The 140667-nt window shown below is 43.8% G+C and overlaps 54 non-coding genes across 54 annotated transcripts; 51 read left to right on the top strand and 3 right to left on the bottom strand.

Moving 5' to 3' along the window:
- Window positions 1-97: 97 nt before the first annotated feature.
- trnaf-gaa (transfer RNA phenylalanine (anticodon GAA)) lies at window positions 98-170 on the top strand. Its single transcript has one exon. It is a non-coding gene; the product is annotated as a tRNA-Phe (tRNA).
- Window positions 171-1748: 1578 nt separating this feature from the next.
- On the top strand, window positions 1749-1822 carry trnai-aau (transfer RNA isoleucine (anticodon AAU)). The gene has a single exon. It is a non-coding gene; the product is annotated as a tRNA-Ile (tRNA).
- Window positions 1823-3228: 1406 nt separating this feature from the next.
- Window positions 3229-3302, top strand: trnai-aau (transfer RNA isoleucine (anticodon AAU)). The gene has a single exon. It is a non-coding gene; the product is annotated as a tRNA-Ile (tRNA).
- A 306-nt stretch (window positions 3303-3608) lies between these two features.
- trnaq-uug (transfer RNA glutamine (anticodon UUG)) lies at window positions 3609-3680 on the top strand. The gene has a single exon. It is a non-coding gene; the product is annotated as a tRNA-Gln (tRNA).
- Window positions 3681-12596: 8916 nt separating this feature from the next.
- Window positions 12597-12669, top strand: trnaf-gaa (transfer RNA phenylalanine (anticodon GAA)). Its single transcript has one exon. It is a non-coding gene; the product is annotated as a tRNA-Phe (tRNA).
- A 1069-nt stretch (window positions 12670-13738) lies between these two features.
- trnaa-agc (transfer RNA alanine (anticodon AGC)) lies at window positions 13739-13811 on the bottom strand. The gene has a single exon. It is a non-coding gene; the product is annotated as a tRNA-Ala (tRNA).
- A 12760-nt stretch (window positions 13812-26571) lies between these two features.
- On the top strand, window positions 26572-26643 carry trnap-ugg (transfer RNA proline (anticodon UGG)). Its single transcript has one exon. It is a non-coding gene; the product is annotated as a tRNA-Pro (tRNA).
- Window positions 26644-26824: 181 nt separating this feature from the next.
- Window positions 26825-26897, top strand: trnaf-gaa (transfer RNA phenylalanine (anticodon GAA)). The gene has a single exon. It is a non-coding gene; the product is annotated as a tRNA-Phe (tRNA).
- A 2292-nt stretch (window positions 26898-29189) lies between these two features.
- On the top strand, window positions 29190-29263 carry trnai-aau (transfer RNA isoleucine (anticodon AAU)). The gene has a single exon. It is a non-coding gene; the product is annotated as a tRNA-Ile (tRNA).
- Window positions 29264-29369: 106 nt separating this feature from the next.
- Window positions 29370-29442, top strand: trnaf-gaa (transfer RNA phenylalanine (anticodon GAA)). Its single transcript has one exon. It is a non-coding gene; the product is annotated as a tRNA-Phe (tRNA).
- A 1968-nt stretch (window positions 29443-31410) lies between these two features.
- trnaq-uug (transfer RNA glutamine (anticodon UUG)) lies at window positions 31411-31482 on the top strand. Its single transcript has one exon. It is a non-coding gene; the product is annotated as a tRNA-Gln (tRNA).
- Window positions 31483-31576: 94 nt separating this feature from the next.
- Window positions 31577-31648, top strand: trnaq-cug (transfer RNA glutamine (anticodon CUG)). Its single transcript has one exon. It is a non-coding gene; the product is annotated as a tRNA-Gln (tRNA).
- A 1387-nt stretch (window positions 31649-33035) lies between these two features.
- trnaf-gaa (transfer RNA phenylalanine (anticodon GAA)) lies at window positions 33036-33108 on the top strand. Its single transcript has one exon. It is a non-coding gene; the product is annotated as a tRNA-Phe (tRNA).
- A 4170-nt stretch (window positions 33109-37278) lies between these two features.
- Window positions 37279-37351, bottom strand: trnaa-agc (transfer RNA alanine (anticodon AGC)). The gene has a single exon. It is a non-coding gene; the product is annotated as a tRNA-Ala (tRNA).
- A 938-nt stretch (window positions 37352-38289) lies between these two features.
- Window positions 38290-38361, top strand: trnap-ugg (transfer RNA proline (anticodon UGG)). The gene has a single exon. It is a non-coding gene; the product is annotated as a tRNA-Pro (tRNA).
- A 276-nt stretch (window positions 38362-38637) lies between these two features.
- Window positions 38638-38710, top strand: trnaf-gaa (transfer RNA phenylalanine (anticodon GAA)). Its single transcript has one exon. It is a non-coding gene; the product is annotated as a tRNA-Phe (tRNA).
- Window positions 38711-40101: 1391 nt separating this feature from the next.
- trnai-aau (transfer RNA isoleucine (anticodon AAU)) lies at window positions 40102-40175 on the top strand. Its single transcript has one exon. It is a non-coding gene; the product is annotated as a tRNA-Ile (tRNA).
- Window positions 40176-40281: 106 nt separating this feature from the next.
- On the top strand, window positions 40282-40354 carry trnaf-gaa (transfer RNA phenylalanine (anticodon GAA)). Its single transcript has one exon. It is a non-coding gene; the product is annotated as a tRNA-Phe (tRNA).
- A 135-nt stretch (window positions 40355-40489) lies between these two features.
- On the top strand, window positions 40490-40561 carry trnaq-uug (transfer RNA glutamine (anticodon UUG)). The gene has a single exon. It is a non-coding gene; the product is annotated as a tRNA-Gln (tRNA).
- A 94-nt stretch (window positions 40562-40655) lies between these two features.
- Window positions 40656-40727, top strand: trnaq-cug (transfer RNA glutamine (anticodon CUG)). Its single transcript has one exon. It is a non-coding gene; the product is annotated as a tRNA-Gln (tRNA).
- Window positions 40728-41581: 854 nt separating this feature from the next.
- Window positions 41582-41655, top strand: trnai-aau (transfer RNA isoleucine (anticodon AAU)). Its single transcript has one exon. It is a non-coding gene; the product is annotated as a tRNA-Ile (tRNA).
- A 106-nt stretch (window positions 41656-41761) lies between these two features.
- Window positions 41762-41834, top strand: trnaf-gaa (transfer RNA phenylalanine (anticodon GAA)). Its single transcript has one exon. It is a non-coding gene; the product is annotated as a tRNA-Phe (tRNA).
- A 135-nt stretch (window positions 41835-41969) lies between these two features.
- Window positions 41970-42041, top strand: trnaq-uug (transfer RNA glutamine (anticodon UUG)). The gene has a single exon. It is a non-coding gene; the product is annotated as a tRNA-Gln (tRNA).
- Window positions 42042-42135: 94 nt separating this feature from the next.
- On the top strand, window positions 42136-42207 carry trnaq-cug (transfer RNA glutamine (anticodon CUG)). Its single transcript has one exon. It is a non-coding gene; the product is annotated as a tRNA-Gln (tRNA).
- Window positions 42208-43061: 854 nt separating this feature from the next.
- Window positions 43062-43135, top strand: trnai-aau (transfer RNA isoleucine (anticodon AAU)). Its single transcript has one exon. It is a non-coding gene; the product is annotated as a tRNA-Ile (tRNA).
- A 101-nt stretch (window positions 43136-43236) lies between these two features.
- On the top strand, window positions 43237-43309 carry trnaf-gaa (transfer RNA phenylalanine (anticodon GAA)). Its single transcript has one exon. It is a non-coding gene; the product is annotated as a tRNA-Phe (tRNA).
- Window positions 43310-46367: 3058 nt separating this feature from the next.
- trnai-aau (transfer RNA isoleucine (anticodon AAU)) lies at window positions 46368-46441 on the top strand. Its single transcript has one exon. It is a non-coding gene; the product is annotated as a tRNA-Ile (tRNA).
- A 106-nt stretch (window positions 46442-46547) lies between these two features.
- On the top strand, window positions 46548-46620 carry trnaf-gaa (transfer RNA phenylalanine (anticodon GAA)). The gene has a single exon. It is a non-coding gene; the product is annotated as a tRNA-Phe (tRNA).
- A 135-nt stretch (window positions 46621-46755) lies between these two features.
- trnaq-uug (transfer RNA glutamine (anticodon UUG)) lies at window positions 46756-46827 on the top strand. Its single transcript has one exon. It is a non-coding gene; the product is annotated as a tRNA-Gln (tRNA).
- Window positions 46828-55918: 9091 nt separating this feature from the next.
- On the top strand, window positions 55919-55990 carry trnaq-uug (transfer RNA glutamine (anticodon UUG)). The gene has a single exon. It is a non-coding gene; the product is annotated as a tRNA-Gln (tRNA).
- Window positions 55991-56084: 94 nt separating this feature from the next.
- On the top strand, window positions 56085-56156 carry trnaq-cug (transfer RNA glutamine (anticodon CUG)). Its single transcript has one exon. It is a non-coding gene; the product is annotated as a tRNA-Gln (tRNA).
- Window positions 56157-62030: 5874 nt separating this feature from the next.
- trnai-aau (transfer RNA isoleucine (anticodon AAU)) lies at window positions 62031-62106 on the top strand. The gene has a single exon. It is a non-coding gene; the product is annotated as a tRNA-Ile (tRNA).
- Window positions 62107-62212: 106 nt separating this feature from the next.
- On the top strand, window positions 62213-62285 carry trnaf-gaa (transfer RNA phenylalanine (anticodon GAA)). Its single transcript has one exon. It is a non-coding gene; the product is annotated as a tRNA-Phe (tRNA).
- A 135-nt stretch (window positions 62286-62420) lies between these two features.
- trnaq-uug (transfer RNA glutamine (anticodon UUG)) lies at window positions 62421-62492 on the top strand. The gene has a single exon. It is a non-coding gene; the product is annotated as a tRNA-Gln (tRNA).
- Window positions 62493-62586: 94 nt separating this feature from the next.
- Window positions 62587-62658, top strand: trnaq-cug (transfer RNA glutamine (anticodon CUG)). Its single transcript has one exon. It is a non-coding gene; the product is annotated as a tRNA-Gln (tRNA).
- Window positions 62659-63353: 695 nt separating this feature from the next.
- trnaa-agc (transfer RNA alanine (anticodon AGC)) lies at window positions 63354-63426 on the bottom strand. The gene has a single exon. It is a non-coding gene; the product is annotated as a tRNA-Ala (tRNA).
- Window positions 63427-64364: 938 nt separating this feature from the next.
- Window positions 64365-64436, top strand: trnap-ugg (transfer RNA proline (anticodon UGG)). Its single transcript has one exon. It is a non-coding gene; the product is annotated as a tRNA-Pro (tRNA).
- A 75-nt stretch (window positions 64437-64511) lies between these two features.
- Window positions 64512-64585, top strand: trnai-aau (transfer RNA isoleucine (anticodon AAU)). The gene has a single exon. It is a non-coding gene; the product is annotated as a tRNA-Ile (tRNA).
- Window positions 64586-64691: 106 nt separating this feature from the next.
- On the top strand, window positions 64692-64764 carry trnaf-gaa (transfer RNA phenylalanine (anticodon GAA)). The gene has a single exon. It is a non-coding gene; the product is annotated as a tRNA-Phe (tRNA).
- A 301-nt stretch (window positions 64765-65065) lies between these two features.
- trnaq-cug (transfer RNA glutamine (anticodon CUG)) lies at window positions 65066-65137 on the top strand. The gene has a single exon. It is a non-coding gene; the product is annotated as a tRNA-Gln (tRNA).
- Window positions 65138-73074: 7937 nt separating this feature from the next.
- On the top strand, window positions 73075-73146 carry trnap-ugg (transfer RNA proline (anticodon UGG)). Its single transcript has one exon. It is a non-coding gene; the product is annotated as a tRNA-Pro (tRNA).
- A 555-nt stretch (window positions 73147-73701) lies between these two features.
- On the top strand, window positions 73702-73773 carry trnaq-cug (transfer RNA glutamine (anticodon CUG)). The gene has a single exon. It is a non-coding gene; the product is annotated as a tRNA-Gln (tRNA).
- Window positions 73774-76159: 2386 nt separating this feature from the next.
- On the top strand, window positions 76160-76231 carry trnaq-cug (transfer RNA glutamine (anticodon CUG)). Its single transcript has one exon. It is a non-coding gene; the product is annotated as a tRNA-Gln (tRNA).
- A 1919-nt stretch (window positions 76232-78150) lies between these two features.
- trnai-aau (transfer RNA isoleucine (anticodon AAU)) lies at window positions 78151-78224 on the top strand. The gene has a single exon. It is a non-coding gene; the product is annotated as a tRNA-Ile (tRNA).
- A 106-nt stretch (window positions 78225-78330) lies between these two features.
- On the top strand, window positions 78331-78403 carry trnaf-gaa (transfer RNA phenylalanine (anticodon GAA)). The gene has a single exon. It is a non-coding gene; the product is annotated as a tRNA-Phe (tRNA).
- A 1968-nt stretch (window positions 78404-80371) lies between these two features.
- trnaq-uug (transfer RNA glutamine (anticodon UUG)) lies at window positions 80372-80443 on the top strand. Its single transcript has one exon. It is a non-coding gene; the product is annotated as a tRNA-Gln (tRNA).
- Window positions 80444-80537: 94 nt separating this feature from the next.
- On the top strand, window positions 80538-80609 carry trnaq-cug (transfer RNA glutamine (anticodon CUG)). The gene has a single exon. It is a non-coding gene; the product is annotated as a tRNA-Gln (tRNA).
- Window positions 80610-82204: 1595 nt separating this feature from the next.
- trnaq-uug (transfer RNA glutamine (anticodon UUG)) lies at window positions 82205-82276 on the top strand. Its single transcript has one exon. It is a non-coding gene; the product is annotated as a tRNA-Gln (tRNA).
- Window positions 82277-82370: 94 nt separating this feature from the next.
- On the top strand, window positions 82371-82442 carry trnaq-cug (transfer RNA glutamine (anticodon CUG)). The gene has a single exon. It is a non-coding gene; the product is annotated as a tRNA-Gln (tRNA).
- Window positions 82443-89256: 6814 nt separating this feature from the next.
- Window positions 89257-89330, top strand: trnai-aau (transfer RNA isoleucine (anticodon AAU)). The gene has a single exon. It is a non-coding gene; the product is annotated as a tRNA-Ile (tRNA).
- A 106-nt stretch (window positions 89331-89436) lies between these two features.
- trnaf-aaa (transfer RNA phenylalanine (anticodon AAA)) lies at window positions 89437-89509 on the top strand. Its single transcript has one exon. It is a non-coding gene; the product is annotated as a tRNA-Phe (tRNA).
- Window positions 89510-107961: 18452 nt separating this feature from the next.
- On the top strand, window positions 107962-108035 carry trnai-aau (transfer RNA isoleucine (anticodon AAU)). The gene has a single exon. It is a non-coding gene; the product is annotated as a tRNA-Ile (tRNA).
- A 106-nt stretch (window positions 108036-108141) lies between these two features.
- Window positions 108142-108214, top strand: trnaf-gaa (transfer RNA phenylalanine (anticodon GAA)). The gene has a single exon. It is a non-coding gene; the product is annotated as a tRNA-Phe (tRNA).
- A 2251-nt stretch (window positions 108215-110465) lies between these two features.
- Window positions 110466-110537, top strand: trnap-ugg (transfer RNA proline (anticodon UGG)). The gene has a single exon. It is a non-coding gene; the product is annotated as a tRNA-Pro (tRNA).
- The last annotated feature ends 30130 nt before the right edge of the window (window positions 110538-140667 follow it).

Here is a 140667-nt window from a genome sequence, read left to right as displayed (position 1 = left end):
TTTTTATTGTCTGGGGGCTCATCTCTGCTCTTCAGTTCCGACAAAGAGTAGGGTGATCTCACTGAAATCACTGCTTGCTAAGCAGAGGTTTGTTGTAGCCGAAATAGCTCAGTTGGGAGAGCGTTAGACTGAAAATCTAAAGGTCCCTGGTTCCATCCTGGGTTTCGGCAACATCTCCCACACTTTTCCCTTTTTTGAGGCGGGCCATTGACCAAAAATCACTGGGTTCCAACCTCTCTGTATAACTGCTTCCCCACAGCCAGAGAGCTATCTGTTTCCAAGTTGGCCTCCAACCAAGCAGTTTTGGTTCCATGTTGTAATGGTCAGCACTCTGGGCTTTGAATCCAGCGATCTGAGTTCGAATCTCGGTGGAGCCTGTGTGCTTTCTTGCCGCAGGAAAAGATAAAACAGCACTAGTTTGGAGATGGTGCCAGTGTTTGTGGCCCTGTGAGCAACAGCTGCAACAGTTAAGGTACCATGGTGTAATGGTTAGCACTCTGGACTCTGAATCAAGTGATCCATGTTCAAATCTCGGTGGGACCTATTTTGCCACCAGTTTGCGCAGGACAATGTCTGAAATACTTTTCGGCACCTTTTAGTCCAAAAAAATTAACTAACGTAGAGAGCGTGGCCGCATTGCATCGATGCTCAGTCTGTCTCTTTAGGGCAGTGGTTCTCAAACCTGTCCTGGAGGCACCCCTGCCCTGCACATTTTTATTGTCTCCCTTATTAGACACACCCAAATAAGGTCTCGCGGTCTCTACTAATGAGCTGATGATTTGAAACAGGTGTGTTAGATGAGGGAAACATTCAAAATGTGAAGGGCAGGGGTGCCTCCAGGACAGGTTTGAAAACCACGGCTTTAGGGAACTGTGCGTAAAATGGCACTGTTTTGCAACCAATTTGCACAGGACCATGTCTGAAATACCTTTTGGCAGCTGTGAGCCCAAAAAAAGCTAACGTCGGAGTGTGGCAGCATTGCGTCAACGCTCAGTCGGTCTCTTTAGGGCAATGGTTTTCAAACCTTTCCTGGAGGCACCCCTGCCCTGAACATTTTGTATGTCTCCCTTATTAGACACACCCAAATCAGGTCTTGCAGTCTCTACTAATGAGCTGATGATTTGAAACAGGTGTGTTAGATGAGGGGAAATGCGAAATGTGCAGGGCAGGGATGCCTCCAGGACAGGATTGAAAACCACTGATCTAGGGATGTGTGAGTAAAAGGGCAGGAGCCAACTTGGAGAATGCGGGCATCGATCCCGCTACCTCTCGAATGCTAAGCGAACGCTCTACCATTTCAGCTAATTCCCCTGGCCTTTCAAGAATGACGAGCATAGCTGGGAATGACGGGTTTGATGCAAAGAGGCTGTCCCTCCTCTGGGCTTGCTCCTTTGCAATGGCCGAGATTATGTTGTCGAATTAACAAAGAGATTAAGCTTTTGTGTTTAAGGACCTTCTCGGTCTTGTTACGCCAGTATGCATGTGTATGGATTATTGTATTATGTAGGCTACCTTGGAACACTCGGATCATGCAGACAACTTCTCACCTCTTTTGCTCACACTGACTTAAAGTCTAAGGAAGCGGTTCTCAATTCTAGTCCTCGCTCCCCCCAGGTCTGCATGTTTTGCATGTCTCTCTTTGTTAGCACACCTGATTCGGGTTGAAACGTGAAGCTTTATTGTCTCATTGCATTCCCAAACATTATAGCTGGTTTTTTTCAATCAGGCAGACACTAATGGCTAAGCCAGGCCGGTTAGCTCAGCTGATTAGTGCGTGGTGCTAATAACGCCAAGGTCGCGGGTTCGATCCCCGTACTGGCCAGCTGTTTTTATTGACTGGGGGCTCATCTCTGCTCTGCGCTTCAGCTCCGACAAAGAGTATGGTGATCTCACTGAAATCCCTGCTTGCTAAGCAGAGGTTTGTTGTAGCCGAAATAGCTCAGTTGGGAGAGTGTTAGACTGAAGATCTAAAGGTCCCTGGTCTCTGAATCAAGTGATCCATGTTCAAATCTCGGTGGGACCTATTTTGCCACCAGTTTGCGCAGGACAATGTCTGAAATACTTTTCGGCACCTTTTAGTCCAAAAAAATTAACTAACGTAGAGAGCGTGGCCGCATTGCATCGATGCTCAGTCTGTCTCTTTAGGGCAGTGGTTCTCAAACCTGTCCTGGAGGCACCCCTGCCCTGCACATTTTTATTGTCTCCCTTATTAGACACACCCAAATAAGGTCTTGTGGTCTCTACTAATGAGCTGATGATTTGAAACAGGTGTGTTAGATGAGGGAAACATTCAAAATGTGAAGGGCAGGGGTGCCTCCAGGACAGGTTTGAAAACCATGGCTTTAGGGAACTGTGCGTAAAATGGCACTGTTTTGCAACCAATTTGCACAGGACCATGTCTGAAATACCTTTTGGCAGCTGTGAGCCCAAAAAAAGCTAACGTCGGAGTGTGGCAGCATTGCGTCAACGCTCAGTCGGTCTCTTTAGGGCAATGGTTTTCAAACCTTTCCTGGAGGCACCCCTGCCCTGAACATTTTGTATGTCTCCCTTATTAGACACACCCAAATCAGGTCTTGCAGTCTCTACTAATGAGCTGATGATTTGAAACAGGTGTGTTAGATGAGGGGAAATGCGAAATGTGCAGGGCAGGGATGCCTCCAGGACATGATTGAAAACCACTGATCTAGGGATGTGTGAGTAAAAGGGCAGGAGCCAACTTGGAGAATGCGGGCATCGATCCCGCTACCTCTCGAATGCTAAGCGAACGCTCTACCATTTCAGCTAATTCCCCTGGCCTTTCAAGAATAACGAGCATAGCTGGGAATGACGGGTTTGATGCAAAGAGGCTGTCCCTCCTCTGGGCCTGCTCCTTTGCAATGGCCGAGATTATGTTGTCAAATTAACAAAGAGATTAAGCTTTTGTGTTTAAGGACCTTCTCGGTCTTGTTACACCAGTATGCATGTGTATGGATTATTGTATTATGTAGGCTACCTTGGAACACTCGGATCATGCAGACAACTTCTCACCTCTTTTGTTCACACTGACTTAAAGTCTAAGGAAGCGGTTCTCAATTCTAGTCCTCGCTCCCCCCAGGTCTGCATGTTTTGCATGTCTCTCTTTGTTAGCACGCCTGATTCGGGTTGAAACGTAAAGCTTTATTGTCTCATTGCATTCACAAACATTATAGCTGGTATTTTTCAATTAGGCAGACACTAATGGCTAAGCCAGGCCGGTTAGCTCAGCTGATTAGTGCGTGGTGCTAATAACGCCAAGGTCGCGGGTTCGATCCCCGTACTGGCCAGCTGTTTTTATTGTCTGGGGGCTCATCTCTGCTCTGCGCTTCAGCTCCGACAAAGAGTATGGTGATCTCACTGAAATCCCTGCTTGCTAAGCAGAGGTTTGTTGTAGCCGAATTAGCTCAGTTGGGAGAGTGTTAGACTAAAGGTCCCTGGCTCGATCCCGGGTTTTGGCAACATCTCCCACACTTTTCCCTTTTTTGAGGCGGGCCATTGACCAAAAATCACTGGGTTCCAACCTCTCTGTATAACTGCTTCCCCACAGCCAGAGAGCTATCTGTTTCCAAGTTGGCCTCCAACCAAGCAGTTTCGGTTCCATGGTGTAATGGTCAGCACTCTGGGCTTTGAATCCAGCGATCTGAGTTCGAATCTCGGTGGAGCCTGTGTGCTTTCTTGCCGCAGGAAAAGATAAAACAGCACTAGTTTGGAGATGGTGCCAGTGTTTGTGGCCCTGTGAGCAACAGCTGCACCAGTTAAGGTTCCATGGTGTAATGGTTAGCACTCTGAACTCTGAATCAAGTGATCCATGTTCAAATCTCGGTGGGACCTATTTTGCCACCAGTTTGCGCAGGACAATGTCTGAAATACTTTTCGGCACCTTTTAGTCCAAAAAAATTAACTAACGTAGAGAGTCTGGCCGCATTGCATCGATGCTCAGTCTGTTTCTTTAGGGCAGTGGTTCTCAAACCTGTCCTGGAGGCACCCCTGCCCTGCACATTTTTATTGTCTCCCTTATTAGACACACCCAAATAAGGTCTCGCGGTCTCTACTAATGAGCTGATGATTTGAAACAGGTGTGTTAGATGAGGGGAAATGCGAAATGTGCAGGGCAGGGATGCCTCCAGGACAGGATTGAAAACCACTGATCTAGGGATGTGTGAGTAAAAGGGCAGGAGCCACCTTGGAGAATGCGGGCATCGATCCCGCTACCTCTCGCTTGCGCCTACTGCTTCCCACCGACTGAGCCAAAGTAAGCACAAAGTAAGCCCACATGAGCCAATCGCGTTTCGCCTGTGGCTTACTTTTGACCAATCGCATTTCGCCTGTGGCTTACTTTTGACCAATCGCGTTTCGCCTGTGGCTTACTTTTTACCAATCGCGTTTCGCCTGTGGCTTACTTTTGAACAATCGCGTTTCTCTTCCGTGGCTTACTTTTGATCAATCGCGTTTCTCTCCTGTGGCCTCCTTTTGACCAATCGCCGTTGTTGTCATCTTTGTTAAAGGTAAGGCTATTACTTCATTCATTGAAAACTGGTCATTATTTATTCATATACAGTGTGTATTTTTGGAAAATGAATCGTGTCAGTATAGCTAGCTGGCATGTACAGTTCATGCTTTCTTCAGTACCTGTGAACCTGTAACTTTTCACATGATAAATGATCAGATAAGTTAAATTTATCGACCGTCAGCTAATTAAGCTATGCTACTGTCAACAATGATGTGTTTATTGTCTAAGAAATCATGGTTTCTGGGCCCTATGAATGAAAATAATGATTAAACTATTTACATTTATATTTGGTATTAACACATAATAACACACACACATTTTAATTGTAAAAATCATTACCAAATTGTTGTGGAGATATGGAAAACTGCATTTACCAAGAAATAATTGATATTTTCTAAAATAATGTAATAATAATGACTTTTTTTATAAAAAAACATTGAGAGTCTTAACTAAAAACAAACAAAAAAAGGCCAAATGTATCCATATGGGCCAAAGTATGTGGGAATAGTGCTCATTTTAATTTAGGTAGACCAGGAAGTTAAAAACACAGAAAAATGGCTGAGATTTTAAGAGGTAAAAGCACCTGGTGTAACCCTGGGGTAAGATGACAACATTTGAAGTATAATATATTTAATGTAATATTTTGTAGCCTGGTGTGTGTGTAATCATGGTTTAAGATGACAGCATTGAAAATAAAAGGAAATTTCAGACTTCATATTGACGTTACATATTTTATATGTCAGGGATTCCTGTCCTTTGTAGAAAACTCATCTTCAGGACAGTTTATGTCATGGCCATGTTTATTACCACAGTAATATAGTTTATGCGTAGCTTGTTAAATTATTGTTACACACTTAACATACAGGTGTCTTTTAGATTGCAAAAGGTAGTAGTCTTTTTCTGATTTTCATTTCAGAAAATGTATGCATATCCCTCTTTTCAACGGCAATCGGCAACATCAAGCCGACTCCTCATGGCACCTTCGGCGGAGGCGAGGCGCCTTGAAAATGTGGAGTCTGGAAGGGCCAAACCTAAGGAGGAGGTGCTGTCAGAGGCCAGTACTTTTGTCAGCACAAACGGTGGAGACCCCAGTGACCAGTTTTTAGTACTGGCTCACTGCAAACTTCAGTTTGGGAAGTACCAGGGCCAGAGATTTAGATGGCTCCTGGAAAACTCTCTGGGTTATGCCGTGTATTTGGTGCTCAGCATTTCCAATGAGACGACGCAGACAACACCCCTGTCAGAAAATAAACAACTGTTCCTACAGTACACTTCTCAAATTAGACAGATGGCAGAAGAAGTGGAGAAGTATCAGAGGAAGCAGGAAATGCAGGCAGAAGCCCGGGCAACTGGAGACCAGGGCTGCTTGATGGTGGAGTTTGGTGACTTCCAGGGTCGGTCCATGAAAGATGTTTATGAGGACCAGAGCAAGGAGGCTCAAGCCCTCATCAGGTACCTCGTTAAGGCAGATGCCAGGCCCAAAACCAACATGGCCATTTTCAAGACATATGTCCTGAAAAGACGGGCTTCTGCTGTGGGCACCAGCGTACGTCAGCCTGCACCTCACGCTGCAACCTCCAGTGCTTCTGCAACCACTGCACCTCCACCTGCAGCTATCCAAACTGGTGTACAGAAAACCGCAACTGTGAAAGCGCTGTTGGCACGTGGCAAAAATTTGTCGCCTTCACAGCTGGCGAAAAAACTCACGTCACCAGTTAAACCCTGTGAGTAGGAGTGTGAATATAGAATTTTACCTAAAGCATTTCTACATATATTAATTTATCATTATGGCAAACTTGTCAACTTGCCGTTTCCAGATCCATTATTGCAGTCCACTTTACCTCCTCCAGCAGCAGAACCCCCAGCCAAACATTTGCCCCCCATGCAGCTTTTCGCTACTGGTAAGTAAGCACCGTCTTACATATGTTTGTCTCTGTGTATTGTTCACAATGATAGTTTTAACATTTATGCTCCAGGCAAGTCCGTTCCCATTGCAGAAGATGACGATGAGGAGCTGGTATTTGCTGCATCACAATGTGAAGCACAGCTAAATACAGGTGTGGCATATGACACAAATGCACATATTACAAGAATGTTTTGTGAAAACACACTGAGAAGCGTTATTTCTTGGGGGAAAATAATCAACATTTTAAAATATGTTTTGTTTACAATACAGAATTATATCATATCATGCCTCAAGCGGGATGCTTTCTTTGAGTGCACTTCTTCAAAACCGTAAGGATGTTCCAAGGTGTCAGTTTATTTATTTGCGTTTCCGAACTTACCCGTTGTTAGATAATCACCAGATAACTTTTTCACACCGCTTGCTCTTCTCACACACTCTTCAGCTCTCCCTGAGCAGACAGGGTGGTGGAGATTCATTGTTCTAATGATTAGAGGAACAGTTTTTCCTTACTCTATCTGTGTGTATGCTTCATGTCCGTGGGCTTCGTTGCTTTACAGTTAATTCATCACACCACATTTTCCTTCCTCCATTCCATCTGATCCTCATTCTCCTTAAATTAATATAGTGTATGCTGTGTTCTTTGGTTCCTTAACACTAGTACCACTTTCTTCACTCTCGTTCCTAAATATAACATAATATTTATGAATACTTTTTGTAAAAATTGTGCTTTGCAGGCTGTTTGAGCGCTGCATTTATGGCATATTACTATCAAATGCAACAGTCATCCTTATTGCTTTTTTTTTACTATTCACTCAGAGGACTGTGCTGGTCCATCTCCATCAGTGGAAACTGCCAAGGCACCAGCTCCTTCACATCACCAGCCACCAGCTGAGCTTCCAAGTCACTGGAAAGATCAACTTCCACCTTTCCAGCATGAGTGGATCCGGAACACACTATTTAAGGCCAACCCACGAACCGGCAAGTCAGAACTAGTGTCCCAGCTGAAACTTTGGTGGTATCCTCCTCAGCCCCCTTTAATAAACACTCAGCCCCCTGCCTCACCTGACCTCTTCTTCTGTCGGCCCCTTTTCTTATGGATGCCGCTGAAGATGTGGTTATTTCCTCTTGTCTGTGTTCGCCCAGACTGTGGTAAGCACAGACTAACAGCGGCAGGAATTTACCGTACCGTGCGTAAGGTCGTGGACATCGACGGGTGGTATGACCTTGCCACTGAGTATCTGGAGTGCAAACGCTGCAAAAAGAAATATCCTGCCTGGTCTGAGGACATCCTAGGACAGCTGGATATGGGCCACCGCAGTCAGTTTCCAGCTTTGCTGACATACAGGTAATTCATAATGACAATCATTCATTATTAGGTGCTTTTATATGGGTTATTTTTTACCAACTAAAGCATTTGCATGATTATACTGTTGTTTCCTTAGATACTCATGTGACAACCGGGTGCTGAGGATGATGAGGGAGAGGACACTGGGCAACAGTGTGACTCAGCTTTACAGGAAGCTGATGGAACAGCACAGTGAGGCATGGACACAGCGTGTCTTGCAGTACCTGACTGCCTGTGAACCATTCACAAGGTCCTCCCTTGTGCAGCCTCCTGTGTTTGCTGGTCCTCCACTTTTACCTGCCCTGCCTAAACCTAAGTGGCTGTTAGCCGTGTATGCCAGGGATGTTCTGGGGCGACTGCACGAGGTCAAGGCCAAATTAACATCTGTCTTTGGCTGTGTTCTCAAGATGGATTCGACAAAAAAGGTATCAAAGCCCTGTTTATATCCAGAAATTTGCCAGATATGGATATGTGTGTGATGTGCGTACATAAAGAGCACATCTTTTATTATTCCCAATAGGTCACAAAGAAACTTGCCGGTGCTGCTTCAGGAACAGCTGCCTGGTGCACAAATGTCGGAAATGAACACGGCCAGGTCCTTGTCTCTGTGCTGACAGCTGCCGAGGGACATGGACTGGACTCCATGGCAGCTGGTCTGATGAAACGCTACCGAGAGGCAGGAGAGGCAGCCCCAAAAGTGATGTACGTGGACAGGGACTGCTGCAGTCAGTATGGCCAATCGCGGGTGAAGATCATGTTTTCGGAGTGGGATGAGCTTGTAGTGCGCCTCGACATCTGGCACTTCATGCGGCGATTTGCTGCAGGTGTCACGACAGAGGCTCATCCACTCTACGGGATCTTCATGGCACGTCTGTCCACGTGCATCTTTCAGTGGGATCCAGAGGATGTGGCTGCTCTTCGCTCTGCAAAAGAGAGTGACCTGGCGGCAAAGAAGACTGGCCACATCTCAGAAAAGGCGGTCAGTGCTCGCATTACCCGGAGGGAGTTGGCACTGCACTGCCGGAGGAGGACCAGGGGGGTGGAGGAGACCGCCAGATTGATTGGGTCACTGATTGATCAGTTTGACAGTGCGGATGGGAAGGACACCCTGGGAGTTCCTCTGCTGGACCACGAACGGATCCAGCAGATATGGAAGGAACAGCGCAAGCACGTCCAGTGTATACAAGACCCAGAGGACTTTCCGCTGTACATGAAGACAGGGACACTGAAGAAAGGCAGCGTGGAGCTGTGCTGCTACAGGTGTGCTCGTGGCTCTACCTCCTTGGAGTCGTTCCACCTCCACCTGAACCATTTTATTCCAGGTATTACATGCATATGGATTATTATTTTTCTGTAGAAAATATAAGCACTGTAACTGCTTCCATCACTTTAAAGTAATGCCGCATTAATAAATGTCACACTCTACATTACAATTACTTTTTAATGTCATTAGCATTGACAAAGCTGTCTTGACTAACAAGTCACTAGTAATACAGGAATAAGTGACAATCATTTTTAATTTAGTTACACAACTCTATTAAATGTAGTATACAAGTTACTTCAGAGCACCTTATGTGTAGTACATATATTGTACATATGTGACATATAAAACCCTTTTTTATATATTTTTTAATATTATTTAACTTTTAGGAACCAGTGCCAGCGATGCGCATTTTCAGGACTATCTCCTTGAGGGCTTGATGCGTTGGAATGATGACCGAATGGAAGATGCCATAAAACGGGCGTCCTCCATTCGGACATATGGCAGTGCCATGAGAGAGGCTGTGGACCGGCTAAGCCGAACAGTCTTTGGGAAGCCCTGGGATGAGCGCTATCGCCCTCCTGGAGCATATACAGGTAAGAAATTTAACTTGTTCTTTTGCAATATTCTATTAAGTTATCTATTTAGCCTCCAATGTACTTGATAAATTATTAAGAGCACTTTTTTTCTTTTTTTATTATTTTATTATTGTAGGTGAATTGCTGGGAATCGAGTACCTTTACAGCCAGACTGGCAAAACACTGACTCCAGTGCTCCAGAACCCAGAGGAGGAAGACCGGCTGGTGGAGGAGGTTGATGATCAGGACCTGCTAGATGAGGGGTTTGAGCAAGAGAGCATGGAGGACATCACAGTTCCAGTGCTGTATGAGGATGACCCCTGCCGTGATCTCAGAAACAGCCCCTCATCTTTGCCTCTGCCTCAGTCCCCAGCATCACTGGCTGAGCCGTCCACATCATCTGGAGGAGAGGGACAGCATCTCGCCCCTGCCTCTTCAGTGCTGTCACAGCCATCTGACACTGGAAGCAGTGTCTCCGGCGAGGCTCAGGTAAGACACTCTAAGGGCTTTATTTTGTTTCAGTCTCGTTTTATTCCAAATACACTACAAGCAAGGTTTTTTTTTTTTAAGCCTGCATTTATTTGATTCAAAATACAACAAAAGCAGTAATATTTTGAAATATTTTTACTATTTAAAATAACTGCTATCCATTTGAATAAAAATAGCTCCTAGAGATTTTTTGTTTAGGTTTCTTTGATGAATAGAAAGTTCAGTATATATTGTAACATTATAAATGTCTTTATCATCTATTTAATGCGTCCTTGCTAAATAAAAGTATTAATTTCTATAATTTAATACTAAATATATAATGATTTAAATGTTCTGACTCCACACTTTTGGATGGTATAGTGTATAATGTTAAAAAAGCTTTTTATTACAGATAAACTCTTATCTTGGATCCTTCTATTCATCAAAGAATCTTGAACAAAATGTACACAACTGTTCTAAATATTGATAATAATATCAATAAAAAAAGGTTTCTAGAAGAACAAATCAGGATATCTGAATGATTTCTGAAGATCATGTGACACTGAAGACTGGAGGAATGATGCTGAAAATACAGCTGTGCATCACAGAAATAACTTACACTTTAAACTATATTCAAATAGAAAGCATTTTTATTTTAAATAGTAAAATTATTTCACAATATAATGGCTTTTGTTGTATTTGAATAAAATAAATGCAGGCTTGTCGAGCAGAATTCTTTAAAAAATGTAAAAAAATATTTCTGTTCAAAGGCTTTTGACTGAAAGTGTATATTAACACTAATCTGCATTTACTAGGGAGCAGTCATTGGACCTGATGGCATCGCTGGGTGGGACAAGGTCCAGGATCTGGCTGGTTTCCTGGTGGGTCTTCGTGAGGCTCCTTACCTCACCGACCTGCAGGTGACAGAGGCCATCCAGCTGTGGACAGCTCTCCCTGACGTTGATAAACAGCAGGTCAACTATCAGCCTCGACATCAGCCTCAGCTGACACATGGGCGCTTTAAGGCACCGAAGCGGTCCGGAGTCACACCGGGTGTGGAGAGTGTGAAACGGTGTCTGATTGGACATCCTGGGGGTCCAGCAGAGTGGCCCAGCACCAGCCGCTTGGTTGAGGCCATTTGTATGAAGCTGTGTTCTTTACACAAGTCACCGACCAAGAAGGCTGGAGTTTGCACCCCCAGGTGGTCTAAAATCCTTTCAGATTACCACCACATCCGAGACCTGGTGCTTAACAGTCGAAGGCTGATGGATGAAACAATGATCCAGCTGTTTGAGCTGAACCAGAGGACACTCATTCAGTGGTAAGCAAGGCACATTATTTGGTTCCAGGGAACTGAATACTTCTGTACACACACACACACACACACACACATATATATATATATATATATATATATATATATATATATATATATATATATATATATATATATATATATATATATATATATATATATATATATATATATATATATATATTTTACAAGTAATTTACTTTCAGGTTTCAACGGCAGCAGAAAAATCAGGAAATGAGTGTCCTCGCCCAGGGACTGACTCCATCTGACCCAATTGATGTGGCTGATACGCAGCTTCCTCTGCCGAGGGAAAAATTGGATGACGTGCCATCAACATCAGGCCCAAAACATCAATTTATCCTTCCGCCAAATCGAGAAGGACAGGCTCCAATTCTGCGACCGGGTCGCCGGCCCACTTCTGCCAAAAGGGAGTGCCCTATCGCACCCGTCCCCACAGCAGCAGGAGTTGTGCAGCCCATTTCAGCACCTGGGTCACTGTTAGGCACACTAGTCCTTAACCCAGACATGACTGTGTCGATGGTGATTCCATCTTCTGGTGCTTTGACATCCGGTGCAGGCCCAGCTCCGCCTGCTCCAGCGCCTGCTCCAGCGCTGCTGCTTCTGTGTCCCGTTACACCCAGAGGAACAGGTATAACTGCTTCCCCACAGCCAGAGAGCTATCTGTTTCCAAGTTGGCCTCCTCCCTTCCGGGACTGGAATTGAGACCCGCTGGTCTAAGTGACATCTGACCGTTTCAGCTGTCCTACCTAACATCCCTCTACATGTTAGATACAGCCCCATTTTTAGGTCAATTAAGAGGCCAACTTGCATTCGTTAGCCTTTCACACTGTCTCGAGGACTTTGCTTGCCCTAGGGGTATGATTCTCGCTTTGGGTGCGAGAGGTCCCGGGTTCAAATCCCGGACGAGCCCTTGTTCAGGTTAAAACGTGAAGCTTTATTGTCTCATTGCATTCACAAACATTATGGCAGGTTTTTTCCAATCAGGCAGACATGGATGGCTAAGTTAGCTCAGCTGGTTAGAGCGTGGTGCTAATAACGCCAAGGTCGCGGGTTCGACCGCAGTACTGGCCATCTGTTTTTATTGTCTGGGGGCTCATCTCTGCTCTTTTCTTTAGCTCCGACAAAGAGTAGGGTGATCTCACTGAAATCCCTGCTTGCTAAGCAGAGGTTTGTTGTAGCCAAAATAGCTCAGTTGGGAGAGCGTTAGACTGAAGATCTAAAGGTCCCTGGTTCGATTCCGGGTTTCAGCAACATCTCCCACACTTTTCCCTTTTTTGAGACGGGCCATTGACAAAAAATCACTGGGATCCAACCTCTCTGTATAACTGCTTCCCCACAGCCAGAGAGCTATCTGTTTCCAAGTTGGCCTCCAACCAAGCAGTTTTGGTTCCATGGTGTAATGGTCAGCACTCTGGGCTTTGAATCCAGCGCTCTGAGATCGAATCTCGGTGGAGCCTGTGTGCTTTCTTGCCACAGGAAAAGATAAAACAGCACTAGTTTGGCGATGGTGCCAGTGTTTGTGGCCCTGTGAGCAACAGATGCACCAGTTAAGGTTCCATGGTGAAATGGTTAGCACTCTGTACTCTGAATCCAGTGATCCGAGTTCAAATCTCTGTGGGACCTATTTTGCCACCAGTTTGCGCAGGACAATGTCTGAAATACTTTTCGGCACCTTTTAGTCCAAAAAAATTAACTAACGTAGAGAGTGTGGCCGCATTGCATCGATGCTCAGTCTGTCTCTTTAGGGCAGTTGTTCTCAAACCTGTCTTGGAGGCACCCCTGCCCTGCACATTTTTATTGTCTCCCTTATTAGACACACCCAAATAAGGTCTCACGGTCTCTACTAATGAGCTGATGATTTGAAACAGGTGTGTTAGATGAGGGACACATTCAAAATGTGAAGGGCAGGGGTGCCTCCAGGACAGGTTTGAAAACCCCTGCTTTAGGGAACTGTGCGTAAAATGGCACTGTTTTGCAACCAATTTGCACAGGACCATGTCTGAAATACTTTTTGGCAGCTATGAGCCCAAAAAAAGCTTACTTGGGAGTGTGGCAGCATTGCTGTCAACGCTCAGTCGGTCTCTTTAGGGCAATGGTTTTCAAACCTTTCCTGGAGGCACCCCTGCCCTGAACATTTTGTATGTCTCCCTTATTAGACACACCCAAATCAGGTCTTGCAGTCTCTACTAATGAGCTGATGATTTGAAACAGGTGTGTTAGATGAGGGGAAATGCGAAATGTGCAGGGCAGGGATGCCTCCAGGACAGGATTGAAAACCACTGGTCTAGGGATGTGTGAGTAAGAGGGCAGTAGCCGACTTGGAGAATGCGGGCATCGATCCCGCTACCTCTCGCATGCTAAGCGAGCGCTCTACCATTTGAGCTAATTCCCCTGGCCTTTCAAGAATGACGAGCATAGCTGGGGATGATGGGTTTGAAGCAAAGAGGCTGTCCCTCCTCTGGGCTTGCTCCTTTGCACTGGCCGAGATTATGTTGTCGAATTAACAAAGAGATTAAGCTTTTGTGTTTAAGGACCTTCTCGGTCTTTTTATGCCAGTATGCATGTGTATGGATTCTTGTATTATGTAGGCTACCTTGGAACACTCGGATCATGCAGAAAACTTCTCACCTCTTTTGCTCACACTGACTTAAAGTCTAAGGAAGCGGTTCTCAATTCTAGTCCTCGCTCCCACCAGGTCTGCATGTTTTGCATGTCTCTCTTTGTTAGCACACCTGATTCGGATAATCAGCTCATTAGAAGTGAGCTCCTAGTGATTGACATGGTCCCTACACACTGTTCATTGCTCCCCACTCCCTGAGCAGGGGAAATCCGTCAAAGTATACTTCACTTTGGAACATTGGTTCATGGATTTGTGCTGCGCAACTTCTTCACACATGGAGAAGTGTGACATCATTTACCTCTGTATACCTCGATACACCACTGTATTACTCACTATGAATTGAACATATACATACGCTTTGAACTTGAATCACGGAGGGATTTCATGTGATGTCCAGTTCTCAGGGCACTTACGTTCGAATGGAACAAATGTCTGAAGCTATACAAGAAACTTACAAAATGTGAAGAGCAGGGGGCGCGAGGACTGGAATTGAGACCCGCTGGTCTAAGTGACATCTGACCGTTTCAGCTGTCCTCCCTAACATCCCTCTACATGTTAGATACAGCCCCATTTTTAGGTCAATTAAGAGGCCAACTTGCATTCGTTAGCCTTTCACACTGTCTCGAGGACTTTGATTGCTTCCATGTTAGTTCATGTTCCTTCTTTTGTTCATTCAAAATATATAGATGTCTTCATCATTTAATGCTCTCTTAGCTTTTATTTAAACCAGTGTTTTTGATAATATCAGCAGGTCTCATCTCAGCCAGAAGATCTCCCCCTTCTGTGGCCACAGACAATGCCACAGCAAGACCAGAAGTGGGTGTCGGAAGCACTTTTTAGGGTTGGTGCAAAGGGAAAGCTGGAGCTGCGTGAAAACCTACAGTTGTGGTATCACCCCCCTCCACCAACCCTGTTGTACCACCAAGCTCCAACACCTGATTTTTTTCACAGCGTCTCTTGCTCTGGATGCCATATAAGCTGTGGAAGGTGCGGCTCCAGTGTACTAACCCTGCCTGTGCCACGCAACAGCTGTGTGGTGGTGGACTGCACAGGAGGGTACGACAGGTGTTAGACATTGACAGATACTGCAACCTGGTGACAGAGACCCTGATCTGCTTCAGGTGTAGAACCAGCTACCTGTCCTGGAGTCATGCTGTGCTGCAGCAGTTGGACCTGGCCCATCGATCTGAATTCAGGGTCATCCTCACACGCAAGTAATTATTTTGCAGTCATTTTCACTTATGTGCTACCTTTTTTGATAAATAGTTCCTACAATAATTAGATACCTTACAATAAGATACTTAAATGAATACTTTTTTCCAAGGTATGCCTGTGACATTCGGGTTCTTCGCTTGCTGCGTGAGAGGGGCATGGGGAATGGCCCAGTGAGGATCATCGGCCAGCCGAGAGAGAACCACAGTGAGGAGTGGTTGAAACGTGCGCTTCGGTACACATCAGAGTGTGTGGCCTTTTTTGATAATCGTGGCCTGCATCCGGTGCACTTCCAGGAGCCACCACCACTTGCTTCAGTACCCAGCTACAAATGGCTCCTCACTGTATACAGTCAGGACATTCTCAACAGGCTCGATCACATAAAGGCCAGCATAACATCCACGTATGGATCAATTTTAAAAATGGATTCAACTAAGAAGGTCAGATAAGCTGCTTACTTGACTGTACCCTTATCTATAATGTATTTTTAAACCGAGAGAGCTTTATTTTTTTCAGTGTAACTGATTTGGATGCCTGTTGTATTATTTGCTATGCTTATTGTTTCTTTCAGATCACCAAGAAGTTGAGCGGGCCTGCGAAAGGCACAGCACAGTGGCTTACCTCAGTGGGCAATGAGATAGGTCAGGTGCTGATGAGTGTCCTGACTGCGAATGAAGGGGCTGGGTTAAACCACATGGCTGCAGGGCTCATGGAGCGATACCGGAGTGCTGGTGTTGATCCTCCCACTGTCATTTATGTGGACTGTGATTGTTGCAAGACAGTGGGAGAGACTAAATTGAAGAGGCGGTTCAGCGGCTGGCCCGATGTCATCGTCCGCCTAGACATTTGGCATTTTATGCGACGTCTGGCAGTAGGGTGCACCACTGATGCCCACCAGTTGTACCCTACTTTTATGGCTAGGCTGTCATCCTGTATTTTTGAGTGGGATGCAGGGGATCTCACTCTTGATGATGCTCTTGGTGTTCCACTACTTGACAGTGTGAGAATGCAGCACATCTGGAATATCCAGAGGCGGCACGTCACCTGTATCCAAGATCCTCCAAATGTGCCGCTCTATACTGAAACTGGAACTACAAACAAGAGTGGGGTGGTTCTAAAAACCTATCGTTGTGCCAGAGGCTCCACATCCCTGGAATCATTTCACTGCCACCTAAGCAGATTTATTCCAGGTTTGTCATGTCAGAATATACCACATTTTGCCACTAATTCATGTTTATCAAGATATTTGCAGATTAAATTTTCTGTTTTGCATTTTCTCAAAGCAATATTTGGCTTTCTATTTCTTTTTCTAGGGAACAGCGCAAACAGCCTGAACTTCCAGATTTATCTCCTGGAAGGTTTATTACGCTGGAATCAGGACCGGGCTGAAGCTGCTGTTGCAGATGAAGGTTCAACTCTGCGCTCTTACACAGGGGAGCTGGTTTACTCTGTCAATGAGAACTACAATAAGTTGTATGGCAGGAAATTGGTCCCAAGCTTCACTCGACCTGCAGTATACACAGGTAAAAATATTTTGATAAATGCAGCTCTTGATGTAGCATGTTTTTGTTAAAATTACAATTGCTTTTGGACAGTAATAATGTAATTTTGACATATCAGAGAAAAATTATACTACCAGAATATTTGTACATTATTCTGTGTTCTAGGTTTTTAGGGGAGAAAATAAAATACATAGTAGAATATAGAGTAATCCTGTCTTTTTATGATACCCTCTGAATTAGATATATATTGTTCATACAGAAGTGGACAACAAAATATTTACTGCATTTCTGAATAAACCTTTCTGCATAATTTCCATTAAAAACGTTTTCTGTTACAAATATTTCCTCAGGAGAGCTCATTGGAGTACAGTACTTGTTGAGGCAGAATAGTCAGCCCCTGGAGGACATGTGCCCTACCTCTGAGAGGACCTCTCATTTGCTGGAGGAGATAGATGTGGAGGAGCAAGTGGAAAGGGATGAGGGTTTCATTGATTTCTTTGGAGAGGAAGCCACAGTGGCAAATCTTGTGGCATCAGATGACTTAATCCTTTCAGGTCCACCAGTTCTACCAGCTGCACCAGTTCCCAGTTTCCAGGCTCCTTCAGCTGCACCAGTGCCCAATGTAGCTGCACCTGTGCACGAGTACAGCCTGTTGTGCCTCCACAATATAGCCACCAATTGCATACCTACCAGATGCCACCAGACACAGCTGGACAGGCAAAGACCAAGTTTAGAAAGATTGGGCCCTCAGCTACCTGTACATCTGCCACAGCAACTTCAATCTGGCCATCAGCCGTACACCCTCAGCGTTCAGCCACGTCCACCCAGTTAAGGCCAATTTGTCCCAGGCCGACAGCACCACACCCATTGGTTCCTGACACACCCACTGCCCCTGTTGTGTCTCAGATGTTTCTGGTGCCCTGCCTATTTTGCAACCAGTTTTCGCAGGACAATGTCTGAAATACTTTTCGGCACCTTTTAGTCCAAAAAAATTAACTAACGTAGAGAGTGTGGCCGCATTGCATCGATGCTCAGTCTGTCTCTTTAGGGCAGTGGTTCTCAAACCTGTCCTGGAGGCACCCCTGCCCTGCACATTTTTATTGTCTCCCTTATTAGACACACCCAAATAAGGTCTCGCGGTCTCTACTAATGAGCTGATGATTTGAAACAGGTGTGCTAGATGAGGGAAACATTCAAAATGTGAAGGGCAGGGGTGCCTCCAGGACAGGTTTGAAAACCACTGCTTTAGGGAACTGTGCGTAAAATGGCACTGTTTTGCAACCAATTTGCACAGGACCATGTCTGAAATACTTTTTGGCAGCTGTGAGCCCAAAAAAAGCTAACGTAGAGAGTGTGGCCGCATTGCATCGATGCTCAGTCTGTCTCTTTAGGGCAGTGGTTCTCAAACCTGTCCTGGAGGCACCCCTGCCCTGAACATTTTGTATGTCTCCCTTATTAGACACACCCAAATCAGGTCTTGCAGTCTCTACTAATGAGCTGATGATTTGAAACAGGTGTGTTAGATGAGGGGAAATGCGAAATGTGCAGGGCAGGGATGCCTCCAGGACAGGATTGAAAACCACTGATCTAGGGATGTGTGAGTAAAAGGGCAGGAGCCAACTTGGAGAATGCGGGCATCGATCACGCTACCTCTCGCGCCTACTGCTTCCCACCGACTGAACCAAAGTAAGCCCAAAGTAAGCCCACATGAGCCAATTGCGTTTCGCCTGTGGCTTACTTTTGACCAATCGCGTTCCGCCTGTGGCTTACTTTTGACCAATCGCGTTTCGCCTGTGGCTTACTTTTGAACAATCGCGTTTCTCTTCCGTGGCTTACTTTTGATCAATCGCGTTTCTCTCCTGTGGCCTCCTTTTGACCAATCGGCGTTGTTGTCATCTTTGTTAAAGGTAAAGCTATTACTTTATTCATTGAAAACTGGTCATTATTTGTTCATATACAGTGTGTATTTTTGGTAAATGAATCGTGTCAGTATAGCTAGCTAGCGTGTACAGTTCATGCTTTCTTCAGTACCTGTGAACCTGTAACTTTTCACATGATAAATGATCAGATAAGTTAAATTTATCGACCGTCAGCTAATTAAGCTATGCTACTGCCAACAATGATGTGTTTATTGTCTAAGAAATCATGGTTTCTGGGCCCTATGTATGAAAATAATGATTAAACTATTTACATTTATATTTGGTATTAACACATAATAACACACACACATTTTAATTGTAAAAATCGTTACCAAATTGTTGTGGAGATATGGAAAACTGCATTTACCAAGAAATAATTGATATTTTCTAAAATAATGTAATAATAATGACTTTTTTTATAAAAAAACATTGAGAGTCTTAACTAAAAACAAACAAAAAAAGGCCAAATGTATCCATATGGGCCAAAGTATGTGGGAATAGTGCTCATTTTAATTTAGGTAGACCAGAAAGTTAAAAACACAGAAAAATGGCTAAGATTTTAAGAGGTAAAAGCACCTGGTGTAACCCTGGGGTAAGATGACAACATTTGAAGTATGATATATTTAATGTAATATTTTGTAGCCTGGTGTGTGTGTAATCATGGTTTAAGATGACAGCATTGAAAATAAAAGGACATTTCAGACTTCATATTGACGTTACATATTTTATATGTCAGGGATTCCTGTCCTTTGTAGAAAACTCATCTTCAGGACAGTTTATGTCATGGCCATGTTTATTACCACAGTAATATAGTTTATGCGTAGCTTGTTAAATTATTGTTACACACCTAACATACAGGTGTCTTATAGATTGCAAAAGGTAGTAGTCTTTTTCTGATTTTCATTTCAGAAAATGTATGCATATGCCTCTTTTCAACGGCAATCGGCAACATCAAGCCGACTCCTCATGGCACCTTCGGCGGAGGCGAGGCGCCTTGAAAATGTGGAGTCTGGAAGGGCCAAACCTAAGGAGGAGGTGCTGTCAGAGGCCAGTACTTTTGTCAGCACAAACGGTGGAGACCCCAGTGACCAGTTTTTGGTACTGGCTCACTGCAAACTTCAGTTTGGGAAGTACCAGGGCCAGAGATTTAGATGGCTCCTGGAAAACTCTCTGGGGTATGCCGTGTATTTGGTGCTCAGCATTTCCAATGAGACGGCGCAGACAACACCCCTGTCAGAAAATAAACAACTGTTCCTACAGTACTCTTCTCAAATTAGAGAGATGGCAGAAGAAGTGGAGAAGTATCAGAGGAAGCAGGAAATGCAGGCAGAAGCCCGGGCAACTGGAGACCAGGGCTGCTTGATGGTGGAGTTTGGTGACTTCCAGGGCCGGTCCATGAAAGATGTTTATGAGGACCAGAGTAAGGAGGCTCAAGCACTCATCAGGTACCTCGTTAAGGCAGATGCCAGGCCCAAAACCAACATGGCCATTTTCAAGACATATGTCCTGAAAAGACGGGCTTCTGCTGTGGGCACCAGCGTACGTCAGCCTGCACCTCACGCTGCAACCTCCAGTGCTTCTGCAACCACTACACCTCCACCTGCAGCTATCCAAACTGGTGTACAGAAGACCGCAACTGTGAAAGCGATGTTGGCACGTGGCAAAAATTTGTCGCCTTCACAGCTGGCGAAAAAACTCACATCACCAGTTAAACCCTGTGAGTAGGAGTGTGAATATAGAATTTTACCTACAGCATTTCTACATATATTAATTTATCATTATGGCAAACTTGTCAACTTGCCGTTTCCAGATCCATTATTGCAGTCCACTTTACCTCCTCCAGCAGCAGAACCCCCAGCCAAACATTTGCCCCCCATGCAGCTTTTCGCTACTGGTAAGTAAGCACCATCTTACATATGTTTGTCTCTGTGTATTGTTCACAATGATAGTTTTAACATTTGTGCTCCAGGCAAGTCTGTTCCCACTGCTGAAGATGACGATGAGGAGCTGGTATTTGCTGCATCACAATGTGAAGCACAGCTAAATACAGGTGTGGCATATGACACAAATGCACATATTACAAGAATGTTTTGTGAAAACACACTGAGAAGCGTTATTTCTTGGGGGAAAATAATCAACATTTTAAAATATGTTTTGTTTACAATACAGAACTATATCATATCATGCCTCAAGCGGGATGCTTTCTTTGAGTGCACTTCTTCAAAACCGTAAGGATTTTTCAAGGTGTCAGTGTATTTATTTGCGTTTCCGAACTTACCCGTTGTTAGATAATCACCAGATAACTTTTTCACACCGCTTGCTCTTCTCACACACTCTTCAGCTCTCCCTGAGCAGACAGGATGGTGGAAATTCATTGTTCTAATGATTAGAGGAACAGTTTTTCCTTACTCTATCTGTGTGTATGCTTCATGTCCGTGGGCTTCGTTGCTTTACACTTAATTCATCACACCACATTTTCCTTCATCCATTCCATCTGATCCTCATTCTCAGTGAGCTGCACTGATTCCATTCTCCTTAAATTAATATAGTGTATGCTGTGTTCTTTGCTTCCTTAACACTAGTACCACTTTCTTCACTCTCGTTCCTAAATATAACATAATAATTATGAATACTTGTCCAAAAATTGTGCTTTGCAGGCTGTTTGTGCGCTGCATTTATGGCATATTACTATCAAATGCAACAGTCATCCTTATTGTTTTTTACTATTCACTCAGAGGACTGTGCTGGTCCATCTCCATCAGTGGAAACTGCCAAGGCACCAGCTCCTTCACATCGCCAGCCACCAGCTGAGCTTCCAAGTCACTGGAAAGATCAACTTCCACCTTTCCAGCATGAGTGGATCCGGAACACACTATTTAAGGCCAACCCACGAACCGGCAAGTCAGAACTAGTGTCCCAGCTGAAACTTTGGTGGTATCCTCCTCAGCCCCCTTTAATAAACACTCAGCCCCCTGCCTCACCTGACCTCTTCTTCTGTCGGCCCCTTTTCTTATGGATGCCGCTGAAGATGTGGTTATTTCCTCTTGTCTGTGTTCGCCCAGACTGTGGTAAGCACAGACTAACAGCGGCAGGAATTTACTGCACCGTGCGTAAGGTCTTGGACATCGACGGGTGGTATGACCTTGCCACTGAGTATCTGCAGTGCAAACGCTGCAAAAAGAAATATCCTGCCTGGTCTGAGGACATCCTAGGACAGCTGGATATGGGCCACCGCAGTCAGTTTCCAGCTTTGCTGACATACAGGTAATTCATAATGACAATCATTCATTATTAGGTGCTTTTATATGGGTTATTTTTTACCAACTAAAGCATTTGCATGATTATACTGTTGCTTCCTTAGATACCCATGTGACAACCGGGTGCTGAGGATGATGAGGGAGAGGACACTGGGCAACAGTGTGACTCAGCTTTACAGGAAGCTGATGGAACAGCACAGTGAGGCATGGACACAGCGTGTCTTGCAGTACCTGACTGCCTGCGAACCATTCACAAGGTCCTCCCTTGTGCAGCCTCCTGTGTTTGCTGATCCTCCACTTTTACCTGCCCTGCCTAAACCTAAGTGGCTGTTAGCCGTGTATGCCAGGGATGTTCTGGGGCGACTGCACGAGGTCAAGGCCAAATTAACATCTGTCTTTGGCTGTGTTCTCAAGATGGATTCGACAAAAAAGGTATCAAAGCCCTGTTTATATCCAGAACTTTGCCAGATATGGATATGTGTGTGATGTGCATACATAAAGAGCACATCTTTTATTTTTCCCAATAGGTTACAAAGAAACTTGCCGGTGCTGCTTCAGGAACAGCTGCCTGGTGCACAAATGTCGGAAATGAACACTGCCAGGTCCTTGTCTCTGTGCTGGCAGCTGGTCTGATGAAACGCTACCGAGAGGCAGGAGAGGCAGCCCCAAAAGTGATGTACGTGGACAGGGACTGCTGCAGGCAGTATGGCCAATCGCGGGTGAAGATCATGTTTTCGGAGTGGGATGAGCTTGTAGTGCGCCTCGACATCTGGCACTTCATGCGGCGATTTGCTGCTGGTGTCACGACAGAGGCTCATCCACTCTACGGGATCTTCATGGCACGTCTGTCCACGTGCATCTTTCAGTGGGATCCAGAGGATGTGGCTGCTCTTCGCTCTGCAAAAGAGAGTGACCTGGCGGCAAAGAAGACTGGCCACATCTCAGAAAAGGCGGTCAGTGCTCGCATTACCCAGAGGGAGTTGGCACTGCACTGCCGGAGGAGGACCAGGGGGGTGGAGGAGACCGCCAGATTGATTGGGTCACTGATTGATCAGTTTGACAGTGCGGATGGGAAGGACACCCTGGGAGTTCCTCTGCTGGACCACGAACGGATCCAGCAGATATGGAAGGAACAGCGCAAGCACGTCCAGTGTATACAAGACCCAGAGGACTTTCTGCTGTACATGAAGACAGGGACATTGAAGAAAGGCAGCGTGGAGCTGTGCTGCTACAGGTGTGCTCGTGGCTCTACCTCCTTGGAGTCGTTCCACCTCCACCTGAACCGTTTTATTCCAGGTATTACATGCATATGGATTATTATTTTTCTGTAGAAAATATAAGCACTGTAACTGCTTCCATCACTTTAAAGTAATGCCGCATTAATAAATGTCACACTCTACATTACAATTACTTTTTAATGTCATTAGCATTGACAAAGCTGTCTTGACTAACAAGTCACTAGTAATACAGGAATAAGTGACAATCATTTTTAATTTAGTTACACAACTCTATTAAATGTAGTATACAAGTTACTTCAGAGCACCTTATGTGTAGTACATATATTGTACATATGTGACATATAAAACCCTTTTTTATATATTTTTTAATATTATTTAACTTTTAGGAACCAGTGCCAGCGATGCGCATTTTCAGGCCTATCTCCTTGAGGGCTTGATGCGTTGGAATGATGACCGAATGGAAGATGCCATAAAACGGGCGTCCTCCATTCGGACATATGGCAGTGCCATGAGAGAGGCTGTGGACCGGCTTAGCCGAACAGTCTTTGGGAAGCCCTGGGATGAGCGCTATCGCCCTCCTGGAGCATATACAGGTAAGAAATTTAATTTGTTCTTTTGCAATATTCTATTAAGTTATCTATTTAGCCTCCAATGTACTTGATAAATTATTAAGAGCACTTTTTTCTTTTTTTATTATTTTATTATTGTAGGTGAATTGCTGGGAATCGAGTACCTTTACAGCCAGACTGGCAAAACACTGACTCCAGTGCTCCAGAACCCAGAGGAGGAAGACCGGCTGGTGGAGGAGGTTGATGATCAGGACCTGCTAGATGAGGGGTTTGAGGAAGAGAGCATGGAGGACATCACAGTTCCAGTGCTGTATGAGGATGACCCCTGCCGTGATCTCAGAAACAGCCCCTCATCTTTGCCTCTGCCTCAGTCCCCAGCATCACTGGCTGAGCTGTCCACATCATCTGGAGGAGAGGGACAGTATCTCGCCCCTGCCTCTTCAGTGCTGTCACAGCCATCTGACACTGGAAGCAGTGTCTCCGGCGAGGCTCAGGTAAGACACTCTAAGGGCTTTATTTTGTTTCAGTCTCGTTTTATTCCAAATACACTACAAGCAAGGTGTTTTTTTTTAAGCCTGCATTTATTTGATTCAAAATACAACAAAAGCAGTAATATTTTGAAATATTTTTACTATTTATACTGCTATCCATTTGAATATATTTAAAAAAGTAATTCAGTCTTGTGATTTCAATGCTGAATTTAACATCATTACTCAGGGCACACGATTCTTCAGAAATCATTCCAATTTGCTGCTAAAAAAAACGGGTGCCGGGTGCTATATTATTATTATTATTAGGTTAAAAATAGCTTCTAGAGATTTTTTGTTTAGGTTTCTTTGATAAATAGAAAGTTCAGTATATATTGTAACATTATAAATGTCTTTATCATCTATTTAATGCGTCCTTGCTAAATAAAAGTATTAATTTCTATAATTTAATACTAAATATATAATGATTTAAATGTTCTGACTCCACACTTTTGGTTGGTATAGTGTATAATGTTAAAAAAGCTTTTTATTACAGATAAACTCTTATCTTGGATCCTTCTATTCATCAAAGAATCTTGAACAAAATGTACACAACTGTTCTAAATATTGATGATAATAATATCAATAAAAAAAGGTTTCTAGAACAACAAATTTGGATATTTGAATGATTTCTGAAGATCATGTGACACTGAAGACTCAGGAATGATGCTGAAAATACAGCTGTGCATCACAGAAATAACTTACACTTTAAACTATATTCAAATAGAAAGCATTTTTATTTTAAATAGTAAAATTATTTCACAATATAATGACTTTTGTTGTATTTGAATAAAATAAATGCAGGCTTGTTGAGCAGAATTCTTTAAAAAATGTAAAAAAATATTTCTGTTTAAAGGCTTTTGACTGGAAGTGTATATTAACACTAATCTGCATTTACTAGGGAGCAGTCATTGGACCTGATGGCATCGCTGGGTGGGACAAGGTCCAGGATCTGGCTGGTTTCCTGGTGGGTCTTCGTGAGGCTCCTTACCTCACCGACCTGCAGGTGACAGAGGCCATCCAGCTGTGGACAGTTCTCCCTGATGTTGATAAACAGCGGGTCAACTATCAGCCTCGACATCAGCCTCAGCTGACACATGGGCGCTTTAAGGCACCGAAGCGGTCCGGAGTCACACCGGGTGTGGAGAGTGTGAAACGGTGTCTGATTGGACATCCTGGGGGTCCAGCACAGTGGCCCAGCACCAGCCGCTTGGTTGAGGCCATTTGTATGAAGCTGTGTGCTTTACACAAGTCACCGACCAAGATGGCTGGAGTTTGCACCCCCAGGTGGTCTAAAATCCTTTCAGATTACCACCACATCCGAGACCTGGTGCTTAACAGTCGAAGGCTGATGGATGAAACAATGATCCAGCTGTTTGAGCTGAACCAGAGGACACTCATTCAGTGGTAAGCAAGGCACATTATTTGGTTCAAGGGAACTGAATACTTCTGTACACAGACACACACACACACACACACACACACATATATATATATATATATATATATATATATATATATATATATATATATATATTTTTTTTTTTTTTTTTTTTCAAGTAATTAACTTTCAGGTTTCAACGGCAGCAGAAGAATCAGGAAATGAGTGTCCTCGCCCAGGGACTGACTCCATCTGACCCAATTGATGTGGCTGATACGCAGCTTCCTCTGCCTAGGGAAAAATTGGATGACGTGCCATCAACATCAGGCCCAAAACATCAATTTATCCTTCCGCCAAATCGAGAAGGACAGGCTCCAATTCTGCGACCGGGTCGCCGGCCCACTTCTGCCAAAAGGGAGTGCCCTATCGCACCCGTCCCCACAGCAGCAGGAGTTGTGCAGCCCATTTCAGCACCTGGGTCACTGTTAGGCACACTAGTCCTTAACCCAGACATGACTGTGTCGATGGTGATTCCATCTTCTGGTGCTTTGACATCCGGTCCAGGCCCAGCTCCGCCTGCTCCTGCGCCTGCTCCGGCGCTGCTGCTTCTGTGTCCCGTTACACCCAGAGGAACAGGTACAACTGCTTCCCCACAGCCAGAGAGCTATCTGTTTCCAAGTTGGCCTCCTCCCTTCCGGGACTGGAATTGAGACCCGCTGGTCTAAGTGACATCTGACCGTTTCAGCTGTCCTCCCTAACATCCCTCTACATGTTAGATACAGCCCCATTTTTAGGTCAATTAAGAGGCCAACTTGCATTCGTTAGCCTTTCACACTGTCTCGAGGACTTTGATTGCTTCCACATTAGTTCATGTTCCTTCTTTTGTTGATGCTGAAATAGTTCTTTTTTCTTGGCTTTGGGCAAGAAGGCTCGTTGGTCTAGGGGTATGATTCTCGCTTTGGGTGAGAGAGGTCCCGGGTTCAAATCCCGGACGAGCCCTTGTTCAGGTTAAAACCTGAAGCTTTATTGTCTCATTGCATTCACAAACATTATGGCAGGTTTTTTCCAATCAGGCAGACACGGATGGCTAAGTTAGCTCAGCTGGTTAGAGCGTGGTGCTAATAACGCCAAGGTCGCGGTTTCTCTCACCGTACTGGCCAGCTGTTTTTATTGTCTGGGGGCCAAAATTGCTCAGTTGGGAGAGCGTTAGACTGAAGATCGAAAGGTCCCTGGTTCGATTCCGGGTTTCGGCAACATCTCCCATACTTTTCCCTTTTTTGAGGCGGGCCATTGTCCAAAAATCACTGGGTTCCAACCTCTCTGTATAACTGCTTCCCCACAGCCAGAGAGCTATCTGTTTCCAAGTTGGCCTCCAGCCAAGCAGTTTCGGTTCCATGGTGTAATGGTCAGCACTCTGGGCTTTGAATCCAGCGATCTGAGATCGAATCTTGTTGGAGCCTGTGTGCTTTCTTGTCACAGGAAAAGATAAAACAGCACTAGTTTGGCGATGGTGCCAGTGTTTGTGGCCCTGTGAGCAACAGCTGCACCAGTTAAGGTTCCATTGTGTAATGGTTAGCACTCTGGACCCTGAATCCAGTGATCCGAGTTCAAATCTCGGTGGGACCTATTTTGCCACCAGTTTGCGCAGGACCTTCTCGGTCTTGTTACGCCAGTATGCATGTGTATGGATTCTTGTATTATGTAGGACAATGTCTGAAATACTTTTCGGCACCTTTTAGTCCAAAAAAATTAACTAACGTAGAGAGTGTGGCCGCATTGCATCGATGCTCAGTCTGTCTCTTTAGGGCAGTGGTTCTCAAACCTGTCCTGGAGGCACCCCTGCCCTGCACATTTTTATTGTCTCCCTTATTAGACACACCCAAATAAGGTCTCACGGTCTCTACTAATGAGCTGATGATTTGAAACAGGTGTGTTAGATGAGGGAAACATTCAAAATGTGAAGGGCAGGGGTGCCTCCAGGACAGGTTTGAAAACCACTGCTTTAGGGAACTGTGCGTAAAATGGCACTGTTTTGCAACCAATTTGCACAGGACCATGTCTGAAATACTTTTTGGCAGCTATGATCCCAAAAAAAGCTAACGTGGGAGTGTGGCAGCATTGCGTCAACGCTCAGTCGGTCTCTTTAGGGCAATGGTTTTTTAAACCTCTCCTGGAGGCACCCCTGCCCTGAACATTTTGTATGTCTCCCTTATTAGACACACCCAAATCAGGTCTTGCAGTCTCTACTAATGAGCTGATGATTTGAAACAAGTGTGTTAGATGAGGGGAAATGCGAAATGTGCAGGGCAGGGATGCCTCCAGGACAGGATTGAAAACCACTGAACTAGGGATGTGTGAGTAAAAGGGCAGGAGCCAACTTGGAGAATGCAGGCATCGATCCCGCTACCTCTCGCATGCTAAGCGAGCGCTCTACCATTTGAGCTAATTCCCCTGGCCTTTCAAGAATGACGAGCATAGCTGGGAATGACGGGTTTGATGCAAAGAGGCTGTCCCTCCTCTGGGCTTGCTCCTTTGCACTGGCCGAGATTATGTTGTCAAATTAACAAAGAGATTAAGCTTTTGTGTTTAAGGACCTTCTCGGTCTTGTTATGCCAGTATGCATGTGTATGGATTCTTGTATTATGTAGGCTACCTTGGAACACTCGGATCATTCAGACAACTTCTCACACTGACTTAAAGTCTAAGGAAGCGGTTCTCAATTCTAGTCCTCGCTCCCCCCAGGTCTGCATGTTTTGCATGTCTCTCTTTGTTAGCACACCTGATTCGGATAATCAGCTCATTAGAAGTGAGCTCCTAGTGATTGACATGGTCCCTACACAGTGTTCATTGCTCCCCACTCCCTGAGCAGGGGAAATCCGTCAAAGTATACTTCACTTTGGAACATTGGTTCACGGATTTGTGCTGCGCAACTTCTTCACACATGGAGAAGTGTGACATCATTTACCTCTGTATACCTCGATACACCACTGTATTACTCACTATGAATTGAACGTATACATACGCTTTGAACTTGAATCACGGAGGGATGTCATGTGATGTCCAGTTCTCAGGGCACTTACGTTCGAATGGAACAAATGTCTAAAGCTATACGAGAAACTTACAAAATGTGAAGAGCAGGGGGCGCGAGGACTGGAATTGAGACCCGCTGGTCTAAGTGACATCTGACCGTTTCAGCTGTCCTCCCTATTATCCCTCTACATGTTAGATATAGCCCCATTTTTAGGTCAATTAAGAGGCCAACTTGCATTCGTTAGCCTTTCACACTGTCTCGAGGACTTTGGTTGCTTCCACGTTAGTTCATGTTCCTTCTTTTGCTGATGCTGGAATTGCTCTTTTTTCTTAGCTTTGGGCAAGAAGGCTCGTTGGTCTAGGGGTATGATTCTCGCTATGGGTGCGAGAGGTCCCGGGTTCAAATCCCCGAAGAGCCCTTGTTCAGGTTGAAACGTGAGGCTTTATTGTCTCATTGCATTCACAAACATTATGGCAGGTTTTTTCCAATCAGGCAGACATGGATGGCTAAGCCAGGCCGGTTAGCTCAGCTGTTTAGAGCGTGGTGCTAATAACGCCAAGGTCGCGGGTTCGATCCCTGTACTGGCCAGCTGTTTTTATTGTCTGGGGGCTCATCTCTGCTCTACTCTTCAGCTCCGACAAAGAGTAGGGTGATCTCACTGAAATCACTGCTTGCTAAGCAGAGGTCTGTTGTAGCCAAAATAGCTCAGTTGGGAGAGCGTTAGTCTGAAGATCTAAAGGTCCCTGGTTCGATCCCGGGTTTCGGCAACAGCTCCCACACTTTTCCCTTTTTTTGAGGCGGGCCATTGACCAAAAATCACTGGGTTCCAACCTCTCTGTATAACTGCTTCCCCACAGCCAGAGAGCTATCTGTTTCCAAGTTGGCCTCCAACCAAGCAGTTTTGGTTCCATGGTGTAATGGTCAGCACTCTGGGCTTTGAATCCAGCGATCTGAGTTCGAATCTTGGTGGAGCCTGTGTGCTTTCTTGCCGCAGGAAAAAAAAAAACAGCACTAGTTTGGCGATGGTGGCAGTGTTTGTGGCCCTGTGAGCAACAGCTGCACCAGTTAAGGTTCCATGGTGTAATAGTTAGCACTCTGGACTCTGAATCAAGTGATCCGAGTTCAAATTTCGCTGGGACCTATTTTGCCACCAGTTTGCGCAAGACAATGTCTGAAATACTTTTCGGCACCTTTTAGTCCAAAAAAATTAACTAACGTAGAGAGTGTGGCCGCATTGCATCGATGCTCAGTCTGTCTCTTTAGGGCAGTGGTTCTCAAACCTGTCCTGGAGGCACCCCTGCCCTGCACATTTTTATTGTCTCCCTTATTAGACACACCCAAATAAGGTCTCGCGGTCTCTACTAATGAGCTGATGATTTGAAACAGGTGTGTTAGATGAGGGAAACATTCAAAATGTGAAGGGCAGGGGTGCCTCCAGGACAGGTTTGAAAACCACTGCTTTAGGGAACTGTGCGTAAAATGGCACTGTTTTGCAACAAATTTGCACAGGACCATGTCTGAAATACTTTTTGGCAGCTGTGAGCCCAAAAAAAAGCTAACGTGGGAGTGTGGCAGCATTGTGTCAACGTTCAGTCGGTCTCTTTAGGGCAATGGTTTTCAAACCTTTCCTGGAGGCACCCCTGCCCTGAACATTTTGTATGTCTCCCTTATTAGACACACCCAAATCAGGTCTTGCAGTCTCTACTAATGAGCTGATGATTTGAAACAGGTGTGTTAGATGAGGGGAAATGCGAAATGTGCAGGGCAGGGATGCCTCCAGGACAGGATTGAAAACCACTGATCTGGGGATGTGTGAGTAAAAGGGCAGGAGCCAACTTGGAGAATGCAGGCATCAATCCCGCTACCTCTCGCATGCTAAGCGAGCGCTCTACCATTTGAGCTAATTCCCCTGGCCTTTCAAGAATGACGAGCATAGCTGGGAATGACGGGTTTGATGCAAAGAGGCTGTCCCTCCTCTGGGCTTGCTCCTTTGCACTGGCCGAGATTATGTTGTCGAATTAACAAAGAGATTAAGCTTTTGTGTTTAAGGACCTTCTCGGTCTTGTTACGCAAGTATGCATGTGAATGGATTCTTGTATTATGTAGGCTACCTTGGAACACTCGGATCATGCAGACAACTTCTCACCTCTTTTGCTCACACTGACTTAAAATCTAAGGAAGCGGTTCTCAATTCTAGTCCTCGCTCCCCCCAGGTCTGCATGTTTTGCATGTCTCTCTTTGTTAGCACACCTGATTCGGGTTGAAACGTGAAGCTTTATTGTCTCATTGCATCCACAAACATTATGGCAGGTTTTTTTCAATCAGGCAGACACTAATGGCTAAGCCAGGCCGGTTAGCTCAGCTAATTAGTGCGTGGTGCTAATAACGCCAAGGTTGCGGCTTCGATCCCCATACTGGCTAGCTGTTTTTATTGTCTGGGGGCTCATCTCTGCTCTGCTCTTCAGCTCCGACAAAGAGTAGGGTGATCTCACTGAAATCCCTGCTTGCTAAGCAGAGGTTTGTTGTAGCCACAATAGCTCAGTTGGGAGAGTGTTAGACTGAAAATCTAAAGGTCCCTGGTTCGATCCCGGGTTTCAGAAACGTCTCCCACACTTTTCCCTTTTTTGAGGCGGCCCATTGACCAAAAATCACTGGGTTCCAACCTCTCTGTATAACTGCTTCCCCACAGCCAGAGAGCTATCTGTTTCCAAGTTGGCCTCCAACCAAGCAGTTTCGGTTCCATGGTGTAATGGTCAGCACTCTGGGCTTTGAATCCAGCGATCTGAGTTCGAATCTCGGTGGAACCTGTGTGCTTTCTTGCCGCAGGAAAAGATAAAACAGCACTAGTTTGGCGATGGTGCCAGTGTTTGTGGCCCTGTGAGCAACAGCCACACCAGTTAAGGTTCCATGGTGTAATGGTTAGCACTCTGGACTCTGAATCCAGTGATCCGAGTTCAAATCTCGGTGGGACCTATTTTGCCACCAGTTTGCGCAGGACAATGTCTGAAATACTTTTCGGCACCTTTTAGTTCAAAAAAAAATTAACTAACATAGAGAGTGTGGTCGCATTGCATCGATGCTCAGTCTGTCTCTTTAGGGCAGTGGTTCTCAAACCTGTCCTGGAGGCACCCCTGCCCTGCACATTTTTATTGTCTCCCTTATTAGACACACCCAAATAAGGTCTCGCGGTCTCTACTAATGAGCTGATGATTTGAAACAGTTGTGTTAGATGAGGGAAACATTCAAAATGTGAAGGGCAGGGGTGCCTCCAGGACAGGTTTGAAAACCACTGCTTTAGGGAACTGTGCGTAAAATGGCACTGTTTTGCAACCAATTTGCACAGGACCATGTCTGAAATACTTTTTGGCAGCTGTGAGCCCAAAAAAAACTAACGTGGGAGTGTGGCAGCATTGCATCAATGCTCAGTCAGTCTCTTTAGGGCAATGGTTTTCAAACCTTTCCTGGAGGCACCCCTGCCCTGAACATTTTGTATGTCTCCCTTATTAGACACACCCAAATCAGGTCTTGCAGTCTCTACTAATGAGCTGATGATTTGAAACAGGTGTGTTAGATGAGGGGAAACGCGAATTGTGCAGTGCAGGGATGCCTCCAGGACAGGATTGAAAACCACTGATCTAGGGATGTGTGAGTAGAAGGGCAGGAGCCAACTTGGAGAATGCAGGCATCGATCTTGCTACCTCTCGCATGCTAAGCGAGCGCTCTACCATTTGAGCTAATTCCCCTGACCTTTCAAGAATGACGAACATAGCTGGGAATGACGGGTTTGATGCAAAGAGGCGGTCCCTCCTCTGGGCTTGCTCCTTTGCACTGGCCGAGATTATGTTGTCAAATTAACAAAGAGATTAAGCTTTTGTGTTTAAGGACCTTCTCGTTCTTGTTACGCCAGTATGCATGTGTATGGATTCTTGTATTATGTAGGCTACCTTGGAACACTCGGATCATGCAGACAACTTCTCACCTCTTTTGCTCACACTGACTTAAAGTCTAAGGAAGCGGTTCTCAATTCTAGTCCTCGCTCCCCCCAGGTCTGCATGTTTTGCATGTCTCTCTTTGTTAGCACACCTGATTCGGGTTGAAACGTGAAGCTTTATTGTCTCATTGCATTCACAAACATTATAGCTGGTTTTTTTCAATTAGGCAGACACTAATGGCTAAGCCAGGCCGGTTAGCTCAGCAGATTAGTGCGTGGTGCTAATAACGCCAAGGTCGCGGGTTCGATCTCCGTACTGGCCAGCTGTTTTTATTGACTGGGGGCTCATCTCTGCTCTGCTCTTCAGCTCTGACAAAGAGTAGGGTGATCTCACTGAAATCCCTGCTTGCTAAGCAGAGATTTGTTGTAACTGAAATAGCTCAAATGGGAGAGCGTTAGACTGAAGATCTAAAGGTCCCTGGTTCGATCCCGGGTTTCGGCAACATGTCCCACACTTTTCCCTTTTTTGAGGCGGGCCATTGACCAAAAATCACTGGGTTCCAACCTCTCTGTATTACTGCTTCCCCACAGCCAGAGAGCTATCTGTTTCCAAGTTGGCCTCCAACTAAGCAGTTTCGGTTCCATGATGTAATGGTCAGCACTCTGGGCTTTGAATCCAGCGATCTGAGTTCGAATCTCGGTGGAGCCTGTGTGCTTTATTGCCGCAGGAAAAGCTAAAACAGCACTAGTTTGGCGATGGTGCCAGTGTTTGTGGCCCTGTGAGCAACAGCTGCACCAGTTAAGGTTCCATGGTGTAATGGTTTGTCTGAAATACTTTTCGGTAAGGATGGCTGAAGCGAAACAGTCGTTCCGAAGCTTTGCGAGATCCCGAAGCGCAGATGTGTCGAAACACTGATCCGAAGCGTGATTCGAAACACCCATGTCACGTGACTATGACCAAACGAAGCCTCGAAGTGTTTCACTTAATGTTTCATCAGGTGTGGTCCGCCGAATCAGCGTTTGATTGGAACGGTCGGGAACAGACCACACAATCGCACATCTGTATAAAAGTGAAATAAACGCATTTTGACCTCGTGGGTTTTTGTGAGAGGAGTTTGACTTTGAGATAGCGGATTTTTGGTGATATAGTGACATAGTGCGATTTGATTAGTTATAGGCAATTTAGACTTACATTTAAATTTACACAACACATTGACTGAGAGGCTAGAGACAGACAGAGTATACATATAGTGACACATTAATAGATACATAGATATAAATATATATAGACAGCTAGATTAATAGATAGATACATATATAGATAGATTACAGATACATATATAAATAGATATATTATAGATAGATACATATATAGATAGATTATAGATACATATATAAATACATATATTATAGATACATACATAGATTATAGATACATATCTAGATACATAGATCGATTCATATATAGATAGATAGATTTGGATAGATAGATAAAATGGAAGCTCCCCAGAAGAGATGCTGTACATCTGTGGTGTGGGAGCATTTCCATTTAGAAACGCCAAATAAAGTGAGATGTGTGTATTGTGATCGGCAGCTAGCCTACTGCAACAATACATCATCCATGATGCGCCATTTGAGGAGCACTCATCCTGCCATTTTGCAGGGTGCAGAGGATGGCATTCCCCCTGTACCTAGGCCTGCTACTGACACTGCTGGGCCATCTAAGCAAGGTATGCATTGTTTGGGATATAATTATAATTGAAATATAATTACAACCTTTTGGGACACTGTTTATAAGTTATATAAAGCACTGATTATAAATACTGGAAGGTTTCCAAATAATGAACCAGTAGGCTATACTTTTAATAGATGTGCACTAATTGAAGCTGTATTTTTCCAATGTATTTGTCTGAAAGTATGTTTTGTCTTCTCTTTTAAAAGTCAGATAGAGGGAATTGGATGAGGCTCTTTTAAACATGGTGGTGAAGGATCTGCAGCCCTTCACCATCATGGACGATGAGGGATTCAGGGCATTTGTGAACAAGCTTGATCCAAGCTATGTCCTCCCATCCCGGAAGGTGCTTAAAATAATGGTCAGCGAAAAGTACAATAAAGCCAAGGAGAAGACAATGGAGGACCTACAAAAGGCCGAATTTGTTAGCCTTACAGCTGACATGTGGTCCTCCATTAATATGGATGGATATCTTGGTGTGACTTGCCATTACATAACACCAGAGGCAAAAATGGCAACTGTTGTACTGGGTGTAAGGAGGTTTTACCAAACCCATACAGCCCAGCATCTCATGGAGGCTAAAGCCTTGCTAATGGCTGAGTGGGGAATAACCTCCAAAGTTCAGTGCATGGTGACTGACAATGCATCTAACATGATCCTAAGTGCCCAGCTACTCCACCTTCGCCATGTCCCATGTTTTGCTCATACTTTAAATTTGATTGTGAAAAAGGCACTAGATCAAACCCCAGTCATCAATGAAATACGCCAGAAGGCCAGAAAGATAGTGGGGTTGTTCAGATCCAGCTGCAAAGCAAAGGACAAGCTTGTGGAGATGCAGAGCTTGATGGGAAGACCAACTCTGAAACTGATACAGGAGGTTGACACGAGATGGAACAGCACATTTGACATGCTACAGCGCTTGTATGACCAACGTGAACCAGTGGCTGCTGCACTTTCCAACTTAAACAATGATACTGCTCCCCTGACAAGTATTGATTATGACATTATTGAACAATCATTGTCAATACTGCAACCATTCAAACTCGCAACAACAGAGATGTCAGAGGAAAAGAGAGTGTCTGCTTCAAAGCTTATACCACTGTACAGGATGTTGCAGCACAAGCTTGCACAGAAAAAAGGAAATGCAACGCAGGAATCAACTGTTCAATTAGGTAGGCCACAATGACCATACTACCCATGTGATTGGCCATAACTGTCATTTTATTGTCATTATTATAAATATGTGTTTCTCCTGTTTTGGCTCATAGGCTCACATCTGCAAGAAGGTCTGCACCTCAGATGTGGAGGTTATGAGAGTTTTAGAGCCTTGGCACTGGCTACACTGCTGGACCCAAGGTTCAAAAATGTGGCATTTGGAAATGCTGCCAAAGCCCAGGAAGCTGAAAAGCATATCACACTGGAGTGTGCTTCACTGATGCGTTCAAACACAAATCCTGGTGAGCAGTTTCAGTCTGTGTTATGTTATGTAATCTGAATCATGTAATATAATATATCCTTCATATATGCCGTCAGTTTAGGATTTGTTACTAATTGCTGTTTTCATTTTTATTCAGACCCAGAAATGTCAACATCACACCCATCATCATCATCATCATCACCATCACCATCAACATCAACATCAACACCAGTAGAAACACAGGACAGTTTATGGGAACTTTTTGATACTCGCATCCATCAAACCAAGATGATACACAATGCTACAGCTGATGCCACAGTGGAAGTGAAAAAATACATCAACGATGCGTATTTGCCCAGAACTCATGATCCACTAACTTACTGGAAAGAGAGAGCAGTAATCTTTCCTCATTTGTATGTCCTTGCAAAAAAATATCTTTGTATGCCAGCAACAAGTGTCCCTTGTGAGAGGATTTTTTCAAAGGCTGGAGAAATTATCTGTAAAAAAAGAAGTAGGCTAAGTCCTTCCACAGCAGATAAATTAATATTTTTGAATAAAAATCTCTAAAAAAGTGAGACATTGTGGCTTGATTTCTTTTATTAATATTCATTTTTCATGACCAAAATAACATTATGCACAGTGAGGAGCCTATAGGTTACAAGCTTCACATATTAGAACATTATAATAATAAAAAACAACACATTTTTTTAATGGCTCGTCAAGGTTGTTTCAGATCAACACCTGCAAGTGACCACTAGGTGTCACCGTAGAGACGGGTGTCGGATTGATTCGAAGCCTCGAAACAATATGGCACATTTGGTTCAACTGTTTCATTGGTTCACGAGGCCTCGATTTTGCCATCACTACTTTTCGGCACCTTTTAGTCCAAAAAAATTAACTAACGTAGAGAGTGTGGCCGCATTGCATCGATGCTCAGTCTGTCTCTTTAGGGCAGTGGTTCTCAAACCTGTCCTGGAGGCACCCCTGCCCTGCACATTTTTATTGTCTCCCTTATTAGACACACCCAAATAAGGTCTCGCGGTCTCTACTAATGAGCTGATGATTTGAAACAGGTGTGTTAGATGAGGGAAACATTCAAAATGTGAAGGGCAGGGGTGCCTCCAGGACAGGTTTGAAAACCACTGTTTTAGGGAACTGTGCGTAATATGGCACTGTTTTGCAACCAATTTGCACAGGACCATGTCTGAAATACTTTTTGGCAGCTGTGAGCCCAAAAAAAGCTAACGTGGGAGTGTGGCAGCATTGCGTCAATGCTCAGTCGGTCTCTTTAGGGCAATGGTTTTCAAACCTTTCTTGGAGGCACCCCTGCCATGAACATTTTGTATGTCTCCCTTATTAGACACACCCAAATCAGGTCTTGCAGTCTCTACTAATGAGCTGATGATTTGAAACAGGTGTGTTAGATGAGGGGAAATGCGAAATGTGCAGGGCAGGGATGCCTCCAGGACAGGATTGAAAACCACTGATCTAGGGATGTGTGAGTAAAAGGGCAGGAGAAAACTTGGAGAATGCGGGTATCGATCCCACTACCTCTCGCATGCTAAGCGAGCGCTCTACCATTTGAGCTAATTCCCCTGGTCTTTCAAGAATGACGAGCATAGCTGGGAATGACGGGGTTTGATGCAAAGAGGCTGTCCCTCCTCTGGGCTTGCTCCTTTGCACTGGCCGAGATTATGTTGTCGAATTAACAAAGAGATTAAGCTTTTGTGTTTAAGGACCTTCTCGGTCTTGTTACGCCAGTATGCATGTGTATGGATTCTTGTATTATGTAGGCTACCTTGGAACACTCGGATCATGCAGACAACTTCTCACCTCTTTTGCTCACACTGACTTAAAGTCTAAGGAAGCGGTTCTCAATTCTAGTCCTCGCTCCCCCAGGTCTGCATGTTTTGCATGTCTCTCTTTGTTAGCACACCTGATTCGGATAATCAGCTCATTAGAAGTGAGCTCCTAGTGATTGACATGGTCCCTACACAGTGTTCATTGCTCCCCACTCCCTGAGCAGGGGAAATCCGTCAAAGTATACTTCACTTTGGAACATTGGTTCACGGATTTGTGCTGCGCAACTTCTTCACACATGGAGAAGTGTGACATCCTTTACCTCTGTATACCTCGATACACCACTGTATTACTCACTATGAATTGAACATATACATACGCTTTGAACTTGAATCACGGAGGGCTGTCATGTGATGTCCAGTTCTCAGGGCACTTACGTTCGAATGGAACAAATGTCTGAAGCTATGCAAGAAACTTACAAAATGTGAAGAGCAGGGGGCGCGAGGACTGGAATTGAGACCCGCTGGTCTAAGTGACATCTGACCGTTTCAGCTGTCCTCCCTAACATCCCTCTACATGTTAGATACAGCCCCATTTTTAGGTCAATTAAGAGGCCAACTTGCATTCGTTAGCCTTTCACACTGTCTCGAGGACTTTGATTGCTTCCACGTTAGTTCATGTTCCTTCTTTTGTTGATGCTGGAATAGCTCTTTTTTTTTAGCTTAGGGAAAGAAGGCTCGTTGGTCTAGGGGTATGATTCTCGCTTTGGGTGCGAGAGGTCCCGGGTTCAAATCCCGGACGAGCCCTTGTTCAAGTTAAAACGTGAAGCTTTATTGTCTCATTGCATTCACAAACATTATGGCAGGTTTTTTCCAATCAGGCAGACATGGATGGCTAAGCCAGGCCGGATAGCTCAGCTGGTTAGAGCGTGGTGCTAATAACGCCAAGGTCGCGTCTTCAATCCCCGGAATGGCCAGCTGTTTTTATTGTCTGGGGGCTCATCTCTGCTCTGCTCTTCATTTCCGACAAAGAGTAGGGTGATCTCACTGAAATCACTGCTTGCTAAGCAGAGGTTTGTTGTAGCCGAAATAGCTCAGTTTGGAGAGCGTTAGACTGAAGATCTGAAGGTCCCTGGTTCGATCCTGGGTTTCGGCAACATCTCCCACACTTTTCCCTTTTTTGAGGCGGGCCATTGACCAAAAATTACTGGGTTCCAACCTCTCTGTATAACTGCTTCCCCACAGCCAGAGAGCTATCTGTTTCCAAGTTGGCCTCCAACCAAGCAGTTTTGGTTCCATGGTGTAATGGTCAGCATTCTGGGCTTTGAATCCAGCAATCTGAGTTCGAATCTCGGTGGAGCCTGTGTGCTTTCTTGCCGCAGGAAAAGATAAAACAGCACTAGTTTGGCGATGGTGCCAGTGTTTGTGGCCCTGTGAGTAACAGCTGCACCAGTTAAGGTTACATGGTGTAATGGTTAGCACTCTGGACTCTGAATCCAGTGATCCGAGTTCAAATTTCGGTGGGACCTATTTTGCCACCAGTTTGCACAGGACAATGTCTGAAATACTTTTCGGCACCTTTTAGTCCGAAAAAATTAACTAACGTAGAGAGTGTGTATGGATTCTTGTATTATGTAGGCTACCTTGGAACACTCGGGTCATGCACACAACTTCTCACCTCTTTTGCTCACACTGACTTAAAGTCTAAGGAAGCGGTTCTCAATTCTAGTCCTCGCTCCCCCAGGTCTGCATGTTTTGCATGTCTCTCTTTGTTAGCACACCTGATTCGGATAATCAGCTCATTAGAAGTGAGCTCCTAGTGATTGACATGGTCCCTACACAGTGTTCATTGCTCCCCACTCCCTGAGCAGGGGAAATCCGTCAAAGTATACTTCACTTTGGAACATTGGTTCACGGATTTGTGCTGCGCAACTTCTTCACACATGGAGAAGTGTGACATCCTTTACCTCTGTATACCTCGATACACCACTGTATTACTCACTATGAATTGAACATATACATACGCTTTGAACTTGAATCACGGAGGGCTGTCATGTGATGTCCAGTTCTCAGGGCACTTACGTTCGAATGGAACAAATGTCTGAAGCTATACAAGAAACTTACAAAATGTGAAGAGCAGGGGGCGCGAGGACTGGAATTGAGACCCGCTGGTCTAAGTGACATCTGACCGTTTCAGCTGTCCTCCCTAACATCCCTCTACATGTTAGATACAGCCCCATTTTTAGGTCAATTAAGAGGCCAACTTGCATTCGTTAGCCTTTCACACTGTCTCGAGGACTTTGATTGCTTCCACGTTAGTTCATGTTCCTTCTTTTGTTGATGGTGGAATAGCTCTTTTTTCTTAGCTTAGGGAAAGAAGGCTCGTTGGTCTAGGGGTATGATTGTCGCTTTGGGTGCGAGAGTTCCCGGGTTCAAATCCTGGACGAGCCCTTGTTCAGGTTAAAACGTGAAGCTTTATTGTCTCATTGCATTCACAAACATTATGGCAGGTTTTTTCCAATCAGGCAGACATGGATGGCTAAGCCAGGCCGGTTAGCTCAGCTGGTTAGAGCGTGGTGCTAATAACGCCAAGGTCGCGGGTTCGATCCCCGTACTGGCCAGCTGTTTTTATTGTCTGGGGGCTCATCTCTGCTCTGCTCTTCAGTTCCAACAAAGAGTAGGGTGATCTCACTAAAATAACTGCTTGCTAAGCAGAGGTTTGTTGTCGCCGAAATAGCTCAGTTGGGAGAGCGTTAGACTGAAGATCTGAAGGTCCCTGGTTCGATCCCGGGTTTCGGCAACATCTCCCACACTTTTCCCTTTATTGAGGCGGGCCATTGACCAAAAATCACTGGGTTCCAACCTCTCTGTATAACTGCTTCCCCACAGCCAGAGAGCTATCTGTTTCCAAGTTGGCCTCCAACCAAGCAGTTTTGGTTCCATGGTGTAATGGTCAGCACTCTGGGCTTTGAATCCAGCGATCTGAGTTCGAATCTCGGTGGAGCCTGTGTGCTTTCTTGCCACAGGAAAAGATAAAACAGCACTAGTTTGGCGATGGTGCCAGTGTTTGTGGCCCTGTGAGCAACAGCTGCACCAGTTAAGGTTCCATGGTGTAATGTTTAGCACTCTGGACTCTGAATCCAGTGATCCGAGTTCAAATCTCGGTGGGACCTATTTTGCCACCAGTTTGCGCAGGACCTTCTCGGTCTTGTTACGCCAGTATGCATGTGTATGGATTCTTGTATTATGTAGGCTACCTTGGAACACTCGGGTCATGCACACAACTTCTCACCTCTTTTGCTCACACTGACTTAAAGTCTAAGGAAGCGGTTCTCAATTCTAGTCCTCGCTCCCCCAGGTCTGCATGTTTTGCATGTCTCTCTTTGTTAGCACACCTGATTCGGATAATCAGCTCATTAGAAGTGAGCTCCTAGTGATTGACATGGTCCCTACACAGTGTTCATTGCTCCCCACTCCCTGAGCAGGGGAAATCCGTCAAAGTATACTTCACTTTGGAACATTGGTTCACGGATTTGTGCTGCGCAACTTCTTCACACATGGAGAAGTGTGACATCCTTTACCTCTGTATACCTCGATACACCACTGTATTACTCACTATGAATTGAACATATACATACGCCTTGAACTTGAATCACGGAGGGCTGTCATGTGATGTCCAGTTCTCAGGGCACTTACGTTCGAATGGAACAAATGTCTGAAGCTATACAAGAAACTTACAAAATGTGAAGAGCAGGGGGCGCGAGGACTGGAATTGAGACCCGCTGGTCTAAGTGACATCTGACCGTTTCAGCTGTCCTCCCTAACATCCCTCTACATGTTAGATACAGCCCCATTTTTAGGTCAATTAAGAGGCCAACTTGCATTCGTTAGCCTTTCACACTGTCTCGAGGATCAAATCCCGGACGAGCCCTTGTTCAGGTTAAAACGTGAAGCTTTATTGTCTCATTGCATTCACAAACATTATGGCAGTTTTTTTCCAATCAGGCAGACATGGATGGCTAAGCCAGGCCGGTTAGCTCAGCTAGTTAGAGCGTGGTGCTAATAACGCCAAGGTCGCGGGTTCGATCCCCGTACTGGCCAGCTGTTTTTATTGTCTGGGGGCTCATCTCTGCTCTGCTCTTCAGTTCCGACAAAGAGTAGGGTGATCTCACTGAAATCACTGCTTGCTAAGCAGAGGTTTGTTGTAGCCGAAATAGCTCAGTTGGGAGAGCGTTAGACTGAAGATCTGAAGGTCCCTGGTTCGATCCCGGTTTTCGGCAACATCTCCTACACTTTTCCCTTTTTTGAGGCGGGCCATTGACCAAAAATCACTGGGTTCCAACCTCTCTGTATAACTGCTTCCCCACAGCCAGAGAGCTATCTGTTTCCAAGTTGGCCTCCAACCAAGCAATTTTGGTTCCATGGTGTAATGGTCAGCACTCTGGGCTTTGAATCCAGCGATCTGAGTTTGAATCTCGGTGGAGCCTGTGTGCTTTCTTGCCGCAGGAAAAGATAAAACAGCACTAGTTTGGCGATGGTGCCAGTGTTTGTGGCCCTGTGAGCAACAGCTGCACCAGTTAAGGTTCCATGGTGTAATGGTTAGCACTCTGGACTCTGAATCCAGTGATCCGAGTTCAAATCTCGGTGGGACCTATTTTGCCACCAGTTTGCACAGGACCTTCTCGGTCTTGTTACGCCAGTATGCATGTGTATGGATTCTTGTATTATGTAGGCTACCTTGGAACACTCGGGTCATGCAGACAACTTCTCACCTCTTTTGCTCACACTGACTTACAGTCTAAGGAAGCGGTTCTCAATTCTAGTCCTCGCTCCCCCAGGTCTGCATGTTTTGCATGTCTCTCTTTGTTAGCACACCTGATTCGGATAATCAGCTCATTAGAAGTGAGCTCCTAGTGATTGACATGGTCCCTACACAGTGTTCATTGCTCCCCACTCCCTGAGCAGGGGAAATCCGTCAAAATATACTTCACTTTGGAACATTGGTTCACGGATTTGTGCTGCGCAACTTCTTCACACATGGAGAAGTGTGACAACCTTTACCTCTGTATACCTCGATACACCACTGTATTACTCACTATGAATTGAACATATACATACGCTTTGAACTTGAATCACGGAGGGCTGTCATGTGATGTCCAGTTCTCAGGGCACTTACGTTCGAATGGAACAAATGTCTGAAGCTATACAAGAAACTTACAAAATGTGAAGAGCAGGGGGCGCGAGGACTGGAATTGAGACCCGCTGGTCTAAGTGACATCTGACCGTTTCAGCTGTCCTCCCTAACATCCCTCTACATGTTAGATACAGCCCCATTTTTAGGTCAATTAAGAGGCCAACTTGCATTCGTTAGCCTTTCACACTGTCTCGAGGATCAAATCCCGTACGAGCCCTTGTTCAGGTTAAAACGTGAAGCTTTATTGTCTCATTGCATTCACAAACATTATGGCAGTTTTTTTCCAATCAGGCAGACATGGATGGCTAAGCCAGGCCGGTTAGCTCAGCTGGTTAGAGCGTGGTGCTAATAACGCCAAGGTCGCGGGTTCGATCCCCGTACTGGCCAGCTGTTTTTATTGTCTGGGGGCTCATCTCTGCTCTTCAGTTCCGACAAAGAGTAGGGTGATCTCACTGAAATCACTGCTTGCTAAGCAGAGGTTTGTTGTAGCCGAAATAGCTCAGTTGGGAGAGCGTTAGACTGAAAATCTAAAGGTCCCTGGTTCCATCCTGGGTTTCGGCAACATCTCCCACACTTTTCCCTTTTTTGAGGCGGGCCATTGACCAAAAATCACTGGGTTCCAACCTCTCTGTATAACTGCTTCCCCACAGCCAGAGAGCTATCTGTTTCCAAGTTGGCCTCAAACCAAGCAGTTTTGGTTCCATGTTGTAATGGTCAGCACTCTGGGCTTTGAATCCAGCGATCTGAGTTCGAATCTCGGTGGAGCCTGTGTGCTTTCTTGCCGCAGGAAAAGATAAAACAGCACTAGTTTGGAGATGGTGCCAGTGTTTGTGGCCCTGTGAGCAACAGCTGCAACAGTTAAGGTTCCATGGTGTAATGGTTAGCACTCTGGACTCTGAATCAAGTGATCCATGTTCAAATCTCGGTGGGACCTATTTTGCCACCAGTTTGCGCAGGACAATGTCGGAAATACTTTTCGGCACCTTTTAGTCCAAAAAAATTAACTAACGTAGAGAGCGTGGCCGCATTGCATCGATGCTCAGTCTGTCTCTTTAGGGCAGTGGTTCTCAAACCTGTCCTGGAGGCACACCTGCCCTGCACATTTTTATTGTCTCCCTTATTAGACACACCCAAATAAGGTCTCGCGGTCTCTACTAATGAGCTGATGATTTGAAACAGGTGTGTTAGATGAGGGAAACATTCAAAATGTGAAGGGCAGGGGTGCCTCCAGGACAGGTTTGAAAACCACGGCTTTAGGGAACTGTGCGTAAAATGGCACTGTTTTGCAACCAATTTGCACAGGACCATGTCTGAAATACCTTTTGGAAGCTGTGAGCCCAAAAAAAGCTAACGTCGGAGTGTGGCAGCATTGCGTCAACGCTCAGTCGGTCTCTTTAGGGCAATGGTTTTCAAACCTTTCCTGGAGGCACCCCTGCCCTGAACATTTTGTATGTCTCCCTTATTAGACACACCCAAATCAGGTCTTGCAGTCTCTACTAATGAGCTGATGATTTGAAACAGGTGTGTTAGATGAGGGGAAATGCGAAATGTGCAGGGCAGGGATGCCTCCAGGACAGGATTGAAAACCACTGATCTAGGGATGTGTGAGTAAAAGGGCAGGAGCCAACTTGGAGAATGCAGGCATCGATCCCGCTACCTCTCGAATGCTAAGCGAACGCTCTACCATTTCAGCTAATTCCCCTGGCCTTTCAAGAATGACGAGCATAGCTGGGAATGACGGGTTTGATGCAAAGAGGCTGTCCCTCCTCTGGGCTTGCTCCTTTGCAATGGCCGAGATTATGTTGTCGAATTAACAAAGAGATTAAGCTTTTGTGTTTAAGGACCTTCTCGGTCTTGTTACGCCAGTATGCATGTGTATGGATTATTGTATTATGTAGGCTACCTTGGAACACTCGGATCATGCAGACAACTTCTCACCTCTTTTGCTCACACTGACTTAAAGTCTAAGGAAGCGGTTCTCAATTCTAGTCCTCGCTCCCCCCAGGTCTGCATGTTTTGCATGTCTCTCTTTGTTAGCACACCTGATTCGGGTTGAAACGTGAAGCTTTATTGTCTCATTGCATTCCCAAACATTATAGCTGGTTTTTTTCAATCAGGCAGACACTAATGGCTAAGCCAGGCCGGTTAGCTCAGCTGATTAGTGCGTGGTGCTAATAACGCCAAGGTCGCGGGTTTGATCCCCGTACTGGCCAGCTGTTTTTATTGACTGGGGGCTCATCTCTGCTCTGCGCTTCAGCTCCGACAAAGAGTATGGTGATCTCACTGAAATACCTGCTTGCTAAGCAGAGGTTTGTTGTAGCCGAAATAGCTCAGTTGGGAGAGTGTTAGACTGAAGATCTAAAGGTCCCTGGTCTCTGAATCAAGTGATCCATGTTCAAATCTCGGTGGGACCTATTTTGCCACCAGTTTGCGCAGGACAATGTCTGAAATACTTTTCGGCACCTTTTAGTCCAAAAAAATTAACTAACGTAGAGAGCGTGGCCGCATTGCATCGATGCTCAGTCTGTCTCTTTAGGGCAGTGGTTCTCAAACCTGTCCTGGAGGCACCCCTGCCCTGCACATTTTTATTGTCTCCCTTATTAGACACACCCAAATAAGGTCTCGCGGTCTCTACTAATGAGCTGATGATTTGAAACAGGTGTGTTAGATGAGGGAAACATTCAAAATGTGAAGGGCAGGGGTGCCTCCAGGACAGGTTTGAAAACCATGGCTTTAGGGAACTGTGCGTAAAATGGCACTGTTTTGCAACCAATTTGCACAGGACCATGTCTGAAATACCTTTTGGCAGCTGTGAGCCCAAAAAAAGCTAACGTCGGAGTGTGGCAGCATTGCGTCAACGCTCAGTCGGTCTCTTTAGGGCAATGGTTTTCAAACCTTTCCTGGAGGCACCCCTGCCCTGAACATTTTGTATGTCTCCCTTATTAGACACACCCAAATCAGGTCTTGCAGTCTCTACTAATGAGCTGATGATTTGAAACAGGTGTGTTAGATGAGGGGAAATGCGAAATGTGCAGGGCAGGGATGCCTCCAGGACATGATTGAAAACCACTGATCTAGGGATGTGTGAGTAAAAGGGCAGGAGCCAACTTGGAGAATGCGGGCATCAATCCCGCTACCTCTCGAATGCTAAGCGAACGCTCTACCATTTCAGCTAATTCCCCTGGCCTTTCAAGAATAACGAGCATAGCTGGGAATGACGGGTTTGATGCAAAGAGGCTGTCCCTCCTCTGGGCCTGCTCCTTTGCAATGGCCGAGATTATGTTGTCAAATTAACAAAGAGATTAAGCTTTTGTGTTTAAGGACCTTCTCGGTCTTGTTACACCAGTATGCATGTGTATGGATTATTGTATTATGTAGGCTACCTTGGAACACTCGGATCATGCAGACAACTTCTCACCTCTTTTGCTCACACTGACTTAAAGTCTAAGGAAGCGGTTCTCAATTCTAGTCCTCGCTCCCCCCAGGTCTGCATGTTTTGCATGTCTCTCTTTGTTAGCACGCCTGATTCGGGTTGAAACGTAAAGCTTTATTGTCTCATTGCATTCACAAACATTATAGCTGGTTTTTTTCAATCAGGCAGACACTAATGGCTAAGCCAGGCCGGTTAGCTCAGCTGATTAGTGCGTGGTGCTAATAACGCCAAGGTCGCGGGTTCGATCCCCGTACTGGCCAGCTGTTTTTATTGTCTGGGGGCTCATCTCTGCTCTGCGCTTCAGCTCCGACAAAGAGTATGGTGATCTCACTGAAATCCCTGCTTGCTAAGCAGAGGTTTGTTGTAGCCGAAATAGCTCAGTTGGGAGAGTGTTAGACTGAAGATCTAAAGGTCCCTGGCTCGATCCCGGGTTTTGGCAACATCTCCCACACTTTTCCCTTTTTTGAGGCGGGCCATTGACCAAAAATCACTGGGTTCCAACCTCTCTGTATAACTGCTTCCCCACAGCCAGAGAGCTATCTGTTTCCAAGTTGGCCTCCAACCAAGCAGTTTCGGTTCCATGGTGTAATGGTCAGCACTCTGGGCTTTGAATCCAGCGATCTGAGTTCGAATCTCGGTGGAGCCTGTGTGCTTTCTTGCCGCAGGAAAAGATAAAACAGCACTAGTTTGGAGATGGTGCCAGTGTTTGTGGCCCTGTGAGCAACAGCTGCACCAGTTAAGGTTCCATGGTGTAATGGTTAGCACTCTGAACTCTGAATCAAGTGATCCATGTTCAAATCTCGGTGGGACCTATTTTGCCACCAGTTTGCGCAGGACAATGTCTGAAATACTTTTCGGCACCTTTTAGTCCAAAAAAATTAACTAACGTAGAGAGTCTGGCCGCATTGCATCGATGCTCAGTCTGTTTCTTTAGGGCAGTGGTTCTCAAACCTGTCCTGGAGGCACCCCTGCCCTGCACATTTTTATTGTCTCCCTTATTAGACACACCCAAATAAGGTCTCGCGGTCTCTACTAATGAGCTGATGATTTGAAACAGGTGTGTTAGATGAGGGGAAATGCGAAATGTGCAGGGCAGGGATGCCTCCAGGACAGGATTGAAAACCACTGATCTAGGGATGTGTGAGTAAAAGGGCAGGAGCCAACTTGGAGAATGCGGGCATCGATCCCGCTACCTCTCGCTTGCGCCTACTGCTTCCCACCGACTGAGCCAAAGTAAGCACAAAGTAAGCCCACATGAGCCAATCGCGTTTCGCCTGTGGCTTACTTTTGACCAATCGCATTTCGCCTGTGGCTTACTTTTGACCAATCGCGTTTCGCCTGTGGCTTACTTTTTACCAATCGCGTTTCGCCTGTGGCTTACTTTTGAACAATCGCGTTTCTCTTCCGTGGCTTACTTTTGATCAATCGCGTTTCTCTCCTGTGGCCTCCTTTTGACCAATCGCCGTTGTTGTCATCTTTGTTAAAGGTAAGGCTATTACTTCATTCATTGAAAACTGGTCATTATTTGTTCATATACAGTGTGTATTTTTGGAAAATGAATCGTGTCAGTATAGCTAGCTGGCATGTACAGTTCATGCTTTCTTCAGTACCTGTGAACCTGTAACTTTTCACATGATAAATGATCAGATAAGTTAAATTTATCGACCGTCAGCTAATTAAGCTATGCTACTGTCAACAATGATGTGTTTATTGTCTAAGAAATCATGGTTTCTGGGCCCTATGAATGAAAATAATGATTAAACTATTTACATTTATATTTGGTATTAACACATAATAACACACACACATTTTAATTGTAAAAATCATTACCAAATTGTTGTGGAGATATGGAAAACTGCATTTACCAAGAAATAATTGATATTTTCTAAAATAATGTAATAATAATGACTTTTTTTATAAAAAAACATTGAGAGTCTTAACTAAAAACAAACAAAAAAAGGCCAAATGTATCCATATGGGCCAAAGTATGTGGGAATAGTGCTCATTTTAATTTAGGTAGACCAGAAAGTTAAAAACACAGAAAAATGGCTGAGATTTTAAGAGGTAAAAGCACCTGGTGTAACCCTGGGGTAAGATGACAACATTTGAAGTATAATATATTTAATGTAATATTTTGTAGCCTGGTGTGTGTGTAATCATGGTTTAAGATGACAGCATTGAAAATAAAAGGAAATTTCAGACTTCATATTGACGTTACATATTTTATATGTCAGGGATTCCTGTCCTTTGTAGAAAACTCATCTTCAGGACAGTTTATGTCATGGCCATGTTTATTACCACAGTAATATAGTTTATGCGTAGCTTGTTAAATTATTGTTACACACTTAACATACAGGTGTCTTTTAGATTGCAAAAGGTAGTAGTCTTTTTCTGATTTTCATTTCAGAAAATGTATGCATATCCCTCTTTTCAACGGCAATCGGCAACATCAAGCCGACTCCTCATGGCACCTTCGGCGGAGGCGAGGCGCCTTGAAAATGTGGAGTCTGGAAGGGCCAAACCTAAGGAGGAGGTGCTGTCAGAGGCCAGTACTTTTGTCAGCACAAACGGTGGAGACCCCTGTGACCAGTTTTTAGTACTGGCTCACTGCAAACTTCAGTTTGGGAAGTACCAGGGCCAGAGATTTAGATGGCTCCTGGAAAACTCTCTGGGTTATGCCGTGTATTTGGTGCTCAGCATTTCCAATGAGACGACGCAGACAACACCCCTGTCAGAAAATAAACAACTGTTCCTACAGTACACTTCTCAAATTAGAGAGATGGCAGAAGAAGTGGAGAAGTATCAGAGGAAGCAGGAAATGCAGGCAGAAGCCCGGGCAACTGGAGACCAGGGCTGCTTGATGGTGGAGTTTGGTGACTTCCAGGGTCGGTCCATGAAAGATGTTTATGAGGACCAGAGCAAGGAGGCTCAAGCCCTCATCAGGTACCTCGTTAAGGCAGATGCCAGGCCCAAAACCAACATGGCCATTTTCAAGACATATGTCCTGAAAAGACGGGCTTCTGCTGTGGGCACCAGCGTACGTCAGCCTGCACCTCACGCTGCAACCTCCAGTGCTTCTGCAACCACTGCACCTCCACCTGCAGCTATCCAAACTGGTGTACAGAAAACCGCAACTGTGAAAGCGCTGTTGGCACGTGGCAAAAATTTGTCGCCTTCACAGCTGGCGAAAAAACTCACGTCACCAGTTAAACCCTGTGAGTAGGAGTGTGAATATAGAATTTTACCTAAAGCATTTCTACATATATTAATTTATCATTATGGCAAACTTGTCAACTTGCCGTTTCCAGATCCATTATTGCAGTCCACTTTACCTCCTCCAGCAGCAGAACCCCCAGCCAAACATTTGCCCCCCATGCAGCTTTTCGCTACTGGTAAGTAAGCACCATCTTACATATGTTTGTCTCTGTGTATTGTTCACAATGATAGTTTTAACATTTATGCTCCAGGCAAGTCCGTTCCCATTGCAGAAGATGACGATGAGGAGCTGGTATTTGCTGCATCACAATGTGAAGCACAGCTAAATACAGGTGTGGCATATGACACAAATGCACATATTACAAGAATGTTTTGTGAAAACACACTGAGAAGCGTTATTTCTTGGGGGAAAATAATCAACATTTTAAAATATGTTTTGTTTACAATACAGAATTATATCATATCATGCCTCAAGCGGGATGCTTTCTTTGAGTGCACTTCTTCAAAACCGTAAGGATGTTCCAAGGTGTCAGTTTATTTATTTGCGTTTCCGAACTTACCCGTTGTTAGATAATCACCAGATAACTTTTTCACACCGCTTGCTCTTCTCACACACTCTTCAGCTCTCCCTGAGCAGACAGGGTGGTGGAGATTCATTGTTCTAATGATTAGAGGAACAGTTTTTCCTTACTCTATCTGTGTGTATGCTTCATGTCCGTGGGCTTCGTTGCTTTACAGTTAATTCATCACACCACATTTTCCTTCCTCCATTCCATCTGATCCTCATTCTCCTTAAATTAATATAGTGTATGCTGTGTTCTTTGCTTCCTTAACACTAGTACCACTTTCTTCACTCTCGTTCCTAAATATAACATAATATTTATGAATACTTGTCCAAAAATTGTGCTTTGCAGGCTGTTTGAGCGCTGCATTTATGGCATATTACTATCAAATGCAACAGTCATCCTTATTGCTTTTTTTTTACTATTCACTCAGAGGACTGTGCTGGTCCATCTCCATCAGTGGAAACTGCCAAGGCACCAGCTCCTTCACATCACCAGCCACCAGCTGAGCTTCCAAGTCACTGGAAAGATCAACTTCCACCTTTCCAGCATGAGTGGATCCGGAACACACTATTTAAGGCCAACCCACGAACCGGCAAGTCAGAACTAGTGTCCCAGCTGAAACTTTGGTGGTATCCTCCTCAGCCCCCTTTAATAAACACTCAGCCCCCTGCCTCACCTGACCTCTTCTTCTGTCGGCCCCTTTTCTTATGGATGCCGCTGAAGATGTGGTTATTTCCTCTTGTCTGTGTTCGCCCAGACTGTGGTAAGCACAGACTAACAGCGGCAGGAATTTACCGTACCGTGCGTAAGGTCGTGGACATCGACGGGTGGTATGACCTTGCCACTGAGTATCTGGAGTGCAAACGCTGCAAAAAGAAATATCCTGCCTGGTCTGAGGACATCCTAGGACAGCTGGATATGGGCCACCGCAGTCAGTTTCCAGCTTTGCTGACATACAGGTAATTCATAATGACAATCATTCATTATTAGGTGCTTTTATATGGGTTATTTTTTACCAACTAAAGCATTTGCATGATTATACTGTTGTTTCCTTAGATACTCATGTGACAACCGGGTGCTGAGGATGATGAGGGAGAGGACACTGGGCAACAGTGTGACTCAGCTTTACAGGAAGCTGATGGAACAGCACAGTGAGGCATGGACACAGCGTGTCTTGCAGTACCTGACTGCCTGCGAACCATTCACAAGGTCCTCCCTTGTGCAGCCTCCTGTGTTTGCTGGTCCTCCACTTTTACCTGCCCTGCCTAAACCTAAGTGGCTGTTAGCCGTGTATGCCAGGGATGTTCTGGGGCGACTGCACGAGGTCAAGGCCAAATTAACATCTGTCTTTGGCTGTGTTCTCAAGATGGATTCGACAAAAAAGGTATCAAAGCCCTGTTTATATCCAGAAATTTGCCAGATATGGATATGTGTGTGATGTGCATACATAAAGAGCACATCTTTTATTTTTCCCAATAGGTCACAAAGAAACTTGCCGGTGCTGCTTCAGGAACAGCTGCCTGGTGCACAAATGTCGGAAATGAACACGGCCACGTCCTTGTCTCTGTGCTGACAGCTGCCGAGGGACATGGACTGGACTCCATGGCAGCTGGTCTGATGAAACGCTACCGAGAGGCAGGAGAGGCAGCCCCAAAAGTGATGTACGTGGACAGGGACTGCTGCAGTCAGTATGGCCAATCGCGGGTGAAGATCATGTTTTCGGAGTGGGATGAGCTTGTAGTGTGCCTCGACATCTGGCACTTCATGCGGCGATTTGCTGCAGGTGTAACGACAGAGGCTCATCCACTCTACGGGATCTTCATGGCACGTCTGTCCACGTGCATCTTTCAGTGGGATCCAGAGGATGTGGCTGCTCTTCGCTCTGCAAAAGAGAGTGACCTGGCGGCAAAGAAGACTGGCCACATCTCAGAAAAGGCGGTCAGTGCTCGCATTACCCGGAGGGAGTTGGCACTGCACTGCCGGAGGAGGACCAGGGGGGTGGAGGAGAAAGGCAGCGTGGAGCTGTGCTGCTACAGGTGTGCTCGTGGCTCTACCTCCTTGGAGTCGTTCCACCTCCACCTGAACCATTTTATTCCAGGTATTACATGCATATGGATTATTATTTTTCTGTAGAAAATATAAGCACTGTAACTGCTTCCATCACTTTAAAGTAATGCCGCATTAATAAATGTCACACTCTACATTGCAATTACTTTTTAATGTCATTAGCATTGACAAAGCTGTCTTGACTAACAAGTCACTAGTAATACAGGAATAAGTGACAATCATTTTTAATTTAGTTACACAACTCTATTAAATGTAGTATACAAGTTACTTCAGAGCACCTTATGTGTAGTACATATATTGTACAAATGTGACATATAAAACCCTTTTTTATATATTTTTTAATATTATTTAACTTTTAGGAACAAGTGCCAGCGATGCGCATTTTCAGGCCTATCTCCTTGAGGGCTTGATGCGGTGGAATGATGACCAAATGGAAGATGCCATAAAACGGGCGTCCTCCATTCGGACATATGGCAGTGCCATGAGAGAGGCTGTGGACCGGCTTAGCCGAACAGTCTTTGGGAAGCCCTGGGATGAGCGCTATCGCCCTCCTGGAGCATATACAGGTAAGAAATTTAATTTGTTCTTTTGCAATATTCTATTAAGTTATCTATTTAGCCTCCAATGTACTTGATAAATTATTAAGAGCACTTTTTTTCTTTTTTTATCATTTTATTATTGTAGGTGAATTGCTGGGAATCGAGTACCTTTACAGCCAGACTGGCAAAACACTGACTCCAGTGCTCCAGAACCCAGAGGAGGAAGACCGGCTGGTGGAGGAGGTTGATTATCAGGACCTGCTAGATGAGGGGTTTGAGGAAGAGAGCATGGAGGACATCACAGTTCCAGTGCTGTATGAGGATGACCCCTGCCGTGATCTCAGAAACAGCCCCTCATCTTTGCCTCTGCCTCAGTCCCCAGCATCACTGGCTGAGCCGTCCACATCATCTGGAGGAGAGGGACAGTATCTCGCCCCTGCCTCTTCAGTGCTGTCACAGCCATCTGACACTGGAAGCAGTGTCTCCGGCGAGGCTCAGGTAAGACACTCTAAGGGCTTTATTTTGTTTCAGTCTCGTTTTATTCCAAATACACTACAAGCAAGGTGTTTTTTTTTAAGCCTGCATTTATTTGATTCAAAATACAACAAAAGCAGTAATATTTTGAAATATTTTTACTATTTAAAATAACTGCTATCCATTTGAATATATTTAAAAAAGTAATTCAGTCTTGTGATTTCAATGCTGAATTTAACATCATTACTCAGGGCACACGATTCTTCAGAAATCATTCCAATTTGCTGCTAAAAAAAACGGGTGCCAGGTGCTATATTATTATTATTAGGTTAAAAATAGCTTCTAGAGATTTTTTGTTTAGGTTTCTTTGATGAATAGAAAGTTCAGTGTATATATTGTAACATTATAAATGTCTTTATCATCTATTTAATGCGTCCTTGCTAAATAAAAGTATTAATTTCTATAATTTAATACTAAATATATAATGATTTAAATGTTCTGACTCCACACTTTTGGATGGTATAGTGTATAATGTTAAAAAAGCTTTTTATTACAGATAAACTCTTATCTTGGATCCTTCTATTCATCAAAGAATCTTGAACAAAATGTACACAACTGTTCTAAATATTGATGATAATAATATCAATAAAAAAAGGTTTCTAGAACAACAAATTTGGATATCTGAATGATTTCTGAAGATCATGTGACACTGAAGACTCAGGAATGATGCTGAAAATACAGCTGTGCATCACAGAAATAACTTACACTTTAAACTATATTCAAATAGAAAGCATTTTTTTTTTAAATAGTAAAATTATTTCACAATATAATGGCTTTTGTTGTATTTGAATAAAATAAATGCAGGCTTGTTGAGCATAATTCTTTAAAAAATGTAAAAAAAATCTTTCTGTTCAAAGGCTTTTGACTGGAAGTGTATATTAACACTAATCTGCATTTACTAGGGAGCAGTCATTGGACCTGATGGCATCGCTGGGTGGGACAAGGTCCAGGATCTGGCTGGTTTCCTGGTGGGTCTTCGTGAGGCTCCTTACCTCACCGACCTGCAGGTGACAGAGGCCATCCAGCTGTGGACAGTTCTCCCTGATGTTGATAAACAGCGGGTCAACTATCAGCCTCGACATCAGCCTCAGCTGACACATGGGCGCTTTAAGGCACCGAAGCGCTCCGGAGTCACACCGGGTGTGGAGAGTGTGAAACGGTGTCTGATTGGACATCCTGGGGGTCCAGCACAGTGGCCCAGCACCAGCCGCTTGGTTGAGGCCATTTGTATGAAGCTGTGTGCTTTACACAAGTCACCGACCAAGAAGGCTGGAGTTTGCACCCCCAGGTGGTCTAAAATCCTTTCAGATTACCACCACATCCGAGACCTGGTGCTTAACAGTCGAAGGCTGATGGATGAAACAATGATCCAGCTGTTTGAGCTGAACCAGAGGACACTCATTCAGTGGTAAGCAAGGCACATTATTTGGTTCAAGGGAACTGAATACTTCTGTACACATACACACACACACACACACACACACACACATACATATATATATATATATATATATATATATATATATATATTTTACAAGTAATTTACTTTCAGGTTTCAACGGCAGCAGAAGAATCAGGAAATGAGTGTCCTCGCCCAGGGACTGACTCCATCTGACCCAATTGATGTGGCTGATACGCAGCTTCCTCTGCCGAGGGAAAAATTGGATGACGTGCCATCAACATCAGGCCCAAAACATCAATTTATCCTTCCGCCAAATCGAGAAGGACAGGCTCCAATTCTGCGACCGGGTCGCCGGCCCACTTCTGCCAAAAGGGAGTGCCCTATCGCACCCGTCCCCACAGCAGCAGGAGTTGTGCAGCCCATTTCAGCACCTGGGTCACTGTTAGGCACACTAGTCCTTAACCCAGACATGACTGTGTCGATGGTGATTCCATCTTCTGGTGCTTTGACATCCGGTCCAGGCCCAGCTCCGCCTGCTCCAGCGCCTGCTCCAGCGCTGCTGCTTCTGTGTCCCGTTACACCCAGAGGAACAGGTATAACTGCTTCCCCACAGCCAGAGAGCTATCTGTTTCCAAGTTGGCCTCCTCCCTTCCGGGACTGGAATTGAGACCCGCTGGTCTAAGTGACATCTGACCGTTTCAGCTGTCCTCCCTAACATCCCTCTACATGTTAGATACAGCCCCATTTTTAGGTCAATTAAGAGGCCAACTTGCATTCGTTAGCCTTTCACACTGTCTCGAGGACTTTGATTACTTCCACGTTAGTTCATGTTCCTTCTTTTGTTGATGCTGAAATAGCTCTTTTTTCTTGGCTTTGGGCAAGAAGGCTCGTTGGACTAGGGGTATGTTTCATGCTTTGGGTGCGAGAGGTCCCGGGTTCAAATCCCGGACGAGCCCTTGTTCAGGTTAAAACGTGAAGCTTTATTTTCTCATTGCATTCATTATGGCAGGTTTTTTCCAATCAGGCAGACACGGTGGGCTAAGTTAGCTCAGCAGGTTAGAGCGTGGTGCTAATAATGCCAAGGTCGTGGGTTTGATCCCCGTACTGGCCAGCTGTTTTTAATGTCTGGGGGCTCATCTCTGATCTGCTCTTCAGCTCCGACAAAGAGTAGGGTGATCTCACTGAAATCCCTGCTTGATTTAGTTCCCAAAATAGCTCATTTGGGAGAGCGTTAGACTGAAGATCTAAAGGTCCCTGGTTCGATTCCGGGTTTCGGCAACATCTCCCACACTTTTCCCTTTTTTGAAGAGGGCCATTGACCAAAAATCACTGGGTTCCAACCTCTCTGTATAACTGCTTCCCCACAGCCAGAGAGCTATCTGTTTCCATGTTGGCCTCCAACCAATCAGTTTCGGTTCCATGGTGTAATGGTCAGCACTCTGGGCTTTGAATCCAGCGATCTGAGATCGAATCTCGGTGGAGCCTGTGTGCTTTCTTGCCACAGGAAAAGATAAAACAGCACTAGTTTGGCGATGGTGCCAGTGTTTGTGGCCCTGTGAGCAACAACTGCACCAGTTAAGGTTCCATGGTGTAATGGTTAGCACTCTGGACTCTGAATCCAGTGATCTGAGTTCAAATCTCAGTGGGACCTATTTTGCAACCAGTTTGAGCAGGACAATGTCTGAAATACTTTTCGGCAGCTTTTAGTCCAAAAAAATTAACTAACGTAGAGAGTGTGGATTATTGCATCAATGCTCAGTCTGTCTCTTTAGGGCAGTGGTTCTCAAACCTGTCCTGGAGGCACCCCTGCCCTGCACATTTTTATTGTCTCCCTTATTAGACACATCCAAATAAGGTCTCACGGTCTCTACTAATGAGCTGATGATTTGAAACAGGTGTGTTAGATGAGGGAAACATTCAAAATGTGAAGGGCAGGGGTGCCTCCAGGACAGGTTTGAAAACCACTGTTTTAGGGAACTGTGTGTAATATGGCACTGTTTTGCAACCAATTTGCACAGGACCATGTCTGAAATACTTTTTGGCAGCTGTGAGCCCAAAAAAAGCTAACGTGGGAGTGTGGCAGCATTGCGTCAACGCTCAGTCGGTCTTTTTAGGGCAATGGTTTTCAAACCTTTCTTGGAGCACACTGACTTAAAGTTTAAGGAAGCGGTTCTCAATTCTAGTCCTCGCTCCCCCCAGGTCTGCATGTTTTGCATGTCTCTCTTTGTTAGCACACCTGAATCGGATAATCAGCTCATTAGAAGTGAGCTCCTAGCGATTGACATGGTCCCTACACAGTGTTCATTGCTCCCCACTCCCTGAGCAGGGGAAATCCGTCAAAGTATACTTCACTTTGGAACATTGGTTCACGGATTTGTGCTGCGCAACTTCTTCACACATGGAGAAGTGTGACATCCTTTACCTCTGTATACCTCGATACACCACTGTATTACTCACTATGAATTGAACATATACATACGCTTTGAACTTGAAACGTGCGCTTCGGTACACATCAGAGTGTGTGGCCTTTTTTGATAATCGTGGCCTGCATCCGGTGCACTTCCAGGAGCCACCACCACTTGCTTCAGTACCCAGCTACAAATGGCTCCTCACTGTATACAGTCAGGACATTCTCAACAGGCTCGATCACATAAAGGCCAGCATAACATCCACGTATGGATCAATTTTAAAAATGGATTCAACTAAGAAGGTCAGATAAGCTGCTTACTTGACTGTACCCTTATCTATAATGTATTTTTAGACCGAGAGAGCTTTATTTTTTTCAGTGTAACTGATTTGGATGCCTGTTGTATTGTTTGCTATGCTTATTGTTTCTTTCAGATCACCAAGAAGTTGAGCAGGCCTGCGAAAGGCACAGCACAGTGGCTTACCTCAGTGGGCAATGAGATAGGTCAGGTGCTGATGAGTGTCCTGACTGCGAATGAAGGGGCTGGGTTAGACCACATGGCTGCAGGGCTCATGGAGCGATACCGGAGTGCTGGTGTTGATCCTCCCAAAATCATTTATGTGGACTGTGATTGTTGCAAGACAGTGGGAGAGACTAAATTGAAGAGGCGGTTCAGCGGCTGGCCCGATGTCATCGTCCGCCTAGACATTTGGCATTTTATGCGACGTCTGGCAGTAGGGTGCACCACTGATGCCCACCAGTTGTACCCTACTTTTATGGCTAGGCTGTCATCCTGTATTTTTGAGTGGGATGCAGGGGATCTCACTCTGCTGAGACGGGCCAAAAGGGAGCAACTCATCCAACAGGGCTGGCCTACACTGACGGAGGCAGAACTGGACCATCATTTAACTAAAGCTGAGCTGCTCCAGCACTGCAGGAGGAGAACACGAGGAGAAGAAACCACTATCCGCCTCCTTGATATGCTTATCAAAGAGCTCATGGGTGGCAAGGGGAATGATGCTCTTGGTGTTCCACTACTTGACAGTGTGAGAATGCAGCACATCTGGAATGTCCAGAGGCGGCACGTCACCTGTATCCAAGATCCTCCAAATGTGCCGCTCTATACTGAAACTGGAACTACAAACAAGGGTGGGGTGGTTCTAAAAACCTATCGTTGTGCCAGAGGCTCCACATCCCTGGAATCATTTCACTGCCACCTAAGCAGATTTATTCCAGGTTTGTCATGTCAGAATATACCACATTTTGCCACTAATTCATGTTTATCAAGATATTTGCAGATTAAATTTTCTGTTTTGCATTTTCTCAAAGCAATATTTGGCTTTCTATTTCTTTTTCTAGGGAACAGCGCAAACAGCCTGAACTTCCAGATTTATCTCCTGGAAGGTTTATTACGCTGGAATCAGGACCGGGCTGAAGCTGCTGTTGCAGATGAAGGTTCAACTCTGCGCTCTTACACAGGGGAGCTGGTTTACTCTGTCAATGAGAACTACAATAAGTTGTATGGCAGCAAATTGGTCCCAAGCTTCACTCGACCTGCAGTATACACAGGTAAACATATTTTGATAAATGCAGCTTATGATGTAGCATGTTTTTGTTAAAATTACAATTGCTTTTGGACAGTAATAATGTAATTTTGACATATCAGAGAAAAATTATACTACCAGAATATTTGTACATTATTCTGTGTTCTAGGTTTCAAGGGAGAAAATAAAATACATAGTAGAATATAGAGTAATCCTGTCTTTTTATGATACCCTCTGAATTAGATATATATTGTTCATACAGAAGTGGACAACAAAATATTTAATGCATTTCTGAATAAACCTTTCTGCATAATTTCCATTAAAAACGTTTTCTGTTACAAATATTTCCTCAGGAGAGCTCATTGGAGTACAGTACTTGTTGAGGCAGAATAGTCAGCCCCTGGAGGACATGTGCCCTACCTCTGAGAGGACCTCTCATTTGCTGGAGGAGATAGATGTGGAGGAGCAAGTGGAAAGGGATGAGGGTTTCATTGATTTCTTTGGAGAGGAAGCCACAGTGGCAAATCGTGTGGCATCAGATGACTTAGTCCTTTCAGGTCCACCAGTTCTACCAGCTGCACCAGTTCCCAGTGTCCAGGCTCCTTCAGCTGCACCAGTGCCCAATGTAGCTGCACCTGTGCCCAGTGTCCAGACTCCACCAGTGCCCAGTGTCCAGGCTCCTTCAGCTGCACCAGTGCCCAGTGTCCAGACTCCACCATGGCCCAGTGTCCAGGCTCCTTCAGCTGCACCAGTGCCCAGTGTAGCTGCACCAGTGCCCAGTGTCCAGGCTCCTTCAGCTGCACCAGTGCCAAGTGTAGCTGCACCAGTGCCCAGTGTCCAGGCTCCACCATGGCCCAGTGTCCAGGCTCCTTCAGCTGCACAAGTGCCCAGTGTAGCGGCACCAGTGCCCATTGTCCAGGCTCCTTCAGCTGCACCAGTGCCCAGTGTAGCTGCACCAGTGCCCAGTGTCCAGGCTCCTTCAGCTGCACCAGTGCCCAGTGTCCAGGCTCCACCACTGCCCAGAGTGCGGGCTCCTTCAGCTGCACCAGTGCCCAGTGTAGCTGCACCAGTGTCCAGTGTCCAGACTCCACCAGTGCCCAGTGTCCAGGCTCCTTCAGCTGCACCAGTGCCCAGTGTCCAGACTCCACCAGTGCCCAGTGTCCAGGCTCCTTCAGCTGCACCTGTGCCCAGTGTAGCTGCACCAGTGGCCAGTGTCCAGGCTCCACCACTGCCCAGAGTCCAGGCTCCTTCAGCTGTACCAGTGCCCAGTGTCCAGGCTCCTTCAGCTGCACCAGTGCCCAGTGTAGCTGCACCAGTGCCCAGTGTCCGGGCTCCTTCAGCTGCACCAGTGCCCAGTGTCCAGGCTCCACCACTGCTCAGAGTCCGGGCTTTTTCAGCTGCACCAGTGCCCAGTGTCCTGGCTTCACCACTGCTCAGAGTCCAGGCTCCTTCAGCTGCACCAGTGCCCAGTGTAGCTGCACCAGTGCCCAGTGTCCAGACTCCACCACTGCTCAGTGTCCAGGCTCCTTTAGATACACCCTCAGCAATGGTAAATTTTCCTTTTCTATACGAATTGTGACTCATTTAGTTATTTGCCATTAAGCAGTAAACTTTCTTAACAGCATGTAAATACCTAACCAACAGTTATATTTTCCAGGCTGTTGACGAGCACTGCATTCCTTGAATGGACCGGGTGGATGCGTTGGTGGAGTGTCTGGTGGAGCTGCGCACACAGACAAGCCTCACACTTACCAACCAACAAGTTGCGACCATTGTGGGTTTTTGGCAGAACCTGGACAAATTTCATAAAGACAGGGTAGTGTATGCTGCTCGTCATCAAGACAGGCTACTTACAGGACGTTTTAGGTCCCCGAAAAAGAAAGCTGTCTTCACTCCTGGTGTCGAAAGCACAAAAAGGTGTGTTTTGGGTTCTAGCGGCTCTCCAGCACAGTGGCCTAATTGCTGTTGCCTTGTTGAAATGATTTTCATAAGGTTATGTAACATCCACCGAAGCCCCAAGAAACAGCGGACAGAATCTCTGTCTAGATGGGATCTCATTCTTCGTGATTACAGAAGAATTCGGCAGCTAATCTTGAGCAATGGAACGGTGATGAGTGACACAACCCTTCAGCTAGTTGAGGTAAATCAGAGGACTCTTACGACGTGGCACAATAACCGTTTAAAGGGTCAGGAGGTCTCCTTGCTGTTGCAAGGGCTGGACCTTCCAGAGGCACGTCCAGTGGCTTTGGATGCTTTGCCTCCAGCACGAGTACAGCCTGTTGTGCCTCCACAATATAGCCACCAGTTGCATACCTACCAGATGCCACCAGACACAGCTGGACAGGCAAAGACCAAGTTTAGAAAGATTGGGCCCTCAGCTACCTGTACATCTGCCACAGCAACTTCAATCTGGCCATCAGCCGTACACCCTCAGCGTTCAGCCACGTCCACCCAGTTAAGGCCAATTTGTCCCAGGCCGACAGCACCACACCCATTGGTTCCTGACACACCCACTGCCCCTGTTGTGTCTCAGATGTTTCTGGTGCCCTGCCTATTTTGCAACCAGTTTGCGCAGGACAATGTCTGAAATACTTTTCGGCAGCTTTTAGTCCCAAAAAATTAACTAACGTAGAGAGTGTGGCCGCATTGCATCGATGCTCAGTCTGTCTATTTAGGGCAGTGGTTTTCAAACCTGTCCTGGAGGCACCCCTGCCCTGCACATTTTTATTGTCTCCCTTATTAGACACACCCAAATCAGGTCTTGCAGTCTCTACTAATGCTAGCTAACGAGCATAGCTGGGAATGACGGGTTTGATGCAAAGAGGCTGTCCCTCCTCTGGGCTTGCTCCTTTGCACTGACAAAGATTATGTTGTTGAATTAACAAAGAGATTAAGCTTTTGTGTTTAAGGACCTTCTCGGTCTTGTTACGCCAGTATGAATGTGTATGGATTCTTGTATTATGTAGGCTACCTTGGAACACTCGGGTCATGCAGACAACTTTTCACCTCTTTTGCTCACACTGACTTAAAGTCTAAGGAAGCGGTTCTCAATTCTAGTCCTCGCTCCCCCCAGGTCTGCATGTTTTGCATGTCTCTCTTTGTTAGCACACCTGATTCGGATAATCAGCTCATTAGAAGTGAGCTCCTAGCGATTGACATGGTCCCTACACAGTGTTCATTGCTCCCCACTCCCTGAGCAGGGGAAATCCGTCAAAGTATACTTCACTTTGGAACATTGGTTCACGGATTTGTGCTGCACAACTTCTTCACACATGGAGAAGTGTGACATCATTTACCTCTGTATACCTCGATACACCACTGTATTACTCACTATGAATTGAAAGTATACATACGCTTTGAACTTGAATCACGGAGGGATGTCATGTGATGTCCAGTTCTCAGGGCACTTACGTTCGAATGGAACAAATGTCTGAAGCTATACGAGAAACTTACAAAATGTGAAGAGCAGGGGGCGCGAGGACTGGAATTGAGACCCGCTGGTCTAAGTGACATCTGACCGTTTCAGCTGTCCTCCCTAACATCCCTCTACATGTTAGATACAGCCCCATTTTTAGGCCCCGGTTAGCTCAGCTGGTTAGAGCGTGGTGCTAATAACGCCAAGGTTGTGGGTTCGACCCCCGTACTGGCCAGCTGTTTTTATTGTCTGGGGGCTCATCTCTGCTCTGCTCTTCAGCTCTGACAAAGAGTAGGGTGATCTCACTGAAATCACTGCTTGCTAAGCAGAGGTTTGTTGTAGCCAAAATAGCTCAGTTGGGAGAGCGTTAGACTGAAGATCTAAAGGTTCCTGGTTTGATCCCGGGTTTCAGCAACATCTCCCGCACTTTTCCCCTTTTTTGAGGCGGGCCATTGACCAAAAATTACTGGGTTCCAACCTCTCTGTATAACTTTTCCCCACAACCAGAGAGCTATCTGTTTCCAAGTTGGCCTCCAACCAAGCAGTTTCGGTTCCATGGTGTAATGGTCAGCACTCTGGGCTTTGAATCCAGCAATCTGAGTTCGAATCTCGGTGGAGCCTGTGTGCTTTCTTGCCGCAGGAAAAGATAAAACAGCACTAGTTTGGCGATGGTGCCAGTGTTTGTGGCCATGTGAGCAACAGCTGCACCAGATAAGGTTCCATGGTGTAATGGTTAGCACTCTGGACTCTGAATCCAGTGATCCGAGTTCAAATCTCGGTGGGACCTACTTTGCCACCAGTTTGCGCAGGACAATGTCGGAAATACTTTTCGGCACCTTTTAGTCCAAAAAAATTAACTAACGTAGAGAGTGTGGCCGCATTGCATCGATGCTCAGTCTGTCTTTTTAGGGCAGTGGTTCTCTAACCTGTCCTGGAGGCACCCCTGCCAGGCACATTTTTATTGTCTCCCTTATTAGACACACCCAAATAAGGTCTCACGGTCTCTACTAATGAGCTGATGATTTGAAACAGGTGTGTTAGATGAGGGAAACATTCAAAATTTGGAGGGCAGGGGTGCCTCCAGGACAGGTTTGAAAACCACTGCTTTAGGGAACTGTGCGTAAAATGGCACTGTTTTGCAACCAATTTGCACAGGACCATGTCTGAAATACTTTTTGGCAGCTGTGAGCCCAAAAAAAGCTAACGTGGGAGTGTGGCAGCATTGCGTCAACGCTCAGTCGGTCTCTTTAGGGCAATGGTTTTCAAACCTCTTCTGGAGGCACCCCTGCCCTGAACATTTTGTATGTCTCCCTTATTAGACACACCCAAATCAGGTCTTGCAGTCTCTACTAATGAGCTGATGATTTGAAACAGGTTTGTTAGATGAGGGGAAATGCGAAATGTGCAGGGCAGGGATGCCTCCAGGACAGGATTGAAAACCACTGATCTAGGGATGTGTGAGTAAAAGGGCAGGAGCCAACTTGGAGAATGCGGGCATCGATCCCACTACCTCTCGCATGCTAAGCGAGCGCTCTACCATTTGAGCTAATTCCCCTGGCCTTTCAAGAATGACGAGCATAGCTGGGAATGACGGGTTTGATGCAAAGAGGCTGTCCCTCCTCTGGGCATGCTCCTTTGCACTGGCCAAGATTATGTTGTCGAATTAACAAAGAGATTAAGCTTTTGTGTTTAAGGACCTTCTCGGTCTTGTTACGCCAGTATGAATGTGTATGGATTCTTGTATTATGTAGGCTACCTTGGAACACTCGGGTCATGCAGACAACTTTTCACCTCTTTTGCTCACACTGACTTAAAGTCTAAGGAAGCGGTTCTCAATTCTAGTCCTCGCTCCCCCCAGGTCTGCATGTTTTGCATGTCTCTCTTTGTTAGCACACCTGATTCGGATAATCAGCTCATTAGAAGTGAGCTCCTAGCGATTGACATGGTCCCTACACAGTGTTCATTGCTCCCCACTCCCTGAGCAGGGGAAATCCGTCAAAGTATACTTCACTTTGGAACATTGGTTCACGGATTTGTGCTGCACAACTTCTTCACACATGGAGAAGTGTGACATCATTTACCTCTGTATACCTCGATACACTACTGTATTACTCACTATGAATTGAAAGTATACATACGCTTTGAACTTGAATCACGGAGGGATGTCATGTGATGTCCAGTTCTCAGGGCACTTACGTTCGAATGGAACAAATGTCTGAAGCTATACGAGAAACTTACAAAATGTGAAGAGCAGGGGGCGCGAGGACTGGAATTGAGACCCGCTGGTCTAAGTGACATCTGACCGTTTCAGCTGTCCTCCCTAACATCCCTCTACATGTTAGATACAGCCCCATTTTTAGGTCAATTAAGAGGCCAACTTGCATTCGTTAGCCTTTCACACTGTCTCGAGGACTTTGATTGCTTCCACATTAGTTCATGTTCCTTCTTTTGTTGATGCTGAAATAGCTCTTTTTTCTTGGCTCTGGGCAAGAAGGCTCGTTGGTCTAGGGGTATGATTCTCGCTTTGGGTGCGAGAGGTCCCGGGTTCAAATCCCGGACGAGCCCTTGTTCAGGTTAAAATGTGAAGCTTTATTGTCTCATTGCAGGCAGACAATCAGGTAGACATGGATGGCTAAGCCAGGCCGGTTAGCTCAGCTGGTTAGAGCGTGGTGCTAATAACGCCAAGGTCGCTGGTTCGATCCCCGTACTGGCCAGCTGTTTTTATTGTCTGGGGGCTCATCTCTGCTCTGCTCTTCAGCTCTGACAAAGAGTAGGGTGATCTCACTGAAATCACTGCTTGCTAAGCAGAGGTTTGTTGTAGCCGAAATAGCTCAGTTGGGAGAGCGTTAGACTGAAGATCTAAAGGTCCCTGGTTCGATCCCGGGTTTCGGCAACATCTCCCACACTTTTCCCTTTTTTGAGGCGGGCCATTGACCAAAAATCACTGGGTTCCAACCTCTCTGTATAACTGCTTCCCCACAGCCAGAGAGCTATCTGTTTCCAAGTTGGCCTCCAACCAAGCAGTTTTGGTTCCATGGTGTAATGGTCAGCACTCTGGGCTTTGAATCCAGCGATCTGAGTTCGAATCTCGGTCGAGCCTGTGTGCTTTCTTGCCGCAGGAAAAGATAAAACAGCACTAGTTTGGCGATGGTGCCAGTGTTTGTGGCCCTGTGAGCAACAGCTGCACCAGTTAAGGTTCCATGGTGTAATGGTTAGCACTTTGGACTCTGAATCCAGTGATCCGAGTTCAAATCTCGGTGGGACCTATTTTGCCACCAGTTTGCGCAGGACAATGTCTAACTAACGTAGAGAGTGTGGCCGCATTGCATCGATGCTCAGTCTGTCTCTTTAGGGCAGTGGTTCTGGTATTTTTGGAAAATGAATCGTGTCAGTATAGCTAGCTAGCATGTACAGTTCATGCTTTCTTCAGTACCTGTGAACCTGTAACTTTTCACATGATAAATGATCAGATAAGTTAAATTTATCGACCGTCAGCTAATTAAGCTATGCTACTGTCAACAATGATGTGTTTATTGTCTAAGAAATCATGGTTTCTGGGCCCTATGAATGAAAATAATGATTAAACTATTTACATTTATATTTGGTATTAACACATAATAACACACACACATTTTAATTGTAAAAATCGTTACCAAATTGTTGTGGAGATATGGAAAACTGCATTTACCAAGAAATAATTGATATTTTCTAAAATAATGTAATAATAATGACTTTTTTTTATAAAAAAAACATTGAGAGTCTTAACTAAAAACAAACAAAAAAAGGCCAAATGTATCCATATGGGCCAAAGTATGTGGGAATAGTGCTCATTTTAATTTAGGTAGACCAGAAAGTTAAAAACACAGAAAAATGGCTGAGATTTTAAGAGGTAAAAGCACCTGGTGTAACCCTGGGGTAAGATGACAACATTTGAAGTATGATATATTTAATGTAATATTTTGTAGCCTGGTGTGTGTGTAATCATGGTTTAAGATGACAGCATTGAAAATAAAAGGAAATTTCAGACTTCATATTGACGTTACATATTTTATATGTCAGGGATTCCTGTCCTTTGTAGAAAACTCAACTTCAGGACAGTTTATGTCATGGCCATGTTTATTACCACAGTAATATAGTTTATGCGTAGCTTGTTAAATTATTGTTACACACTTAACATACAGGTGTCTTTTAGATTGCAAAAGGTAGTAGTCTTTTTCTGATTTTCATTTCAGAAAATGTATGCATATCCCTCTTTTCAACGGCAATCGGCAACATCAAGTCGACTCCTCATGGCACCTTCGGCGGAGGCGAGGCGCCTTGAAAATGTGGAGTCTGGAAGGGCCAAACCTAAGGAGGAGGTGCTGTCAGAGGCCAGTACTTTTGTCAGCACAAACGGTGGAGACCCCAGTGACCAGTTTTTAGTACTGGCTCACTGCAAACTTCAGTTTGGGAAGTACCAGGGCCAGAGATTTAGATGGCTCCTGGAAAACTCTCTGGGGTATGCCGTGTATTTGGTGCTCAGCATTTCCAATGAGACGGCGCAGACAACACCCCTGTCAGAAAATAAACAACTGTTCCTACAGTACTCTTCTCAAATTAGAGAGATGGCAGAAGAAGTGGAGAAGTATCAGAGGAAGCAGGAAATGCAGGCAGAAGCCCGGGCAACTGGAGACCAGGGCTGCTTGATGGTGGAGTTTGGTGACTTCCAGGGCCGGTCCATGAAAGATGTTTATGAGGACCAGAGCAAGGAGGCTCAAGCACTCATCAGGTACCTCGTTAAGGCAGATGCCAGGCCCAAAACCAACATGGCCATTTTCAAGACATATGTCCTGAAAAGACGGGCTTCTGCTGTGGGCACCAGCGTACGTCAGCCTGCACCTCACGCTGCAACCTCCAGTGCTTCTGCAACCACTACACCTCCACCTGCAGCTATCCAAACTGGTGTACAGAAGACCGCAACTGTGAAAGCGATGTTGGCACGTGGCAAAAATTTGTCGCCTTCACAGCTGGCGAAAAAACTCACATCACCAGTTAAACCCTGTGAGTAGGAGTGTGAATATAGAATTTTACCTACAGCATTTCTACATATATTAATTTATCATTATGGCAAACTTGTCAACTTGCCGTTTCCAGATCCATTATTGCAGTCCACTTTACCTCCTCCAGCAGCAGAACCCCCAGCCAAACATTTGCCCCCCATGCAGCTTTTCGCTACTGGTAAGTAAGCACCATCTTACATATGTTTGTCTCTGTGTATTGTTCACAATGATAGTTTTAACATTTGTGCTCCAGGCAAGTCTGTTCCCACTGCTGAAGATGACGATGAGGAGCTGGTATTTGCTGCATCACAATGTGAAGCACAGCTAAATACAGGTGTGGCATATGACACAAATGCACATATTACAAGAATGTTTTGTGAAAACACACTGAGAAGCGTTATTTCTTGGGGGAAAATAATCAACATTTTAAAATATGTTTTGTTTACAATACAGAACTATATCATATCATGCCTCAAGCGGGATGCTTTCTTTGAGTGCACTTCTTCAAAACCGTAAGGATGTTCCAAGGTGTCAGTGTATTTATTTGCGTTTCCGAACTTACCCGTTGTTAGATAATCACCAGATAACTTTTTCACACCGCTTGCTCTTCTCACACACTCTTCAGCTCTCCCTGAGCAGACAGGATGGTGGAGATTCATTGTTCTAATGATTAGAGGAACAGTTTTTCCTTACTCTGTCTGTGTGTATGCTTCATGTCCGTGGGCTTCGTTGCTTTACACTTAATTCATCACACCACATTTTCCTTCCTCCATTCCATCTGATCCTCATTCTCCTTAAATTAATATAGTGTATGCTGTGTTCTTTGCTTCCTTAACACTAGTACCACTTTCTTCACTCTCGTTCCTAAATATAACATAATAATTATGAATACTTGTCCAAAAATTGTGCTTTGCAGGCTGTTTGTGCGCTGCATTTATGGCATATTACTATCAAATGCAACAGTCATCCTTATTGTTTTTTTTTTTACTATTCACTCAGAGGACTGTGCTGGTCCATCTCCATCAGTGGAAACTGCCAAGGCACCAGCTCCTTCACATCGCCAGCCACCAGCTGAGCTTCCAAGTCACTGGAAAGATCAACTTCCACCTTTCCAGCATGAGTGGATCGGGAACACACTATTTAAGGCCAACCCACGAACCGGCAAGTCAGAACTAGTGTCCCAGCTGAAACTTTGGTGGTATCCTCCTCAGCCCCCTTTAATAAACACTCAGCCCCCTGCCTCACCTGACCTCTTCTTCTGTCGGCCCCTTTTCTTATGGATGCCGCTGAAGATGTGGTTATTTCCTCTTGTCTGTGTTCGCCCAGACTGTGGTAAGCACAGACTAACAGCGGCAGGAATTTACCGCACCGTGCGTAAGGTCTTGGACATCGACGGGTGGTATGACCTTGCCATTGAGTATCTGCAGTGCAAACGCTGCAAAAAGAAATATCCTGCCTGGTCTGAGGACATCCTAGGACAGCTGGATATGGGCCACCGCAGTCAGTTTCCAGCTTTGCTGACATACAGGTAATTCATAATGACAATCATTCATTATTAGGTGCTTTTATATGGGTTATTTTTTACCAACTAAAGCATTTGCATGATTATACTGTTGCTTCCTTAGATACCCATGTGACAACCGGGTGCTGAGGATGATGAGGGAGAGGACACTGGGCAACAGTGTGACTCAGCTTTACAGGAAGCTGATGGAACAGCACAGTGAGGCATGGACACAGCGTGTCTTGCAGTACCTGACTGCCTGCGAACCATTCACAAGGTCCTCCCTTGTGCAGCCTCCTGTGTTTGCTGATCCTCCACTTTTACCTGCCCTGCCTAAACCTAAGTGGCTGTTAGCCGTGTATGCCAGGGATGTTCTGGGGCGACTGCACGAGGTCAAGGCCAAATTAACATCTGTCTTTGGCTGTGTTCTCAAGATGGATTCGACAAAAAAGGTATCAAAGCCCTGTTTATATCCAGAACTTTGCCAGATATGGATATGTGTGTGATGTGCATACATAAAGAGCACATCTTTTATTTTTCCCAATAGGTTACAAAGAAACTTGCCGGTGCTGCTTCAGGAACAGCTGCCTGGTGCACAAATGTCGGAAATGAACACTGCCAGGTCCTTGTCTCTGTGCTGACAGCTGCCGAGGGACATGGACTGGACTCCATGGCAGCTGGTCTGATGAAACGCTACCGAGAGGCAGGAGAGGCAGCCCCAAAAGTGATGTACGTGGACAGGGACTGCTGCAGGCAGTATGGCCAATCGCGGGTGAAGATCATGTTTTCGGAGTGGGATGAGCTTGTAGTGCGCCTCGACATCTGGCACTTCATGCGGCGATTTGCTGCTGGTGTCACGACAGAGGCTCATCCACTCTACGGGATCTTCATGGCACGTCTGTCCACGTGCATCTTTCAGTGGGATCCAGAGGATGTGGCTGCTCTTCGCTCTGCAAAAGAGAGTGACCTGGCGGCAAAGAAGACTGGCCACATCTCAGAAAAGGCGGTCAGTGCTCGCATTACCCGGAGGGAGTTGGCACTGCACTGCCGGAGGAGGACCAGGGGGGTGGAGGAGACCGCCAGATTGATTGGGTCACTGATTGATCAGTTTGACAGTGCGGATGGGAAGGACACCCTGGGAGTTCCTCTGCTGGACCACGAACGAATCCAGCAGATATGGAAGGAACAGCGCAAGCACGTCCAGTGTATACAAGACCCAGAGGACTTTCCGCTGTACATGAAGACAGGGACACTGAAGAAAGGCAGCGTGGAGCTGTGCTGCTACAGGTGTGCTCGTGGCTCTACCTCCTTGGAGTCGTTCCACCTCCACCTGAACCATTTTATTCCAGGTATTACATGCATATGGATTATTATTTTTCTGTAGAAAATATAAGCACTGTAACTGCTTCCATCACTTTAAAGTAATGCCGCATTAATAAATGTCACACTCTACATTACAATTACTTTTTAATGTCATTAGCATTGACAAAGCTGTCTTGACTAACAAGTCACTAGTAATACAGGAATAAGTGACAATCATTTTTAATTTAGTTACACAACTCTATTAAATGTAGTATACAAGTTACTTCAGAGCACCTTATGTGTAGTACATATATTGTTCATATGTGACATATAAAACCCCTTTTTTATATATTTTTTAATATTATTTAACTTTTAGGAACCAGTGCCAGCGATGCGCATTTTCAGGCCTATCTCCTTGAGGGCTTGATGCGTTGGAATGATGACCGAATGGAAGATGCCATAAAACGGGCGTCCTCCATTCGGACATATGGCAGTGCCATGAGAGAGGCTGTGGACCGGCTTAGCCGAACAGTCTTTGGGAAGCCCTGGGATGAGCGCTATCGCCCTCCTGGAGCATATACAGGTAAGAAATTTAATTTGTTCTTTTGCAATATTCTATTAAGTTATCTATTTAGCCTCCAATGTACTTGATAAATTATTAAGAGCACTTTTTTCTTTTTTTATTATTTTATTATTGTAGGTGAATTGCTGGGAATCGAGTACCTTTACAGCCAGACTGGCAAAACACTGACTCCAGTGCTCCAGAACCCAGAGGAGGAAGACCGGCTGGTGGAGGAGGTTGATGATCAGGACCTGCTAGATGAGGGGTTTGAGGAAGAGAGCATGGAGGACATCACAGTTCCAGTGCTGTATGAGGATGACCCCTGCCGTGATCTCAGAAACAGCCCCTCATCTTTGCCTCTGCCTCAGTCCCCAGCATCACTGGCTGAGCTGTCCACATCATCTGGAGGAGAGGGACAGTATCTCGCCCCTGCCTCTTCAGTGCTGTCACAGCCATCTGACACTGGAAGCAGTGTCTCCGGCGAGGCTCAGGTAAGACACTCTAAGGGCTTTATTTTGTTTCAGTCTCGTTTTATTCCAAATACACTACAAGCAAGGTGTTTTTTTTTAAGCCTGCATTTATTTGATTCAAAATACAACAAAAGCAGTAATATTTTGAAATATTTTTACTATTTATACTGCTATCCATTTGAATATATTTAAAAAAGTAATTCAGTCTTGTGATTTCAATGCTGAATTTAACATCATTACTCAGGGCACACGATTCTTCAGAAATCATTCCAATTTGCTGCTAAAAAAAACGGGTGCCGGGTGCTATATTATTATTATTATTAGGTTAAAAATAGCTTCTAGAGATTTTTTGTTTAGGTTTCTTTGATAAATAGAAAGTTCAGTATATATTGTAACATTATAAATGTCTTTATCATCTATTTAATGCGTCCTTGCTAAATAAAAGTATTAATTTCTATAATTTAATACTAAATATATAATGATTTAAATGTTCTGACTCCACACTTTTGGATGGTATAGTGTATAATGTTAAAAAAGCTTTTTATTACAGATAAACTCTTATCTTGGATCCTTCTATTCATCAAAGAATCTTGAACAAAATGTACACAACTGTTCTAAATATTGATGATAATAATATCAATAAAAAAAGGTTTCTAGAACAACAAATTTGGATATTTGAATGATTTCTGAAGATCATGTGACACTGAAGACTCAGGAATGGTGCTGAAAATACAGCTGTGCATCACAGAAATAACTTACACTTTAAACTATATTCAAATAGAAAGCATTTTTATTTTAAATAGTAAAATTATTTCACAATATAATGACTTTTGTTGTATTTGAATAAAATAAATGCAGGCTTGTTGAGCAGAATTCTTTAAAAAATGTAAAAAAATATTTCTGTTTAAAGGCTTTTGACTGGAAGTGTATATTAACACTAATCTGCATTTACTAGGGAGCAGTCATTGGACCTGATGGCATCGCTGGGTGGGACAAGGTCCAGGATCTGGCTGGTTTCCTGGTGGGTCTTCGTGAGGCTCCTTACCTCACCGACCTGCAGGTGACAGAGGCCATCCAGCTGTGGACAGTTCTCCCTGATGTTGATAAACAGCGGGTCAACTATCAGCCTCGACATCAGCCTCAGCTGACACATGGGCGCTTTAAGGCACCGAAGCGGTCCGGAGTCACACCGGGTGTGGAGAGTGTGAAACGGTGTCTGATTGGACATCCTGGGGGTCCAGCACAGTGGCCCAGCACCAGCCGCTTGGTTGAGGCCATTTGTATGAAGCTGTGTGCTTTACACAAGTCACCGACCAAGATGGCTGGAGTTTGCACCCCCAGGTGGTCTACAATCCTTTCAGATTACCACCACATCCGAGACCTGGTGCTTAACAGTCGAAGGCTGATGGATGAAACAATGATCCAGCTGTTTGAGCTGAACCAGAGGACACTCATTCAGTGGTAAGCAAGGCACATTATTTGGTTCAAGGGAACTGAATACTTCTGTACACAGACACACACACACACACACACACATATATATATATATATATATATATATATATATTTTTTTTTTTCAAGTAATTAACTTTCAGGTTTCAACGGCAGCAGAAGAATCAGGAAATGAGTGTCCTCGCCCAGGGACTGACTCCATCTGACCCAATTGATGTGGCTGATACGCAGCTTCCTCTGCCGAGGGAAAAATTGGATGACGTGCCATCAACATCAGGCCCAAAACATCAATTTATCCTTCCGCCAAATCGAGAAGGACAGGCTCCAATTCTGCGACCGGGTCGCCGGCCCACTTCTGCCAAAAGGGAGTGCCCTATCGCACCCGTCCCCACAGCAGCAGGAGTTGTGCAGCCCATTTCAGCACCTGGGTCACTGTTAGGCACACTAGTCCTTAACCCAGACATGACTGTGTCGATGGTGATTCCATCTTCTGGTGCTTTGACATCCGGTCCAGGCCCAGCTCCGCCTGCTCCTGCGCCTGCTCCAGCGCTGCTGCTTCTGTGTCCCGTTACACCCAGAGGAACAGGTATAACTGCTTCCCCACAGCCAGAGAGCTATCTGTTTCCAAGTTGGCCTCCTCCCTTCCGGGACTGGAATTGAGACCCGCTGGTCTAAGTGACATCTGACCGTTTCAGCTGTCCTCCCTAACATCCCTCTACATGTTAGATACAGCCCCATTTTTAGGTCAATTAAGAGGCCAACTTGCATTCGTTAGCCTTTCACACTGTCTCGAGGACTTTGATTGCTTCCACATTAGTTCATGTTCCTTCTTTTGTTGATGCTGAAATAGCTCTTTTTTCTTGGCTTTGGGCAAGAAGGCTCGTTGGTCTAGGGGTATGATTCTCGCTTTGGGTGAGAGAGGTCCCGGGTTCAAATCCCGGACGAGCCCTTGTTCAGGTTAAAACCTGAAGCTTTATTGTCTCATTGCATTCACAAACATTATGGCAGGTTTTTTCCAATCAGGCAGACACGGATGGCTAAGTTAGCTCAGCTGGTTAGAGCGTGGTGCTAATAACGCCAAGGTCGCGGTTTCTCTCACCGTACTGGCCAGCTGTTTTTATTGTCTGGGGGCCAAAATTGCTCAGTTGGGAGAGCGTTAGACTGAAGATCGAAAGGTCCCTGGTTCGATTTCGGGTTTCGGCAACATCTCCCACACTTTTCCCTTTTTTGAGGCGGGCCATTGTCCAAAAATCACTGGGTTCCAACCTCTCTGTATAACTGCTTCCCCACAGCCAGAGAGCTATCTGTTTCCAAGTTGGCCTCCAACCAAGCAGTTTCGGTTCCATGGTGTAATGGTCAGTACTCTGGGCTTTGAATCCAGCGTTCTGAGATCGAATCTTGTTGGAGCCTGTGTGCTTTCTTGTCACAGGAAAAGATAAAACAGCACTAGTTTGGCGATGGTGCCAGTGTTTGTGGCCCTGTGAGCAACAGCTGCACCAGATAAGGTTCCATGGTGTAATGGTTAGCACTCTGGACCCTGAATCCAGTGATCCGAGTTCAAATCTCGGTGGGACCTATTTTGCCACCAGTTTGCGCAGGACCTTCTCGGTCTTGTTACGCCAGTATGCATGTGTATGGATTCTTGTATTATGTAGGACAATGTCTGAAATACTTTTCGGCACCTTTTAGTCCAAAAAAATTAACTAACGTAGAGAGTGTGGCCGCATTGCATCGATGCTCAGTCTGTCTCTTTAGGGCAGTGGTTCTCAAACCTGTCCTGGAGGCACCCCTGCCCTGCACATTTTTATTGTCTCCCTTATTAGACACACCCAAATAAGGTCTCACGGTCTCTACTAATGAGCTGATGATTTGAAACAGGTGTGTTAGATGAGGGAAACATTCAAAATGTGAAGGGCAGGGGTGCCTCCAGGACAGGTTTGAAAACCACTGCTTTAGGGAACTGTGCGTAAAATGGCACTGTTTTGCAACCAATTTGCACAGGACCATGTCTGAAATACTTTTTGGCAGCTATGATCCCAAAAAAAGCTAACGTGGGAGTGTGGCAGCATTGCGTCAACGCTCAGTCGGTCTCTTTAGGGCAATGGTTTTTTAAACCTCTCCTGGAGGCACCCCTGCCCTGAACATTTTGTATGTCTCCCTTATTAGACACACCCAAATCAGGTCTTGCAGTCTCTACTAATGAGCTGATGATTTGAAACAAGTGTGTTAGATGAGGGGAAATGCGAAATGCGAAATGTGCAGGGCAGGGATGCCTCCAGGACAGGATTGAAAACCACTGATCTAGGGATGTGTGAGTAAAAGGGCAGGAGCCAACTTGGAGAATGCAGGCATCGATCCCACTACCTCTCGCATGCTAAGCGAGCGCTCTACCATTTGAGCTAATTCCCCTGGCCTTTCAAGAATGACGAGCATAGCTGGGAATGACGGGTTTGATGCAAAGAGGCTGTCCCTCCTCTGGGCTTGCTCCTTTGCACTGGCCGAGATTATGTTGTCAAATTAACAAAGAGATTAAGCTTTTGTGTTTAAGGACCTTCTCGGTCTTGTTATGCCAGTATGCATGTGTATGGATTATTGTATTATGTAGGCTACCTTGGAACACTCGGATCATTCAGACAACTTCTCACACTGACTTAAAGTCTAAGGAAGCGGTTCTCAATTCTAGTCCTCGCTCCCCCCAGGTCTGCATGTTTTGCATGTCTCTCTTTGTTAGCACACCTGATTCGGATAATCAGCTCATTAGAAGTGAGCTCCTAGTGATTGACATGGTCCCTACACAGTGTTCATTGCTCCCCACTCCCTGAGCAGGGGAAATCCGTCAAAGTATACTTCACTTTGGAACATTGGTTCACGGATTTGTGCTGCGCAACTTCTTCACACATGGAGAAGTGTGACATCATTTACCTCTGTATACCTCGATACACCACTGTATTACTCACTATGAATTGAACGTATACATACGCTTTGAACTTGAATCACGGAGGGATGTCATGTGATGTCCAGTTCTCAGGGCACTTACGTTCGAATGGAACAAATGTCTAAAGCTATACGAGAAACTTACAAAATGTGAAGAGCAGGGGGGCGCGAGGACTGGAATTGAGACCCGCTGGTCTAAGTGACATCTGACCGTTTCAGCTGTCCTCCCTATTATCCCTCTACATGTTAGATACAGCCCCATTTTTAGGTCAATTAAGAGGCCAACTTGCATTCGTTAGCCTTTCACACTGTCTCGAGGACTTTGATTGCTTCCAAATTAGTTCATGTTCCTTCTTTTGTTGATGCTGAAATAGCTCTTTTTTCTTGGCTTTGGGCAAGAAGGCTCGTTGGTCTAGGGATATGATTCTCGCTTTGGGTGAGAGAGGTCCCGGGTTCAAATCCCGGACGAGCCCTTGTTCAGGTTAAAACCTGAAGCTTTATTGTCTCATTGCATTCACAAACATTATGGCAGGTTTTTTCCAATCAGGCAGACACGGATGGCTAAGTTAGCTCAGCTGGTTAGAGCGTGGTGCTAATAACGCCAAGGTCCCGGTTTCTCTCACCGTACTGGCCAGCTGTTTTTATTGTCTGGGGGCCAAAATTGCTCAGTTGGGAGAGCGTTAGACTGAAGATCGAAAGGTCCCTGGTTCGATTTCGGGTTTCGGCAACATCTCCCACACTTTTCCCTTTTTTGAGGCGGGCCATTGTCCAAAAATCACTGGGTTCCAACCTCTCTGTATAACTGCTTCCCCACAGCCAGAGAGCTATCTGTTTCCAAGTTGGCCTCCAACCAAGCAGTTTCGGTTCCATGGTGTAATGGTCAGTACTCTGGGCTTTGAATCCAGCGTTCTGAGATCGAATCTTGTTGGAGCCTGTGTGCTTTCTTGTCACAGGAAAAGATAAAACAGCACTAGTTTGGCGATGGTGCCAGTGTTTGTGGCCCTGTGAGCAACAGCTGCACCAGATAAGGTTCCATGGTGTAATGGTTAGCACTCTGGACCCTGAATCCAGTGATCCGAGTTCAAATCTCGGTGGGACCTATTTTGCCACCAGTTTGCGCAGGACCTTCTCGGTCTTGTTACGCCAGTATGCATGTGTATGGATTCTTGTATTATGTAGGACAATGTCTGAAATACTTTTCGGCACCTTTTAGTCCAAAAAAATTAACTAACGTAGAGAGTGTGGCCGCATTGCATCGATGCTCAGTCTGTCTCTTTAGGGCAGTGGTTCTCAAACCTGTCCTGGAGGCACCCGTGCCCTGCACATTTTTATTGTCTCCCTTATTAGACACACCCAAATAAGGTCTCACGGTCTCTACTAATGAGCTGATGATTTGAAACAGGTGTGTTAGATGAGGGAAACATTCAAAATGTGAAGGGCAGGGGTGCCTCCAGGACAGGTTTGAAAACCACTGCTTTAGGGAACTGTGCGTAAAATGGCACTGTTTTGCAACCAATTTGCACAGGACCATGTCTGAAATACTTTTTGGCAGCTATGATCCCAAAAAAAGCTAACGTGGGAGTGTGGCAGCATTGCGTCAACGCTCAGTCGGTCTCTTTAGGGCAATGGTTTTTTAAACCTCTCCTGGAGGCACCCCTGCCCTGAACATTTTGTATGTCTCCCTTATTAGACACACCCAAATCAGGTCTTGCAGTCTCTACTAATGAGCTGATGATTTGAAACAAGTGTGTTAGATGAGGGGAAATGCGAAATGTGCAGGGCAGGGATGCCTCCAGGACAGGATTGAAAACCACTGATCTAGGGATGTGTGAGTAAAAGGGCAGGAGCCAACTTGGAGAATGCAGGCATCGATCCCGCTACCTCTCGCATGCTAAGCGAGCGCTCTACCATTTGAGCTAATTCCCCTGGCCTTTCAAGAATGACGAGCATAGCTGGGAATGACGGGTTTGATGCAAAGAGGCTGTCCCTCCTCTGGGCTTGCTCCTTTGCACTGGCCGAGATTATGTTGTCAAATTAACAAAGAGATTAAGCTTTTGTGTTTAAGGACCTTCTCGGTCTTGTTATGCCAGTATGCATGTGTATGGATTCTTGTATTATGTAGGCTACCTTGGATCACTCGGATCATTCAGACAACTTCTCACACTGACTTAAAGTCTAAGGAAGCGGTTCTCAATTCTAGTCCTCGCTCCCCCCAGGTCTGCATGTTTTGCATGTCTCTCTTTGTTAGCACACCTGATTCGGATAATCAGCTCATTAGAAGTGAGCTCCTAGTGATTGACATGGTCCCTACACAGTGTTCATTGCTCCCCACTCCCTGAGCAGGGGAAATCCGTCAAAGTATACTTCACTTTGGAACATTGGTTCACGGATTTGTGCTGCGCAACTTCTTCACACATGGAGAAGTGTGACATCATTTACCTCTGTATACCTCGATACACCACTGTATTACTCACTATGAATTGAACGTATACATACGCTTTGAACTTGAATCACGGAGGGATGTCATGTGATGTCCAGTTCTCAGGGCACTTACGTTCGAATGGAACAAATGTCTAAAGCTATACGAGAAACTTACAAAATGTGAAGAGCAGGGGGCGCGAGGACTGGAATTGAGACCCGCTGGTCTAAGTGACATCTGACCGTTTCAGCTGTCCTCCCTATTATCCCTCTACATGTTAGATATAGCCCCATTTTTAGGTCAATTAAGAGGCCAACTTGCATTCGTTAGCCTTTCACACTGTCTCGAGGACTTTGGTTGCTTCCACGTTAGTTCATGTTCCTTCTTTTGTTGATGCTGGAATTGCTCTTTTTTCTTAGCTTTGGGCAAGAAGGCTCGTTGGTCTAGGGGTATGATTCTCGCTATGGGCGCGAGAGGTCCCGGGTTCAAATCCCCGAAGAGCCCTTGTTCAGGTTGAAACGTGAGGCTTTATTGTCTCATTGCATTCACAAACATTATGGCAGGTTTTTTCCAATCAGGCAGACATGGATGGCTAAGCCAGGCCGGTTAGCTCAGCTGGTTAGAGCGTGGTGCTAATAACGCCAAGGTCGCGGGTTCGATCCCTGTACTGGCCAGCTGTTTTTATTGTCTGGGGGCTCATCTCTGCTCTGCTCTTCAGCTCCGACAAAGAGTAGGGTGATCTCACTGAAATCACTGCTTGCTAAGCAGAGGTCTGTTGTAGCCAAAATAGCTCAGTTGGGAGAGCGTTAGTCTGAAGATCTAAAGGTCCCTGGTTCGATCCCGGGTTTCGGCAACAGCTCCCACACTTTTCCCTTTTTTTGAGGCGGGCCATTGACCAAAAATCACTGGGTTCCAACCTCTCTGTATAACTGCTTCCCCACAGCCAGAGAGCTATCTGTTTCCAAGTTGGCCTCCAACCAAGCAGTTTTGGTTCCATGGTTTAATGGTCAGCACTCTGGGCTTTGAATCCAGCGATCTGAGTTCGAATCTTGGTGGAGCCTGTGTGCTTTCTTGCCGCAGGAAAAAAAAAAACAGCACTAGTTTGGCGATGGTGGCAGTGTTTGTGGCCCTGTGAGCAACAGCTGCACCAGTTAAGGTTCCATGGTGTAATAGTTAGCACTCTGGACTCTGAATCCAGTGATCCGAGTTCAAATTTCGCTGGGACCTATTTTGCCACCAGTTTGCGCAAGACAATGTCTGAAATACTTTTCGGCACCTTTTAGTCCAAAAAAATTAACTAACGTAGAGAGTGTGGCCGCATTGCATCGATGCTCAGTCTGTCTCTTTAGGGCAGTGGTTCTCAAACCTGTCCTGGAGGCACCCCTGCCCTGCACATTTTTATTGTCTCCCTTATTAGACACACCCAAATAAGGTCTCGCGGTCTCTACTAATGAGCTGATGATTTGAAACAGGTGTGTTAGATGAGGGAAACATTCAAAATGTGAAGGGCAGGGGTGCCTCCAGGACAGGTTTGAAAACCACTGCTTTAGGGAACTGTGCGTAAAATGGCACTGTTTTGCAACAAATTTGCACAGGACCATGTCTGAAATACTTTTTGGCAGCTGTGAGCCCAAAAAAAAGCTAACGTGGGAGTGTGGCAGCATTGTGTCAACGTTCAGTCGGTCTCTTTAGGGCAATGGTTTTCAAACCTTTCCTGGAGGCACCCCTGCCCTGAACATTTTGTATGTCTCCCTTATTAGACACACCCAAATCAGGTCTTGCAGTCTCTACTAATGAGCTGATGATTTGAAACAGGTGTGTTAGATGAGGGGAAATGCGAAATGTGCAGGGCAGGGATGCCTCCAGGACAGGATTGGAAACCACTGATCTGGGGATGTGTGAGTAAAAGGGCAGGAGCCAACTTGGAGAATGCAGGCATCAATCCCGCTACCTCTCGCATGCTAAGCGAGCGCTCTACCATTTGAGCTAATTCCCCTGGCCTTTCAAGAATGACGAGCATAGCTGGGAATGACGGGTTTGATGCAAAGAGGCTGTCCCTCCTCTGGGCTTGCTCCTTTGCACTGGCCGAGATTATGTTGTCGAATTAACAAAGAGATTAAGCTTTTGTGTTTAAGGACCTTCTCGGTCTTGTTACGCAAGTATGCATGTGAATGGATTCTTGTATTATGTAGGCTACCTTGGAACACTCGGATCATGCAGACAACTTCTCACCTCTTTTGCTCACACTGACTTAAAATCTAAGGAAGCGGTTCTCAATTCTAGTCCTCGCTCCCCCCAGGTCTGCATGTTTTGCATGTCTCTCTTTGTTAGCACACCTGATTCGGGTTGAAACGTGAAGCTTTATTGTCTCATTGCATTCACAAACATTATGGCAGGTTTTTTTCAATCAGGCAGACACTAATGGCTAAGCCAGGCCGGTTAGCTCAGCTAATTAGTGCGTGGTGCTAATAACGCCAAGGTTGCGGCTTCGATCCCCGTACTGGCCAGCTGTTTTTATTGTCTGGGGGCTCATCTCTGCTCTGCTCTTCAGCTCCGACAAAGAGTAGGGTGATCTCACTGAAATCCCTGCTTGCTAAGCAGAGGTTTGTTGTAGCCACAATAGCTCAGTTGGGAGAGTGTTAGACTGAAAATCTAAAGGTCCCTGGTTCGATCCCGGGTTTCAGAAACGTCTCCCACACTTTTCCCTTTTTTGAGGCGGCCCATTGACCAAAAATCACTGGGTTCCAACCTCTCTGTATAACTGCTTCCCCACAGCCAGAGAGCTATCTGTTTCCAAGTTGGCCTCCAACCAAGCAGTTTCGGTTCCATGGTGTAATGGTCAGCACTCTGGGCTTTGAATCCAGCGATCTGAGTTCGAATCTCGGTGGAACCTGTGTGCTTTCTTGCCGCAGGAAAAGATAAAACAGCACTAGTTTGGCGATGGTGCCAGTGTTTGTGGCCCTGTGAGCAACAGCCACACCAGTTAAGGTTCCATGGTGTAATGGTTAGCACTCTGGACTCTGAATCCAGTGATCCGAGTTCAAATCTCGGTGGGACCTATTTTGCCACCAGTTTGCGCAGGACAATGTCTGAAATACTTTTCGGCACCTTTTAGTCCAAAAAAAAATTAACTAACATAGAGAGTGTGGCCGCATTGCATCGATGCTCAGTCTGTCTCTTTAGGGCAGTGGTTCTCAAACCTGTCCTGGAGGCACCCCTGCCCTGCACATTTTTATTGTCTCCCTTATTAGACACACCCAAATAAGGTCTCGCGGTCTCTACTAATGAGCTGATGATTTGAAACAGGTGTGTTAGATGAGGGAAACATTCAAAATGTGAAGGGCAGGGGTGCCTCCAGGACAGGTTTGAAAACCACTGCTTTAGGGAACTGTGCGTAAAATGGCACTGTTTTGCAACCAATTTGCACAGGACCATGTCTGAAATACTTTTTGGCAGCTGTGAGCCCAAAAAAAGCTAACGTGGGAGTGTGGCAGCATTGCATCAACACTCAGTCGGTCTCTTTAGGGCAATGGTTTTCAAACCTTTCCTGGAGGCACCCCTGCCCTGAACATTTTGTATGTCTCCCTTATTAGACACACCCAAATCAGGTCTTGCAGTCTCTACTAATGAGCTGATGATTTGAAACAGGTGTGTTAGATGAGGGGAAACGCGAATTGTGCAGTGCAGGGATGCCTCCAGGACAGGATTGAAAACCACTGATCTAGGGATGTGTGAGTAGAAGGGCAGGAGCCAACTTGGAGAATGCAGGCATCGATCTCGCTACCTCTCGCATGCTAAGCGAGCGCTCTACCATTTGAGCTAATTCCCCTGGCCTTTCAAGAATGACGAACATAGCTGGGAATGACGGGTTTGATGCAAAGAGGCGGTCCCTCCTCTGGGCTTGCTCCTTTGCACTGGCCGAGATTATGTTGTTGAATTAACAAAGAGATTAAGCTTTTGTGTTTAAGGACCTTCTCGTTCTTGTTACGCCAGTATGCATGTGTATGGATTCTTGTATTATGTAGGCTACCTTGGAACACTCGGATCATGCAGACAACTTCTCACCTCTTTTGCTCACACTGACTTAAAGTCTAAGGAAGCGGTTCTCAATTCTAGTCCTCGCTCCCCCCAGGTCTGCATGTTTTGCATGTCTCTCTTTGTTAGCACACCTGATTCGGGTTGAAACGTGAAGCTTTATTGTCTCATTGCATTCACAAACATTATAGCTGTTTTTTTTCAATCAGGCAGACACTAATGGCTAAGCCAGGCCGGTTAGCTCAGCAGATTAGTGCGTGGTGCTAATAACGCCAAGGTCGCGGGTTCAATCTCCGTACTGGCCAGCTGTTTTTATTGTCTGGGGGCTCATCTCTGCTCTGCTCTTCAGCTCCGACAAAGAGTAGGGTGATCTCACTGAAATCCCTGCTTGCTAAGCAGAGGTTTGTTGTAGCCACAATAGCTCAGTTGGGAGTGTGTTAGACTGAAAATCTAAAGGTCCCTGTTTCGATCCCGGGTTTCAGAAACATCTCCCACACTTTTCCCTTTTTTGAGGCGGCCCATTGACCAAAAATCACTGGGTTCCATTCTCTCTGTATAACTGCTTCCCCACAGCCAGAGAGCTATCTGTTTCCAAGTTGGCCTCCAACCAAGCAGTTTCGGTTCCATGGTGTAATGGTCAGCACTCTGGGCTTTGAATCCAGCGATCTGAGTTCGAATCTCGGTGGAACCTGTGTGCTTTCTTGCCGCAGGAAAAGATAAAACAGCACTAGTTTGGCGATGGTGCCAGTGTTTGTGGCCCTGTGAGCAACAGCCACACCAGTTAAGGTTCCATGGTGTAATGGTTAGCACTCTGGACTCTGAATCCAGTGATCCGAGTTCAAATCTCGGTGGGACCTATTTTGCCACCAGTTTGCGCAGGACAATGTCTGAAATACTTTTCGGCACCTTTTAGTCCAAAAAAAATTAACTAACATAGAGAGTGTGGCCGCATTGCATCGATGCTCAGTCTGTCTCTTTAGGGCAGTGGTTCTCAAACCTGTCCTGGAGGCACCCCTGCCCTGCACATTTTTATTGTCTCCCTTATTAGACACACCCAAATAAGGTCTCGCGGTCTCTACTAATGAGCTGATGATTTGAAACAGGTGTGTTAGATGAGGGAAACATTCAAAATGTGAAGGGCAGGGGTGCCTCCAGGACAGGTTTGAAAACCACTGCTTTAGGGAACTGTGCGTAAAATGGCACTGTTTTGCAACCAATTTGCACAGGACCATGTCTGAAATACTTTTTGGCAGCTGTGAGCCCAAAAAAAACTAACATGGGAGTGTGGCAGCATTGCATCAACGCTCAGTCGGTCTCTTTAGGGCAATGGTTTTCAAACCTTTCCTGGAGGCACCCCTGCCCTGAACATTTTGTATGTCTCCCTTATTAGACACACCCAAATCAGGTCTTGCAGTCTCTACTAATGAGCTGATGATTTGAAACAGGTGTGTTAGATGAGGGGAAACGCGAATTGTGCAGTGCAGGGATGCCTCCAGGACAGGATTGAAAACCACTGATCTAGGGATGTGTGAGTAGAAGGGCAGGAGCCAACTTGGAGAATGCAGGCATCGATCTCGCTACCTCTCGCATGCTAAGCGAGCGCTCTACCATTTGAGCTAATTCCCCTGACCTTTCAAGAATGACGAACATAGCTGGGAATGACGGGTTTGATGCAAAGAGGCGGTCCCTCCTCTGGGCTTGCTCCTTTGCACTGGCCGAGATTATGTTGTCAAATTAACAAAGAGATTAAGCTTTTGTGTTTAAGGACCTTCTCGTTCTTGTTACTCCAGTATGCATGTGTATGGATTCTTGTATTATGTAGGCTACCTTGGAACACTCGGATCATGCAGACAACTTCTCACCTCTTTTGCTCACACTGACTTAAAGTCTAAGGAAGCGGTTCTCAATTCTAGTCCTCGCTCCCCCCAGGTCTGCATGTTTTGCATGTCTCTCTTTGTTAGCACACCTGATTCGGGTTGAAACGTGAAGCTTTATTGTCTCATTGCATTCACAAACATTATAGCTGGTTTTTTTCAATCAGGCAGACACTAATGGCTAAGCCAGGCCGGTTAGCTCAGCAGATTAGTGTGTGGTGCTAATAACGCCAAGGTCGCGGGTTCGATCTCCGTACTGGCCAGCTGTTTTTATTGACTGGGGGCTCATCTCTGCTCTGCTCTTCAGCTCTGACAAAGAGTAGGGTGATCTCACTGAAATCCCTGCTTGCTAAGCAGAGGTTTGTTGTAACTGAAATAGCTCAGATGGGAGAGCGTTAGACTGAAGATCTAAAGGTCCCTGGTTCGATCCTGGGTTTCGGCAACATGTCCCACACTTTTCCCTTTTTTGAGGCGGGCCATTGACCAAAAATCACTGGGTTCCAACCTCTCTGTATTACTGCTTCCCCACAGCCAGAGAGCTATCTGTTTCCAAGTTGGCCTCCAACTAAGCAGTTTCGGTTCCATGATGTAATGGTCAGCACTCTGGGCTTTGAATCCAGCGATCTGAGTTTGAATCTCGGTGGAGCCTGTGTGCTTTATTGCCGCAGGAAAAGCTAAAACAGCACTAGTTTGGCGATGGTGCCAGTGTTTGTGGCCCTGTGAGCAACAGCTGCACCAGTTAAGGTTCCATGGTGTAATGGTTTGTCTGAAATACTTTTCGTTAAGGATGGCTGAAGCGAAACAGTCGTTCCGAAGCTTTGCGAGATCCCGAAGCGCAGATGTGTCGAAACACTGATCCGAAGCGTGATTCGAAACACCCATGTCACGTGACTATGACCAAACGAAGCCTCGAAGTGTTTCACTTAATGTTTCATCAGGTGTGGTCCGCCGAATCAGCGTTTGATTGGAACGGTCGGGAACAGACCACACAATCGCACATCTGTATAAAAGTGAAATAAACGCATTTTGACCTCGTGGGTTTTTGTGAGAGGAGTTTGACTTTGAGATAGCGGATTTTTGGTGATATAGTGACATAGTGCGATTTGATTAGTTATAGGCAATTTAGACTTACATTTAAATTTACACAACACATTGACTGAGAGGCTAGAGACAGACAGAGTATACATATAGTGACACATTAATAGATACATAGATATAAATATATATAGACAGCTAGATTAATAGATAGATACATATATAGATAGATTACAGATACATATATAAATACATATATTATAGATAGATACATATATAGATAGATTATAGATACATATATAAATACATATATTATAGATACATACATAGATTATAGATACATATCTAGATACATAGATCGATTCATATATAGATAGATAGATTTGGATAGATAGATAAAATGGAAGCTCCCCAGAAGAGATGCTGTACATCTGTGGTGTGGGAGCATTTCCATTTAGAAACGCCAAATAAAGTGAGATGTGTGTATTGTGATCGGCAGCTAGCCTACTGCAACAATACATCATCCATGATGCGCCATTTGAGGAGCACTCATCCTGCCATTTTGCAGGGTGCAGAGGATGGCATTCCCCCTGTACCTAGGCCTGCTACTGACACTGCTGGGCCATCTAAGCAAGGTATGCATTGTTTGGGATATAATTATAATTGAAATATAATTACAACCTTTTGGGACACTGTTTATAAGTTATATAAAGCACTGATTATAAATACTGGAAGGTTTCCAAATAATGAACCAGTAGGCTATACTTTTAATAGATGTGCACTAATTGAAGCTGTATTTTTCCAATGTATTTGTCTGAAAGTATGTTTTGTCTTCTCTTTTAAAAGTCAGATAGAGGGAATTGGATGAGGCTCTTTTAAACATGGTGGTGAAGGATCTGCAGCCCTTCACCATCATGGACGATGAGGGATTCAGGGCATTTGTGAACAAGCTTGATCCAAGCTATGTCCTCCCATCCCGGAAGGTGCTTAAAATAATGGTCAGCGAAAAGTACAATAAAGCCAAGGAGAAGACAATGGAGGACCTACAAAAGGCCGAATTTGTTAGCCTTACAGCTGACATGTGGTCCTCCATTAATATGGATGGATATCTTGGTGTGACTTGCCATTACATAACACCAGAGGCAAAAATGGCAACTGTTGTACTGGGTGTAAGGAGGTTTTACCAAACCCACACAGCCCAGCATCTCATGGAGGCTAAAGCCTTGCTAATGGCTGAGTGGGGAATAACCTCCAAAGTTCAGTGCATGGTGACTGACAATGCATCTAACATGATCCTAAGTGCCCAGCTACTCCACCTTCGCCATGTCCCATGTTTTGCTCATACTTTAAATTTGATTGTGAAAAAGGCACTAGATCAAACCCCAGTCATCAATGAAATACGCCAGAAGGCCAGAAAGATAGTGGGGTTGTTCAGATCCAGCTGCAAAGCAAAGGACAAGCTTGTGGAGATGCAGAGCTTGATGGGAAGACCAACTCTGAAACTGATACAGGAGGTTGACACGAGATGGAACAGCACATTTGACATGCTACAGCGCTTGTATGACCAACGTGAACCAGTGGCTGCTGCACTTTCCAACTTAAACAATGATACTGCTCCCCTGACAAGTATTGATTATGACATTATTGAACAATCATTGTCAATACTGCAACCATTCAAACTCGCAACAACAGAGATGTCAGAGGAAAAGAGAGTGTCTGCTTCAAAGCTTATACCACTGTACAGGATGTTGCAGCACAAGCTTGCACAGAAAAAAGGAAATGCAACGCAGGAATCAACTGTTCAATTAGGTAGGCCACAATGACCATACTACCCATGTGATTGGCCATAACTGTCATTTTATTGTCATTATTATAAATATGTGTTTCTCCTGTTTTGGCTCATAGGCTCACATCTGCAAGAAGGTCTGCACCTCAGATGTGGAGGTTATGAGAGTTTTAGAGCCTTGGCACTGGCTACACTGCTGGACCCAAGGTTCAAAAATGTGGCATTTGGAAATGCTGCCAAAGCCCAGGAAGCTGAAAAGCATATCACACTGGAGTGTGCTTCACTGATGCGTTCAAACACAAATCCTGGTGAGCAGTTTCAGTCTGTGTTATGTTATGTAATCTGAATCATGTAATATAATATATCCTTCATATATGCCGTCAGTTTAGGATTTGTTACTAATTGCTGTTTTCATTTTTATTCAGACCCAGAAATGTCAACATCACACCCATCATCATCATCATCATCACCATCACCATCAACATCAACATCAACACCAGTAGAAACACAGGACAGTTTATGGGAACTTTTTGATACTCGCATCCATCAAACCAAGATGATACACAATGCTACAGCTGATGCCACAGTGGAAGTGAAAAAATACATCAACGATGCGTATTTGCCCAGAACTCATGATCCACTAACTTACTGGAAAGAGAGAGCAGTAATCTTTCCTCATTTGTATGTCCTTGCAAAAAAATATCTTTGTATGCCAGCAACAAGTGTCCCTTGTGAGAGGATTTTTTCAAAGGCTGGAGAAATTATCTGTAAAAAAAGAAGTAGGCTAAGTCCTTCCACAGCAGATAAATTAATATTTTTGAATAAAAATCTCTAAAAAAGTGAGACATTGTGGCTTGATTTCTTTTATTAATATTCATTTTTCATGACCAAAATAACATTATGCACAGTGAGGAGCCTATAGGTTACAAGCTTCACATATTAGAACATTATAATAATAAAAAAACAACAAATTTTTTTAATGGCTCGTCAAGGTTGTTTCAGATCAACACCTGCAAGTGACCACTAGGTGTCATCGTAGAGACGGGTGTCGGATTGATTCGAAGCCTCGAAACAATATGGCACATTTGGTTCAACTGTTTCATTGGTTCACGAGGCCTCGATTTTGCCATCACTACTTTTCGGCACCTTTTAGTCCAAAAAAATTAACTAACGTAGAGAGTGTGGCCGCATTGCATCGATGCTCAGTCTGTCTCTTTAGGGCAGTGGTTCTCAAACCTGTCCTGGAGGCACCCCTGCCCTGCACATTTTTATTGTCTCCCTTATTAGACACACCCAAATAAGGTCTCGCGGTCTCTACTAATGAGCTGATGATTTGAAACAGGTGTGTTAGATGAGGGAAACATTCAAAATGTGAAGGGCAGGGGTGCCTCCAGGACAGGTTTGAAAACCACTGTTTTAGGGAACTGTGCGTAATATGGCACTGTTTTGCAACCAATTTGCACAGGACCATGTCTGAAATACTTTTTGGCAGCTGTGAGCCCAAAAAAAGCTAACGTGGGAGTGTGGCAGCATTGCGTCAACGCTCAGTCGGTCTCTTTATGGCAATGGTTTTCAAACCTTTCTTGGAGGCACCCCTGCCATGAACATTTTGTATGTCTCCCTTATTAGACACACCCAAATCAGGTCTTGCAGTCTCTACTAATGAGCTGATGATTTGAAACAGGTGTGTTAGATGAGGGGAAATGTGAAATGTGCAGGGCAGGGATGCCTCCAGGACAGGATTGAAAACCACTGATCTAGGGATGTGTGAGTAAAAGGGCAGGAGAAAACTTGGAGAATGCGGGTATCGATACCGCTACCTCTCGCATGCTAAGCGAGCGCTCTACCATTTGAGCTAATTCCCCTGGCCTTTCAAGAATGACGAGCATAGCTGGGAATGACGGGGTTTGATGCAAAGAGGCTGTCCCTCCTCTGGGCTTGCTCCTTTGCACTGGCCGAGATTATGTTGTCGAATTAACAAAGAGATTAAGCTTTTGTGTTTAAGGACCTTCTCGGTCTTGTTACGCCAGTATGCATGTGTATGGATTCTTGTATTATGTAGGCTACCTTGGAACACTCGGATCATGCAGACAACTTCTCACCTCTTTTGCTCACACTGACTTAAAGTCTAAGGAAGCGGTTCTCAATTCTAGTCCTCGCTCCCCCCAGGTCTGGATGTTTGCATGTCTCTCTTTGTTAGCACACCTGATTCGGATAATCAGCTCATTAGAAGTGAGCTCCTAGCGATTGACATGGTCCCTACACAGTGTTCATTGCTCCCCACTCCCTGAGCAGGGGAAATCTGTCAAAGTATACTTCACTTTGGAACATTGGTTCACGGATTTGTGCTGCGCAACTTCTTCACATATGGAGAAGTGTGACATCATTTACCTCCGTATACCTCGATACACCACTGTATTACTCACTATGAATTGAACGTATACATACGCTTTGAACTTGAATCATGGACGGATGTCATGTGATGTCCAGTTCTCAGGGCACTTACGTTCAAATGGAACAAATGTCTGAAGCTATACGAGAAACTTACAAAATGTGAAGAGCAGGGAGTGCAAGGACTGGAATTGAGACCCGCTGGTCTAAGTGACATCTGACCGTTTCAGCTGTCCTCCCTAACATCCCTCTACATGTTAGATACAGCCCCATTTTTAGGTCAATTAAGAGGCCAACTTGCATTCGTTAGCCTTTCACACTGTCTCGAGGACTTTGATTGATTCCACGTTAGTTCATGTTCCTTCTTTTGTTGATGCTGGTATTGCTCTTTTTTCTTGGCTTTGGGCAAGAAGGCTCGTTGGTCTAGGGGTATGATCCTCTTTTTGGGTGCGAGAGGTCCCGGGTTCAAATCCCGTACGAGCCCTTGTTCAGGTTGAAACGTGAAGCCTTATTGTCTTATTGTATTGCATTCACAAACATTATGGCAGGTTTTTTTCAATCAGGCAGACACTGATGGCTAAGCCAGGCCGGTTAGCTCAGCTGGTTAGAGCGTGGTGCTAATAACGCCAAGGTCGTGGGTTCGATCCCCGTACTGGCCAGCTGTTTTTATTGTCTGGTGGCTCATCTCTGCTCTGCTCTTCAGCTCTGACAAAGAGTAGGGTGATCTCACTGAAATCACTGCTTGCTAAGCAGAGGTTTGTTGTAGCCGAAATAGCTCAGTTGGGAGAGCGTTAGACTAAAGATCTAAAGGTCCCTGGTTCGATCCCGGGTTTCGGCAACATCTCCCACACTTTTCCCTTTTTTGAGGCGGGCCATTGACCAAAAACCACTGGGTTCCAACCTCTCTGTATTACTGCTTCCCCACAGCCAGAGAGCTATCTGTTTCCAAGTTGGCCTCCAACTAAGCAGTTTCGGTTCCATGGTGTAATGGTCAGCACTCTGGGCTTTGAATCCAGCGATCTGAGTTCGAATCTTGGTGGAGCCTGTGTGCTTTCTTGCCGCAGGAAAAGCTAAAACAGCACTAGTTTGGCAATGGTGCCAGTGTTTGTGGCCCTGTGAGCAACAGCTGCACCAGTTAAGGTTCCATGGTGTAATGGTTTGTCTGAAATACTTTTCGGTAAGGATGGCTGAAGCGAAACAGTCGTTCCGAAGCTTTGCGAGATCCCGAAGCACAGATGTGTCGAAACACTGATCCGAAGCGTGATTCGAAACACCCATGTCACGTGACTATGACCAAACGAAGCCTCGAAGTGTTTCACTAATTGTTTCATCAGGTGTGGTCCGCCGAATCAGCGTTTGATTGGAACAGTCGGGAACAGACCACACAATCACACATCTGTATAAAAGTGAAATAAACGCATTTTGACCTCGTGGGTTTTTGTGAGAGGAGTTTGACTTTGAGATAGCGGATTTTTGGTGATATAGTGACAGTGCGATTTGATTAGTTATAGGCAATTTAGACTTACATTTAAATTTACACAACACATTGACTGAGAGGCTAGAGACAGACAGAGTATACATATAGTGACACATTAATAGATACATAGATATAAATATATATAGACAGCTAGATTAATAGATAGATACATATATAGATAGATTACAGATACATATATAAATACATATATTATAGATAGATACATATATAGATAGATTATAGATACATATATAAATACATATATTATAGATACATACATAGATTATAGATACATATCTAGATACATAGATCGATTCATATATAGATAGATAGATTTGGATAGATAGATAAAAAGGAAGCTCCCCAGAAGAGATGCTACCAATCACATGGCCAATCACATGTTGGTACTACCCATGTGATTGGCCATAACTGTCATATTATTGTCATTATTATAAATATGTGTTTCTCCTGTTTTGGCTCATAGGCTCACATCTGCAAGAAGGTCTGCACTCCAGATGTGGAGGTTATGAGAGTTTTAGAGCCTTGGCACTGGCTACACTGCTGGACCCAAGGTTCAAAAATGTGGCATTTGGAAATGCTGCCAAAGCCCAGGAAGCTGAAAAGCATATCACACTGGAGTGTGCTTCACTGATGCGTTCAAACACAAATCCTGGTGAGCAGTTTCAGTCTGTGTTATGTTATGTAATCTGAATCATGTAATATAATATATCCTTCATATATGCCGTCAGTTTAGGATTTGTTACTAATTGCTGTTTTCATTTTTATTCAGACCCAGAAATGTCAACATCACACATCATCATCATCATCATCACCATCACCATCAACATCAACATCAACACCAGTAGAAACACAGGACAGTTTATGGGAACTTTTTGATACTCGCATCCATCAAACCAAGATGATACACAATGCTACAGCTGATGCCACAGTGGAAGTGAAAAAATACATCAACGATGCGTATTTGCCCAGAACTCATGATCCACTAACTTACTGGAAAGAGAGAGCAGTAATCTTTCCTCATTTGTATGTCCTTGCAAAAAAATATCTTTGTATGCCAGCAACAAGTGTCCCTTGTGAGAGGATTTTTTCAAAGGCTGGAGAAATTATCTGTAAAAAAGAAGTAGGCTAAGTCCTTCCACAGCAGATAAATTAATATTTTTGAATAAAAATCTCTAAAAAAGTGAGACATTGTTGTTTGATTTCTTTTATTAATATTCATTTTTCATGAACAAAATAACATTATGCACAGTGAGGAGCCTATAGGTTACAAGCTTCACATATTAGAACATTATAATAATAAAAAAACAACACATTTTTTTAATGGCTCGTCAAGGTTGTTTCAGATCAACACCTGCAAGTGACCACTAGGTGTCACCGTTGAGACGGGTGTCGGATTGATTCGAAGCCTCGAAACAATATGGCACATTTGGTTCAACTGTTTCATTGGTTCACGAGGCCTCGATTTTGCCATCACTACTTTTCGGCACCTTTTAGTCCAAAAAAATTAACTAACGTAGAGAGTGTGGCCGCATTGCATCAATGCTCAGTCTGTCTCTTTAGGGCAGTGGTTCTCAAACCTGTCCTGGAGGCACCCCTGCCCTGCACATTTTTATTGTCTCCCTTATTAGACACACCCAAATAAGGTCTCGTGGTCTCTACTAATGAGCTGATGATTTGAAACAGGTGTGTTAGATGAGGGAAACATTCAAAATGTGAAGGGCAGGGGTGCCTCCAGGACAGGTTTGAAAACCACTGCTTTAGGGAACTGTGCGTAAAATGGCACTGTTTTGCAACCAATTTGCACAGGACCATGTCTGAAATACTTTTTGGCAGCTGTGAGCCCAAAAAAAGCTAACGTGGGAGTGTGGCAGCATTGCGTCAACGCTCAGTCGGTCTCTTTAGGGCAATGGTTTTCAAACCTTTCCTGGAGGCACCCCTGCCCTGAACATTTTGTATGTCTCCCTTATTAGACACACCCAAATCAGGTCTTGCAGTCTCTACTAATGAGCTGATGATTTGAAACAGGTGTGTTAGATGAGGGGAAATGCGAAATGTGCAGGGCAGGGATGCCTCCAGGACAGGATTGAAAACCACTGATCTAGGGATGTGTGAGTAAAAGGGCAGGAGCCAACTTGGAGAATGCGGGCATCGATCACGCTACCTCTCGCGCCTACTGCTTCCCACCGACTGAGCCAAAGTAAGCCCAAAGTAAGCCCACATGAGCCAATCGCGTTTCGCCTGTGGCTTACTTTTGACCAATCGCGTTCCGCCTGTGGCTTACTTTTGACCAATCGCGTTTCGCCTGTGGCTTACTTTTGAACAATCGCGTTTCTCTTCCGTGGCTTACTTTTGATCAATCGCGTTTCTCTTCTGTGGCCTCCTTTTGACCAATCGCCGTTGTTGTCATCTTTGTTAAAGTTAAGGCTATTACTTTATTCATTGAAAACTGGTCATTATTTGTTCATATACAGTGTGTTTAAGGACCTTCTCGGTCTTTTTACGCCAGTATGCATGTGTATGGATTCTTGTATTATGTAGGCTACCTTGGAACACTCGGGTCATGACCATTACATTTTGACCTCGTGGGTTTTTGTGAGAGGAGTTTGACTTTGAGATAGCGGATTTTTGGTGATATAGTGACAGTGCGATTTGATTAGTTATAGATTAGTTATAGGCATTTTGACTTAGATTTAAATTTACACAACACATTGACTGAGAGGCTAGAGACAGACAGAGTATACATATAGTGACACATTAATAGATACATAGATATAAATATATATAGACAGCTAGATTAATAGATAGATACATATATAGATAGATTACAGATAAATATATAAATACATATATTATAGATAGATACATATATAGATAGATTATAGATACATATATAAATACATATATTATAGATACATACATAGATTATAGATACATATCTAGATACATAGATTGATTCATATATAGATAGATAGATTTGGATAGATAGATAAAATGGAAGCTCCCCAGAAGAGATGCCGTACATCTGTGGTGTTGGAGCATTTCCATTTAGAAACCCCAAATAAAGTGAGATGTGTGTATTGTGATCGGCAGCTAGCCTACTGCAACAATACATCATCCATGATGCGCCATTTGAGGAGCACTCATCCTGCCATTTTGCAGGGTGCAGAGGATGGCATTCCCCCTGTACCTAGGCCTGCTACTGACACTGCTGGGCCATCTAAGCAAGGTATGCATTGTTTGGGATATAATTATAATTGAAATATAATTACAACCTTTTGGGACACTGTTTATAAAGTTTATAAGTTATATAAAGCACTGATTATAAATACTGGAAGGTTTCCAAATAATGAACCAGTAGGCTATACTTTTAATAGATGTGCACTAATTGAAGCTGTATTTTTCCAATGTATTTGTCTGAAAGTATGTTTTGTCTTCTCTTTTAAAAGTCAGACAGAGGGAATTGGATGAGGCTCTTATAAACATGGTGGTGAAGGATCTGCAGCCCTTCACCATCATGGATGATGAGGGATTCAGGGCATTTGTGAACAAGCTTGATCCAAGCTATGTCCTCCCATCCCGGAAGGTGCTTAAAATAATGGTCAGTAAAAAGTACAACAAAGCCAAGGAGAAGACAATGGAGGACCTACAAAAGGCCGAATTTGTTAGCCTTACAGCTGACATGTGGTCCTCCATTAATATGGATGGATATCTTGGTGTGACTTGCCATTACATAACACCAGAGGCAAAAATGGCAACTGTTGTACTGGGTGTAAGGAGGTTTTACCAAACCCACACAGCCCAGCATCTCATGGAGGCTAAAGCCTTGCTAATGGCTGAGTGGGGAATAACCTCCAAAGTTCAGTGCATGGTGACTGACAATGCATCTAACATGATCCTAAGTGCCCAGCTACTCCACCTTCGCCATGTCCCATGTTTTGCTCATACTTTAAATTTGATTGTGAAAAAGGCACTAGATCAAACCCCAGTCATCAATGAAATACGCCAGAAGGCCAGAAAGATAGTGGGGTTGTTCAGATCCAGCTGCAAAGCAAAGGACAAGCTTGTGGAGATGCAGAGCTTGATGGGAAGACCAACTCTGAAACTGATACAGGAGGTTGACACGAGATGGAACAGCACATTTGACATGCTACAGCGCTTGTATGACCAACGTGAACCAGTGGCTGCTGCACTTTCCAACTTAAACAACGATACTGCTTCCCTGACAAGTATTGATTATGACATTATTGAACAATCATTGTCAATACTGCAACCATTCAAACTCGCAACAACAGAGATGTCAGAGGAAAAGAGAGTGTCTGCTTCAAAGCTTATACCACTGTACAGGATGTTGCAGCACAAGCTTGCACAGAAAAAAGGAAATGCAACGCAGGAATCAACTGTTCAATTAGGTAGGCCACAATGACCATACTACCCATGTGATTGGCCATAACTGTCATATTATTGTCATTATTATAAATATGTGTTTCTCCTGTTTTGGCTCATAGGCTCACATCTGCAAGAAGGTCTGCACTCCAGATGTGGAGGTTATGAGAGTTTTAGAGCCTTGGCACTGGCTACACTGCTGGACCCAAGGTTCAAAAATGTGGCATTTGGAAATGCTGCCAAAGCCCAGGAAGCTGAAAAGCATATCACACTGGAGTGTGCTTCACTGATGCGTTCAAACACAAATCCTGGTGAGCAGTTTCAGTCTGTGTTATGTTATGTAATCTGAATCATGTAATATAATATATCCTTCATATATGCCGTCAGTTTAGGATTTGTTACTAATTGCTGTTTTCATTTTTATTCAGACCCAGAAATGTCAACATCACACCCATCATCATCATCATCATCACCATCACCATCAACATCAACACCAGTAGAAACACAGGACAGTTTATGGGATTTTTTTGATACTCGCATCCATCAAACCAAGATGATACACAATGCTACAGCTGATGCCACAGTGGAAGTGAAAAAATACATCAACGATGCGTATTTGCCCAGAACTCATGATCCACTAACTTACTGGAAAGAGAGAGCAGTAATCTTTCCTCATTTGTATGTCCTTGCAAAAAATATCTTTGTATGCCAGCAACAAGTGTCCCTTGTGAGAGGATTTTTTCAAAGGCTGGAGAAATTATCTGTAAAAAAAGAAGTAGGCTAAGTCCTTCCACAGCAGATAAATTAATATTTTTGAATAAAAATCTCTAAAAAAGTGACACATTGTGGCTTGATTTCTTTTATTAATATTCATTTTTCATGACCAAAATAACATTATGCACAGTGAGGAGCCTATAGGTTACAAGCTTCACATATTAGAACATTATAATAATAAAAAAACAACACATTTTTTTAATGGCTCGTCAAGGTTGTTTCAGATCAACACCTGCAAGTGACCACTAGGTGTCACCGTTGAGACGGGTGTCGGATTGATTCGAAGCCTCGAAACAATATGGCACATTTGGTTCAACTTTTTCATTGGTTCACGAGGCCTCGATTTTGCCATCACTACTTTTCGGCACCTTTTAGTCCAAAAAAATTAACTAACGTAGAGAGTGTGGCCGCATTGCATCGATGCTCAGTCTGTCTCTTTAGGGCAGTGGTTCTCAAACCTGTCCTGGAGGCACCCCTGCCCTGCACATTTTTATTGTCTCCCTTATTAGACACACCCAAATAAGGTCTCGTGGTCTCTACTAATGAGCTGATGATTTGAAACAGGTGTGTTAGATGAGGGAAACATTCAAAATGTGAAGGGCAGGGGTGCCTCCAGGACAGGTTTGAAAACCACTGCTTTAGGGAACTGTGCGTAAAATGGCACTGTTTTGCAACCAATTTGCACAGGACCATGTCTGAAATACTTTTTGGCAGCTGTGAGCCCAAAAAAAGCTAACGTGGGAGTGTGGCAGCATTGCGTCAACGCTCAGTCGGTCTCTTTAGGGCAATGGTTTTCAAACCTTTCCTGGAGGCACCCCTGCCCTGAACATTTTGTATGTCTCCCTTATTAGACACACCCAAATCAGGTCTTGCAGTCTCTACTAATGAGCTGATGATTTGAAACAGGTGTGTTAGATGAGGGGAAATGCGAAATGTGCAGGGCAGGGATGCCTCCAGGACAGGATTGAAAACCACTGATCTAGGGATGTGTGAGTAAAAGGGCAGGAGCCAACTTGGAGAATGCGGGCATCGATCACGCTACCTCTCGCGCCTACTGCTTCCCACCGACTGAGCCAAAGTAAGCCCAAAGTAAGCCCACATGAGCCAATCGCGTTTCGCCTGTGGCTTACTTTTGACCAATCGCGTTCCGCCTGTGGCTTACTTTTGACCAATCGCGTTTCGCCTGTGGCTTACTTTTGAACAATCGCGTTTCTCTTCCGTGGCTTACTTTTGATCAATCGCGTTTCTCTCCTGTGGCCTCCTTTTGACCAATCGCCGTTGTTGTCATCTTTGTTAAAGTTAAGGCTATTACTTTATTCATTGAAAACTGGTCATTATTTGTTCATATACAGTGTGTATTTTTGGAAAATGAATCGTGTCAGTATAGCTAGCTAGCGTGTACAGTTCATGCTTTCTTCAGTACCTGTGAACCTGTAACTTTTCACATGATAAATGATCAGATAAGATATGCTACTGTCAACAATGATGTGTTTATTGTCTAAGAAATCATGGTTTCTGGGCCCTATGAATGAAAATAATGATTAAACTATTTACATTTATATTTGGTATTAACACATAATAACACACACACATTTTAATTGTAAAAATCGTTACCAAATTGTTGTGGAGATATGGAAAACTGCATTTACCAAGAAATAATTGATATTTTCTAAAATAATGTAATAATAATGACTTTTTTTATAAAAAAAACATTGAGAGTCTTAACTAAAAACAAACAAAAAAAGGCCAAATGTATCCATATGGGCCAAAGTATGTGGGAATAGTGCTCATTTTAATTTAGGTAGACCAGAAAGTTAAAAACACAGAAAAATGGCTGAGATTTTAAGAGGTAAAAGCACCTGGTGTAACCCTGGGGTAAGATGACAACATTTGAAGTATGATATATTTAATGTAATATTTTGTAGCCTGGTGTGTGTGTAATCATGGTTTAAGATGACAGCATTGAAAATAAAAGGAAATTTCAGACTTCATATTGACGTTACATATTTTATATGTCAGGGATTCCTGTCCTTTGTAGAAAACTCAACTTCAGGACAGTTTATGTCATGGCCATGCTTATTACCACAGTAATATAGTTTATGCGTAGCTTGTTAAATTATTGTTACACACTTAACATACAGGTGTCTTTTAGATTGCAAAAGGTAGTAGTCTTTTTCTGATTTTCATTTCAGAAAATGTATGCATATCCCTCTTTTCAACGGCAATCGGCAACATCAAGTCGACTCCTCATGGCACCTTCGGCGGAGGCGAGGCGCCTTGAAAATGTGGAGTCTGGAAGGGCCAAACCTAAGGAGGAGGTGCTGTCAGAGGCCAGTACTTTTGTCAGCACAAACGGTGGAGACCCCAGTGACCAGTTTTTAGTACTGGCTCACTGCAAACTTCAGTTTGGGAAGTACCAGGGCCAGAGATTTAGATGGCTCCTGGAAAACTCTCTGGGGTATGCCGTGTATTTGGTGCTCAGCATTTCCAATGAGACGGCGCAGACAACACCCCTGTCAGAAAATAAACAACTGTTCCTACAGTACTCTTCTCAAATTAGAGAGATGGCAGAAGAAGTGGAGAAGTATCAGAGGAAGCAGGAAATGCAGGCAGAAGCCCGGGCAACTGGAGACCAGGGCTGCTTGATGGTGGAGTTTGGTGACTTCCAGGGCCGGTCCATGAAAGATGTTTATGAGGACCAGAGCAAGGAGGCTCAAGCACTCATCAGGTACCTCGTTAAGGCAGATGCCAGGCCCAAAACCAACATGGCCATTTACAAGACATATGTCCTGAAAAGACGGGCTTCTGCTGTGGGCACCAGCGTACGTCAGCCTGCACCTCACGCTGCAACCTCCAGTGCTTCTGCAACCACTGCACCTCCACCTGCAGCTATCCAAACTGGTGTACAGAAGACCGCAACTGTGAAAGTGCTGTTGGCACGTGGCAAAAATTTGTCGCCTTCACTGCTGGCGAAAAAACTCACATCACCAGTTAAACCCTGTGAGTAGGAGTGTGAATATAGAATTTTACCTACAGCATTTCTACATATATTAATTTATCATTATGGCAAACTTGTCAACTTGCCGTTTCCAGATCCATTATTGCAGTCCACTTTACCTCCTCCAGCAGCAGAACCCCCAGCCAAACATTTGCCCCCCATGCAGCTTTTCGCTACTGGTAAGTAAGCACCATCTTACATATGTTTGTCTCTGTGTATTGTTCACAATGATAGTTTTAACATTTGTGCTCCAGGCAAGTCCGTTCCCACTGCTGAAGATGACGATGAGGAGCTGGTATTTGCTGCATCACAATGTGAAGCACAGCTAAATACAGGTGTGGCATATGACACAAATGCACATATTACAAGAATGTTTTGTGAAAACACACTGAGAAGCGTTATTTCTTGGGGGAAAATAATCAACATTTTAAAATATGTTTTGTTTACAATACAGAATTATATCATATCATGCCTCAAGCGGGATGCTTTCTTTGAGTGCACTTCAAAACCGTAAGGATTTTTCAAGGTGTCAGTGTATTTATTTGCGTTTCCGAACTTACCCGTTGTTAGATAATCACCAGATAACTTTTTCACACCGCTTGCTCTTCTCACACACTCTTCAGCTCTCCCTGAGCAGACAGGATGGTGGAGATTCATTGTTCTAATGATTAGAGGAACAGTTTTTCCTTACTCTATCTGTGTGTATGCTTCATGTCCGTGGGCTTCGTTGCTTTACACTTAATTCATCACACCACATTTTCCTTCCTCCATTCCATCTGATCCTCATTCTCAGTGAGCTGCACTGATTCCATTCTCCTTAAATTAATATAGTGTATGCTGTGTTCTTTGCTTCCTTAACACTAGTACCACTTTCTTCACTCTTGTTCCTAAATATAACATAATAATTATGAATATTTGTCCAAAAATTGTGCTTTGCAGGCTGTTTGTGCGCTGCATTTATGGCATATTACTATCAAATGCAACAGTCATCCTTATTGTTTTTTTTTTTTTACTATTCACTCAGAGGACTGTGCTGGTCCATCTCCATCAGTGGAAACTGCCAAGGCACCAGCTCCTTCACATCACCAGCCACCAGCTGAGCTTCCAAGTCACTGGAAAGATCAACTTCCACCTTTCCAGCATGAGTGGATCCGGAACACACTATTTAAGGCCAACCCACGAACCGGCAAGTCAGAACTAGTGTCCCAGCTGAAACTTTGGTGTTATCCTCCTCAGCCCCCTTTAATAAACACTCAGCCCCCTGCCTCACCTGACCTCTTCCTCTGTCGGCCCCTTTTCTTATGGATGCCGCTGAAGATGTGGTTATTTCCTCTTGTCTGTGTTCGCCCAGACTGTGGTAAGCACAGACTAACAGCGGCAGGAATTTACCGTACCGTGCGTAAGTTCTTGGACATCGACGGGTGGTATGACCTTGCCACTGAGTATCTGGAGTGCAAACGCTGCAAAAAGAAATATCCTGCCTGGTCTGAGGACATCCTAGGACAGCTGGATATGGGCCACCGCAGTCAGTTTCCAGCTTTGCTGACATACAGGTAATTCATAATGACAATCATTCATTATTAGGTGCTTTTATATGGGTTATTTTTTACCAACTAAAGCATTTGCATGATTATACTGTTGCTTCCTTAGATACTCATGGACACTGGGCAACAGTGTGACTCAGCTTTACAGGAAGCTGATGGAACAGCACAGTGAGGCATGGACACAGCGTGTCTTGCAGTACCTGAATGCCTGCGAACCATTCACAAGGTCCTCCCTTGTGCAGCCTCCTGTGTTTGCTGATCCTCCACTTTTACCTGCCCTGCCTAAACCTAAGTGGCTGTTAGCCGTGTATGCCAGGGATGTTCTGGGGCGACTGCACGAGGTCAAGGCCAAATTAACATCTGTCTTTGGCTGTGTTCTCAAGATGGATTCGACAAAAAAGGTATCAAAGCCCTGTTTATATCCAGAAATTTGCCAGATATGGATATGTGTGTGATGTGCATACATAAAGAGCACATCTTTTATTTTTCCCAATAGGTTACAAAGAAATTTGCCGGTGCTGCTTCAGGAACAGCTGCCTGGTGCACAAATGTCGGAAATGAACACGGCCAGGTCCTTGTCTCTGTGCTGACAGCTGCCGAGGGACATGGACTGGACTCCATGGCAGCTGGTCTGATGAAACGCTACCGAGAGGCAGGAGAGGCAGCCCCAAAAGTGATCTACGTGGACAGGGACTGCTGCAGTCAGTATGGCCAATCGCAGGTGAAGATCATGTTTTCGGAGTGGGATGAGCTTGTAGTGCGCCTCGACATCTGGCACTTCATGCGGTGATTTGCTGCAGGTGTCCAGATTTGCTGCTCATCCACTCTACGGGATCTTCATGGCACGTCTGTCCACGTGCATCTTTCAGTGGGATCCAGAGGATGTGGCTGCTCTTCGCTCTGCAAAAGAGAGTGACCTGGCGGCAAAGAAGACTGGCCACATCTCAGAAAAGGCGGTCAGTGCTCGCATTACCCGGAGGGAGTTGGCACTGCACTGCCGGAGGAGGACCAGGGGGGTGGAGGAGAAAGGCAGCGTGGAGCTGTGCTGCTACAGGTGTGCTCGTGGCTCTACCTCCTTGGAGTCGTTCCACCTCCACCTGAACCATTTTATTCCAGGTATTACATGCATATGGATTATTATTTTTCTGTAGAAAATATAAGCACTGTAACTGCTTCCATCACTTTAAAGTAATGCCGCATTAATAAATGTCACACTCTACATTACAATTACTTTTTAATGTCATTAGCATTGAGAAAGCTGTCTTGACTAACAAGTCACTAGTAATACAGGAATAAGTGACAATCATTTTTAATTTAGTTACACAACTCTATTAAATGTAGTATACAAGTTACTTCAGAGCACCTTATGTGTAGTACATATATTGTACAAATGTGACATATAAAACCCTTTTTTATATATTTTTTAATATTATTTAACTTTTAGGAACAAGTGCCAGCGATGCGCATTTTCAGGCCTATCTCCTTGAGGGCTTGATGCGGTGGAATGATGACCAAATGGAAGATGCCATAAAACGGGCGTCCTTCATTCGGACATATGGCAGTGCCATGAGAGAGGCTGTGGACCGGCTTAGCCGAACAGTCTTTGGGAAGCCCTGGGATGAGCGCTATCGCCCTCCTGGAGCATATACAGGTAAGAAATTTAATTTGTTCTTTTGCAATATTCTATTAAGTTATCTATTTAGCCTCCAATGTACTTGATAAATTATTAAGAGCACTTTTTTTCTTTTTTTTATTATTTTATTAATGTAGGTGAATTGCTGGGAATTGAGTACCTTTACAGCCAGACTGGCAAAACACTGACTCCAGTGCTCCAGAACCCAGAGGAGGAAGACCGGCTGGTGGAGCAGGTTGATGATCAGGACCTGCTAGATGAGGGGTTTGAGGAAGAGAGCATGGAGGACATCACAGTTCCAGTGCTGTATGAGGATGACCCCTGCCGTGATCTCAGAAACAGCCCCTCATCTTTGCCTCTGCCTCAGTCCCCAGCATCACTGGCTGAGCCGTCCGCATCATCTGGAGGAGAGGGACAGCATCTTGCCCCTGCCTCTTCAGTGCTGTCACAGCCATCTGACACTGGAAGCAGTGTCTCCGGCGAGGCTCAGGTAAGACACTCTAAGGGCTTTATTTTGTTTCAGTCTCGTTTTATTCCAAATACACTACAAGCAAGGTGTTTTTCTTTAAGCCTGCATTTATTTGATTCAAAATACAACAAAAGCAGTAATATTTTGAAATATTTTTACTATTTAAAATAACTGCTATCCATTTGAATATATTTAAAAAAGTAATTCAGTCTTGTGATTTCAATGCTGAATTTTAGCATCATTACTCAGGGCACACGATTCTTCAGAAATCATTCCAATTTGCTGCTAAAAAAACCGGGTGCCGGGTGCTTTATTATTATTATTATTATTAGGTTAAAAATAGCTCCTAGAGATTTTTTGTTTAGGTTTCTTTGATGAATAGAAAGTTCAGTATACATTGTAACATTATAAATGTCTTTATCATCTATTTAATGCGTCCTTGCTAAATAAAAGTATTAATTTCTATAATTTAATACTAAATATATAATGATTTAAATGGTCTGACTCCACACTTTTGGATGGTATAGTGTATAATGTTAAAAAAGCTTTTCATTACAGATAAACTCTTATCTTGGATCCTTCTATTCATCAAAGAATCTTGAACAAAATGTACACAACTGTTCTAAATATTGATAATAATATCAATAAAAAAAATGTTTCTAGAACAACAAATCAGGATATCTGAATGATTTCTGAAGATCATATGACACTGAAGACTGGAGGAATGATGCTGAAAATACAGCTGAGCATCACAGAAATAACTTACACTTTAAACTATATTCAAATAGAAAGCATTTTTATTTTAAATAGTAAAATTATTTCACAATATAATGGCTTTTGTTGTATTTGAATAAAATAAATGCAGGCTTGTTGAGCAGAATTCTTTAAAAAATGTAAAAAAATATTTCTGTTCAAAGGCTTTTGACTGAAAGTGTATATTAACACTAATCTGCATTTCCTAGGGAGCAGTCATTGGACCTGATGGCATCGCTGGGTGGGACAAGGTCCAGGATCTGGCTGGTTTCCTGGTGGGTCTTCGTGAGGCTCCTTACCTCACCGACCTGCAGGTGACAGAGGCCATCCAGCTGTGGACAGCTCTCCCTGGCGTTGATAAACAGCGGGTCAACTATCAGCCTCGACATCAGCCTCAGCTGACACATGGGCGCTTTAAGGCACCGAAGCGGTCCGGAGTCACACCGGGTGTGGAGAGTGTGAAACGGTGTCTGATTGGACATCCTGGGGGTCCAGCACAGTGGCCCAGCACCAGTCGCTTGGTTGAGGCCATTTGTATGAAGCTGTGTGCTTTACACAAGTCACCGACCAAGAAGGCTGGAGTTTGCACCCCCAGGTGGTCTAAAATCCTTTCAGATTACCACCACATCCGAGACCTGGTGCTTAACAGTCGAAGGCTGATGGATGAAACAATGATCCAGCTGTTTGAGCTGAACCAGAGGACACTCATTCAGTGGTAAGCAAGGCACATTATTTGGTTCCAGGGAACTGAATACTTCTGTACACACACACACACACACACACACACACACACACACACACACACACACACACACACATATATATATATATTTTACAAGTAATTTACTTTCAGGTTTCAACGGCAGCAGAAGAATCAACAAATGAGTGTCCTTGCCCAGGGACTGACTCCATCTGACCCAATTGATGTGGCTGATATGCAGCTTCCTCTGCCGAGGGAAAAATTGGATGACGTGCCATCAACATCAGGCCCAAAACATCAATTTATCCTTCCGCCAAATCGAGAAGGACAGGCTCCAATTCTGCGACCGGGTCGCCGGCCCACTGCTGCCAAAAGGGAGTGCCCTATCGCACCCGTCCCCACAGCAGCAGGAGTTGTGCAGCCCATTTCAGCACCTGGGTCACTGTTAGGCACACTAGTCCTTAACCCAGACATGACTGTGTCGATGGTGATTTCATCTTCTGGTGCTTTGACATCCGGTCCAGGCCCAGCTCCGCCTGCTCCAGCGCCTGCTCCAGCGCTGCTGCTTCTGTGTCCCGTTACACCCAGAGGAACAGGCGCCGGCGGGCCCTGGAGACGGAAAGCGGAGTCCATAAGAGGAAGTATGTGCGAGGGGTAACTTTTAACAAGTGCAGCGAATGTGGGCAGCCCAAAACTAAAGAGTTTGGTCATAGCCGATATGGGAATGCCACATTTTGCTCACGCTCCTCTAATGGAAAAACTTTAGATGATTGGTTGGCAGAACAGCGGCAGGCAAAATAAATGACAAACTCCGCCTCCATAGTAAATAATTTATTTCCTGTGTATATGTTGTATATATTATATGGGCCCACTCTTTTCATATATATTTTTTTAATATAAGTAGTACATAATATCTTTCCTGTATATATATATATATATATATATATATATACATTGTTTATATCATATGGGCCCACTCTTTTCATATTTTTTTTTATACAAGTACATTATATCTATCCTGTATATATTTTGTTTATATTATATGGGCCCACTCTTATCATATTGTCCTTTTTATATTGTGTGTATGTATGTGTGTGTTCATTTTAATAAAACATTTTGTATATATTACTTGGGTCCACTCTTTTATATTGTTCTTTTTATATTGTGTGTATGTGTTTGTATTCATTTTAATAGAACATTTTTTTGATCAGATAAAAAAAAATCTGCTAAATCATATCAATCAAATCATATCCACACACACAAAACATATTTGAAGAAACGTTTTTTATTAATTCTATTTAAACACAAACATGAAAAAAGTTTTTTTAATACACACACACACACACAAATCTATGTAGTATAAAAGCAATCAATGGTATGTCATAGATAACAAAATAAAAGTCTCGGTTTATTGCACGCTTAACAATACACGTCGTGGACATATGACGTCACGGCTCATCTGAGAGAGCACGGGTTCGAATCCAGGCCGCGGAGGGTAGAATTGTTTCACATGTAATAACAACTCTTCAAAACGCAAAAACATATACCCCGAGTATTGCCGCAGGGGAAATCCTTCGGCGTTTTCACGTGTTCTGCGTCTTTTTCGCTTGCGTGCGGGGCTCAAAGATTGGACCCCTTCCTAAGGCTGATGGATGAAACAATGATCCAGCTGTTTGAGCTGAACCAGAGGACACTCATTCAGTGGTAAGCAAGGCACATTATTTGGTTCCAGGGAACTGAATACTTCTGTACACACACACACACACACACACACACACACACACACACATATATATATATATATATATATATATATATATATATATATATATATATATATATATATATATATATATATATATATATATATATATATATATATTTTTTTTTTTTTTTTTACAAGTAATTTACTTTCAGGTTTCAACGGCAGCAGAAGAATCAGCAAATGAGTGTCCTTGCCCAGGGACTGACTCCATCTGACCCAATTGATGTGGCTGATATGCAGCTTCCTCTGCCGAGGGAAAAATTGGATGACGTGCCATCAACATCAGGCCCAAAACATCAATTTATCCTCCCGCCAAATCGAGAAGGACAGGCTCCAATTCTGCGACCGGGTCGCCGGCCCACTGCTGCCAAAAGGGAGTGCCCTATCGCACCCGTCCCCACAGCAGCAGGAGTTGTGCAGCCCATTTCAGCACCTGGGTCACTGTTAGGCACACTAGTCCTTAACCCAGACATGACTGTGTCGATGGTGATTTCATCTTCTGGTGCTTTGACATCCGGTCCAGGCCCAGCTCCGCCTGCTCCAGCGCCTGCTCCATCGCCTGCTGCTTCTGTGTCCCGTTACACCCAGAGGAACAGGCGCCGGCGGGCCCTGGAGACGGAAAGCGGAGTCCATAAGAGGAAGTATGTGCGAGGGGTAACTTTTAACAAGTGCAGCGAATGTGGGCAGCCCAAAACTAAAGAGTTTGGTCATAGCCGATATGGGAATGCCACATTTTGCTCACGCTCCTCTAATGGAAAAACTTTAGATGATTGGTTGGCAGAACAGCGGCAGGCAAAATAAATGACAAACTCCGCCTCCATAGTAAATAATTTATTTCCTGTGTATATTTTGTATATATTATATGGGCCCACTCTTTTCATATATATTTTTTTAATATAAGTAGTACATAATATCTTTCCTGTATATATATATATATATATATATATATATATATATATATATTGTTTATATTATATGGGCCCACTCTTTTCATATTTTTTTTTATACAAGTACATTATATCTATCCTGTATATATTTTGTTTATATTATATGGGCCCACTCTTATCATATTGTCCTTTTTATATTGTGTGTATGTATGTGTGTGTTCATTTTAATAAAACATTTTGTATATATTACTTGGGCCCACTCTTTTATATTGTTCTTTTTATATTGTGTGTATGTGTTTGTATTCATTTTAATAGAACATTTTTTTGATCAGATAAAAAAAAATCTGCTAAATCATATCAATCAAATCATATCCACACACACAAAACATATTTGAAGAAACGTTTTTTATTAATTCTATTTAAACACAAACATGAAAAAAGTTTTTTTTAATACACACACACACACACAAATCTATGTAGTATAAAAGCAATCAATGGTATGTCATAGATAACAAAATAAAAGTCTCGGTTTATTGCACGCTTAACAATACACGTCGTGGACATATGACGTCACGGCTCATCTGAGAGAGCACGGGTTCGAATCCAGGCCGCGGAGGGTAGAATTGTTTCACATGTAATAACAACTCTTCAAAACGCAAAAACATATACCCCGAGTATTGCCGCAGGGGAAATCCTTCGGCGTTTTCACGTGTTCTGCGTCTTTTTCGCTTGCGTGCGGGGCTCAAAGATTGGACCCCTTCCTTTGCACAGCGAGCGCTCTACCATTTGAGCTAATTCCCCTGGCCTTTCAAGAATGACGAGCATAGCTGGGAATGACGGGTTTGATGCAAAGAGGCTGTCCCTCCTCTGGGCTTGCTCCTTTGCACTGGCCGAGATTATGTTGTCAAATTAACAAAGAGATTAAGCTTTTGTGTTTAAGGACCTTCTCGGTCTTGTTATGCCAGTATGCAAGTGTGTATATTCTTGTATTATGTAGGCTACCTTGGAACACTCGGATCATTCAGACAACTTCTCACACTGACTTAAAGTCTAAGGAAGCGGTTCTCAATTCTAGTCCTCGCTCCCCCCAGGTCTGCATGTTTTGCATGTCTCTCTTTGTTAGCACACCTGATTCGGATAATCAGCTCATTAGAAGTGAGCTCCTAGTGATTGACATGGTCCCTACACAGTGTTCATTGCTCCCCACTCCCTGAGCAGGGGAAATCCGTCAAAGTATACTTCACTTTGGAACATTGGTTCACGGATTTGTGCTGCGCAACTTCTTCACACATGGAGAAGTGTGACATCATTTACCTCTGTATACCTCGATACACCACTGTATTACTCACTATGAATTGAACGTATACATATGCTTTGAACTTGAATCACGTAGGGATGTCATGTGATGTCCAGTTCTCAGGGCACTTACGTTCGAATGGAACAAATGTCTAAAGCTATACGAGAAACTTACAAAATGTGAAGAGCAGGGGGCGCGAGGACTGGAATTGAGACCCGCTGGTCTAAGTGACATCTGAACGTTTCAGCTGTCCTCCCTATTATCCCTCTACATGTTAGATATAGCCCCATTTTTAGGTCAATTAAGAGGCCAACTTGCATTCGTTAGCCTTTCACACTGTCTCGAGGACTTTGGTTGCTTCCACGTTATTTCAATGTTCCTTCTTTTGTTGATGCTCTTTTTTCCTGGCTTTGGGCAGGAAGGCTTGTTGGTCTAGGGGTATGATTCTCGCTTTGGGTGCGAGAGGTCCCAGGTTCAATTCCCAGACGAGCTCTTGTTCAGGTTAAAACGTGAAGTTTTATTGTCTCATTGCATTCACAAACATTATGGCAGGTTTTTTCCAATCAAGCAGACACGGGTGGCTAAGCCAGGCCGGTTAGCTCAGCTGGTAATAGCGTGGTGCTAATAACGCCAAGGTCGCGGGTTCGATCCCCGTACTGGTTAGCTGTTTTTATTTTCTGGGGGCTCATCTCTGCTCTGCTCTTCAGCTCTGACAAAGAGTAGGGTGATCTCACTGAAATCACTGCTTGCTAAGCAGAGGTTTGATGTAGCCGAAATAGCTCAGTTGGGAGAGCGTTAGACTGAAGATCTAAAGGTCTCTGGTTCGATCCCGGGTTTCGGCAACAGCTCCCACACTTTTCCCTTTTTTGAGGCGGGCCATTGACCAAAAATCACTGGGTTCCAACCTCTCTGTATAACTGCTTCCCCACAGCCAGAGAGCTATCTGTTTCCAAGTTGGCCTCCAACCAAGCAGTTTCGGTTTTATGGTGTAATGGTCAGCACTCTGGGCTTTGAATCCAGCGATCTGAGTTCGAATCTTGGTGGAGCCTGTGTGCTTTCTTGCCGCAGGAAAAGATAAAACAGCACTAGTTTGGCGATGGTGGCAGTGTTTGTGGCCCTGTGAGCAACAGCTGCACCAGTTAAGGTTCCATGGTGTAATAGTTAGCACTCTGGACTCTGAATCCAGTGATCCGAGTTCAAATTTCGGTGGGACCTATTTTGCCACCAGTTTGCGCAAGACAATGTCTGAAATACTTTTCGGCACCTTTTAGTCCAAAAAAATTAACTAACGTAGAGAGTGTGGCCGCATTGCATCGATGCTCAGTCTGTCTCTTTAGGGCAGTGGTTCTCAAACCTGTCCTGGAGGCACCCCTGCCCTGCACATTTTTATTGTCTCCCTTATTAGACACACCCAAATAAGGTCTCGCGGTCTCTACTAATGAGCTGATGATTTGAAACAGGTGTGTTAGATGAGGGAAACATTCAAAATGTGAAGGGCAGGGGTGCCTCCAGGACAGGTTTGAAAACCACTGCTTTAGGGAACTGTGCGTAAAATGGCACTGTTTTGCAACCAAGTTGCACAGGACCATGTCTGAAATACTTTTTGGCAGCTATGATCCCAAAAAAAGCTAACGTGGGAGTGTGGCAGCATTGCGTCAACGCTCAGTCGGTCTCTTTAGGGCAATGGTTTTCAAACCTCTCCTGGAGGCACCCCTGCCCTGAACATTTTGTATGTCTCCCTTATTAGACACACCCAAATCAGGTCTTGCAGTCTCTACTAATGAGCTGATGATTTGAAACAAGTGTGTTAGATGAGGGGAAATGCGAAATGTGCAGGGCAGGGATGCCTCCAGGACAGGATTGAAAACCACTGATCTAGGGATGTGTGAGTAAAAGGGCAGGAGCCAACTTGGAGAATGCAGGCATCGATCCCACTACCTCTCGCATGCTAAGCGAGCGCTCTACCATTTGAGCTAATTCCCCTGGCCTTTCAAGAATGACGAGCATAGCTGGGAATGACGGGTTTGATGCAAAGAGGCTGTCCCTCCAGGACAGGTTTGAAAACCACTGCTTTAGGGAACTGTGCGTAAAATGGCACTGTTTTGCAACCAATTTGCACAGGACCATGTCTGAAATACTTTTTGGCAGCTGTGAGCCCAAAAAAAGCTAACGTGGGAGTGTGGCAGCATTGCGTCAACGCTCAGTCGGTCTCTTTAGGGCAATGGTTTTCAAACCTTTCCTGGAGGCACCACTGCCCTGAACATTTTGTATGTCTCCCTTATTAGACACACCCAAATCAGGTCTTGCAGTCTCTACTAATGAGCTGATGATTTGAAACAGGTGTGTTAGATGAGGGGGAATGCGAATTGTGCAGGGCAGGGATGCCTCCAGGACAGGAGGGCAGGAGCCAACTTGGAGAATGCAGGCATCGATCCCGCTACCTCTCGCATGCTAAGCGAGCGCTCTACCATTTGAGCTAATTCCCCTCATTAGAATCAGCTCATTAGAATCAGCTCATTAGAAGTGAGCTCCTAGTGATTGACATGGTCCCTACACAGTGTTCATTGCTCCCCACTCCCTGAGCAGGGGAATTCCGTCAAAGTATACTTCACTTTGGAACATTGGTTCACGGATTTGTGTTGCGCAACTTCTTCACACATGGAGAAGTTTGACATCATTTACCTCTGTATACCTCGATACACCACTGTATTACTCACTATAATTTAACGTATATATACGCTTTGAACTTGAATCACGGAGGGATGTCATGTGATGTCCAGTTCTCAGGGCACTTACGTTCGAATGGAACAAATGTCTAAAGCTATACGAGAAACTTACAAAATGTAAAGAGCAGGGGGCGGGAGGACTGGAATTGAGACCCGCTGGTCTAAGTGACATCTGACCGTTTCAGCTGTCCTCCCTAACATCCCTCTACATGTTAGATACAGCCCCATTTTTAGGTCAATTAAGAGGCCAACTTGCATTCGTTAGCCTTTCACACTGTCTCGAGGACTTTGATTGCTTCCACGTTAGTTCATGTTCCTTCTTTTGTTGATGCTGAAATAGCTCTTTTTTCCTGGCTTTGGGCAAGAAGGCTCGTTGGTCTAGGGGTATGATTCTCGCTTTGGGTGCGAGAGGTCCCGGGTTCAAATCCCGGATGAGCCCTAGTTTAGGTTAAAACGTGAAGCTTTATTGTCTCACTTTTCCCTTTTTTGAGGCGGGCCATTGACCAAAAATCACTGGGTTCCAACCTCTCTATATAACTGTTCCCCACAGCCAGAGAGCTATCTGTTTCCAAGTTGGCCTCCAACCAAGCAGTTTCGGTTCCATGGTGTAATGGTCAGCACTCTGGGCTTTGAATCCAGCGATCTGAGTTCGAATCTCGGTGAAGCTTGTGTGCTTTCTTGCCGCAGGAAAAGATAAAACAGCACTAGTTTGGCGATGGTGCCAGTGTTTGTGACCCTGTGAGCAACAGCTGCACCAGTTAAGGTTCCATGGTGTAATGGTTAGCACTCTGGACTCTGAATCCAGTGATCTGAGTTTAAATCTCGGTGGGACCTATTTTGCCACCAGTTTGCGCAGGACAATGTCTGAAATACTTTTCAGCACCTTTTAGTTCAAAAAAATTAACTAACGTAGAGAGTGTGGCCGCATTGCATCGATGCTCAGTCTGTCTATTTAGGGCAGTGGTTTTCAAACCTGTCTTGGAGGCACCCTGCCCTGCACATTTTTATTGTCTCCCTTATTAGACACACCCAAATCAGGTCTTGCAGTCTCTACTAATGAGCTGATGATTTGAAACAGGTGTGTTAGATGAGGGGAAATGCGAAATGTGCAGGACAGGGATGCCTCCAGGACAGGATTGAAAACCACTGATCTAGGGATGTGTGAGTAAAAGGGCAGGAGCCAACTTGGAGAATGCAGGCATCGATCCCGCTACCTCTCGCTTGCGCCCACTGCTTCCCACCGACTGAGCCAAAGTAAGCACAAAGTAAGCCCACATGAGCCAATCGCGTTTCGCCTGTGGCTTACTTTTGACCAATCGCGTTTCGCCTGTGGCTTACTTTTGACCAATCGCGTTTCGCCTGTGGCTTACTTTTGAACAATCGCGTTTCTCTTCCGTGGCTTACTTTTGACCAATCGCCGTTGTTGTCATCTTTGTTAAAGGTAAGGCTATTACTTCATTCATTGAAAACTGGTCATTATTTGTTCATATACAGTGTGTATTTTTGGAAAATGAATCGTGTCAGTATAGCTAGCTAGCATGTACAGTTCATGCTTTCTTCAGTACCTGTGAACCTGTAACTTTTCACATGATAAATGATCAGATAAGTTAAATTTATCGACCGTCAGCTAATTAAGCTATGCTACTGTCAACAATGATGTGTTTATGGTCTAAGAAATCATGGTTTCTGGGCCCTATGAATGAAAATAATGATTAAACTATTTACATTTATATTTGGTATTAACACATAATAACACACACACATTTTAATTGTAAAAATCGTTACCAAATTGTTGTGGAGATATGGAAAACTGCATTTACCAAGAAATAATTGATATTTTCTAAAATAATGTAATAATAATGACTTTTTTTATAAAAAAAAACATTGAGAGTCTTAACTAAAGACAAACAAAAAAAGGCCAAATGTATCCATATGGGCCAAAGTATGTGGGAATAGTGCTCATTTTAATTTAGGTAGACCAGAAAGTTAAAAACACAGAAAAATGGCTGAGATTTTAAGAGGTAAAAGCACCTGGTGTAACCCTGGGGTAAGATGACAACATTTGAAGTATGATATGTTTAATGTAATATTTTGTAGCCTGGTGTGTGTGTAATCATGGTTTAAGATGACAGCATTGAAAATAAAAGGAAATTTCAGACTTCATATTGACGTTACATATTTTATATGTCAGGGATTCCTGTCCTTTGTAGAAAACTCATCTTCAGGACAGTTTATGTAATGGCCATGTTTATTACCACAGTAATATAGTTTTTGCGTAGCTTGTTAAATTATTGTTAAACAGTTAACATACAGGTGTCTTTTAGATTGCAAAAGGTAGTAGTCTTTTTCTGATTTTCATTTCAGAAAATGTATGCATATCCCTCTTTTCAACGGCAATCAGCAACATCAAGCCGACTCCTCATGGCACCTTCGGTGGAGGCGAGGCGCCTTGAAAATGTGGAGTCTGGAAGGGCCAAACCTAAGGAGGAGGTGCTGTCAGAGGCCAGTACTTTTGTCAGCACAAACGGTGGAGACCCCAGTGACCAGTTTTTAGTACTGGCTCACTGCAAACTTCAGTTTGGGAAGTACCAGGGCCAGAGATTTAGATGGCTCCTGGAAAACTCTCTGGGGTATGCCGTGTATTAGGTGCTCAGCATTTCCAATGAGACGGCGCAGACAACACCCCTGTCAGAAAATAAACAACTGTTCCTACAGTACACTTCTCAAATTAGAGAGATGGCAGAAGAAGTGGAGAAGTATCAGAGGAAGCAGGAAATGCAGGCAGAAGCCCGGGCAACTGGAGACCAGGGCTGCTTGATGGTGGAGTTTAGTGACTTCCAGGGCCGGTCCATGAAAGATGTTTATGAGGACCAGAGCAAGGAGGCTCAAGCACTCATCAGGTACCTCGTTAAGGCAGATGCCAGGCCCAAAACCAACATGGCCATTTTCAAGACATATGTCCTGAAAAGACGGGCTTCTGCTGTGGGCACCAGCGTACGTCAGCCTGCACCTCACGCTGCAACCTCCAGTGTTTCTGCAACCACTGCACCTCCACCTGCAGCTATCCAAACTGGTGTACAGAAGACCGCAACTGTGAAAGCGCTGTTGGCACGTGGCAAAAATTTGTCGCCTTCGCAGCTGGCGAAAAAACTCACGTCACCAGTTAAAGCCTGTGAGTAGGAGTGTTAATATAGAATTTTACCTACAGCATTTCTACATATATTAATTTATCATTATGGCAAACTTGTCAACTTGCCGTTTCCAGATCCATTATTGCAGTCCACTTTACCTCCTCCAGCAGCAGAACCCCCAGCCAAACATTTGCCCCCCATGCAGCTTTTCGCTACTGGTAAGTAAGCACCATCTTACATATGTTTGTCTCTGTGTATTGTTCACAATGATAGTTTTAACATTTGTGCTCCAGGCAAGTCCGTTCCCACTGCTGAAGATGACGATGAGGAGCTGGTATTTGCTGCATCACAATGTGAAGGACAGCTAAATACAGGTGTGGCATATGACACAAATGCACATATTACAAGAATGTTTTGTGAAAACACACTGAGAAGCGTTATTTCTTGGGGGAAAATAATCAACATTTTAAAATATGTTTTGTTTACAATACAGAATTATATCATATCATGCCTCAAGCGGGATGCTTTCTTTGAGTGCACATCTTCAAAACGTAAGGATGTTCCAAGGTGTCAGTGTATTTATTTGCGTTTCCGAACTTACCCGTTGTTAGATAATCACCAGATAACTTTTTCACACCGCTTGCTCTTCTCACACACTCTTCAGCTCTCCCTGAGCAGACAGGATGGTGGAGATTCATTGTTCTAATGATTAGAGGAACAGTTTTTCCTTACTCTATCTGTGTGTATGCTTCATGTCCGTGGGCTTCGTTGCTTTACACTTAATTCATCACACCACATTTTCCTTCCTCCATTCCATCTGATCCTCATTCTCAGTGAGCTGCACTGATTCCATTCTCCTTAAATTAATATAGTGTATGCTGTGTTCTTTGCTTCCTTAACACTAGTACCACTTTCTTCACTCTCGTTCCTAAATATAACATAATAATTATGAATACTTGTCCAAAAATTGTGCTTTGCAGGCTGTTTGTCCACTGCATTTATGGCATATTACTATCAAATGCAACAGTCATCCTTATTGATTTTTTTTTTACTATTCACTCAGAGGACTGTGCTGGTCCATCTCCATCAGTGGAAACTGCCAAGGCACCAGCTCCTTCACATCACCAGCCACCAGCTGAGCTTCCAAGTCACTGGAAAGATCAACTTCCACCTTTCCAGCATGAGTGGACCCGGAACACACTATTTAAGGCCAACCCACGAACCGGCAAGTCAGAACTAGTGTCCCAGCTGAAACTTTGGTCCTATCCTTCTCAGCCCCCTTTAATAAACACTCAGCCCCCTGCCTCACCTGACCTCTTCTTCTGTCGGCCCCTTTTCTTATGGATGCCGCTGAAGATGTGGTTATTTCCTCTTGTCTGTGTTCGCCCAGACTGTGGTAAGCACAGACTAACAGCGGCAGGAATTTACCGTACCGTGCGTAAGGTCTTGGACATCGACGGGTGGTATGACCTTGCCACTGAGTATCTGGAGTGCAAACGCTGCAAAAAGAAATATCCTGCCTGGTCTGAGGACATCCTAGGACAGCTGGATATGGGCCACCGCAGTCAGTTTCCAGCTTTGCTGACATACAGGTAATTCATAATGACAATCATTCATTATTAGGTGCTTTTATATGGGTTATTTTTTACCAACTAAAGCATTTGCATGATTATACTGTTGCTTCCTTAGATACTCATGTGAAAACCGGGTGCTGAGGATGATGAGGGAGAGGACACTGGGGAACAGTGTGACTCAGCTTTACAGGAAGCTGATGGAACAGCACAGTGAGGCATGGACACAGCGTGTCTTGCAGTACCTGACTGTCTGCGAACCATTCACAAGGTCCTCCCTTGTGCAGCCTCCTGTGTTTGCTGATCCTCCACTTTTACCTGCCCTGCCTAAACCTAAGTGGCTGTTAGCCGTGTATGCCAGGGATGTTCTGGGGCGACTGCACGAGGTCAAGGCCAAATTAACATCTGTCTTTGGCTGTGTTCTCAAGATGGATTCGACAAAAAAGGTATCAAAGCCCTGTTTATATCCAGAACTTTGCCAGATATGGATATGTGTGTGATGTGCATACATAAAGAGCACATCTTTTATTTTTCCCAATAGGTTACAAAGAAACTTGCCGGTGCTGCTTCAGGAACAGCTGCCTGGTGCACAAATGTCGGAAATGAACACTGCCAGGTCCTTGTCTCTGTGCTGACAGCTGCCGAGGGACATGGACTGGACTCCATGGCAGCTGGTCTGATGAAACGCTACCGAGAGGCAGGAGAGGCAGCCCCAAAAGTGATGTACGTGGACAGGGACTGCTGCAGTCAGTATGGCCAATCGCGGGTGAAGATCATGTTTTCGAAGTGGGATGAGCTTGTAGTGCGCCTCGACATCTTGCACTTCATGCGGCGATTTGCTGCAGGTGTCACGACAGAGGCTCATCCACTCTACGGGATCTTCATGGCACGTCTGTCCACGTGCATCTTTCAGTGGGATCCAGAGGATGTGGCTGCTCTTCACTCTGCAAAAGAGAGTGACCTGGCGGCAAAGAAGACTGGCCACATCTCAGAAAAGGCGGTCAGTGCTCGCATTACCCGGAGGGAGTTGGCACTGCACTGCCGGAGGAGGACCAGGGGGGTGGAGGAGACCGCCAGATTGATTGGGTCACTGATTGATCAGTTTGACAGTGCGGATGGGAAGGACACCCTGGGAGTTCCTCTGCTGGACCACGAACGGATCCAGCAGATATGGAAGGAACAGCGCAAGCACGTCCAGTGTATACAAGACCCAGAGGACTTTCCGCTGTACATGAAGACAGGGACACTGAAGAAAGGCAGCGTGGAGCTGTGCTGCTACAGGTGTGCTCGTGGCTCTACCTCCTTGGAGTCGTTCCACCTCCACCTGAACCGTTTTATTCCAGGTATTACATGCACATGGATTATTATTTTTCTGTAGAAAATATAAGCACTGTAACTGCTTCCATCACTTTAAAGTAATGCCGCATTAATAAATGTCACACTCTACATTACAATTACTTTTTAATGTCATTAGCATTGACAAAGCTGTCTTGACTAACAAGTCACTAGTAATACAGGAATAAGTGACAATCATTTTTAATTTAGTTACACAACTCTATTAAATGTAGTATACAAGTTACTTCAGAGCACCTTATGTGTAGTACATATATTGTACATATGTGACATATAAAACCCTTTTTTATATATTTTTTAATATTATTTAACTTTTAGGAACCAGTGCCAGCGATGCGCATTTTCAGGCCTATCTCCTTGAGGGCTTGATGCGTTGGAATGATGACCGAATGGAAGATGCCATAAAACGGGGGTCCTCCATTCGGACATATGGCAGTGCCATGAGAGAGGCTGTGGACCGGCTTAGCCGAACAGTCTTTGGGAAGCCCTGGGATGAGCGCTATCGCCCTCCTGGAGCATATACAGGTAAGAAATTTAATTTGTTATTTTGCAATATTCTATTAAGTTATCTATTTAGCCTCCAATGTACTTGACAAATTATTAAGAGCACTTTTTTTCTTTTTTTATTATTTTATTATTGTAGGTGAATTGCTGGGAATCGAGTACCTTTACAGCCAGACTGGCAAAACACTGACTCCAGTGCTCCAGAACCCAGAGGAGGAAGACCGGCTGGTGGAGGAGGTTGATGATCAGGACCTGCTAGATGAGGGGTTTGAGCAAGAGAGCATGGAGGACATCACAGTTCCAGTGCTGTATGAGGATGACCCCTGCCGTGATCTCAGAAACAGCCCCTCATCTTTGCCTCTGCCTCAGTCCCCAGCATCACTGGCTGAGCCGTCCACATCATCTGGAGGAGAGGGACAGCATCTCGCCCCTGCCTCTTCAGTGCTGTCACAGCCATCTGACACTGGAAGCAGTGTCTCCGGCGAGGCTCAGGTAAGACACTCTAAGGGCTTTATTTTGTTTCAGTCTCGTTTTATTCCAAATACACTACAAGCAAGGTGTTTTTTTTAAGCCTGCATTTATTTGATTCAAAATACAACAAAAGCAGTAATATTTTGAAATATTTTTACTATTTAAAATAACTGCTATCCATTTGAATATATTTAAAAAAGTAATTCAGTCTTGTGATTTCAATGCTGAATTTTAGCATCATTACTCAGGGCACACGATTCTTCAGAAATCATTCCAATTTGCTGCTAAAAAAAAACGGGTGCCGGGTGCTATATTATTATTATTATTATTATTAGGTTAAAAATAGCTCCTAGAGATTTTTTGTTTAGGTTTCTTTGAAGAATAGAAAGTTCAGTATATATTGTAACATTATAAATGTCTTTATCATCTATTTAATGCGTCCTTGCTAAATAAAAGTATTAATTTCTATAATTTAATACTAAATATATAATGATTTAAATGTTCTGACTCCACACTTTTGGATGGTATAGTGTATAATGTTAAAAAAGCTTTTTATTACAGATAAACTCTTATCTTGGATCCTTCTATTCATCAAAGAATCTTGAACAAAATGTACACAACTGTTCTAAATATTGATAATAATATCAATAAAAAAAGGTTTCTAGAACAACAAATCAGGATATCTGAATGATTTCTGAAGATCATGTGACACTGAAGACTGGAGGAATGATGCTGAAAATACAGCTGTGCATCACAGAAATAAATTACACTTTAAACTATATTCAAATAGAAAGCATTTTTATTTTAAATAGTAAAATTATTTCACAATATAATGGCTTTTGTTGTATTTGAATAAAATAAATGCAGGCTTGTTGAGCAGAATTCTTTAAAAAATGTAAAAAAATATTTCTGTTCAAAGGCTTTTGACTGAAAGTGTATATTAACACTAATCTGCATTTACTAGGGAGCAGTCATTGGACCTGATGGCATCGCTGGGTGGGACAAGGTCCAGGATCTGGCTGGTTTCCTGGTGGGTCTTCGTGAGGCTCCTTACCTCACCGACCTGCAGGTGACAGAGGCCATCCAGCTGTGGACAGCTCTCCCTGACGTTGATAAACAGCGGGTCAACTATCAGCCTCGACATCAGCCTCAGCTGACACATGGGCGCTTTAAGGCACCGAAGCGTTCCGGAGTCACACCGGGTGTGGAGAGTGTGAAACGGTGTCTGATTGGACATCCTGGGGGTCCAGCACAGTGGCCCAGCACCAGCCGCTTGGTTGAGGCCATTTGTATGAAGCTGTGTGCTTTACACAAGTCACCGACCAAGAAGGCTGGAGTTTGCAGCCCCAGGTGGTCTAAAATCCTTTCAGATTACCACCACATCCGAGACCTGGTGCTTAACAGTCGAAGGCTGATGGATGAAACAATGATCCAGCTGTTTGAGCTGAACCAGAGGACACTCATTCAGTGGTAAGCAAGGCACATTATTTGGTTCCAGGGAACTGAATACTTCTGTACACACACACACACACACACACACACACACATATATATATATACATGTATATATATATATATATATATTTTACAAGTAATTTACTTTCAGGTTTCAACGGCAGCAGAAGAATCAGGAAATGAGTGTCCTCGCCCAGGGACTGACTCCATCTGACCCAATTGATGTGGCTGATACGCAGCTTCCTCTGCCGAGGGAAAAATTGGATGACGTGCCATCAACATCAGGCCCAAAACATCAATTTATCCTTCCGCCAAATCGAGAAGGACAGGCTCCAATTCTGCGACCGGGTCGGCGGCCCACTGCTGCCAAAAGGGAGGGCCCTATCGCACCCGTCCCCACAGCAGCAGGAGTTGTGCAGCCCATTTCAGCACCTGGGTCACTGTTAGGCACACTAGTCCTTAACCCAGACATGACTGTGTCGATGGTGATTTCATCTTCTGGTGCTTTGACATCCGGTCCAGGCCCAGCTCCGCCTGCTCCAGCGCCTGCTCCAGCGTCTGCTGCTTCTGTGTCCCGTTACACCCAGAGGAACAGGCGCCGGCGGGCCCTGGAGACGGAAAGCGGAGTCCATAAGAGGAAGTATGTGCGAGGGGTAACTTTTAACAAGTGCAGCGAATGTGGGCAGCCCAAAACTAAAGAGTTTGGTCATAGCCGATATGGGAATGCCACATTTTGCTCACGCTCCTCTAATGGAAAAACTTTAGATGATTGGTTGGCAGAACAGCGGCAGGCAAAATAAATGACAAACTCCGCCTCCATAGTAAATAATTTATTTCCTGTGTATATTTTGTATATATTATATGGGCCCACTCTTTTCATATATATTTTTTTAATATAAGTAGTACATAATATCTTTCCTGTATATATATATATATATTGTTTATATTATATGGGCCCACTCTTTTCATATTTTTTTTGATACAAGTACATTATATCTATCATGTATATATTTTGTTTATATTATATGGGCCCACTCTTATCATATTGTCCTTTTTATATTGTGTGTATGTATGTGTGTGTTCATTTTAATAAAACATTTTGTATATATTACTTGGGCCCACTCTTTTATATTGTTCTTTTTATATTGTGTGTATGTGTTTGTATTCATTTTAATAGAACATTTTTTTGATCAGATAAAAAAAATCTGCTAAATCATATCAATCAAATCATATCCACACACACAAAACATATTTGAAGAAACGTTTTTTATTAATTCTATTTAAACACAAACATGAAAAAGTTTTTTTTAATAATACACACACACACACACACACTCACACAAATCTATGTAGTATAAAAGCAATCAATGGTATGTCATAGATAACAAAATAAAAGTCTCGGTTTATTGCACGCTTAATACACGTCGTGGACATATGACGTCACGGCTCATCTGAGAGAGCACAGGTTCGAATCCAGGCCGCGGAGGGTAGAATCGTTTCACATGTAATAACAACTCTTCAAAACGCAGAAACATATACCCCGAGTATTGCCACAGGGGAAATCCTTCGGCGTTTTCACGTGTTCTGCGTCTTTTTCGCTTGCATGCGGGGCTCAAAGATTGGACCCCTTCCTTCGCGCAGCGAGCGCTCTACCATTTGAGCTAATTCCCCTGGCCTTTCAAGAATGACGAGCATAGCTGGGAATGAGGGGTTTGATGCAAAGAGGCTGTCCCTCCTCTGGGCTTGCTCCTTTGAACTGGCCGAGATTATGTTGTCGAATTAACAAAGAGATTAAGCTTTTGTGTTTAAGGACCTTCTCGGTCTTGTTACGCCAGTATGCATGTGTATGGATTCTTGTATTATGTAGGCTACCTTGGAACACTCGGATCATGCAGACAACTTCTCACCTCTTTTGCTCACACTGACTTAAAGTCTAAGGAAGCGGTTCTCAATTCTAGTCCTCGTTCCCCCCAGGTCTGCATGTTTTGCATGTCTCTCTTTGTTAGCACACCTGATTCGCATAATCAGCTCATTAGAAGTGAGCTCCTAGTGATTGACATGGTCCATACACAGTGTTCATTGCTCCCCACTCCCTGAGCAGGGGAAATCCGTCAAAGTATACTTCACTTTGGAACATTGGTTCACGGATTTGTGCTGCGCAACTTCTTCACACATGGAGAAGTGTGACATCATTTACCTCTGTATACCTCGATACACCACTGTATTACTCACTATGAATTGAACGTATACATACGCTTTGAACTTGAATCATGGAGGGATGTCATGTGATGTCCAGTTCTCAGGGCACTTACGTTCGAATGGAACAAATGTCTGAAGCTATACGAGAAACTTACAAAATGTGAAGAGCAGGGGGTGCGAGGACTGGAATCGAGACCCGCTGCATTAGAGCATTAGACTAAAGGTCCCTGGTTCGATCCCGGGTCTCGGCAACATCTCCCACACTTTTCCCTTTTTTGAGGCGGGCCATTGACCAAAAATCTCTGGGTTCCAACCTCTCTGTATAACTGCTTCCCCACAGCCAGAGAGCTATCTGTTTCCAAGTTGGCCTCCAACCAAGCAGTTTCGGTTCCATGGTGTAATGGTCAGCACTCTGGGCTTTGAGTCCAGCGATCTGAGTTCGAATCTCGGTGGAGCCTGTGTGCTTTCTTGCTGCAGGAAAAGATAAAACAGCACTAGTTTGGCGATGGTGCCAGTGTTTGTGGCCCTGTGAGCAACAGCTACACCAGTTAAGGTTCCATGTTGTAATGGTTAGCACTCTGGACTCTGAATCCAGTGATCCGAGTTCAAATCTCGGTGGGACCTATTTTGCCACCAGTTTGCGCAGGACAATGTCTGAAATACTTTTCGGCACCTTTTAGTCCAAAAAAATTAACTAATGTAGAGAGTGTGGCCGCATTGCATCGATGCTCAGTCTGTCTCTTTAGGGCAGTGGTTCTCAAACCTGTCCTGGAGGCACCCCTGCCTTGCACATTTTTATTGTCTCCCTTATTAGACACACCCAAATAAGGTCTCGTGGTCTCTACTAATGAGCTGATGATTTGAAACAGGTGTGTTAGATGAGGGAAACATTCAAAATGTGAAGGGCAGGGGTGCCTCCAGGACAGGGCTGGAGGTGTGGAGTGATGATGGAAGGAAGTAGCGTAGATTCCGGAAGTGATCCGGAAATGGAGGATGTGGATAGTGGAGGCGGCGAGAATGGAAGTAGTAAGTGGAGTGTAGTAGAAAATCGGAAAAGAAAGAAACAATCTTTAGAATCGGGTAGTGAGAAAGGAAATCTCCAGACTAGAAGAAGGAAAGAGGAATATAAGGTATTGTTGAAGTTGTTCGGTAAATGCGATTAATCCGTTGAAGCTGACGAAAACATTGAAAGAAATGACAGGGACAGTTGAAAGCATTACGACTTTGAGGGATGGCAATCTGTTGTTGTTTTGTAAAGACAATAGGCAGCAAAAATCAGCTCTGGGTATAAAATCGATGATTGGACATAAGGTGTTGTGCTCGATACCGGAAGAAAAGAATTGGGTTAGAGGTGTTGTAACAGGGATTCCGACAGATGTCACGGAGGAGAAGATTAAAAGAAATATCACGGGAGCAGCAGTAAAGTTTGTTAAACGGCTCAAGTGTGTTAGAAATAACGAGAAGATGGACAGCCTCTCAGTAATGATAAACTTTGATGAAAATAAAATGCCAGAGAAAGTTTATTTAGGATTTGTAAGATATGCAGTAAGACCATACGTTCCTCCGCCGCTAAGATGTTATAAGTGTCAAAAATTCGGTCATGTAGCGGCAGTATGCAGAGGTAAGCAGAGATGTGCGCGGTGTGGAGGTGAACATGAGTACGGCAAATGTGGGCAAGGTGTAAATCCTAAATGCTGCAACTGTGGTGGGGATCATAGTGCAGGATACGGTGGTTGTCAGGTACGGAAAAAGGCAGTCAAGGTTCAAAATGTTAGAACGACAGAAGGAATAACATACGCTGAGGCATTGAAGAAAGTAAACCAGATTCCTAAAACAAATGAAACTATGAATGAAGAAATTCATTCAAAACAACAGAGTAAAGAACAAAGAGATGAAAAGGTAGTAGTGGATGATAAGGTGGCATTTGTAACATTTATCGCTGAAGTAGTGAACTGTTCAGCTCAAACTGAAAGCAGGACTGAAAGAATCAAAATCATTATCAGAGCTGCAGAAAAGTACTTGGATCTGGGGAATGTTACTGTTGACATGATAAATGAAAGGCTCAAGATTCCAACATTAAATAGTCAAGCAGTAAATAGTCAGACAACATGTGGTGGATCTTAATGGTGTTATATATCTTGCAATGGAATGCAAGAAGTTTGATTGCAAATGGACAGGAGTTTAAGAAATGTATAGCAGACCAAGAGAAAGGCCCAGATATTATATGTATACAGGAAACTTGGCTTAAGTCACAATATAACTTTCTAATACATGGATATACTACTATTCGGAGGGATAGACAACAAGGGAATGGAGGTGGAGTAGCTACTTTTATAAAGCAAGGAATTGGGTATAAAACAGGTAGATGGGGAAGTAGAAGTTGTGGTGGTGGAAATATGGGAAGGATCAAGGTGTATTAGAATAATTAATTTTTACAATCCATGTGATAGGTTAAGCAAGGGTATTCTAGAAAGTATAGGAGGAAATGAAAGTCAAAAAACGGTGTGGTGTGGTGATTTTAACGCTCATAGTTCAATATGGGAAAGCGCAAAAACAGATTATAATGGTAAGATCATTGAAGATATGCTAGATTGGGGAAGATTAGTGTGCATTAATGATGGAAGTCATACTAGAATTGATTTGAATAAGGGAAGGCATTCGGTATTAGACTTGACAATAGTATCTGAAAGTTTAGCGAGTAAATGTGAATGGAAAGTACTAAAACAAAGTACAGTAGGAAGTGATCATTTTCCTATTTGCAGTAAAGTTGGAGTAGATATAGAACAAAGAGTGGGGGAAAGAATGCCTAGGTGGAGGTTCAAGTCAGCGGATTGGGATAAGTATAAGGAGTTATGTGGAAGCAAAATGAAGGACATTAGTAAATGTATAGAAGATGTTGATGTTTTTAATAATGAAATATGCAAGGTTCTTCAGAGTACAGCTGTAGAAGTAATAGGTAAGAGGAAGGCAGGCAGCAATAAAAAAGTTATGCCATGGTGGAACGAGGAGTGTAGTGAGGCAACAAAAAGGAGAAATAAAGCACTCAAGAAGGTAAGAAGGTCACTTAATTATAATGATTTAATAAGTTATAAAAGGGCACAAGCTATAGTGAGAAGAGTCATTCGGACGTCTAAAAGAAATTATTGGAGGGAATTTTGTAATAGAATAGGGGAAGACATTGAAATAAGTGAGTTATGGAATATGATACGAAAGATGGGAGGGATACAAAGAGATTACAACATACCTGTATTAGAATATAATAATAGACAAATTATATCTGAAAGCGGTAAAGCAGAGGTATTTGCAGAAACATTCGTAAAAATTAATAGTAATTCGAATTTATCAGAGGATGCGAGGAAAACTAGGGACCAGATACTAAGTAAATAACCTCATTTATTGGAGGAAAAGGGACTTTCAGGAAGTACAATGGATTCAGAGTTTACTTTGTACGAATTGAAAAAAGCGCTTGCAGGGGTTAAGCAAACATCTCCAGGCAGAGATGACATTTGTTATGAGATGGTAAAACATTTATCAGAGACAGCATTAGAGACAATTTTGAGGCTTTTTAATAAGGTTTGGGAGTTAGGAAAGTTAAAAAATGACTGGAAGCATGGTGTCATAGTGCCAATTCCAAAACCAGGCAAAGATCATACACAGCCAAATAATTATAGACCTATAGCTTTAACGTCTAATCTATGCAAAATAATGGAGCGTATGGTCATGAGTAGATTAGTATATGTCATTGAAAGGGATAATATTTTATCACCTTATCAAAGTGGATTTAGGAAAGGACGTAATACAATGGACTCAGTACTGTGCCTGGAATCTGAAATAAGAAAGGCTCAGGTAAATAAGGAAGCTTTAGTTGGGGTATTTTTTGATGTTGAAAAAGCTTATGACATGATGTGGAAAGAGGGACTTTTAATTAAGCTAGAAAAAATGGAAATTAAAGGAAGAATGTATAACTGGATCAAGGATTTCCTGTTTAACAGAACTATACAAGTAAGAGTAAGTACTGCTTTTTCTCAGATACACACAATAGAGAATGGAACACCTCAGGGAAGCGTTAGTAGTCCAATTATGTTTAATATTATGATTAACGACATCTTTACAAAGGTTGATAGGGGCATTGGAAGATCTTTATATGCGGATGATGGAGCACTGTGGAAAAGAGGGCGTAATGTAAAGTATGTGGAAAGATGTTTGCAGAATGCCGTTAAAATGGTAGAAAATTGGGCAAATGAATGGGGATTTCGGTTTTCAGTAGATAAAACTCAGGTAATTTGTTTTGCAAAAAGGAAAAGTAACCCTACCATTAACATCAGATTGTATGGACAAGAAGTGAAGCAAACAGCAGTTGTGAGGTTTCTGGGTATATGGATGGATTTGAAATTGAATTTTAGTATGCATATCCAGAAACCGGTTGACAAATGCAAAAAAGCATTAAATTTCATGAGGTGTTTAGCAGGAGTTGATTGGGGAGCATGTCGCCAGTCTCTTAAAATAATATATTGTGCTCTAATAAGATCAGCAATAGATTATGGCAGTATGGTATATTGCACTGCATCCAAAACACAACTCGTAAAAATAGAGGCAATTCAGTCACAAGCTTTGCGAGTTTGTTGTGGAGCGTTTAGATCCTCTCCAATAACAGCAGTGCAAGTAGAGATGGGTGTAATGCCTCAAGTAATTCGTAGGCTCAAGTTAAAGATGAGGTATTTTATAAGTATAAAGGGACACTTGGACAGTCACCTAGTTAAAATGGTGTTGGAGGATTGTTGGGAATATGGACATAAAAAGTTATCAAGTTTTGGATGGAAGGCCAGTGAGGAAGCCCGGAGAATGGGATTAAGTGACTTCAATGTTGCTCCTACTGTGGCTAGGTCAGCAATTCCTCCTTGGCTTTTCCCAATGCCTTTGATTGATACTCAATTGCTTAAAGAAAAGCATAACAATACAAATGGATTAGGAAATTTTAATATACAGCAATACATTGATCAAACTTATTATAGTGCAGTTCAAATATACACTGATGGTTCAAAAGATCCAGAATTTGGGAAAACAGCAGTAGCGGTATATATTCCACTTTTTAACATTAGAATAGCAAAAAGAATATCAGATTATCTTTCAGTATTCACTGCAGAAATTATTGCAATATGTCTAGCACTTCAGTGGATAGAAGAAATCCAACCAACAAGGGTAGTGATATGTACAGATTCTTTATCCGCACTAAATAGCTTGGAAAGTGGAACATCATCAGCAAGGCAAGACATGATAAATGAAGTAATGCAGAGTCTTTACAGAACAAGACAGTATGGACTTCTGGTAAATCTTGTATGGGATCCATCGCATATGGGTGTGAAAGGAAATGAGGAGGCTGATAATCAGGCTAAACAGGCATTAAACCATTCACAAATTGACATTGAAGTGGCATTAAGTAAAACAGAAATTAAAGTTATAATAGCTAAACAAATACAGGAAATTTGGCAGAAAGAATGGAATGAAGGAAAGAAAGGTAGACATTTTTACTGCATTCAAGGAAAAGTTGGGTCAGAGAGAAGAAGATTCGGAAACAGGAAAGAGGATGTTTTAATAACAAGAATGCGTATTGGACATTGTTTATTAAATCAAAGCTTACAAAGAATTGGTAAACATGAGAATGGAAATTGTGACAAATGTGGGTTAGTTGAAAATATAGAGCATGTCCTTTTAGAATGCCAAGCTTATGAAAGAGAGCGGTCCCAGTTAAGACATGCTTTAAGAAGTGTAGGAATCAATGAGTTGACACTTCAGGTTCTCCTAGGACAAGGTGCGAAACAATCAAGAGTTTATCATGAGTTATTTATATTTTTAAAGGAAACAGGATTATTTAATAGGATTTAAAACTCCATTATGTGTAAATTTTATATGGATATATATATATAATTTTTTATTTTTTTTTTAAAAGAGTAGATCTAGTTTAAACTTCCTTTCCAAATATGCGCTTCACACTCCATTTCAGTAGGTGGCGGGAATGCACCTTTTAAGTTGGTTTGCCAACCGCCATTAAATCCTAGAAGAAGAAGAAGAAGAAGAAGCCTCCAGGACAGGTTTGAAAACCACTGCTTTAGGGAACTGTGCGTAAAATGGCACTGTTTTGCAACCAATTTGCACAGGACCATGTCTGAAATACTTTTTGGCACCTGTGAGCCCAAAAAAAGCTAACGTGGGAGTGTGGCAGCATTGCGTCAACGCTCAGTCGGTCTCTTTAGGGCAATGGTTTTCAAACCTTTCCTGGAGGCACCCCTGCCTAAGGATGGCTGAAGCGAAACAGTCGTTCCGAAGCTTTGCGAGATCCCGAAGCGCAGATGTGTCGAAACACTGATCCGAAGCGTGATTCGAAACACCCATGTCACGTGACTATGACCAAACGAAGCCTCGAAGTGTTTCACTAATTGTTTCATCAGGTGTGGTCCGCCGAATCAGCGTTTGATTGGAACGGTCGGGAACAGACCACACAATCGCACATCTGTATAAAAGTGAAATAAACGCATTTTGACCTCGTGGGTTTTTGTGAGAGGAGTTTGACTTTGAGATAGCGGATTTTTGGTGATATAGTGACATTAGTGCAATTTGATTAGTTATAGGCAATTTAGACTTACATTTAAATTTACACAACACATTGACTGAGAGGCTAGAGACAGACAGAGTATACATATAGTGACACATTAATAGATACATAGATATAAATATATATAGACAGCTAGATTAATAGATAGATACATATATAGATAGATTACAGATACATATATAAATACATATATTATAGATAGATACATATATAGATAGATTATAGATACATATATAAACACATATATTATAGATACATACATAGATTATAGATACATATCTAGATACATAGATCGATTCATATATAGATAGATAGATTTGGATAGATAGATAAAAAGGAAGCTCCCCAGAAGAGATGCTACCAATCACATGGCCAATCACATGTTGGTACTACCCATGTGATTGGCCATAACTGTCATATTATTGTCATTATTATAAATATGTGTTTCTCCTGTTTTGGCTCATAGGCTCACATCTGCAAGAAGGTCTGCACTCCAGATGTGGAGGTTATGAGAGTTTTAGAGCCTTGGCACTGGCTACACTGCTGGACCCAAGGTTCAAAAATGTGGCATTTGGAAATGCTGCCAAAGCCCAGGAAGCTGAAAAGCATATCACACTGGAGTGTGCTTCACTGATGCGTTCAAACACAAATCCTGGTGAGCAGTTTCAGTCTGTGTTATGTTATGTAATCTGAATCATGTAATATAATATATCCTTCATATATGCCGTCAGTTTAGGATTTGTTACTAATTGCTGTTTTCATTTTTATTCAGACCCAGAAATGTCAACATCACACCCATCATCATCATCACCATCACCATCAACATCAACACCAGTAGAAACACAGGACAGTTTATGGGAACTTTTTGATACTCGCATCCATCAAACCAAGATGATACACAATGCTACAGCTGATGCCACAGTGGAAGTGAAAAAATACATCAACGATGCGTATTTGCCCAGAACTCATGATCCACTAACTTACTGGAAAGAGAGAGCAGTAATCTTTCCTCATTTGTATGTCCTTGCAAAAAAATATCTTTGTATGCCAGCAACAAGTGTCCCTTGTGAGAGGATTTTTTCAAAGGCTGGAGAAATTATCTGTAAAAAAGAAGTAGGCTAAGTCCTTCCACAGCAGATAAATTAATATTTTTGAATAAAAATCTCTAAAAAAGTGAGACATTGTTGTTTGATTTCTTTTATTAATATTCATTTTTCATGAACAAAATAACATTATGCACAGTGAGGAGCCTATAGGTTACAAGCTTCACATATTAGAACATTATAATAATAAAAAAACAACACATTTTTTTAATGGCTCGTCAAGGTTGTTTCAGATCAACACCTGCAAGTGACCACTAGGTGTCACCGTTGAGACGGGTGTCGGATTGATTCGAAGCCTCGAAACAATATGGCACATTTGGTTCAACTGTTTCATTGGTTCACGAGGCCTCGATTTTGCCATCACTACTTTTCGGCACCTTTTAGTCCAAAAAAATTAACTAACGTAGAGAGTGTGGCCGCATTGCATCAATGCTCAGTCTGTCTCTTTAGGGCAGTGGTTCTCAAACCTGTCCTGGAGGCACCCCTGCCCTGCACATTTTTATTGTCTCCCTTATTAGACACACCCAAATAAGGTCTCGTGGTCTCTACTAATGAGCTGATGATTTGAAACAGGTGTGTTAGATGAGGGAAACATTCAAAATGTGAAGGGCAGGGGTGCCTCCAGGACAGGTTTGAAAACCACTGCTTTAGGGAACTGTGCGTAAAATGGCACTGTTTTGCAACCAATTTGCACAGGACCATGTCTGAAATACTTTTTGGCAGCTGTGAGCCCAAAAAAAGCTAACGTGGGAGTGTGGCAGCATTGCGTCAACGCTCAGTCGGTCTCTTTAGGGCAATGGTTTTCAAACCTTTCCTGGAGGCACCCCTGCCCTGAACATTTTGTATGTCTCCCTTATTAGACACACCCAAATCAGGTCTTGCAGTCTCTACTAATGAGCTGATGATTTGAAACAGGTGTGTTAGATGAGGGGAAATGCGAAATGTGCAGGGCAGGGATGCCTCCAGGACAGGATTGAAAACCACTGATCTAGGGATGTGTGAGTAAAAGGGCAGGAGCCAACTTGGAGAATGCGGGCATCGATCACGCTACCTCTCGCGCCTACTGCTTCCCACCGACTGAGCCAAAGTAAGCCCAAAGTAAGCCCACATGAGCCAATCGCGTTTCGCCTGTGGCTTACTTTTGACCAATCGCGTTCCGCCTGTGGCTTACTTTTGACCAATCGCGTTTCGCCTGTGGCTTACTTTTGAACAATCGCGTTTCTCTTCCGTGGCTTACTTTTGATCAATCGCGTTTCTCTTCTGTGGCCTCCTTTTGACCAATCGCCGTTGTTGTCATCTTTGTTAAAGTTAAGGCTATTACTTTATTCATTGAAAACTGGTCATTATTTGTTCATATACAGTGTGTTTAAGGACCTTCTCGGTCTTTTTACGCCAGTATGCATGTGTATGGATTCTTGTATTATGTAGGCTACCTTGGAACACTCGGGTCATGACCATTACATTTTGACCTCGTGGGTTTTTGTGAGAGGAGTTTGACTTTGAGATAGCGGATTTTTGGTGATATAGTGACAGTGCGATTTGATTAGTTATAGATTAGTTATAGGCAATTTAGACTTACATTTAAATTTACACAACACATTGACTGAGAGGCTAGAGACAGACAGAGTATACATATAGTGACACATTAATAGATACATAGATATAAATATATATAGACAGCTAGATTAATAGATAGATACATATATAGATAGATTACAGATACATATATAAATACATATATTATAGATAGATACATATATAGATAGATTATAGATACATATATAAATACATATATTATAGATACATACATAGATTATAGATACATATCTAGATACATAGATTGATTCATATATAGATAGATAGATTTGGATAGATAGATAAAATGGAAGCTCCCCAGAAGAGATGCCGTACATCTGTGGTGTTGGAGCATTTCCATTAAGAAACCCCAAATAAAGTGAGATGTGTGTATTGTGATCGGCAGCTAGCCTACTGCAACAATACATCATCCATGATGCGCCATTTGAGGAGCACTCATCCTGCCATTTTGCAGGGTGCAGAGGATGGCATTCCCCCTGTACCTAGGCCTGCTACTGACACTGCTGGGCCATCTAAGCAAGGTATGCATTGTTTGGGATATAATTATAATTGAAATATAATTACAACCTTTTGGGACACTGTTTATAAAGTTTATAAGTTATATAAAGCACTGATTATAAATACTGGAAGGTTTCCAAATAATGAACCAGTAGGCTATACTTTTAATAGATGTGCACTAATTGAAGCTGTATTTTTCCAATGTATTTGTCTGAAAGTATGTTTTGTCTTCTCTTTTAAAAGTCAGACAGAGGGAATTGGATGAGGCTCTTATAAACATGGTGGTGAAGGATCTGCAGCCCTTCACCATCATGGACGATGAGGGATTCAGGGCATTTGTGAACAAGCTTGATCCAAGCTATGTCCTCCCATCCCGGAAGGTGCTTAAAATAATGGTCAGTAAAAAGTACAACAAAGCCAAGGAGAAGACAATGGAGGACCTACAAAAGGCCGAATTTGTTAGCCTTACAGCTGACATGTGGTCCTCCATTAATATGGATGGATATCTTGGTGTGACTTGCCATTACATAACACCAGAGGCAAAAATGGCAACTGTTGTACTGGGTGTAAGGAGGTTTTACCAAACCCACACAGCCCAGCATCTCATGGAGGCTAAAGCCTTGCTAATGGCTGAGTGGGGAATAACCTCCAAAGTTCAGTGCATGGTGACTGACAATGCATCTAACATGATCCTAAGTGCCCAGCTACTCCACCTTCGCCATATCCCATGTTTTGCTCATACTTTAAATTTGATTGTGAAAAAGGCACTAGATCAAACCCCAGTCATCAATGAAATACGCCAGAAGGCCAGAAAGATAGTGGGGTTGTTCAGATCCAGCTGCAAAGCAAAGGACAAGCTTGTGGAGATGCAGAGCTTGATGGGAAGACCAACTCTGAAACTGATACAGGAGGTTGACACGAGATGGAACAGCACATTTGACATGCTACAGCGCTTGTATGACCAACGTGAACCAGTGGCTGCTGCACTTTCCAACTTAAACAACGATACTGCTTCCCTGACAAGTATTGATTATGACATTATTGAACAATCATTGTCAATACTGCAACCATTCAAACTCGCAACAACAGAGATGTCAGAGGAAAAGAGAGTGTCTGCTTCAAAGCTTATACCACTGTACAGGATGTTGCAGCACAAGCTTGCACAGAAAAAAGGAAATGCAACGCAGGAATCAACTGTTCAATTAGGTAGGCCACAATGACCATACTACCCATGTGATTGGCCATAACTGTCATATTATTGTCATTATTATAAATATGTGTTTCTCCTGTTTTGGCTCATAGGCTCACATCTGCAAGAAGGTCTGCACTCCAGATGTGGAGGTTATGAGAGTTTTAGAGCCTTGGCACTGGCTACACTGCTGGACCCAAGGTTCAAAAATGTGGCATTTGGAAATGCTGCCAAAGCCCAGGAAGCTGAAAAGCATATCACACTGGAGTGTGCTTCACTGATGCGTTCAAACACAAATCCTGGTGAGCAGTTTCAGTCTGTGTTATGTTATGTAATCTGAATCATGTAATATAATATATCCTTCATATATGCCGTCAGTTTAGGATTTGTTACTAATTGCTGTTTTCATTTTTATTCAGACCCAGAAATGTCAACATCACACCCATCATCATCATCATCATCACCATCACCATCAACATCAACACCAGTAGAAACACAGGACAGTTTATGGGAACTTTTTGATACTCGCATCCATCAAACCAAGATGATACACAATGCTACAGCTGATGCCACAGTGGAAGTGAAAAAATACATCAACGATGCGTATTTGCCCAGAACTCATGATCCACTAACTTACTGGAAAGAGAGAGCAGTAATCTTTCCTCATTTGTATGTCCTTGCAAAAAATATCTTTGTATGCCAGCAACAAGTGTCCCTTGTGAGAGGATTTTTTCAAAGGCTGGAGAAATTATCTGTAAAAAAAGAAGTAGGCTAAGTCCTTCCACAGCAGATAAATTAATATTTTTGAATAAAAATCTCTAAAAAAGTGACACATTGTGGCTTGATTTCTTTTATTAATATTCATTTTTCATGACCAAAATAACATTATGCACAGTGAGGAGCCTATAGGTTACAAGCTTCACATATTAGAACATTATAATAATAAAAAAACAACACATTTTTTTAATGGCTCGTCAAGGTTGTTTCAGATCAACACCTGCAAGTGACCACTAGGTGTCACCGTTGAGACGGGTGTCGGATTGATTCGAAGCCTCGAAACAATATGGCACATTTGGTTCAACTTTTTCATTGGTTCACGAGGCCTCGATTTTGCCATCACTACTTTTCGGCACCTTTTAGTCCAAAAAAATTAACTAACGTAGAGAGTGTGGCCGCATTGCATCGATGCTCAGTCTGTCTCTTTAGGGCAGTGGTTCTCAAACCTGTCCTGGAGGCACCCCTGCCCTGCACATTTTTATTGTCTCCCTTATTAGACACACCCAAATAAGGTCTCGTGGTCTCTACTAATGAGCTGATGATTTGAAACAGGTGTGTTAGATGAGGGAAACATTCAAAATGTGAAGGGCAGGGGTGCCTCCAGGACAGGTTTGAAAACCACTGCTTTAGGGAACTGTGCGTAAAATGGCACTGTTTTGCAACCAATTTGCACAGGACCATGTCTGAAATACTTTTTGGCAGCTGTGAGCCCAAAAAAAGCTAACGTGGGAGTGTGGCAGCATTGCGTCAACGCTCAGTCGGTCTCTTTAGGGCAATGGTTTTCAAACCTTTCCTGGAGGCACCCCTGCCCTGAACATTTTGTATGTCTCCCTTATTAGACACACCCAAATCAGGTCTTGCAGTCTCTACTAATGAGCTGATGATTTGAAACAGGTGTGTTAGATGAGGGGAAATGCGAAATGTGCAGGGCAGGGATGCCTCCAGGACAGGATTGAAAACCACTGATCTAGGGATGTGTGAGTAAAAGGGCAGGAGCCAACTTGGAGAATGCGGGCATCGATCACGCTACCTCTCGCGCCTACTGCTTCCCACCGACTGAGCCAAAGTAAGCCCAAAGTAAGCCCACATGAGCCAATCGCGTTTCGCCTGTGGCTTACTTTTGACCAATCGCGTTCCGCCTGTGGCTTACTTTTGACCAATCGCGTTTCGCCTGTGGCTTACTTTTGAACAATCACGTTTCTCTTCCGTGGCTTACTTTTGATTAATCGCGTTTCTCTCCTGTGGCCTCCTTTTGACCAATCGCCGTTGTTGTCATCTTTGTTAAAGTTAAGGCTATTACTTTATTCATTGAAAACTGGTCATTATTTGTTCATATACAGTGTGTATTTTTGGAAAATGAATCATGTCAGTATAGCTAGCTAGCGTGTACAGTTCATGCTTTCTTCAGTACCTGTGAACCTGTAACTTTTCACATGATAAATGATCAGATAAGATATGCTACTGTCAACAATGATGTGTTTATTGTCTAAGAAATCATGGTTTCTGGGCCCTATGAATGAAAATAATGATTAAACTATTTACATTTATATTTGGTATTAACACATAATAACACACACACATTTTAATTGTAAAAATCGTTACCAAATTGTTGTGGAGATATGGAAAACTGCATTTACCAAGAAATAATTGATTTTTTCTAAAATAATGTAATAATAATGACTTTTTTTATAAAAAAAACATTGAGAGTCTTAACTAAAAACAAACAAAAAAAGGCCAAATGTATCCATATGGGCCAAAGTATGTGGGAATAGTGCTCATTTTAATTTAGGTAGACCAGAAAGTTAAAAACACAGAAAAATGGCTGAGATTTTAAGAGGTAAAAGCACCTGGTGTAACCCTGGGGTAAGATGACAACATTTGAAGTATGATATATTTAATGTAATATTTTGTAGCCTGGTGTGTGTGTAATCATGGTTTAAGATGACAGCATTGAAAATAAAAGGAAATTTCAGACTTCATATTGACGTTACATATTTTATATGTCAGGGATTCCTGTCCTTTGTAGAAAACTCAACTTCAGGACAGTTTATGTCATGGCCATGCTTATTACCACAGTAATATAGTTTATGCGTAGCTTGTTAAATTATTGTTACACACCTAACATACAGGTGTCTTTTAGATTGCAAAAGGTAGTAGTCTTTTTCTGATTTTCATTTCAGAAAATGTATGCATATCCCTCTTTTCAACGGCAATCGGCAACATCAAGTCGACTCCTCATGGCACCTTCGGCGGAGGCGAGGCGAGGCGCCTTGAAAATGTGGAGTCTGGAAGGGCCAAACCTAAGGAGGAGGTGCTGTCAGAGGCCAGTACTTTTGTCAGCACAAACGGTGGAGACCCCAGTGACCAGTTTTTAGTACTGGCTCACTGCAAACTTCAGTTTGGGAAGTACCAGGGCCAGAGATTTAGATGGCTCCTGGAAAACTCTCTGGGGTATGCCGTGTATTTGGTGCTCAGCATTTCCAATGAGACGGCGCAGACAACACCCCTGTCAGAAAATAAACAACTGTTCCTACAGTACTCTTCTCAAATTAGAGAGATGGCAGAAGAAGTGGAGAAGTATCAGAGGAAGCAGGAAATGCAGGCAGAAGCCCGGGCAACTGGAGACCAGGGCTGCTTGATGGTGGAGTTTGGTGACTTCCAGGGCCGGTCCATGAAAGATGTTTATGAGGACCAGAGCAAGGAGGCTCAAGCACTCATCAGGTACCTCGTTAAGGCAGATGCCAGGCCCAAAACCAACATGGCCATTTACAAGACATATGTCCTGAAAAGACGGGCTTCTGCTGTGGGCACCAGCGTACGTCAGCCTGCACCTCACGCTGCAACCTCCAGTGCTTCTGCAACCACTGCACCTCCACCTGCAGCTATCCAAACTGGTGTACAGAAGACCGCAACTGTGAAAGTGCTGTTGGCACGTGGCAAAAATGTGTCGCCTTCACTGCTGGCGAAAAAACTAACATCACCAGTTAAACCCTGTGAGTAGGAGTGTGAATATAGAATTTTACCTACAGCATTTCTACATATATTAATTTATCATTATGGCAAACTTGTCAACTTGCCGTTTCCAGATCCATTATTGCAGTCCACTTTACCTCCTCCAGCAGCAGAACCCCCAGCCAAACATTTGCCCCCCATGCAGCTTTTCGCTACTGGTAAGTAAGCACCATCTTACATATGTTTGTCTCTGTGTATTGTTCACAATGATAGTTTTAACATTTGTGCTCCAGGCAAGTCCGTTCCCACTGCTGAAGATGACGATGAGGAGCTGGTATTTGCTGCATCACAATGTGAAGCACAGCTAAATACAGGTGTGGCATATGACAGAAATGCACATATTACAAGAATGTTTTGTGAAAACACACTGAGAAGCGTTATTTCTTGGGGGAAAATAATCAACATTTTAAAATATGTTTTGTTTACAATACAGAATTATATCATATCATGCCTCAAGCGGGATGCTTTCTTTGAGTGCACTTCAAAACCGTAAGGATTTTTCAAGGTGTCAGTGTATTTATTTGCGTTTCCGAACTTACCCGTTGTTAGATAATCACCAGATAACTTTTTCACACCGCTTGCTCTTCTCACACACTCTTCAGCTCTCCCTGAGCAGACAGGATGGTGGAGATTCATTGTTCTAATGATTAGAGGAACAGTTTTTCCTTACTCTATCTGTGTGTATGCTTCATGTCCGTGGGCTTCGTTGCTTTACACTTAATTCATCACACCACATTTTCCTTCCTCCATTCCATCTGATCCTCATTCTCAGTGAGCTGCACTGATTCCATTCTCCTTAAATTAATATAGTGTATGCTGTGTTCTTTGCTTCCTTAACACTAGCCTTTAATCATTCCAAAAAAAGGACAACACTTAAGGTCTTTGGTTTGAGGTTTGACCCCAAACTTTTAAAAAGCGATTGCATAAGGAAATATACATTTTTTATATGGAAAACTATATATCATTTTTTTTATTTACTTCTCAACTATACATTTATGCTGTGTTTTTGTGGAAATTTTGAAGTTTTTTACCTATTTACTGCACAATTACATAACTAGGCCATAAATTGGCTCATGAAAAATGATTTTTTAAAGAAAAAATCACTTAAATGATGATCTTAATTAAATCTAAATAGTTTCTGGACATTGCTCTATGTGTTAGGGATAGAATACTGCCATCAAAAGGTTAGTCAAAAAACTTTATTTCTTATGGGTTAGGAATTAAAGTGCAATGGCCACATGTATCCACTAGAGTGCTATAGAGACTCATTCATTTTCACTTCATCTTTCTTGATGCTTCAACTTCTCCTCACAACTTTATGATATATATTTTGTGAATATTTATTTAAACATTTTGAAATACATAAAAAATCTGTAGTTTTGTCAGAGTTAGAATTTGTTTTTGTTTTCTAATATATTTTGAAATATCTGCTTTTGCAAATTATTATACATACATTTGAAAAAAACATTACAGGTCACCACTATGACATGATTGTAATCACACACTATTTATTTCAGAGAATTATTTATCAACAACTATTTATTTTTTTAGAACAAGAGATTTTAGAACAAGATGAATTTTAAAAGTAAATAAACCAATATAATACAAAACAACAGCACCAATAAACTGTAATGAACAGGAGTGAAGGGTACACAGAACAACTTTTTTTATAAATCACATGGCTAATAAACATGTGAAAGAACAAGCAGAGTGCAAAACACTGATAATGGTACTTCATATCATGAACTAAAGTCGATGCACATCTGGCAGATGTTGACAGTATGAGCAGTGCAGATGTTCTTCCAGTTTGTGCAGTCCCATCTGAACTCCACGTCTCTGCTGCGTGGACACACCTCACAGCGCTTTCTTTTTGTGGATGGATGAACTAAAGACCTTTTGGCCATAGTGCTGTCACAGAATGAGCTGTGTGCGGGAACCAGACTGCCACTTTTATACTCTAACTGGGATGTTTTCAAAATGCTGCTGCAGCTCTTTCATCTAACTGTAAACTTTCTCAGAGTGCAAAAGTTCATCTTTCTTGTATCTGCCCTTTCCCTCTCTTTCTCTCTCTCTATCTGTGTGTGTGTGTGTGTGGGGGGGGGGGGGGGCAAGCTTGTTCCATGTTGCATATGTGACATTTTTCAGATTTGTGCCAGTTTAGTTGATTTTATTTGCCAATTTCTATAAAAATGCTCTCTGTTGCAGTGGCATACGTGTGTTTGTGTGTGTGTGTGTGTATGAGATAGAAAGTTTGTTCCACTTTGGGTTTATGCTCTAGGACCAGACCTTGAATTAAATGTAAAAAATTTTAGATTTATGCCAGTTTAGTTAATTTTATTTGCAAATTTCTGTAAAAAATGCTCTCTGTTGCAGTCACATACATGTGTGTGTTTGTGTGTGTGTATGAGATACAAAGTTCGTTCTACTTTTTATTTATGCTCTAGGACCAGATCTTGGTTTATTTGTAGAAATTTTCAGATTTATAATGGATTTAGTTTTATTTTTTTGACAAACAAAATTTTAAAAAGTCATTTTTTGCATTTTCCCATTCATTTTCAATGTGGGGTCATTTTGACCCCAAAGACCGTAAAATGTATTTTTTTTTTACACACCTTTAGAACAACCAAATCAAGCCCAGTTTTTTTGTGCATGTTTAGATACATTATTTAGGAAATTTCACCGAGTTTCATGCCCCTGCGATGAAGGTAACACTTTTAAAAAATGAAGGAAAAGTCCATTGGGGTCATTTTGACCCCAAAGAATGATTAAAGGCTAGTACCACTTTCTTCACTCTGGTTCCTAAATATAACATAATAATTATGAATACTTGTCCAAAAATTGTGCTTTGCAGGCTGTTTGTGCGCTGCATTTATGGCATATTACTATCAAATGCAACAGTCATCCTTATTGTTTTTTTTTTACTATTCACTCAGAGGACTGTGCTGGTCCATCTCCATCAGTGGAAACTGCCAAGGCACCAGCTCCTTCACATCACCAGCCACCAGCTGAGCTTCCAAGTCACTGGAAAGATCAACTTCCACCTTTCCAGCATGAGTGGATCCGGAACACACTATTTAAGGCCAACCCACGAACCGGCAAGTCAGAACTAGTGTCCCAGCTGAAACTTTGGTGGTATCCTCCTCAGCCCCCTTTAATAAACACTCAGCCCCCTGCCTCACCTGACCTCTTCTTCTGTCGGCCCCTTTTCTTATGGATGCCGCTGAAGATGTGGTTATTTCCTCTTGTCTGTGTTCGCCCAGACTGTGGTAAGCACAGACTAACAGCGGCAGGAATTTACCGTACCGTGCGTAAGGTCTTGGACATCGACGGGTGGTATGACCTTGCCACTGAGTATCTGGAGTGCAAACGCTGCAAAAAGAAATATACTGCCTGGTCTGAGGACATCCTAGGACAGCTGGATATGGGCCACCGCAGTCAGTTTCCAGCTTTGCTGACATACAGGTAATTCATAATGACAATCATTCATTATTAGGTGCTTTTATATGGGTTATTTTTTACCAACTAAAGCATTTGCATGATTATACTGTTGCTTCCTTAGATACTCATGTGACAACCGGGTGCTGAGGATGATGAGGGAGAGGACACTGGGCAACAGTGTGACTCAGCTTTACAGGAAGCTGATGGAACAGCACAGTGAGGCATGGACACAGCGTGTCTTGCAGTACCTGACTGCCTGCGAACCATTCACAAGGTCCTCCCTTGTGCAGCCTCCTGTGTTTGCTGATCCTCCACTTTTACCTGCCCTGCCTAAACCTAAGTGGCTGTTAGCCGTGTATGCCAGGGATGTTCTGGGGCGACTGCACGAGGTCAAGGCCAAATTAACATCTGTCTTTGGCTGTGTTCTCAAGATGGATTCGACAAAAAAGGTATCAAAGCCCTGTTTATATCCAGAAATTTGCCAGATATGGATATGTGTGTGATGTGCATACATAAAGAGCACATATTTTATTTTTCCCAATAGGTTACAAAGAAACTTGCCGGTGCTGCTTCAGGAACAGCTGCCTGGTGCACAAATGTCGGAAATGAACACGGCCAGGTCCTTGTCTCTATGCTGACAGCTGCCGAGGGACATGGACTGGACTCCATGGCAGCTGGTCTGATGAAACGCTACCGAGAGTCAGGAGAGGCAGCCCCAAAAGTGATGTACGTGGACAGGGACTGTTGCAGTCAGTATGGCCAATCGCGGGTGAAGATCATGTTTTCGGAGTGGGATGAGCTTGTAGTGCGCCTTGACATCTGGCACTTCATGCGGCGATTTGCTGCAGGTGTCACGACAGAGGCTCATCCACTCTACGGGATCTTCATGGCACGTCTGTCCACGTGCATCTTTCAGTGGGATCCAGAGGATGTGGCTGCTCTTCGCTCTGCAAAAGAGAGTGACCTGGCGGCAAAGAAGACTGGCCACATCTCAGAAAAGGCGGTCAGTGCTCGCATTACCCGGAGGGAGTTGGCACTGCACTGCCGGAGGAGGACCAGGGGGGTGGAGGAGACCGCCAGATTGATTGGGTCACTGATTGATCAGTTTGACAGTGCGGATGGGAAGGACACCCTGGGAGTTCCTCTGCTGGACCATGAACGGATCCAGCAGATATGGAAGGAACAGTGCAAGCACGTCCAGTGTATACAAGACCCAGAGGACTTTCCGCTGTACATGAAGACAGGGACATTGAAGAAAGGCAGCGTGGAGCTGTGCTGCTACAGGTGTGCTCGTGGCTCTACCTCCTTGGAGTCGTTCCACCTCCACCTGAACCGTTTTATTCCAGGTATTACATGCATATGGATTATTATTTTTCTGTAGAAAATATAAGCACTGTAACTGCTTCCATCACTTTAAAGTAATGCCGCATTAATAAATGTCACACTCTACATTACAATTACTTTTTAATGTCATTAGCATTGACAAAGCTGTCTTGACTAACAAGTCACTAGTAATACAGGAATAAGTGACAATCATTTTTAATTTAGTTACACAACTCTATTAAATGCAGTATACAAGTTACTTCAGAGCACCTTATGTGTAGTACATATATTGTACATATGTGACATATAAAACCCTTTTTTATATATTTTTTAATATTA

The sequence above is a fragment of the Carassius carassius genome, chromosome 8 (genome assembly GCF_963082965.1).
Source record: "Carassius carassius chromosome 8, fCarCar2.1, whole genome shotgun sequence".
Taxonomy (NCBI): domain Eukaryota; kingdom Metazoa; phylum Chordata; class Actinopteri; order Cypriniformes; family Cyprinidae; genus Carassius; species Carassius carassius.
This window is presented reverse-complemented; position numbering and strand designations above follow the sequence as displayed.